This window comes from Podarcis bocagei (assembly GCF_964188305.1).
Source record: "Podarcis bocagei genome assembly, chromosome: 2".
Taxonomy (NCBI): Eukaryota; Metazoa; Chordata; class Lepidosauria; order Squamata; family Lacertidae; genus Podarcis; species Podarcis bocagei.
In genome coordinates, this window is record NC_138126.1 from 64394914 (window position 1) to 64520197 (window position 125284).

A 125284-nucleotide genomic window follows, 5' to 3' on the forward strand; every position below is an offset into this window, starting at 1 on the left:
CTATAGAAATGTGGAGAGTTGTATGTAAAAAGGAACTGAAATGGAGAGATTCTTCCATTCCTGTTTAGCTCACCACTGGAGAGGCTTCAGCTCTGTGGAATCTTTAATTGTTATTTATTACTGGGACTCTGAGATCCACTAACTGGAGCCAGGTGCAAAAGACATACAATTAAAGTTTGTTTTGAGCCCCAGAAATGAACTGCATTCACAGTCCTTTCTGGTTCCTCCCCACACTCTCAGCTTCCTTCACTTCAGCAGTATAGTCTAGGCTGTGGGGGAAGTCATTTTGTTGCAATTGTTAAAACAACTGGAAGTCAGAAATCATTCCTGTTGCACTTGGATATCAACTAGAACAAGCATCCCCAAACTCAACCCTCCAGATGTTTTGGGACAACAACTCCCATCATCCCTAGCTAACAGGATCAGTGGTCAGGGAGGATGGGAACTGTAGTCCCAAAATGTCTGGAGGGCCGAGTTTGGGGATACCTGAACTAGCATATTAGCAGATCCCCAACTCTCCACATTCCTAGTCTAGATTGGCTGTTGTTGGCATCCAACTGTCTCAAGAGAAAATGGAGTGTGCCTCTGGGGCTGAAGTCAAACCGCTGCGTTAGCAGCACCAACATGACCCATGCAGTCCTGTTATGGAAGTCTACATAGACGGCAAGACCCTCGGGCTCACTGATGTGGTCCAAAGGAAAGCAGATAAATATGTTTGGCACCAGCTTGGCTGCAGGAGTTGCTGGTTGAGGCGTACAAGGCACCATCCAACCATTTTAGGGACTCCACTCCAGATTTGTGTAGGGCATAGTCCTTAGCCCTTTCTTCTCCCAAAGATATCCTGCAAAGGAGCAGAGGTTTAAGATCAAAGTTTTCCTTCTCCTAGATGGACAACCTTCCCAGGTGGACAAGCACCATCTGCCCCTCATTTACCTTTAGAGTACATGCAGAGACCTCCTTCTTAACGGTTGGATCCACTATTAGTCTCATCTGCTCAATCCGCTGGAGCCTGTCTTCGCATGCAGGGGAAGCTCCTACCTCACCAAGTGTTTGAGACCCATTGGCTACCCATACCTGGTTTAGCCAGCCAGTCAAAGCTGTTTCCCAGGGTGTGGCCACTGTTGCATGTTGACAGTTTCTAGGAGCCACAGGTGAGAGCTAGTTCTCCAAATGTGTCCCCCCACAAGAGGTAGTACCCCTCCTCCAACACCCAATACACCCCAAGGTTAGGTAACAGACTCATAGATCAGGGATGGAAAGGTGCTAAATTGGGATATACTGGTTTATCTCCACAGTGGTGGTCATAACGACAACAACTGTGCAATTGCTGCTTCCTAGCTCTGGTCACCAGATCATTTGTTTAAGAAAGAGAAAGAACACGGGGAGGGGGGTCTGAAAGAAGGAAAACCCATCTGTATGCCTATGGTCTCCCAAGCACCTCATCTCCCAAATTTCAGTTATCCCCAGGTCTCTGGAGCCCACTAGATACTGTTTGACTCCAGCTCCCATCAACCTCAGTTAGCATGGGCTGTGGTTTGAGATAATGGGAGTTGTAATACAGCAACATGGGATGTTATTGGCAATGAAGATTACTTCTAAGTGGAGTGTGTTAGATCAGGGATGGGGAACCCGTGGACCTCTAAATGTTGTTGGATTCCTTTTCCCATCAATCTCAGCCATCATGGCCAATGATAGGAGCTTATGGGATTTGTATCTGGAGGACACCAGGTTGAGGAAGACTGATATAATATGTGTTTATCTGGTTCAGCAGTCTAATTTCCTTTTTCATGATCAAAGTAAAAGAGCTATGTGTTCCAGTGTTTTGCTCAGAATAACTCCAAATGACCTTTGAAACCAATTCAGAAGATTTATTATAATCTAACCTACAAGCAATCCATTTTCTTTCCTAGTTGAAAGTTCAGAATTTATGACAATAAGAAGTAATGTGGCAGATGCTCATGACATACCCTTGGCAAATACCTAAACCAAATAATTGTTTTACCTTCAAACCACACCATTTGATTTCAGTTCCTCCAGGAGAACCACTTGAAGGAGATCATTGTTATATCTCTTATACCACAACCATGTTGACCTGAGAACATCAAATAAAGCACTGCTTTTTTTTTTAGCTAAGACTGAACAAATCTGGAGGAAGATGATAACTGATGTCACCAAAGCTTAGAGACTGCCCAGACCAAATGAATCCTTTAGTTCTTTAACTGACAGATGACAGATGTCTGCTTCTGTGCTTGCTTGCTATGCCATGGCCATTCATGGTTTGAATTCATGGCCATAAGGAGGAGCGAGGGAAGATGACAGATCCTTTCTGGAGGACAGGATAGCTAATTGTTTAGTTTGGAGTGACCAGAGCTTCATCTGGATAGACAAACTTGTTTCCTTCAGAATGTGAACTCACCAATGAGCTTCTCTATGATCTGTTATATTTATTTATTTCGTAAAATGTTTTTCGTAAAATTGCTTGATTGTAGAAAAACCTCAAGGCAGTTTACAAAAAAGGGAAAACAATAAAATGATCACTATTATTATTATTTTTTTACAAATGTAGTATAAAACATTCAGAAGGTTAAAACTGGAGTAAAGTAAACTAAAAGAAATTAAGATTCCTACAAACTTTCTAAACATCTGAGTAGGCTTGTCTAACCAGCCACAGTTGGTAAAAGGCACTTCTAGCCACTGAGGCCACCTGAGCACCCCATGACAGAGCTGGATGCAGAAGCAACACCCAAACTCCAGGCCTGCTCCTTCACGGGGAGTGTTCCAATGGACATGACAACTACCATATTTTTCACTCCATAAGACACACTTTTATTCTTCCTAAAAAGTAAGGGGAAATGTCTATGCGTCTTATGGAGCGAATGCGTGGTTCCTGGAGCCGAATTGCCCAGGAACAAAAAGCAGATCATGCTTTTTTTTTTTTTTTTGAAAGAGGCAAGTGGGTGTTGAAACAAAGCTGCTGATCGTTTGCCGATCGGGAAGAGAGATAAGGGATGCTAGAGATAAAGGAGGCTGCCTGGGAGGGGGGAGGTAAAGACAGCAAACTTGCAAAGGGGGGAAACAGGAAGACTAAAGCAATAAGGAGAGAAATTAGAAGAAAAGGAGGAGCAAAAAGCTGCTCCAGCTAAGGAAAAGATACTAAGGCAAACAAGAGGGGAGTGAGTGTTGAAAGGAAACAGCTGATTGGTGGGATCAGAAGAGAGATAAGGGATGCTAGGCTGCCTGGGAGGTGGGAGGTAAAAGCCCATGGATCCTCAGGATTTTTGCATTGGGTCACTCCAAATTCGCCATCAGATCACATGTCTGTGGCCACAGCATGAACCACAAAAAACATACATCCACTGTTTTGTTCAGAATATTTTTTTTCTTGTTTTCCTCCTCTAAAAACTATGGAGCGAAAAATATGGTACTTACCCACAGTGTCTCTGTCTTGCCAAGATTCAAGCTCAGCTTGATTTTATCCATCCATTTCATGACAGTATCCAGAAAATTGCCCAGATTCAGATCTTATGGAAAATTGCACAGCTTCTCCAGATTCAGATCTTATGGAGAAGTAGAGCTGAGTGTCATTGGCATTCTGGTGACAGCTGGCCCTGAAAATCCTAAAAAATGCCCTCTCCCAGCGGATTGATATTAAATAGCACTGGAAATAAGATCCATTCCAGCACTCAATAAGATAGCCCCCAAGGGGCTCAAAAACACTATCAGTGCTACTCTCTGGGACTAAGTCATGAAGACAGAATTGGAGCCACTGTAATACAGTGTCCCCAATCCAGGAGGATATAATTGGTATCACATTGAAATAAATGATGCTGCTGCATTGGGCAATCCACACCTAATAACACAGTGCCCATTTCTGATTAGCACTGGAGCTCCATTGAAGTTATTTAATTTAACTCAGAAATAAATGCAGTAAGCAAGCAGGAGCAAACGTTTTGTACTGCAACATCCCCCTTAGTACGCAGCATGGTCAGTTTGCAGAGGCAGCACATATGTACCAATACATGAAGGGTGGGTGGTGTGCAAGGATGGTCACTTCATCCAGCAGGCAGCCAAGTCCAGTGACAGGGGGATTCGGCAGAGGGGCATCAGAGAAGGGCTTCTTTGCAGGCCTCCAAGAGCTGCCTGCAGACCGCAGTCTTCAAATTACTGAATTCTGAAAATGTTAAAAAAGCTTACAAGCAGCCTCTTTTTAATTAATGTTTCAGACGTAGAGATGAATAAATATGTGCGTTTTGGTTCCCCTCAGCTTCTTCTTTTCCCCACTCTTAAAATCAGTTGTCCACATTGCCACATACGTTTCAAAGAAAATGTCTACACAAAAAATCACCAGCATTTTAGTGCAAATCTGTCCTAAAATGCATACTTTCGTATGCAGTTGCCCCAGCTATAATGCATTTTCATGACTATGTGATTTTAGATGTGTACTTTATCCTAACATGGATTTTTATATGCATTACATGGCTGCAGAACTGCCCTGAAAAATCCTGAGAAGGGTGACTTTCCAAAGATGCCTGTTTTCCGGCTCAAATCTTGCTTTACAAAGTGTGGTTTAGGTGTGCTTGCCTTTACATGCAAACTGAATGGAACATCTCCCTCAACCCTAGCTGGAGGTTTCACTTGATGAATTGCTATTGCCCCCAAGACCTACAGATACCGGAAGCTTGCAGTTTGATTAACAAAACCACTGGAGCAGCTCGAATGTTTTTTCTGTTTTCATGCCTTTTCGTTCTTACTGACAGAGAATTTCAACCTGTGGGTTACTGCCGACCTCAACAAATATTCCCATTTGTTTGCAACAACAAAAGACTGGGAGGGTTGCTTTAGATTAGAATCTGCATTCTGGATCTGCACACATGCATATAAATACCCAGTTGCCTTACTGGAACTATCTCTTTTTACTGGGACTGGATGTACAGTTGAATAACTGCCTCCACCATGAAGACAGTAGGTGTATTTGTGGTGCTCTTGCTGGCTCTTTCTTTCCTCTCAGGTAAGCACCTTTTGGTAGATCAGAAGTTGCATTTCAGGCCCACACAATGGGTGCAAAAACATCTCTCGTTCATCGACTGAAAAGAGAGAGAGAAATCAATGGGATTGCACATTGTTATGCAAGCCAGAAATCACTGGATTGTGTCTACTGGCTCCCTAGAATCTTCTCAAAAGCCTATGGTTGAGCCTTGGCAATGTAAATCGTGTTAGGAGTGGGGATTATGAAATGGGATGAATACTCCATCTCCCATCAAGAGTTTATAAAATTTAGATGTGACAATTTCTTTTCACCCATAGAGAGAAAACTAGCTGTGAGGGACAATGATTTTGAGAGAATGGGATTCTTTCCACCTACCTTTCTCTGCCATTCCTTTTTTGGGGGGTAATAATTATATTAGTTTTCAATTACAATCCAATAATAGCCTCATTATAACAATATAATTCAGTATTTGAACTTTCTCTGCCATTACTAATGGTCATCTCCAGGGACGCCTTTTCGTTTTAAAAAAAAGGATGGGAAAATGTTGCAGAAAACTCTGTGCAATGTAAACTTTAGCCCACAAATGTGACTTTTCCTTCTTTCCTGCTTCATCCTATTTAGTGCTAACATCCCCATATCCTATTATGTGCCATGTGATGCCCCTTTTGTGTTAGCTAACGGCACCAGAAGCCAATAAAGAAATTCTAATTTGGAAGCACTATTTGTCTGTTACTTTGCATCCTTTCCTTTACAACATGAAAACACACTACTGGGCCAGAGAAGAGTGTGATCTGCCTAGGACAATGGTAATACAAAAAACAAACAAAACCAAAGTTTGCCATTCCTTTTTGCCTTAGGCTGTGATCTTGAATAGAATTAAAGTCCACAGAAAACAGTATAGCATACTGTGCTTAGGATCTTAATACAAAATACTCTGGCAGAAGTGCAGGCATATTCATTCATTCAAAAGCATTAATAACTCACTTAATATTAAAAAAAAACTCCAAGCAATTATACAAGCTGCTACAATTCTGCAAAAGTGTAAAACACATGTGGCAGCACACGGTGCAGAAACCATTTTTCGGGAAACTTCAGCTACCTTTACAGTGAAATCTTTTCCATATCTACTTAGAAGGAAGTTTGACTGAGCTCAGTGGGGCTTATTCTCCTTCATTTATAAGATTGCAGACTTTGTAATTAACAACTTGATCTCAGTTTCCTTCAATGACTGTGTATTTTTTTGTGTTCGTGTGTGATTTTTTTTATCTTAGGTGTTGACAGTGACAGTGGAAGTGAGGTGCGTTCCTTTTCCTTTTTCCTTTTATTGTGCTTTACATGTTTTGTGGCAGTTGTATGAATGCCTTGCTCTGCAAACAAATGCTTTCCAGACAAGGCTTCTCAGCAAGCCCACCCCACCCTGCTCCCAGTGCTCCTCCAGTCAGTAGTATAGCATGGGGTGGGGCACAGCAGCAGCAGTTGCCCCAGACACAAAATTTGTTAGGGGCACATTATTTCAACACTTGGTGCTGCCTCAATACAGCTATGGGCTTCTGTTGTAAACAGCTTCTCCATGTGAGCCAGGAAGTGACCTCTCCAGACAACGACTCTTCTTTTCTTATTATATATCTATAATTTTCTCCAAAAACCTAAACATGCTTGGATGAATTTATTATAGCTAAAATGTGGGAAGAGGTAGGAGGATGAGAGAATATGTCACAGATATTATCACAGAACAAAGAGGTGCACACACTTTGAAAAAATAATAGTTCATGTTTCTGACACTCATGCTTAGTACAGAGGTTCATTTCACTGTGGTATCGTGGTAGAAATTGTGAGTAGACCAAAAACTACCTAATTCACACTTCTCGCAGCAGTAAGTGAACCAAAAACACAGCTAGCATTAGAAATTCACACTCCCCCCAATTTTGCAATGCAGTTCTGCAACCCGAACTGTGTACAAGAATGCATTTTTGGGGAAATTTGTGCATTAAAATGTATATAGGAGTGGAAATAACACAAAGGTGCATTATATTAAGGAAAGCTGCTTGCAAAAACTGAAGGAAAAATTGTCTATTGTGAGAAATTTGCATGAAAATGGAAAAAAAATTGTGAGGATAAACCTGTAAATAGATGCAGAAATGTGGATTACTTAATTTATGTTTGGGGGAAAATGAGAGAGGACCTGAAATGAGCAAATTTGTATATGCCTAGTCCTCCTAATTCACAGATTTATAAAATGAGGCAGCTCTCTTTTGTGGTGGCCTCTGTCCTGGACCACCAAGTAGAACCACCTAAAACCAGCCTGCAACAAGGGCACATCAAACTGCTCCATTGAATCATATGCATCTTGCTGTGGAAGAGCTAGGCAATATTGCTGAACATCATAGTTATGTATAAATGGAAAGGATCAGATACGACCCTTGTTTTTCCCAGAGGCTCCAGATTTAATAGGGGTCAGCAAACTTTTTCAGCAGGGGGCCGGTCCACTGTCCCTCAGACCTTGGGGGGGGGCTGGACTATATTGGGGGGGGGGGAATGAACGAATTCCTATGCCTCACAAATAACCCAGAGATGCATTTTAAATAAAAGGATACATTCTACTCATGTAAAAACATGCTGATTCCCGGACTGTCTGCGGGCCAGATTGAGAAAGCGATTGGGCCGCATCCGGCCCCCGGCCTCCAGAAGATGAAAGAATGAAGCTGCTAGGATAAAAAAATGATCAGCTGATGAAATATTTCTTTTACAGGTCAATTGTGAAAGATATCTAAGGGTTCCGAGACCTGGTGGCGTAACACTAGCTTGCCCAAGCATCTTTCTCCAAATCTGTGGCACAGATGGCAGAACTTATACCAGTGAATGCAAGATTTGTCAACACAACCTGTAAGTGTAATAGATATATAGAATGCTCATCTTTGGGTAACAAAGAATATGGAGGAGGAGTAATAAAATGCAATAGAAATTGCCTCCACCTCCTCCACTTTTATCCCCTTCTGGACTGCATGGTGGCAGTATGTGTACTGGAAGACTTAAGAGGGTTCAGTAGGGTAAAAATGATAGGGTATAGCAGGAGACAACATTGTGAAATCCTAGAGGAAACATTGGAAGCAGATTGTGGGTAAACTGAGAAACAACATGATAATGTCTTAGGATCAGAAAATAAATATGGGAAAGGTTCTATTGTGGTCTTAGTTGCCCCAGGGTCGGCACAAGATTGATTAGGATCTACTGGTGGATCTCTGAGTGACTTGTAATACATCAATAAGGATTTGGAGTCCCAATTGTTTAGCAGTAGAACAACACAAATGCTCCCCCTGCTCTTAGACTTCTGGAAGACAAGGAAAGCTTGGGAGGGGAATACTAGGAGTGGATTTCTGTGAAACTGGACTGTTTCCCCCACATACACTGTTTTACACTTGGTTCTCATAGGTGTAGGATGTATTTAAAAAAGAAAGTACAACACTACCTCACCCCACCACAGCATTCATATGTAAAGTCTTTTTTTTTTACCAGCAGAATGTAAAAAATGTGTTTACTTGTTGAGTTCCACATTCCTTCTCTCTTGTTTTTTCAGAGAAGCTGACGACAATGTTGGCAGGATGCATTATGGAGCTTGCAAGAGGGTAAGAAAAAATGTTTAAAAGATTATGGGTAAAAAATAAAAATAAAAATAAAAAATTTCCAAATAGCTGCTTTATCATGATGATAGAATTACCATTTTGTGAATTCAAAGAGAAGACTTCTTTTATTTGTACAGAGGAAAGTTTCAGCAAGTGTAATTAATGCACCCCATACTTTCTTCCTTCCATCTTTTGTTATATAAAAAACCCAGTGCAATCCATCTAGATAGCTCTGGTAGAAAAAACCTCTCAGCTTTCTCTTCTACCAGTGAAATGAAGAAAGTGACTAATGATGAGCTTTTCTTTCTTTCTTTGTAGAAATAATGAGGAGACTCTTACCTTCCAGCATTTCAGAGAATGTTAAGTGCTGACTGATTATCCAGGAATCATATAATCATATAACAATGAATGGGACCTCCTAGTCTAATCTCTCTGCTACATCTCAGGACCATTCACCCACTAGACCCTCATAGATCAACTATGCAAGCACCAATAATGAAAGAAGACTAGAATCCAAGGGTTCACGTGTCATCTTACATCTGTATATGGGGGCTTTTCAGAGTCTCAACCAACAACAGTCTCCCCAGCTCCCCAAAAAGGTGATTCAAGGTCATTATAATCTCACTAGGGTATAAAAATCTACTTCCAGAAAAGACCATCAGGAATGTCATGTACACACAGAAAAATGCTTTGCGTACACATTCTGACCTCTTTGGATCCTAGTCAAAGATACTTGTTCAAAATATTGGTTTCCAAATGCTAACTTGTGTACTTTCTGATCATCCAACATTACAATTTGAGTCGTATTTAATGGTGTCTTTCCAATGACAGAAGGCTCTTTAACCCAGTAGAGGCTTCCATCAGCAAAACAGGAAATGAATGCCAATTTTTTTCAACCTCCCACCTCACCCTGCAATGCCCATCACACACACACTCACACACAAGTATCTGCTCCAGGAGGTTAGGAGAGGTAGAAAAAAATCTGCAAGGTGGAGTCTGAATCTTAAAATATCTCCTCCCCTCCCATTCCACAATGTTGGATCAAAGAGTCTTCCATCAGCAGAGGAACAACATTGGATACGCACCTTTAAATTTTGTTTTGTGTGAACAATGATCTCATATTCAGATTTTGTTCCAAAATTTTGCTACTGATCTCTATGATTCTATGATCTGCTGTCATTTACAGATAACCCACAATATTACCTTAATGATTTTTGACAGTTCTTTACTTTCCCCTATGTTTGCTTGTTCCATAATAAAATTTCTTGAAGCAAATTCAATGGCTGTTTTTCATGAATCTGGTTGTATTTCAGAAGTTATTACCCCAGATGGGTCATAACTTCATTTGATTTATTAGCAATTGATTATATTGACCTTCCTGAAGAAAGGTGATTTGTAACCCCATCAAATCCACAACATGAATTAAGGAAAGGACTTGGGGAAATTATTCAAATAGGACACCTGAAAGCCATTGAAAATGAGGGGAGGGAATCATTGGATAGACTACAGGCTCAGACCCCTTTCACCCCGAAACATATCATATAATCCAATTTTTCCCATGGTGATCACAGTCATTCCATCATTGGCTTCAGCTTTTCTGCTTGCATGCTGAACCTCCCAGTTCTAACCTTTTCAACACATGCAGGCAATATGAAACATTTTAGGCCTTAGTGTGTGTGGCACACATGGACCCAGCCCAAGCTGATGACTGCTTGTTAGCTGTGTGTGCTTGGGCTTCACAATCTGCTTGTTTCTGAAGTCCCAGGTAACCCAGGTAAACAAGGAATTTGAATGAGCCACAGGTGGGCTTGCATGCATGACTGACAGACTGTTTTGGCAAGGTGGGCATAAGTGAAGAAGAAGATACAGGTTAACTCCAAAGGTGTTTGAAATTCACTGCTCTCCATTTTTAGGAGAACCACCAGCATTATCAGATCCTTAGAGATGTTGTTTCCAGTGACCTCTTTTTCCCAGCCTGACTCCAGAAACCTCAGGCATAGCTTGCCCCTCTCCCCATTGGCCAAGAGGCTGGGGGTGGGGAGAAGATATATTCTTCCTGCATTGCTGGCTTACTCACAAAGGTAGCATAGATAAATTAAATTTCTTCCTACGTAATAAGCTGATAGGAATGATTTTTTTCAATATTATTTTAAAGATTTCTCCACACAAAAATAAATGTGATCTATACTCTTCTTTGTCCCTGTAAATTTAACTTCATTCCAAGGTGACTCTTGGAAGAACAAAGGTTTAACTGGTATTTGACAAAAACATAATCTCATTTTATTTATACAGTTCATTAATGAACCATTTTGTAGACTTTGGCACCAGAGAGCTGGCATACGGACCGGTTGGTTCAGGTGTGTTTGCTTTGCGTGTTCCCATCATTGTATATGCTGTGTAATTCCCTTGTATTTCAGGCTCGGCTGCCTCTGTATCCTTAGAGCTACTGTGCTTTTCAATTGGAGGAAAACATGACAGCTTCCAGAATCAATCACCATGCAGCAAATTCTTTCCCACACACGTTCACAAACACACCCCTATGGTCAGCCACGTTTTTCCCCCAGCCTCCACCCATTTCCATAAAGTCAACACTTTCTTACCCTTCCACCTGCTCCTTCACATAAGAGCTTCTGCCAATATTGTTATGAGTTTGGAGTGTTAAGCTGGTTGCCAGACTCCTCGAATCCCTGAATCTAGCAAGTGCTAAAAACTAATCAAGGAAGCTTTTAATGAGCCATTAAAAGGGATCAAGGGGTTTGGTGGGAAATGGCAGGTGGGTGGGGCCTCTCCCTCAACTCACAAATAGTGAGAAGGAGAAAAGCTGGGGTTGAGAGTTTTGGGGGACTGTGAAACCAAGAAACCAAGCAGTTTTGCAATTACAGTGGATATAGAACTCTCGCCAACAAATTCGTTTTGAAACAAAACGAAAACAAAAAACAACCCCCTGGACTTCTTGCAGTATAGAAAATGATGAAAAACACGTGGGAAAGTGTGAAATAACCAGTGCATTTTTTCTAGAAATGTAGTTAATTAAGAGTGCTGGGAACTGTATCTCTTTGAGGGATTAACTATGCTTTCCCAGGATTCCTTGGGGGAAGCTATGTGCTTTAACTGTATGGTACCATAGGAGCCAACTCCTAGGGCCCGATAAAATATTGGAGGGGCCAGGGCCCCACCAAAGTTAATGGGCATTGCCATTCAAATGGTTTCTGTGCACTGCATCATGTGACTGATTATGCGGGTCAGCGCTTACCCCCCCCAATATTTCATTCAAGTTGGCACACCTGTATGGTGCAGATGTGACTTGTGCAGGATGAACGCTCAGCAAAAAAAAAGTCATCTGGAAGTAACCTATCAATTGTTGTTTTTCTTGAGAAACTGTTACAAGCTGTCTAGCCGTTGTACGGGCCAGCCATTTGCTAACAAGCTGAGCACATCTGCTGTCTTAATAAGAATCTCCTGGGGCAGTGCATATGTGGACACTTTTTTAAAACACCTACCTCAAAATCTGAAGGTTTCCTAAGCCAATAGTAACATGAGGGAGAAGATTTGGTGTGCAAAACAAACGAATGCATATACGCGTGTGTGCATGCATGTGACTAAAGTGTTTGAAACACTTGTGGTCAGTGGAGTACTCACAAGGATTCATCTGGAACCCAAATTCTCAACCTGATCAAGGCAAAAACACTGGGCTTTAGGCAGGATTCATCCGAGGGCTTGTGCTTGCAGAATGAGGCCTCCCGCACCCTCTGCACCTGTGAAACTTGCCAGGGAGTAGGTTGGCCGGGGGGGGGGGTTGCAAAGTGTGCAGGGGGAAAGAGGAGGGATCATTTTGTCTGTTAGGTTCACTAACAGGGAAACTTAAGAATACACACACACACACACCTTGATCCAGCAACAGCACCCACCATCTTTAAGATTTGCCCTCCAGATGAAGCTTCTTTGTGCGAAAGAAAGAAAGAAAGAAAGAAAGAAAGAAAGAAAGAAGACAAGCAGGTGCAATCTTGCACATCTGGGATCCCACATGCAACACCACCTGATTGACCAAAGTTTCAGAAGCTATGCATACATTTGCCATGTGCATCTTTTGCAGCTCATGGTGCAATGATGACATTGCTGTTGCAAGTCACAAGAAAAGAGGTACAAACGAAACGGTTTCACAAATGATGAGACCCTTTTGACCACAGGGCAATACGAAAGAACAGCTTTCCCAACATCTTAGTACGGGGGGGGGGGGGGGAAGGAAGAGCCTTATTGGTTCAGTATGTAAGATATAAAATAGATATGGTAAAGGTTGTCCTAGGAAGCAATCCAAGCACATTATATACATCAAACACACTTATTCTATCCAATAGTTTTGAAACCACAGGTGTGAAAAGCATGCACCAAGAAAGCAAGATCTGATTGACAGGAGAAAACAAACAATGAATGTGTGGCAGGGGCATATTGGATTTACGTTGTTTGAGGCAATTTGCTTCTGAATACAAGTTACTGAGGAAAAAGCAATTGCTGTTGCCCTCAGGTCCTGCTTACAGGCTTCCATAGGCATCTGTAGGTACACTGTGAGAACAGGATGCTGGGACAGATAGGCCACAGGGACAATCCAACAGGCCTATTCTTATGTTCTTAATAAACCATATTTATTATGATGAAAGTATTGCCCCAGCATATTCTCCTCATTTTTCCTTGGAGATTCTATCTGAAGTTGCATATTCATTCTATTGAGAGCACAGTGGTATGCAAAGATCTTGCAAAACAACTGATACTTTTCAAAAGAAGGGAAATGCAACCAGCATGCTCCAGAAATACAGATCAGATGAGTCTTTTTTACAGTTGTAAGGCAGTCTGGAAACATGAATTCTGCCTCATCTCCTTCTCAACCATTCCAGCACCTCTCTCCATCCCACATGCCTTTGCTTATCAGCCACCCATGAATAGTCCACACCAACATGCCATCTCCATGCAGCATACTAGCAGTGGTGTTGCAACGGGGGGCAGTGTTAGTTTCTGTTTGCCACTGAGCAGCTGCTTAGAGTCACAGGACTCTGTTTGCATTCCAGAGACCTTCCAGACTGTTGGAAGTCTCATGGGAGAAGGGAGACGGATGTGACGTACTGGTTTCTCTGTTTCCTTTGTTCCTTTGTTTCAGTTGCTCTTTGCTTTCATAGAGAGAGGATGTATATTTCTTTGCTGCCTGCGTAGTAAGAAATAAAGCATAGCGATGTAGCCATAAATCTCATCACTTCCGCGTGCTGCTTTGATTCTCTGCGGAATTGGAATGTGCCTGGAAGCCTCATCAAAGGCTCAGGTCATTAATTATTCATCGGAGGTGATTTTGAAGGCTCGTCCGGAAGATGAGCTTTATCAGCTTGGCCGAGTGGAGATTCTGACAGGCGGCTCGCCCTGGGTTCCACGTCCGGGAGGGTGACAAGAAGGCCCCCTACAGGGTGCTTGCCCTGCCACCCCAGCCCAGGCAGGGTGGTGCAAGCAGCCATCACACCGCCTCAGCCGCATGTGTACGGGCCAGCCGCAAGCTGCTATGTACAGGGCATGTGCGGTGTCACTACGTACAGCACATGCGTCATACATAGTGACATCGCACATGAGCCCAATGTAGCGACACCCCGCCCTGGGTGTCACAACGCCTTCGTTCGCCCCTGCATACTAGCAGCTCTCTAGTCAATTTCCCTCTAGGTTTGTGTTTGTTTTAGATTATACCTCTTGACAGGGCTCTTCTTCTCAAAACCCTCTCCAGTTTTGAACAGTACAAATGGTATGTCCAGAGCCTGTAAATGTTGAGGTGTGTGCATATGAGCCCATGGGCAGAAGTGGAAACTAGTACAGTACATGGTAGCTGGAAGTGGGGCCTGTGGGTATGATCTCAATATGATCTCCATGCCTCCTTTTTTGATCCCATTTCAGCATCTACACACAGCTACTTCATTTGTGGCATTGAAAATGAACACTTCTCAAGGAACCAAGTACCAAGTATCCAGCTTACTTTTTAAAGTGGAACAGTTGTGTGTGTTTTTTAATTTTAAAAAGTTCGAATAAACAAAAAGCAGAGTTGTTGATTGGCATGAAGAATGGGTCTCTATTTACTTCTGAAGCAGTGAAATTATATCATTCATCTCTGGAAACCAAAGCAATGGATTGTTATTGTTATCTCCTGGTATGCCCCACAGAGAAACCTACGGTCTGCAAATAATAACATCCTCAAGGTCCCAGGCCTCAGAGAGGTTAGGCTGGCCTCAACTAGAGCCAGGGCCTTCTCGGCTGCGGCTCCAATCTGGTGGAATGCTCTGTCACAAGAGACTAGGGCCCTGCGGGAACTGACATCTTTCCGCAGGGCCTGCAAGACAGAGTTGTTCCGCCAGGCCTTTGGTCAGGGCGCAGCCTGACTCCCTCCTCTGGCAACCTGCACAGAGTTTTGCTTAATTGGTTGCCATCAATTTGATTTAATTAATTTTTATAATGAAATATTTTTAGATTGTGTGACTATTTGACCGATTATTTGATTGTTGTTAGCCGCCCTGAGCCCGGCTTCGGCTGGGGAGGGCGGGATATAAATAAAATTTATTATTATTTATTATTATTATTATTATTATTATTATTATTATTATTATTATTATAAAGTGAACTAAGCATGTTATTGTATTTTAGCTCATTTTTATTCAATTTCTTTCTGTGTTTAATATTTTATCTTTGCTATGTCTTATGGTCTAGAAAATAAACTACCAAGCTGGTTACCAAATGTCTCTTGCATAATCCTGGGTTGCGCACTGAAAGGAAAGTATGAAAGTTGGTACAGGACACCACAGTCCTTTGTAATAATACATTTCCAAATGTAAAAAATTCTTGAAACTGGGAGATTTCATCATCAAGGCCACTGAGACTTCTTTATATGCACGGGAGAGAGGTTAGATCTGACATGAGAAGCCTCTGCTGCTCAGAAGAGAACTAAGAGGTCAAGAGATCCAAACCCACCAGCACAACCATGAAGCCAGGCAGCTTTTTCCTCCTCACTTTGATGGTCTTCTTTTTGTACTCAGGTGAGTCATATTTCATATTGTAAAGATTCCCCTTCTAGAGAGATTTGCATTTTGAGACTCCCATTATATGTTCCATCTCAGAAAGGAACATAATGATGCATGGTTGTTTTCGAGGTTGCTTCCACATGCTGCTGCTGCTACTACTACTGCTACTACTAATAATTTATTGATACCCTGCCCATCTTGCTGGGCTTCCCCAGCCACTCTGGGTGGCTTCCAACAAAATATTAAAATACACTAATGCATCAAACATTAAAAGCTTCCCTAAACAGGGCTGCCTTCAGATGTCTTCTAAAAGTCTGGTAGTTGTTGTTCTCTTTGTCATCTGGTGGGAGGGTGTTCCACAGGGCAGGTGCCACTACCGAGAAGGCCTTCTGCCTGGTTCCCTGTTACTTGGCTTCTCGCAGGGAGGGAACCACCAGAAGGCCCTCGGCGCTGGACCTCAGTTTCCGGATAGAACGATGGGGGTGGATACGCTCCTTCAGATATACTGGACCAAGGCCGTTTAAGGCTTTAAAGGTCAGCACCAACACTTTGAATTGTGCTCAGAAACGTACTGGGAGCCAATGTAGGTCTTTCAAGACCGGTGTTATGTGGTCTCGGTGGTGGCTCCCAGTCACCAGTCTAGCTGCCGCATTCTGGATTAGTTGTAGTTTCCGGGTCACCTTCAAAGGTAGCCCCACATAGAGCACATTGCAGTAGTCCAAGCGAGAGATAACCAGAGCATGCACCACTTTGGCGAGACAGTCCGCGGGCAGGTAGGGTCTCAACCTGCGTACCAGATGGAGCTGGTAGACCGCTGCCCTGGACACAGAATTGATTTCAGGAAAGGTGCCTGAAATCCCTAAACATACAAATCCCTAAGTCATACAAACAAATAATAAATACCGTATTTTCCCCTCTATAACACACATATTTTTTCTCCTAAAAAGTAAGGGGAAATGTCTATGCGTGTTATTGAGAGAATGTGTAAATATGGATTGACTTTATAATGTTCATGTTCTTGGTGTTTTGATTCTAGGTGCTGCCACTGAAGCAATAAATGAACGAGTGAGTGCTAGTTATCTATTTTTATGCTATTTCTCTTTAGTTATTTAGAGTTAAGCTTTGTGATACTGCAGTCCTCATGGATTTTTTTTTATTTTGATAAAGAGTTAAAAAATACAGGTAATGCGCATACATAACACAAAGCAATCACTAAAAGAATAAAGACACATTGCATTGGTCACAGCTTTTAAAACAAAGGAAGTGTTTAAGCGACTTGTGTTCTACTCTGTTATAATTTTTGCAGGTGGAGCTCAAGGCAGTTAACAAATAATTGAATAATAATTGGAGTTAAAGTGTATTAGCTAAAACAGGCTTCCTCAGCCTCGGCCCTCCAGATGTTTAGAGACTACAATTCCCATCATCCCTGACCACTGGTCCTGCTAGCTAGGGATCATGTGAGTTGTAGGCCAAAAACATCTGGAGGGCCAAGGTTGAGGAAGTCTGAGCTAAAACATGAAATAAGATGCAAAGAAACTTACAAATGTCACATTGGTCACTATGGAATTCCCCTTGCAGTCTAAATGTCAAGGAGAGAATAATTCAACAGTGTCATTTACCGGTACTTTTTCTGCAGGAATATTGTCGTGGGTATCCCAAAGGAGCATGCACCAAGGAGTTTAATCCTCACTGTGGCTCTGATGGCATCACCTATGACAACAAGTGTCTTTTCTGCAATGCATATATGTGAGTATACATTTCACTTATAAAGTACAAATTGAAAAGAGTGAGCAGAGCTACTTTGTAGGCAGTTCAAAATTTGTAAAATATTTGAAGGAAATGCTACAATTAATAAATCCCTGGTGTGGCAATAATACAGTTATTGCAAAAGTAATAATGACCTAATACAGGTGTTGCCCTAATTGTGGATTTTGGAAGTGTCAACTCAATTGGGGGGGAAAATGACATAAAATGACATTTTTAAAAGGAGAATATTTCACAAAGTGGTTTTGCAGCAAATATATACAGCAATAATTAACTTGCCTTATTTAGCTATCATGGTGCCAGGTGGGGGTGGTATTTCAGGTTAGTTCACATTTTAATGCAAAATTACCTAATTTACATTTCACAAACCAATAATCAAATGGAAACAAAGCTATCCTTTAAAATTCACATCTGTAAATTTTGTGATGCAGGTTTCCAGCTTAAGAAAACTGCAAAAATGTGTAAATTGGGAAAACAATACAAAGTTTTGAGGGGGCAGGAGTTTGCACAAAAATGCTCTCAATTTTTATGAATGTCACAGATTCAGTAACATGAGGCACTAGATTTAAGACTTCAGAAATAAGAAAATGAGAGAAACCCAAACTGACATATTGGTCCATCTCTAGTCATCATTGTATTATTTCTGTTTACGGAGTAATGATGAAGCATGCATCTTTTGGATTATCTCACTGAGTTCCTGGTTTTGTCTTTCCTTCATCAGCGCAAATGGAAGAGTACTGAGACTGAAGCACCTTGGAAAATGCTAAAGACCAAGGAACATCTATTGAGGGAAATGTCCCTTTCTCTTCATGCCACACTCATACCATCACCACAAAGAAATATATTCTTCCTTCTGCTTATACTTTGCATTGCCAGCTAGTGAATATCTTGCAAGATCTTAATTTGATTAATCAGTAAATAAGCTAAGCAGCATTATAAGTCTTGTATTGTTCCCTTGGGACAAACATCTCTCAGTATATTTATTTATGTTCTGTTTGTTTAGCCTATTATCAATTTTTTTTAAAAAAAAAATTAGCCCCCCACTTTTCAGCACCATGCAGAAATGTAATATATTTATGGAATTTCTGGGACAATATAATATTTGGAAGTTTGTTAATAATTACACACACAAAGAGTAAAGCTAAATGCTCAGCTGAATTTACTCAACATGAACTATAACACTTCAGAGTGTTAGATTGCCTGTTGATATGATTTATACTCATGCAAGCATGCATGCATGCACATGCGTGCGTGCGCGCGCGCGCACACACACACACACACACAAACACTACCGCCCTGCTGGTAGAAAGCCAGCAGATGGTTCCACTTGTGATTGGCTCCAGATCCATCAATTGTTGGTTTCCCTGTTTTCTGCCCCATCAGTTCCAGTGGGAACCAGTTCCCACTGCTGGCATGCTGCTACACACCTATGAGCAAGAAGCATTCTTCATGGGAAGACACTGATGCTGATAGGCTTCCCCCTTTGAATGGGGGTTGGACTCAATCACATATAAAGTTGGGACAGTAGTGTGTGCTCTTCTACCCTGTTCTGATTGGTGGATAACTCTCCAGGTGGACCTCACCCTGAGTCAACTTGGAACTGGGAGGGGTGAGAGTAAATGTGTCCCCCTGAGCTACTTGCAGGAACAACATTTTTAGAACAGTCTTTCCATGTGCACCAGGGGGACTATCCATCTTTTATTGCTAATATTACTGCCTATCATTGTGTAGCCAAAATGGCAGCACACATATGGAACCAGCAGATTTGGGGGCATCCTGAGTTTTTTGGACATACAGAACATCTGAGGTGAAGGGGAACCCCCTAAGGTGAAGACAAATGGCCCAAGCATCCCAGTGAGCAATGGACGCGGGTCTATTTGGGAAAGCAGGGCACGGCCTCACCAACCTCAGTCTGCACTCACAGCCCCCATCTTCCCACCTTCTTACTTACAGTCAGCCCAGGGTTGTTGTTATTATTATTATTTATTCAACTTATACAGCGCCCTATACCTAGAGGTCTCAGGGTGGTTCACAACAAGACCACAACATATAAAATCAAACCAAAAGCAATAACCCAATTAACACCCCCCCCCAAAAAAACACCACAGTCTGAAAGGGTGTTGGATGTCAATAAGCTCAAACAAAGGCCTGTTTAAAAAGGAACATTTTTGCCTGGCGCATAAAGGTGTCTAAATGAAGGGGCCAGGCGAACTTCCCTGGAGAGAGTATTCCATGGACGGGGAGCCACCGCAGAGAAGACAGCTGCTCACGCCGCCATGAGCCTCCGCGGGGTGACTTCTTGTCACCCCTGCAGGCACGGAACCAGGGTGTACCGCCCTCACCCCCACCCTGTTGCGACGCCACTGGTCTGAAATGCACACACTTCAACTTAACCACAGCTTGCTTTTCAAATCAGGTGGAAGCCTATTTCAAGAGAAAGAGCCTTATGTCTCAAGATATTACAGGATACATATGGATTGGACTAATGTCATGCATACTCAGCTTCACACACCAGTTATGAAGAATACTAGAGCAGTGTTTCCCAACCGGTGTTCCGCGGCACACTAGTGTGCCGCGAGATGTTGCCTGGTGTGCCGTGGGAGTCTAACGGTTCTCAGCACCCTTAACAAAATACGGTTCCCAGGATTCCTTGGGGGGGGTAAGTCGCCGCTCTTTAAAGTGGTAGGAGATACCGCTTGAAATGTGAAGGGCTGTTGTAAGAGAGGGAGAGCCGCAGCTGGCGCGGAAGGTGTTAAGGGGAGTCGGAGGCTCCTCCTCCTCACGGGAGTTCGAGTGTCGCTCTTTCTCCGGCTGTACCATTCGTCCTGGAAGCGGGGGGGGGGGGAGGAGGAGGGGAGGAACCATTAAGCCTTCGCTGACGGAGAGCCATCGCGAGCTTCCAGCGAGTGGCAGCAGCAGCAGCAAGCGCCTGCCTCGTCTCTAGAGGAGGAGGAGCTGCAGTTGCCGCCGCCTTTTGCACGTAAGAACGGGTGCATAAGCGTGCGGGAAGGAGGCGCATGCAAAAGGTGGAGGGATGGGGCGCCTGGGTGAAGCGAAGGCCTGGTCGTGGAGGCGGCAGGGCGAAATCCTCCCTCGTAGCCGCCGGAAGGCCGCCCCTCCGACTCGCGTCTTGAGCAGCCTCCCTCCCTCCCTTGAGACTGAAAGCCGGGCAAATCCCAGCAATGGGAAGCGCGGCGGGGGAGGCCTGGCTGGGCGCGCATTCGCACGACTGAGGTGACCCGGGTTACGACATGCGTGTCAAGGTGGTCCAGGGGAGTGCGTGCCTCCGTCTCTCCGGGGCAGGCCTCCAGATGACCGACAACGTCAGCCCCGCCCCACGCCCCTTCTCCAGCCCTGCTCTAAGCATACAGTCAGACAGCAACCAGGTCTGCTCCTCTGCCCTTGCTTTCCATCTTTGGGTAGGCCAGGCATCCAGATACCCAAGGCTGAAACCCCCAATCTGTCCCCTGCTTTCACAACTGTGCCCGCTGACTCCAATTTCCTGAAAAGGCCAATGCACTAGGATAACACAGGACTACGCTGCTGGACTGTAACTCCTTCCTACTCAGCTAAACAGGTATTAGCAAAGCAGAGCTATTTTGCACTGCTGGCAATAAGCGGTGCACCCTCAGATGCATAGCCCAGTGTTTCCCATCCTTTTTAAAAGTTGCATGTGGGATTGTGGCATTGTGCAAAATGCATGAATAAATCTTTCATGGAAATGGGCAGTGACACAAATCCGTAGTCTTTATATATACTATATATATATATGCAGGTTTTGGTGTCTTCGGGTGTCTTCCCGTGTAAGAGTTGGGGTGTCTAGGCGACGTTTCGACGAGGTCTCACTCGTCATCTTCAGGCTGGTGCTTTCGGCTTCTTGTTACTAGAACAGAGCAGGGTCTCAGTGTTTGAGTTCCTATAAATACTGTTGAGGGGGTGTGGTGTATAGCTTCCAACGTTCTGGGCAGAGAGGAAGTTCCCAGGTTAATGTGCCTTTTCTTCTTTTGTTCATTAATTACTTGAGGGATATCTTGAGTGATTACTTGAGTGATATTCTGAGTACCACTTAGGAGGGTCATTAGGTGTGGATTAGTTGCTAAAGCTTTCGTGTCTTGACCTCTTGAGCTTGTGAAGAGTTTTTCTGAGAAGATGGCTGTACTGCACTTAGTTGTGCTCTGGCTTGGCTTCGTGTATAGGGGCGAGCTGTGGTTTTGTGCCCTGTGCCAGCCAGATCTGTGTAGGGATTGCAGGGGGGTACAGCATCCGGAGGTGCCACTATGGTTTGGCTACTGGATGGTGTCTGTAATTTATCTGTGGAGAGGGTCTGGGTTTGGGTCTGGTGTGGTTGATTGGAGATGGCGTTCTGTGTGCCTCTGGTTCTGGTGTCGGTTTTTGTGGGGAGGGCTAATTTCCAGATGTCTGGCAGGCGGGACGTGTCGTCACGCTTGTTCATGTTGTGAGGGTGTTTCTCTATCTCGATGGCTTCCATGATTATTCTCTTGTGGTGATGTTCCATGTTAAAGAGCAATTTGGAATCTGCAAAATTAATTTCGTGTCCTGTTTCTTTCATGTGTTGGTAAAGAGAGGAAGTTTTTTCTTCTTTTTTGACGGCATTCTTGTGTTCTGCGATACGTGCATTTATTCGTCTGTTTGTTTGTCCAATGTACGTGGCTGGGCAGACTTTGCAGGGTATTTCATAGACCCCTTGGTTTTCTAACTGGATTTTATCTTTTGGGTTTCTGAGGATATTGGCTATTTTTTGGTTGGTGCAAAAGGCTGTTTTGATATTGTGTTTATGGAGGATTTTGCTAATTTTATCTGTAGTGCCCTTGATATAAGGAAGGAGGGCCATGCCATTGTTTTCTTCTGTGTCTTGGTTTTTGGGGGGTGTTTCTTTTTGGATTAGCTTCGTAACCCTGTTTTGCTGGTATCCGTTGGCGATTAACACATTTGAGAGATTCTGTAACTCAGTTGTCAAGTGGTCTTTGTCAGCCAGGCGTTTGGTTCTGGAGATGAGAGTCTTGGCTACGGAGTTTATTTGTGCAGGGTGGTGGTGTGATTGTGCATGTAAGTAGCGGTTGGTGTGTGTTTTTTTCCGGTAGATAGTGTGTCCTAGGGAGCCATCAGGTTTTTTGTAGATTAGGACGTCAAGGAAGGGAAGTTGGTTGTTGGCTTCTATTTCCATAGTGAATTGTATTTTGGGGTGTAGGCTGTTGAGATGTGTGAGGAAGCTATCTAGTTTTTCCTTCCCGTGTGGCCAAATTACAAAGGTGTCGTCAACATATCTGAGCCAAAGTTTGGGTTTGTGTTCTGACTTGTCTAAAGCATTGGTTTCAAAGTGTTCCATGTACAGATTTGCGATGACCGGTGAGAGGGGTGATCCCATAGGTGCTCCTTCTATCTGTTTGTATCTTTGTCCATTGTGGATGAAGTACGTGTTGGTTAGGCAGTGGTTGGTCAGGTCCAGGATGTATTCGGGGGGATTGTATTTGTTTTGAATGGCTGTCAAGGCTTCATTAATGGGCACTTGTGTGAAGAGAGATACAACATCGAAGCTCACAAGTAGGTCATCGGGATGTAGGTTTTGCTTCTTTATTGTTTCTATGAACTGGAAGGAGTTTGTAACGTGTGAAGCGATAGATTCTGCATAGGGCTGAAGTTGCTTAGCGAGAAATTTAGCGAGATTTTGTAGAGGTGAGCCTATGGAGCTGACTATTGGTCTGAGTGGTGTTCCTTCTTTGTGTATCTTGGGGAGACCGTAGAGTTTGGGGCATCTGGATGATTTTTCTCTGGGGATGATTCTTAGCTGGATTTCTTCACTGATAGGAGAGGCTTTTATTTTGGATTTGGTGGTTTTTTCCAGATAGGTGGTGGGATCTGTTTTTATAGGTTGGTAGGTAGGGTCTTGGAGTAGATTTGATAGTTTTGCTTGGTAGTCCGATGTGTTCATCACAACAGTGGCATTACCTTTGTCTGCTGGGAGAATGATTATGTTGTTGTCTTTCCTCAGGTTGGTGAGTGCTTTCTGTTCTTCTTTGTGTAAATTGCTTCTGGGTGGTTTGCTGAAGCAGAGGATGTTGGTGACTTCAAGTCTGATTTTATTGGCTTCATCTGGGTTGATTTTGGTTAGGCTAGCTTCGACTCCGCATATGATGTTTTCCGTGGGGATGCGTCTCGGGGCGACTGCAAAGTTGAAACCTTTGGAGAGTACTTTGGTTTCAGTTGAGGTGAGGATCCTGTCTGATATGTTATGTACTGTTTGTTTCATGGGTTGTTGTGGAGGGTGGCTGGGCTTCTGGCGTTTCTCTAGTTTGTGGAGTTTGTTGGTGTGTATGTCTGTCTTATGTGAGTCCTCATAATGAAGGACTTGGCACAGGGCACAAAACCACAGCTCGCCCCTATACACGAAGCCAAGCCAGAGCACAACTAAGTGCAGTACAGCCATCTTCTCAGAAAAACTCTTCACAAGCTCAAGAGGTCAAGACACGAAAGCTTTAGCAACTAATCCACACCTAATGACCCTCCTAAGTGGTACTCAGAATATCACTCAAGTAATCACTCAAGATATCCCTCAAGTAATTAATGAACAAAAGAAGAAAAGGCACATTAACCTGGGAACTTCCTCTCTGCCCAGAACGTTGGAGGCTATACACCACACCCCCTCAACAGTATTTATAGGAACTCAAACACTGAGATCCTGCTCTGTTCTAGTAACAAGAAGCCGAAAGCACCAGCCTGAAGATGACGAGTGAGACCTCGTCGAAACGTCGCCTAGACACCCCAACTCTTACACGGGAAGACACCCGAAGACACCAAAACCTGCATTCCTGTACCCGTGAAAATCTACGAAAGCAAATATATATATATATATATATATATATATATATATATATATATATATATATATACTTTATATATACTTTATATATACTTTATATATAGTCAATATAGGCACAGAGTTAATTTTTTAAACATTTTCTAATGGTGGTGTGCCTCGAGATTTTTTCATGAAACAAGTGTGCCTTTGCCCAAAAAAGGTTGGGAAACACTGTACTAGAGCCATACTAAATAGTAATGTGTACATAGCCTCAATTTCCTGGACAGAGAGAGACTTTCTGAGGTCTCTCTAAGAGCTGTATGGAATTGGGAATATAGAACTTCCTGTTACATTGGTCTCAAGTTTTCCAGGCCAAATTGCCCACCCCAGTGCTATCTCTACCTCATGCTAGGCCTCATCCTACTTTCTCAAATACATCATTTTCTTGTTTCTCTGAAGAAACAGTCTCCCAAAAAGTATTTGTTCTATATCTGTTGTCCACATTTGTTGTTCACATTTGCCTGGCAGTAACTCCTGAATTATTGTTCTCAACATCCATGGCCGTGTGTTATCTCTTTCTCTAGCTCTCTGCTTTCCCCCACTTGCTCAAATCTCCTGACATGTGTGCTACTGTGAGTGACACTTTCTCGGAAAGAATAGAATATTACACTGGACAAAAATGCTTTTCTTCCTGAGGTTAAAGCCCTAAACCCTACACAGACCCTCAAATATACATGAGCCGGGTATTGAAAGAGAGAACAACCAAAAAAGCAATACATTCCATGGCGCAAAATGAGACATTATAGGAGAGATCAGAACAATACATCGTTGCAGGTTAGAAATCTTTAATGGCAAATCAGACCTTCTTTTGCAACATTTGCTATTAGAGTATAAGGCAAAGAAGTCTCTTGGAAATCTGTCAAGTTCTCAGCACGTTCCCAAATTTTGGAGCGACAGAGCCCCTTTGCTCTTCCTGGAAAGAAAAAGGTAACATATATTGAAATTATTACTGTGGGTTACTGGAATCGTAAAACAAAGTTATATAAGGTTTTGGGGTTTTTTTTTAAGAACAGCTCTTAGTTTGAGAAATGCAATGACTTGCATTCCATCTTATCCCCTAGAACTGCTTCCCACTATGCAAAAAATGAACATTTTGGTTCCTAATGTAAGCCACATTCACCACAGAAAATCAATCAGAATTCTGACTAGTAAAATCATCCCATTTAAATAAACACAACAGACATTGCAACTGGAACTGTCAATATGAGCAGCGTTGTTTCAGAATACCTTACTTCAGCAACATCTGCACTATGCAGAAGTGTATTTTGTTAAAGTTCCTGAGAAAACCCCTATTCCCTTCAGAGAGCTACAATTCCCAGTGAATTCCTTATTCCATGGAACTCTGGGAATTGTAGTTCTGTAAGGGGAATAGAGTTTCCTAACAACTCTCAGCTGCAAACAGCAGACTACACTTCCCAGGATTCCTTAGGAGAAACCATAGTTTAAAGTGGTATGGGTCGGACTTCCGGGTTGGCGCCATCGCCGAATGGCGGACTCCCTCCGAGCTCCGGAGGGAGCCTGCTCGGCAGGGGTTGGGTCCTGCTGCGCCGGCGACGCGGGGACCCTCAAAAACCATGGGCGTGGATGCCCATGGACCTGGTGACTCGGCGGGCACCGTTAGCGTCCCCCGACCCGCGAAGGAGCCTTTTTAAAGGCTGCGGAGTGGGTGGTGGGGGGTGGCGTGGTGCTATGAGTCCTCTGCTTTCCCTGCCGAGCGAAGCCGCATGCCATTCGACGGAGAGCGCTGACTTCTTCTATTGAAAATTTGGACTATAAACAACAACCCGTGAGTAATTTGGAAATCGGATTTAAAGGGGGGGGGAAATTTCAGATTCGGCACGAGCGGGGGAGATGCAAAAAGGAAGTCCGTCTCCCCCCTATTGTAGACAACTTAAAACAAGGATTTGGCAACTAAGGTTGAGAAAAGAGCTTGCTTCTGTTTATTGATAAAAATTATTAATTCCACGATGGGAAATTATAAGAACTGTGCTGGAGGAGAAGAGTGGATGGTGAGAGTTAAAGTGCAACCCCCCCGGGAACCAGGGCGATCCGCGAGAGAGCCTGGCGAAGAGAGATAGAGACTTTGACAGCTGTCAAAGTTGCTGTCAAAGTTGGAGAATATAAAGAGGACTTTGCTATGAGGACTTTGCTGGTCAGTTTTGTTACAATTTGGATATAAACTGTCGAAAATAAGGAATAACAATTTGACTTTTGGATTTGAGGAAACAAAGTTATTATAATCCCCCTAGAGGGGTTTTGGGACATTACAAGAATGGTCGTAAGTGGAAAAATACTCTTGGAATCGCACAGGACTTGTTATCTCCTGGGAAAGCTCCAAAAACGAAACATTATTTTGTCTACAGAGGTTTCTATACTAAAGGAGACAATAGAATTATCTATTGAAGAATGGAAGGGACTTGAACAAATAATAACCCCTGTAGAGGAACCAAGTTTTTGAATTAGAATGTTTTTGCAGCGGAACAGGAAAAGAAACCTGAGAAAAGTGAGAAAAGAGAACAAAGGACTGATGACGACTTGGAAAGAACAAGGGAGGAGCCATATTATTGTGAAAGACCAAGGAAAACCAAAGGCCTGTCAGGGGCCTCTTTAAGATTGGGCGTCTGAAGCTAAATATTACTAAAAAAAACCGGCAAAGTGGAACTGAGAAAGAAAAAAAAATCGGTCATGGACGTGAGATCTCCAGGCTGATAGCAGATAAACTGATGGACATGGGGAATCGAAACCGGGGAAGGGTGGGGGGAGATTTGGAATCCAAAGGGTGTAAAACTATTTTTTGAATCGTTTTATCTTTTTGATCTTGTTTGGATGTGTTTATCAAAAAAAGGGAATTCGTGGAAGGAAACTGGGGTGGGGGAAAAACTTTTTTTTTTAATGATGAGGGATGGTGGAATTCAAAGGGAAAGTGGTTATATAATGAACCAAATTGAATACTGGGTTAAACATAATAAGTTTTAAATTGGGGGTAAGAACTTGTGGAACCAAATTAATGAAAGGGGAATACAACAGGGAGAGGGATGGGGGAGTCCTGGAAAGATGTTAATGAAAGTAAGGCTTTAATTGTAAAGGTTTTCTTTTTTTCTTTTCTTTTTTCTTTTTTGAGTTTTGGAAATTTCAATAAATATGATTTTTTTAAAAAAATAAAGTGGCATGGGTGATGTCATAGTTGCTTGACAGGAAAAAACTTCAAAGTATAGTCTGGATGGAAGCATGATTATGAGACCATATTTGTAAACCTTTCAACTGACAAAAGTGAATCAAGTAATCTGGATATGTGACTATATCCCAGCTCTGGAGAATTCTTGGCATTGTTGTTACCATTGTTGTTACCTTGCACATCTGAGTTGGCTACCCCAGCCCCTCTGGGAAGCTTCCAACAAAATGCAAAAACACAGTAAGGATATATGTAGGATGGCTTACTTCCCATCCTACCAAAACTTTCCCAGTGTCATCATAAGTAGATACGGAACAGCTTAGAGGTTTTGAATACAGTCATACCTTTGGTTACAGCCACTTCAGGTTGCCTTTTTTGGGGTTACAGACCGCTGAAGCTCAGAAGTACCAGAACGGGTTACTTCCGGGTTTTGGCGGTCGCGCATGCACAGAAGCTCCAAATCACAACTCACGCGTGCGCAGACGCGGGTTGCGAATGCTGCGGGCTGCGAACGTGCATCCCACATGGATCACATTCACAACCTGAGCGGGACTGTATATCTTTCTCTTCTATCATGTTATCATCACTTTAGTTATTTTTCTATAAAAAATAATTATTTCTGTACGTACAGGGCATGAATGCAGAAATCACACTGGTTGCTATAGTTCTTTCCATCGGAACCGCAGTGAGGCATATAATTCAATGGGCACATGAGATCATTTGGGCTAAATTTCTTACAATAGTCCTGCAAAAAGAAAGGGATTCTTAATCTGTCACCTGTTAAATATAACTAAGTTCCACTTTACATAAGAAGTAGTGATGTACCCATCAAACTTTTACATTTGCTCACCAGTTCAACATAACTTCATTTTTAAAGTGCAATTTGTATTCAATTTTGTAAAGTCATACATATTTGCAACAAAGAAACAAAAACCAAAAAAATGAGGAAATAGGAAACACAACAGTCATAATTTTATATGCATTATATTAACTCAAATAAATATTTTGGTTCAAATGAAGCATGCTCTTTGTTATTTCAGTATTCAATAAACTTTGCCCAATTCTGTCTAAACATACTAAGTTTATGCCTTCTTTCACTCTTGATACCTTATAAAAAATTCCACAACTGCAAAAATGAAGGGTTTTTTTGCTTCCAATTCTGTTAAGAGAGGGATTGTTACCTGCCACTCCCAATATCTAGAATAACACAATAATGCTGCTTACCTGAATCTGAATACATTGACCTCCATACTTCACAGCCACATTCTTGTTGGATTCCCTGGGTAAGAAAGAGAGAAAAGTTGACAAATTCTTTCCTGTAGTTCACATTATTAAAACAAACTATGTTTAGCTCTTCAGAACTGCTACAGACAAAGCTTGACTGAGCTGGCTCTACAATTTGTATCCTTGAGCGCCTTCATCTGTTACAGATCCTTCGTCCTCCTGCTACACAAAGTTATTGGGACTCCTATGATTCTGCTAAGGAGCCAGTTTCACTTTATCCACAGCATGTAGGCCTGGTTTCACATCCCTGATTAGTGTTGGTGGTTATTGGATTGCATTGCGCCAATCATCATTTATCATTCTCTAGATAACCAATCATTGGACAGTGAGGTTGGTCTCATGTAAGCCACTATGGAAGCTTGGAAAGAAGGTAGGGTGGCAAAGGACCAAATACAATAAATATAATGAGATATCATTATAAAGAATGATAGTCATTGTCCGTTGCCTGGGGGGAAGTGTTCAGTATCCACATTACTTACAGGTTTTGACGACAAAGATCACATTTACTGACATAAGTGTTGTCATCTGTTCCGCAGACTGGTTTAGCCATTTTGTGGCAGGGCATGAGTCCTTTCGCTTGCATGAATTCACTGCAATCCATCTATAAAATAAACATGTAGCATTTTTTTGTACCCAGCAATCTTCCATATAATTACCTCTGACATTCATTTTTCCAGTTTTGTTTTGTTTTTTTAAATTCTAAACATGGAAAAAGAAGCTATTTAGCTGTATTTTCTTCTCTGTATAAAGGCGGCTTGTGGTTGTCCCTAGAATCATAGGGGCAGGGAGTTTTGGGGGTAGGGGAAATCCAGGGCTAGAGCATCCTCAACCTGTTTGGCTTCTTCTTGAAGGCCTCCAGCCTTCCAGCCTTCTCAGTAATTCATTCATTGTTGTGCTGCCATTACCATCAAGTAGTTTCTTCCAATTTCCCACTAAAACCTATCTTCCTGTAACTTGAGCACATTCAGTCTAGTGCTGCCCTAGTTCTCTGGGGCAGCAAATTGTAAATGAGGCTTGATCCCATTATTCCCAGAAGCTAATAACCATTTATTCTCAGGCCCATTTCAAGGTGCTGGTTTTAACCTATGAAGACTTATATAGCTCAGGGCCCTAATATGGTACACGTTATGGAACACCTTTCCCCATATTAGCCTGCCCATGCCCTGAGGTCAGCATCAAGACTCTTCTCTATGTGCCCCTCTGGCAGTTATCAGGAAGAGGGTGGCAACAGGGATAAAACTAGGCTTTATTTCTCCCAGGTCAAAGACCCAGTTTGGCAAAAAAAAAAAAAAAAAAACCAACAAAAAAAAACAACCCAACCCCCCCCCCCAAAAAAAAACCCATGCACATTTTGCACACCCACAGGCTGGGAGCCTCAGTGCTGCTCCTCTGGGGGCTTTACCCAGGGCAAAAAAAAATAAAAAAAAAATGGCTCCCCACACAAACACCGTAGCTCTGGCTCTGGGTGGCAACAAGGGAGGCTCATGTTGCACGCGTACATTTCCTTTCCTCAGCGTGTTTGGAGTGTTGTTTTTCTTTGGAGACGGGTGTGTGCGTGTGTGTCTGTTTCTGTCTTTGGTGGTTAAGGACTGGAGGGGTTGTCTTTATAGTCTGATTACCTTGTACAGTGGCACCTCAGTTTTTGAATGTCTCCAGTCACAAACGTTTTGGTTTTTGAATGCTGAAAACCTGGAAGTAAATGCTTCCGTTTCTGAACGTGCCTCAGAATTCGAACAGCTTGCACTGAGGTACCATGTATTTTTCTCAATTTTCTCTATTAAATTTGGAGACCACCCTCGGTTTTTGAACATTTTGAAACTCGAACTGTCTTCAGGAATGGATAACATTCGAAAAAGAGGTACCACTGTACCAGGAGTTACTTTTAATTATTTCGTTTTGATATGTATTATATTTTGCCGTTATCTATATATTATTTTGAGATGAAAAGTGATTCATAAGCTTAAGACATTTCAATTCCCTCCAAATCACACGACAATTTTGCCTGTTTGGTTCTGCAGCTTCAATTTCTCACCACAAAACTCTTTATACCTACCTTTGGACATTCTCCAACATGCTTCTTACCAACAAGTTTGGTTTTTTCCCTGAATAAGAGAAGAATTTAGGGAACTTTAGCAATCAATTTCCTGTATTCTGGGCTAATAATACTAATAATAAACATTGGTTGGCACTAATAGACCTTGCAAGTCACAGGCAAATGCCCCATTGAGCTAGTTCTGCTATGTACCCTGCTGACAGTCAAAGTGATGAAGTAAAATATATGTGGCATATGGATGGATAAATCCAGTGCTTTCTTCTTCAGTTCCTCATCTTTCCAGTCTTATGCTTAATTCACCCCATTTCCACATCTGTTTGAGTTTTTAAAAAACTAACTAAATAAAAAATCTTATGGAATTCCTTTTTGCATGCATTTTATCCTAATACATTTTTGTATGCCATGTTGCCCAATGTGCATTTGTATATGTTATTTTTAGCAATATTCATATTTTATGTACATTATTTTAATATACAGATTTTTGTACATATGTTTTGAACAATATCTGTGTTTTGGATCACATATTTTTGGGGGTGTACAAATTAGCTGGAAGTACATTAAAATATGAACTGAATGGCAGAGAGTAGAGAGTAAGTTTAATGTCATGTTGTAAGCACACTGGATTTACACAGAGATCACTGAGGACTGAAGCCTAGCTGGTTACCTTGGCCCAGAAATAATCTCTCAGTCTCTGGCTAACCACAGGGGAATAGTGGTAAAATGGGAATGGTCCCATGTAAGACATGTCCCCATCTTGGAAGTGGGGTGGGATGGGAAAGGGACAGATAAAACAAATTGGATGAGACATCATTATAACTAATGGTAGCCGCGGTCTGTTGCCCAGCAAAGAATCTTCTGCATCTGCGCTACTTACTGGTTATGGCGACACAGTTCACATTCATTGGGATAAGTGTTGCCATCTGTACCACAGACTGGAAAATAAATCCTTGTGCAGCTTATTAGTCCGTTACCAGTTGCCTGGAGGTGTTGGCTGCAATCCAACTATAAAAAGAAAACAACAACAAACATTATATGTCTACACAACGGTTTTCCTTTATATAACTTTTCAAGGCTTTCATCCTTTAAAGTTTATAACCAATACACAGGAGAAAAGAGGGTACCTTATGAATCTACCTTTCCTTTTTACATTCCCCGTTATTCACAAGGAGGAAGCATGCAGAAGACTGAACCAAGGAAAAATTGTTGAATAAATTTCTCAAGTGTGGACTTGCCTAGGGCATCATCGTACAAAAGGCACCATATAAAAACTGAAACTTGGAATATATAGAATAGCCAGACAATTCTGTGATGGAATCTAGACACATGTTTAAAAAAACGCAGTGAAAATGCTTTTTAAAAAAATGTTTTGAAAAATATATTGAATTTGCCATAACTCACCATCACCATCTAGTATCACATTTGCATAATGCACTTTACAACACACTTAAAACGTTTTGTTGGCAGCTGTATAGCCGAGTTCTGTGTGTAAATAAAATGTCTTCCCTGTTCCAAAAGCAGTGTGAATGGGGGAGAGCAATGGATTGGTCTTGCTAGTGAAGAAGAAGAAGAAGAAGAAGAAGAAGAAGAAGAAGAAGAAGAAGAAGAAGAAGAAGAAGAAGAAGGAGAAAAAGAAGAAGAAGAGTTTGGATTTGATATCCCGCCTTTCACTCCCCTTCAGGAATCTCAAAGTGGTTAACATTCTCCTTTTCCTTCCTCCCCCACAACAAACACTCTGTGAGGTGAGTGGGCTGAGAGACTTCAAAGAAGTGTGACTGGCCCAAGGTCACCCAGCAGCTGCATGTGGAGGAGCGGAGACGCAAACCCGGTTCCCCAGATTACGACACAACCGCTCTTAACCAGTACACCACACTGGCTTCCTCCTGCCCTTCCCTAACCCCAGCAATCACAAAAATGAAGCATTATTCAAAGAGAAGGTCTCACATCCCACTGAAATGAGTGGTCATATCGCTGCTAATAACTGTGCTCTTCCACAGCTCTCCTTCACTATAATTGCACTGGAGAACTGCTGAGTGTGTGTTTATGTGTCTGCTTTGTTGTTGACAAGGAGCAGTGAGAACACCAGCATTTCCCACTTACACTTGAGGAACACAATTCAAATTCTTCTCCATCTGCCAACTTGCAATTAGTTTTATCTGTATTACACAACCAACTGCAGAAGCTGTAAGGATAATACGGCATTACTCACCGTGTTTGCCTGAATGTCTTCGTCCCCGAAGACTCCTGAAAGGAGACCAAAAACACATGGATGCCATATCTGAGCTCTCAAAAATTCAGAAGCAAATCTCTAAAGAGATTAAGAGCTGCACAATGGCTTCAAAAGATTATAAACAGATGGGAGAATGATCAGCAGTTGGTATACTGAGCTCCAGCCATTTCATATGATTATAAATGTGTGCCTCTAATCAGGTCTATAATATTTTTCCTGTTCTGGGGATGGGTAGATTTGTCCATGTTGCTTCTATTAAGAAGTGTGAATTAAGTAGGCACACTTCAAAATGCAAACCAAATCAAACCTCTCTTCCATCCTTACTTATGGCCATACCTAGGGGATCACAGGACAGGGTCCCAGTACTTTTTATGGATTTGTAAGTAAGGGAATTTCAGTGGGACAGCTTAGCTTTCTTCTACCCTTTCATGGCAGGCTGCACCTGCCAAAATTCCCTCTTAAGCTAAATATTTTCTTCCATATCAGGCCAGTCATCTGAGCAATATAGAAGACTTTTTCAGAATGTCAGCCGTAATACTCTCTCTCTGTCTCTCTCTGTCTTTCTCTCACTCTTTCTGCATGACTCACCTGTGAAGCACCAAAGTGCCAGAGCAACAACCACAAACACACCCATTCTTCACTGAGCACTGAATGCACCAATGTTCAGATGAGAAGATTGTCTTGTAGAGCAACTTTACCAGCAGGATATCAGATGGACACGTGCAAGCACCTCTATATATATGCACAGGAGTTTACTTTAGATTTCTTCATTGTGAAAGACTTGGCACTCTAAGGACAGTTTCATAACATAAGGAGTTGACAGTCTGGGGGGATTCTTTCCACACCCAAAGGATCAGGACAAGATGAAGGCAGAAGGTAGAATGGTCTTCTCACCTAATTTACTGTTCATATTTGCTTTTCCTGCCACCAAGATAAGATGTACAGTTCCTTTATTTACTTTATCTTTTAAGAGAAAAGCAACTGGAGAGGGGCATTTGTTCTGAAGCCATTCATAAGTCTTTTCCCAATGAAATGAAATCTTCTGGGAGCAGGGAGAATTCACGGTTAGAAAAATGGTTTCTGAAGTAAACTTTTCTCTTTATCAGTGTAATGAGCACAACAGTGATAAGAACATATTGTCTAATCCTATTACAATCTTGGTTGCCAGGGCTGCTGATGTCTCCTCTCCTGCCCAAAGTTCAGCAAAGTATTACAGCTGACTAGAGGTTTTTATAAGGAGAAAGAAGAAAATTGTAATCGATGGTTAAAAGAACCAGGCTTTTGGTAAGAACTCATTGCTCAGTTGTTGAAGGAATCCAGCTATGAATGTGTATCCAAGGGTTGTATTCACACAAGGATTTCCATGTGATCTATGGAACTTTCTCTCACCTTCCTCTTCCTCTGTGCCCCTCCAAAATCATCACTGGAAGGTGGGTTGAAACACAGAAAAAAGATTTTTGGATTTGGAGGGAATGGGAAAGGAGAGGAAATCCCGCAAACAGAAGTACTTGAGCTAATGGGACCACTATGTTGGATACAACTCAGTCTCAATGATGGGCCATAGCTCCCTCATAGCAGAGGACTTGTTTTGAATGCCAGAGGTCCCCAGTTCAATTCATGACATCTTCAAGTAGGAAAAGACTCTAGATTTAAACACACAAGAGGCATTGCCACACAAAGAGCACAGTACTGAACTAGATGGACCAGCAGTCTGACTGGATAAGGGAGCTTCCTAGCAAATGCAAGTAAGTGCTGCTTTTGTGAGGGAAAGACATTTTTCAAGCACTCAAAATGCATAGTAACACAGGAAGCTGCCTTAAGCTCAGGGCCGGCCCACCGATGAGGCGAGCTGAGGTAGCTGCCTTGGGTGCAGGAAGCCTAAACAGTGGTGCTGCTAGTGGTGAAATGATGGCAATATGTCACAGATATCTCATGAGATCTCATGGAGCGCTTTGTGAGATGTCCACAGCAGTTTTGGGACCATAGTACGGGAGGCTTTGGTGAGGATGGCACTGTGGCACCTTCCCACTTTGCCTCAGGTAGCAAAACCAGTCCACAGAGGGTCCATAGCCTGGTCAACTTTCTCCTCCTTAGGCTCAGTGTCGCCCTTTTAGAACTCAGCAGGAAGGATCAGTGGACCAGACTTAGTTGGCTTTGGCTGTCATTGGCTCTTCCTCTGCCTACTGCTGGTCTTCCTGTCTTCTGCCAAACACATTTGCCCCTTCTCCTCTGCAAAGCTACACCACTGCAGCAAAACTAACCCTTGCTCTTTCACATGTGGCTATCCTGAAAAAGCAAAGAGGCATGTGGTTTCACTCATTGTTCTCTGGGTCTACCTACCATTTCATCAATAGGACTTCAGTGAGTAGAAGCACCTGCCAGAGGCCTGATATAAAAAATACACTGAACCCACCATAGTGACCAAAGCTAGTTTTCTCATGTGAAGGAGCAGGAGAAAGGATAAGGAAATGTTGGAACTACGGAAGTGAGTGGCAGCTGGAAAGAAGGTGTCTGACAATAGTGGTTTGTTTGAGAATGTGTGAGAGAAAGGATTTGATATTTATGCTGATTGATTCTGGAAACTGTTATGTTTTCTTTCAACAAAAAAAGTACAGTTGCTCTAAGGATGCAGAAGCAGCCCAACCTGAAATACAAGGGAATTACACAGCATATACAGTGATGGAAAAATGGAGAGGAAACATATCTGAACTAACGGGTCAGAGTGCCAATTCTCCAGTGCCAAACAAAATAATATGATGCAAAGAAGCTTACAAATGTCACATTGGTCACTATGGAATTCCCCTTGCAGTCTAAATGTCAAGGAGCGAATAATTCAACAGTGTCATTTACTTTTTCTGCAGGAATATTGTTGTGGGTATTCCGAAGGAGCATGCACTAAGGATCTTAATCCCCATTGTGGCTCTGACGGCATCACCTATGACAACAAGTGTATTTTCTGCAATGCATATATGTGAGTATGGTAAAGGTAAAGGGACCCCTGACCATTAGGTCCAGTCGTGACCGACTCTGGGGTTGCGACGCTCATCTCGCTCTATTGGCTGAGGGAGCCGGCGTACAGCTTCCAGGTCATGTGGCCAGCATGACTAAGCCGCTTCTGGCGAACCAGAGCAGCACACGGAAAAGCCATTTACCTTCCCGCCGGAGCGGTACCTATTTATCTACTTGCACTTTGACGTGCTTTCGAACTGCTATATTGGCAGGAGCAGGGACCGAGCAACAGGAGCTCACCCCGTCGTGGGGATTCGAATCACCGACCTTCTGATCGGCAAGTCCTAGGCTCTGTGGTTTAACCCTCAGCGCCACCCGCGTCCCATATGTGAGTATACATTTCACTTATAAAGTACAAATTTTGCATTAAAATGTGAACTAACCTGAAATCCCACCCGCATGTGGCACCGTGGTAGGTGAATAAGGCAAGTTAATTACTGCTGTATATCTTTGCTGCAGCACCACTTTGTAAAATATTCTCCTTTTAAAAATGTCATTTTATGTCAGTTTTTTTTTTTGTTTAAGTTGAGTTGAGACTTAGCAATTCCAAAATCCACATCAGGGCCACACCTGTATTAGGTCATTATTACCTTTGCAATAACTGTATTATTGCCCCACCAGGGATTTATTTATTTTTCTTATGGGCCAATATGTCTACCGTTAATATCTGTGAAAATGGAAGAAGGATTCATTGTAGCATTTCTTTCAAATATTTTACTAATTCTGGGCTGCCTACAAAGTAGCTGTGCTCACCTTTTCAATTTCTACTTTATAGTACTTTACTATTTCAATTTGTACTTTATAGTACAAATCCCTGCTTTTAATAGTATATATTAACGGTAGACATATTGGCCCATAAGAAAAATAAATAAATCCATAATGATAATGTGGATTTTGGAATTGCTAAGTCTCAACTCACCTTAAACAAAAAAAATCTGACATAAAATGACATTTTAAAAAGGAGAATATTTTACAATATGTGGTGCTGCAGCAAAGATATACAGCAATAATTAACTTGCCTCATTCACCTATCATGGTGCCAGGTGGGGGCAGGATTTCAGATTAGTTCACATTTTAATGCAAAATTACCTAATTCACACTTCACAAAACAATACACAAACTGAAACAAAGCTATCCTTCAAATTCCACGTCTTTAACTTTTGTGATACAGTTTTGCAGCTTTAAAAAACTGCAAAAAAAATTATATTAGAAAAACAATACGATCAAAGTTGGGGGGGAGTGTGCACAAAAATGTTGGCATTTTTTAATGAAAATGACAGATTGATTAAGTAATATGAGGCACTAGATTTAAGACTGCAGAAATAAGAAAATGACAGAAACCCAAACTGACATATTGATCCATCTCTACTCATCACTGTATTATTTCTGTTTATGGAGTAATGATGAAGCATGCATCTTTTAGATTATCTCACTGAGTTCCTGGTTTTGTTTTTCCTTCATCGGCGCAAGTGGAAGAGTACTGAAACTGAGGCACCTTGGAAAATGCTAAAGACTAAGGAACATCTATGGAGGGAAATGTCCCTTTCTCTTCCTGCCTCACTCATACCATCACCACAAAGAAATATATTCTTCCTTCTGCTCATACTCTACTCTGCCAGCTAGTGAATATCTTGCAAGATCTTAATTTGATTAGTCAATAAATAAGCTAAGCAGCATTATCAGCCTTGTATTATTCTCTTGAGAATAACATCTCTCAGTATATTTATTTATGTTCTGCTTGTTTAGCCTATTATCTATTTTTAAAAAAATTAACCCCCCACTTTTCAGCACCATGCAGAAAAGTAATATATTTATGTAATTTGGGGGACATTATAATATTTGGAAGCTTGTTAATAATTACACACCGAGAGAAAACTCTCAGCAGAATTTACTCAAGATAAATTTACTTCAGACGTAGATTGCCTGTCAATATGATTTGCACTCATGCATGCATGCATACACGCACGCACACACACACACACACACACACACACTCAACATCCCTGCTTGTAGAAAGCTAGCTCATTAGGGAGACATCTAAGGTAGACCCCTTCTAGTATGCACCACCCAGCAGATGTGATTGGCTCCAAATCCATCAATTGTTGGTGTCCCTGTTTTCTGCTCTACCAGTCCCAATGGGCACCAGTTCCTACTGCTGGCCTGCTACCTATGAGCAGGAAGCATTCTTCATGAGAAGACACTGTTTAGCACACAAAATCTTCCCCCTCATGTTACTATTGGATTAGGAAACCTTCAGATTTTGATGTAGGTGTTTAAAAACTATCCACATCAGCACAGCCCCAGGAGATTGCTATCAACATGGCAGATGTACCCAGCTTGTTAGCCAACAGACTTGGGGGAAAGGCTGGCTTATAAAGCGAAGCTCCCACTCTCTTCTGGTTGGTGGTTAACCCACCAGGTGGACCTCCCCCCTCCCCCTCCCCCTCCCCCTCCCTTCAGGAACTGCAAGCATTCCTGAGTCATCTTGGAACTGGGAGGGGTGAGATAAAATGTGTCCCCCTGAGCTACCTGCAGGAACAACATTTTTGGAACACTTTCCATGTGCACCAGGGGGACTATCCATCTTTTATTGCTAAAGTTGCTGCCTATCATTGTGTAGCCACACATACACAACCAGCAGATTTGGGGGCATCCTGAGGTTTTCAGAAGTACAGAGCATCTGAGGTGGAGGGGAACCCCCTAAGGTGAAGACAAATGGCCCAAGCATCCCAGTGAGCAATGGACGCTGGTCTATTTGGGTAACAGGGCACCGCATTGTTACGATATAGAAGCAATGCGGTCGCGAGCTGGTAGCTTGAAAGCAAAACATAATGGGAATGTTGGGACTGTTCCGTGGGAAACAGAGGGACAGTCTATTCACAGTGCGAAGCACCGGAATTAGCTCAGAGTGTAATATGAGCTGTACAGGAAGTACAGGAGGAGTTTGTCTCTCGGCTGTTGGAGTTTGAAGAGAGCAGTCATGATTTTTGTAATGCTGCAAAGACAGAAATAAAGGCATGTAAATACGTTTCTGTCTATCTCTTTCCCCTGCCCGGGGGGGGGGCAGGAAAGAGGGGTGTGTTCTTTCCTTTTTTTATTTTTATTTTTATAAAAAAATTTATTGGTTTTACAAAATTTTTAAAACAATACAAACATATAAAAAGACTTACAAACACGTATAGTTTCATAACCTTTTTTTCATAAACCTTGTTTCTCAGACTCCCCCATACCTCCCCTTTCTGCATCCCAATGTCCAAAGTTTTTTAGCAACTTCTAGATATTTCTGTCAAGCCTCTGTCCTCTTAATCTTTCCTTCAGTCTAATCTTATATCGCTGTAACCCTTTCTTTCTCAAAACCTCGACATTCTAACATTCATCAAGTTTATAATAGTCCTTAAGATAGATTTTAAATTTCTTCCATTCTTCTTCCGCCGTCTCCTTTCCCTGATCACGGATTCTGCCAGTCATCTCAGCCAATGTCATGTAGTCCATCACTTTCATCTGCCATTCTTCCAGGGTGGGTAGATCTTGTGTCTTCCAATACTTTGCGATAAGTATTCTTGCTGCTGTTGTAGCATACATAAAGAAAGTTCTGTCTCTCTTTGACACCAATTGGCCGACAATGCCCAAGAGAAAGGCCTCTGGTTTCTTAGGGAAAGTACATTTAAGTACCTTTTTCATCTCATTATATATCATTTCCCAGAAAGCCTTAATCTTCGGGCATGTCCACCAAAGGTGATAGAAAGTACCTTCAGTTTCTTTACATTTCCAACACTTATTATCAGGCAAATGGTAAATTTTCGCTAGCTTGACTGGGGTCATGTACCACCTGTAAATCATTTTCATAATATTTTCCTTTAAGGCATTACATGCCGTGAATTTAATACCGGTGTTCCACAACCATTCCCAGTCAGCAAACATAATGTTATGACCAATGTCCTGTGCCCACTTAATCATAGCCGATTTAACTGTTTCATCTTGTGTATTCCATTTCAGCAGCAAGTTATACATTCTTAACAGATTCTTAGTATTGGGTTCTAACAGTTCAGTCTCTAATTTTGATTTTTCCACCTGGAAGCCAATTTTCCTATCTTGTTTGTAAACCTCCATTATTTGGTAATAATGGAGCCAATCTTGTACTTTTGGTTTCAATTTCTCATGACTCTGTAATTTCAATTTATCTCCATCTTGTTCCAAAATTTCCCAATACTTTGGCCATCCGGCCTCCATATTGAGTTTCTTCACTGCCTTAGCCTCCAAAGGTGACAGCCATCTAGGGGTTTGTATCTTATCCATACATTAAACAACGCTTTTCTGACAATGTGATTCTTAAAGGCCCTATGCACTTTGATTTTATCATACCATAGATATGCATGCCAACCAAATGTATTATTAAAACCTTCTAAATCCAAGATATCTGTGTTCTCGAGGAGCATCCACTCTTTTAGCCAGCAAAACACTGCTGCTTCATAGTACAGTTTTAAGTCCGGCAGGGCAAATCCCCCTCTTTCTTTTGCGTCTGTAAGTACTTTAAATTTTATTCTGGGCTTTTTGCCCTGCCAGACAAATTTCGCAATATCTTTTTGCCACCTCTTGAAACAGTCCATCTTGTCAAGAATCTGCAAAGTTTGAAACAAAAACAACATTCTAGGCAATACATTCATCTTAATCACTGCAATTCGGCCTAACATTGACAATTTCAAATTTGACCATATTTCTAGGTCTTTTTTAATTTCTGACCAACATTTTTCATAGTTGTCCTTATACAAGTTCAAATTCTTAGATGTCAAATAAACCCCTAGGTATTTCACCTTCTTAACCACTGTCAAGCCTGTCTCTTCTTGAAATTTCTCCTTCTCCATATCTGTTAAGTTTTTTTCTAGTACTTTAGTTTTTTGTTTGTTCAGTTTAAATCCGGCTACCTGACCAAATTGTTGGATTATCTCCAACACCCTTTTCGTACTAGTGTCTGGCTCTTGTAAGGTCAATACTAGGTCATCTGCAAAGGCCTTTAACTTGTAATGTTTAACCCCGACCTGTACACCTTTAACCTGCTGGTCATTTCTAATCATATTCAGCAACACCTCCAGAACAGAAATGAAAAGCAATGGGGAAATTGGGCACCCCTGTCGTGTTCCTTTTTCTATCTTAAGTTCCTCCGTTATCACATTATTTACAATCAGCTTAGCTTTTTGTTCAGAGTATATCGCACCCATACCATTCTCAAAACCTTGGCCTACCCCCATCCCATGAAGATTCTTTTTCATAAAGCTCCAAGAGATATTATCGAAGGCTTTCTCCGCGTCCACAAAAATCAACACTGCTTTGGTGTTTATATTCACCTCTAGCCGTTCCAAGATGTCTATTACATTCCTTACATTGTCTGATAAATGCCTCTTTGGGAGAAAGCCTGCTTGGTCCCTATGAATCTTCTCCATCAACACTCTTTTAAATCTTTTCGCCAAAATGTCTGCAAAGATTTTGTAATCCACATTAAGTAATGATATTGGGCGGTAGTTCTTAAGTTGAGTCTTTTCAGTCTCTGTCTTTGGTATGAGTGAAATATACGCTTCTTTCCACGATTCTGGTGCCTTTTTCCCCTCTAAAATCTCGTTGCAGACTTCCTTTAACGGTTGAACCAACCACTCCTTCAAAGATTTGTAATATCTGGAAGTCAGTCCATCTGGTCCTGGAGATTTGCCCAATTGCATGTCCTGAATGGCCCCTTCTACCTCTTGTTCTGTTATTCTCTGGTTTAAGTCCACCTTGCTTTGATGAGAGATTTTTTGTAATCCATATTTATTAAGGAATTTATCTATGTCCTCTTCATTTTGTGGTCCTTGAGAATAAAGTTTTTTAAAATAGCTCAGAAAACAGTTTCTAATCTCATTGGGTTTAGATATGTTCTTTCCATCCACTTCTAGGCTTGTAACTATATTTAGTTTCTGCCTTTTCTTCAATTGCCATGCCAGAAGTTTGCCACATTTGTCTGCCGATTCGAATGTCTTTTGTTTCATTTGCTTTAGCTTCCACTCAATCTCTTGATTCATCAATTCCATGTATTGTGTCTGGTATAGCTTAATCTCTCTCAAGATCTCCTGGGACTTTGGTTTTGATCTTAGTTTTTTCTCTCCTTCTTTTATCTTTTCCAAGATCTTTTCCTTCTTCTCATTCTGCTTTCTCTTCTTTATCGAGTTTTGTTGAATCAAAAAACCTCGCATCACAGCTTTACTTGCATCCCAGATCACTCTTTTTTCCACATCGGCCTTTAGATTTATTTCAAAATAGTCCTTTAAAGTTTTTTGGGCCTTCATGTGGACCTCCTTGTCTCTAAACAGGGTGTCATTCATCCTCCATCTAAATTGACCAGTTGTTGTAAGTTTCATTTCCATCTTTACGGCGTTATGGTCGGAGCAAGTTTTTGGGCAGATTTCTATCTTCTTGCTCTTTGGAGCCATCCCACTAGTGATCCAGATTTGATCAATTCTGGTCCAAGTCATCATTGCTTGAGAAAAGAATGTTCCTTCTCTCTCAAGAGGGTTCCTTGTTCTCCATATGTCTATTAAGTCCATGTTTTCAGTCATTTCAAAAAAAGTCTTTGGAAGTCTCCCTTCCTTTGAAATTGTCAGTCTTTGTGCTTTGTCCATATTTGTAGAAACCACACCATTCATGTCTCCCATAATTATCATATTATAATCCAAATAGTCCATCAGAGTTTCATGAAGTTTCTTGAAGAATTCTGCCTTGCCTTCATTTGGTGCATAAACTCCGACTATTAAAATTTTTTCTCCTTGTACTTGTATTTCAACTGCCAAATATCTTCCTTGTTCATCTTTAAACATCATTTTTGGAACCCATTTCTCTTTTACATAAATCACAACTCCTCTTTTCTTAACTTTGTCCGATGAGATGAATTCTTGTCCTAATCTTTTATTCATGAGTAGTTTCCTGTGTGCTCTGGTTACATGGGTTTCTTGTAGACATATCAAATCCAGTTGTTCTCTTTTCAAAATATGAAAAACTTGTCGTCTCTTCAAAGGCATATTAAGCCCATTACAATTCCAACTAAGGAATTGCAGGGCCATCTTGTTACTTTTCCGTTGTTCCTCCAACTGCTCCCAGTTGTTGCTCTTCCTCTGATGGTGGTATGTTAAGTCCAAACGATAAGTTCAAGATATCCAGTGCTCTCCTTTGTTCTGCAATTGGGTCCACAGTTCCCTTCTGTAGGTCCTCTTGGTTTCTTTCCAGGAACCTCTCTTTGTCTTGTATTGTCTTTATTTTCACCTTCTTTCCCTTGTAGTCAAAAGACAGGCCTTGTGGGAACTCCCACCTGAAAGGAATGATGTTTTTCTTCAGCAGGTAGACCAGATCCTTATAAAAGGTTCTCAACTCCAAGATATGTTTAGGGATGTCTTTAAAAATCTGTATGGATGAATTTTCAATTTGCAAGGCCTTTTGGTAGTGTAATTTTAATATTTTATCTCTTTCTTCCTTAGATCTAAGGATAATCAGGCAGTCCCTCGGGGTCTTTCTGTTCAGTCTTCTGCCCAGTCTAAATGCTGTTGTTATCTTAAATTCTTCCTCCTCCAAATCTTCCCAGAAACCAGCAAACTCTTGTGTTAAAAACTCCGCAAGGTTGTCTCCTTCGTTCTCGGGAATCAATCTCAATTTCAGATTTCTTTCCTTTCTCTGTAGTTCCCACAAAGCCAGAGTTACATCATGTTCATGAACCTTTTTAGCAATCGGTTCTAAGTTCTCTTGAGTCTCTCCAGCAATAGTTCTAGCTTCCTCTGCAATCTTACGTGTTGCAGAATTTTCTTGAACCAGCCTGTTTATAGATTCTGTGTTCAGGTCCAGTCTTGCTGTTAGTTCTGTTAATTTCTGTGTGTTTTCTGTACTCTGCTTTGTCAAGGTTTCCAAAGATTGATTTATCTTGAGTAACACTTGTGTCACTGACTGCATGGAGGCAGCTGTCACTTTTTCTTGTCCTGTTGTTCCTGTAGGAGTTACGCCTGTAATTGAGCCTCTTTTCTTTTGTTGCTGTTGCTGGTGTCGTTGTTGCTTGGCTTTGGCTCTGGTGGTTATCTCTTCTGCTGGGCCACTCATGTCCCAAGGTCGTTCCCACGAAAACAGTCCCCTGGTGGAAAATTCCACTGTCCTAGACTGTTGCGACCGTTACTTTAGCCCTCTAGGGGGAGCAAAACAAAATGTCCAAGTACGGAGACAAAAAAGTTGAAGACAAGTATATCAGGAGGCTTGTAAATATATGTTACAGTACTTTCCAATAGATACTATTTCAACGTGCTCCAATATACTGTAGCAACAAGGTCTAAAAACTTTGTAGCAAAGGAAACTTCAACCATGTAACTTTCCCAAGAGTTTAAAGACAGTCCAGTGCTCTATTGTCTTGTTTGGCAGTCCGTTTCAGGGTATTAAGGCAGCAGAAGATTTTTCCCTTTTAAATAAGTCATACAGTTCTTATTGTCCCTTTTTTTCCTCCCCTCTATCCTGCTTGCTAGAGGGGAGATCTAAGTCCAATGTCAGGTTAAATAGTCAAGGAATGTTTCATGCGGATGCAGCTTTAAAATTCCGTTGCTTTAGCTGTCATGCAGTCAGGGGGAGGCAGACTTCCTTAATTTTTACCTTCCCCGTTTTCAGCCAAATTTTCTTTTAAAGAGTTCCAAATTAGCGTTCAGTCTTACTCACAGGTTTTTCAGTTCCAGATTTACAGGAAGGAATCGGCGCTCTCCGTCAATGGCGACGCGGCTTCACTCTGCGGGCTGGGTAGCGACTCTCAGCACCGCGCTCTCCCGATGCCGTTCCAGAGCCTTTAAAAAGGCTCTTTCTGCAGTAAGGGGGGGCGCTTCTGGTGCCCACCGAGTCTCCTTGTTCACAGGCTTCAGCGCCTGTGATTTTAAGGGTCCCCCGCTTGCCGTAGCAGGTCAGACCCGAACTCGCAGAGCAGTCCTCCTCCGGAGCTCGGAAAGAGGACCGCCATTAACGCTGGCGCCGACCGGAAGTCCGAGGGGTGTGTTCTTCTCACGCTGAGAAGGATCGCCTATCGCGACCTCTGCCTGGATCTTGCCGGGAAAGCAGACAAGGAGGTCAACAGGAGATCAAGCCGGGTGCCTGGAGAATGGCCAGTTTCTCCTGATAAAGGCTTGATCCCCAACATCTGGTAGCAAGGAGCCAATGGTTTCGATCCATGAAAGCAAGAAGAGAGGTTGATGGATCGTACTTCATCCTCTGCAAGGAGATAAGGAAGATATGGTAGCGTGCGGATGGAAGCTACAAGGACGGCTGAGCACCGGAGGAGGTGTTTTTGCCGAGCAACGGAACCCCTAAGGTATGCTGATTTTATGGCTGTGAGAGTGAACGCGAATTGAAGCATTCTTCAGTTCACTGAGTGTCTGCTTTTGGATGAAACCAGCACTGAAAGAGAGCCACATATTTCGCATACCTAAGACTTGATAAGCCTGGAATGTCCAGTTCCTAAGCAACGAAACGTCAGTAAAGTGGAAAGTTACTGGCCAACAACGGAAGAGGGGCTGGGACTGTGAGAGGCTGGTAAACAGCGTTTGTTTTGTCTAATATCTCTCTGCTCTTGGAAGGACTTTCAAAACAGCCTGTGTTTCACTGCCAAGTGAGGCAGTAAACAGCCAATAGACTCTTGGAATTTTACAGGCTCGAGAGTGAGAGCTGAGGCTTGGATTCAAAATGGATGCCAAGAAGGGGGGAGGCTTGCCTTACCCACCTCCACTGACTAATGACGATTATTCCTCATGGTCTGTAAAGATGAAAGCCCTGCTTCAGAATCAGAGGATTTTTGGGGTGATTGAAAACCCCATTCCTGCTGCACCAACGCCAGGTTGGAATTCACAGAATGTGAGAGCCAGGACGGCCATAATTCTGTGTATCTCAGATGATCAACTCGTGCATATTCAGAATTTGGAATATGCGCGTGAGATTTGGCAAACGCTGCATAGAATACATTAAAGAGATGCTGGTTCTTCAGCGTTGCTGCATTTTGAAAAGCTGACCAATCTAAGGCTAGCGCCTGATGGGGATGTACAAGTGCATCTGACAGAGATGAAATTCTTACGCCAGCAGATGGCGGAACGCAATTTCCCTCTACAGGAAGAGATATTCTGCTTCATGATTATTAACAGCCTTAATCGGACTTATAAAACGGTTGCAAGTCAGCTTGGTTCTCTACCTGCCGCAGATCTCACGACGGAGAGAATCTGCGCCGTGGTTCTCAATGAGAGAGATCGCCTTGCTGCAATAGATGTCAAAGACAGGGGGGGAGAAGCTTGGAGTTCTGACACCCCCACTGCTATTGCTAGTGAAGAACAGGCTGTTGCTTTGAACGTTGTCCGTTGCTTCAACTGTGGACAGACTGGGCATCTTCAGCGGAATTGTAAGAAGCCACGTCAACAGAAAGGAGCTAAGGGGAGCTCTGCAAAGCCTGAAGCGTCAGGCAAAAGTCGTACCAAGTCCCAGGTGAAACCTGCAAAGGCATTGCTGTCAACAAAAGCTGCATTTTCAACGGAGAACGCTTTTGTTCTTGACACGGGATGCACACAGCACATGACATCGCACAGAGATCTGTTTTCAACGTTTAAGAAGCAAAGCTTCACTGTGAAACAAGCCAACGGTCAGGAGCTGGAAGCGACCGGGTTTGGAACTGTGTATCTTGAAAGTCTAAACTTGACTATTAACAATGTGTATTTGGTTCCTGATTTAAAGTTCAATCTGCTGAGTGTTTCGCAGATCACAAAGAAAGGACTGACTTTGTCCTATGATAGAGAAAGCTGCAAAATCTTCAAAGATGGAGAGCTGTATCTTTCTGCCAGAGAGAAAGATGGACTGTATTTGTTGACTTTTAATCAAAATGATTGCATAAATTGTAATGCATCTGAATCTAACATGATTTCTCTCGCAGGTGTGTCGAAAAAAAGTCCAGAAGACGACGCAAGTAACCAAAGCTTTTCAGCGAGTGTATGCTGATGTGATTGGTCCTCTAGCACCATCTAGAGGCAATGCAAGATATTATCTTGTGTGTGTGGATTATTTCTCTCATTATGTGTGGGTATATATATTGCAGAAACCACAAGAAGCCTTAGAAAGGTTTAAAGAGTTTTGTGACAAGGTTAAAAATGTTCATGATGCTAACATTGATTGTCTTTTCACAGATGAAAAGCCAGTTTTTCTTTTACAGGATTTTCAGAATTTCCTGGATAAGAAAGGGATAAGGCACAAGACTGCTGTTTCTGCAGGAGCATGGAACAGAAGTGTCTGTGTGCAAGTGAACAAACAATTGCAAAATGAGATGAAGGCGCAATTGCTGAGTTCACATTTGCCACATGAATATTGGGCGGAGTCGTTAATGTGTTATTGTTACACTTGGTTGAGAAAGGTTTCAAAAGATTTGGGAAGTTCTCCTTTTGAGAAGCTGTTCCACAGAAAACCTGTTGCCCATTTTAAGGTTTTGGGGTCTCATGTGAAATCTGATGCTCCAGGTGAAGTAAAGAATGCTAGAGGCATTTTTGTGGGTTATGAAAAGGTCTCTACAGAGTAATTTTGTCTGAATCTGGTCAGGTGGTTCTCACAAAATTTCTAGAGAGTGCTCCTGAACAGGAGAGAGTAATTGTTCACACATTTCCCACTGAGGATGATTCAGATGATGATGATGATTTTACTGATTACAGTGGTACTCAGAGTCACAGTGATAGCTCAGAGAGCTCAGTTGACACAGTCATTGAGAGGAAATCTCACACAATCTCACGCTGAGAAGGATCGCCTATCGCGACCTCTGCCTGGATCTTGCCGGGAAAGCAGACAGGGAGGTCAACAGGAAATCAAGCCGGGTGCCTGGAGAGTGGCCAGTTTCTCCTGATAAAGGCTTGATTTGCAACAGGCCTCACCAACCTCAGTCTGCACTCACAGCCCTCATCTTCCCACCTTCTTACTTACAGTCGGCCCAGGTGAGAGGAGGTTGTGCAGGTGCCAGGCCCTGTGACTGGTAGGGTCTCACAGGACTGGGGCCTTCTTGAGTTTGGCCTGGAAGGGCAAGGCACGGCTGAACAGGTGAGGCTTGACAGAAGACTCGTAGCACCTGGTGGCAAGGGCCAGGAGGGGTATATAAGACCAGCAATTCCCTCTGGTTCTTTGCCACAGCAACACGCTTCCTGACTCCTGGCTTCCTGACCCCTGGACTGCTGACCTTGGACTGCTGATTCCTGCTTCCCGACCTCTACTCCGATCCCAACGTACCAAGACAGGACTCTGACTGCCTGTAACCCGGACCGTGACACCAGGATTGTTATTATTATTATTTATTCAACTTATACACCACCCTATATCTGGAGGTCACAGGGCAGTTTACAACAAGACCACAACACATAAAATCAAACTAAAAGCAATAACCCAATAATCCCCCCCCCACAAGTACCACAATTGAAGGGTGTTGGATGTCAATAAGATCAACCAAAGGCTTGGTTAAAAAGGATCGTTTTTGCCCAGTGCCTAAAGGTGAGATGTGGACACCAATGGAAGCACCTCATGCATTGCTTTTATATGAGACTGGAATGCCCAGAGAGAACTTATGGGAATCATAAAATCATAGAGTTGGAAGAGACCACAAGGGCCATCGAGTTCAACCCCCTGCCAAGCAGGAAACACCATCAGAGCACTCCTGACATATGGTTGTCAAGCCTCTGCTTAAAGACCTCCAAACAAGGAGACTCCACCACACTCCTTGGCAGCAAATTCCACTGTCAAACAGCTCTTACTGTCAGGAAGTTCTTCCTAATGTTTAGGTGGAATCTTCTTTCTTGTAGTTTGGATCCATTGCTCCGTGTCCGCTTCTCTGGAGCAGCAGAAAACAACCTTTCTCCCTCCTCTATGTGACATCCTTTTATATATTTGAACATGGCTATCATATCACCCCTTAACCTCCTCTTCTCCAGGCTAAACATTCCCAGCTCCCTTAGCCGTTCCTCATAAGGCATCGTTTCCTGGCCTTTGACCATTTTGGTTGCCCTCCTCTGGACACGTTCCAGTTTGTCAGTGTCCCTCTTGAACTGTGGTGCCCAGAACTGGACACAGTACTCCAGGTGAGGTCTGACCAGAGCAGAATACAGTGCCACTATTACTTCCCTTGATCTAGATGCTATACTCCTATTGATGAGGCCCAGAATTGCATTGGCTTTTTTAGCTGCCGCGTCACACTGTTGGCTCATGTCAAGTTTGTGGTCAACCAAGGCTCCTAGATCCTTTTCACATGTACTGCTCTCAAGCCAGGTGTCACCCATCTTGTATTTGTGCCTCTCATTTTTTTTGCCCAAGTGCAATACTTTACATTTCTCCCTGTTAAAATTCATCTTGTTTGTTTTGGCCCTTTTCTCTAATCTGTCAAGGTCGTTTTGAAGTGTGATCCTTTAGTTCTTTAGATAGCCACCCTGGCTTCTTTAGGCACCTTCCATGTTTCCGTCTCATTGGTATTGCCTGAAGTTGTGCTTTTACTATCTCCCTCTTAACAAACTCCCAGCCATCATGAACTCCCTTTCCTTTTAGTATTACTGTCCATGGGATCTCACCCAGCACTTCCCTAAGTTTAGTTTTATGAAGTAGGCTTTCTTAAAGTCAAGAAATTGAGTCCTAGTATGCTTGGCTGTTCCTTTCCGCTGTATAGTAAACTTCAGAAGAGCGTGATCACTCACGCCTAATGATCCTTCCACTTCTACCCCACTAACCAGGCCATCAACATTGGTTAGGACCAGATCTAAAATGGCTGTTCCTCTTGTTGCTTCTCCCACTTTCTGGACAATGAAGTTGTCTGCAAGGCCAGTGAGGAATCTATTTGACCTTATGCTCTTGGCTGAGTTTGACATCCAACAAATATCCGGGTAATTGAAGTCCCCCATTACTACTATCTCCCTTCCTTTAGCATGCTTGGCCATCTGTTCCAGGAAGGCATCATCTATGTCCTCCGTTTGGCTTGGGGATCTATAGTAAACTCCCACAATGAGGTCACTGTTATTCTTCTCTCCCTTAATTTTGACCCAAATGCTCTCACTTTGGCTTTGAGGTTCTAAATCTTGGATCTCTTCACAGGTATACACATCCCTGACATATAACGCCACTCCTCCTCCTTTCTTGTCTGGTCTGTTTCTCTGAAATAGATTGTATCCCTCCATTATTACATTCCAATCGTGGGACTTATCCCACCAGGTTTCATTGATGCCTATTATGTCATATTTAGTTTGCTGTACCAAGAGCTCAAGCTCATCTTGTTTATTTCCCATGCTTTGCGCATTAGTGTACAGACATTGAAGTCCATTAATCATTCCCCCGTGTCTCTTACTTAAGGATTTTTTCCTCCCACCACTAGGTCTGCGTGCTGTTTGCTCCATTTGGTCTATGACATTTGGATGATCATCTTCATCAATTGATAGACTCCTACCTTCAGGAGCACTGTCTCCCTCCCCCACATTAGTCAGTTTAAAGCCCTCCTGATGAGGTTTCTGAGATTTTTGGCAAAAACATTCCTCCCAACCGTTGTGAGGTGCAGCCCATCGCTTGCCAGAAGTCCATCTTCAAAAAACTGCAGTCCGTGATCTAAGAATCTAAACTGTTCCTGTTTACACCATTTGCGAAGCCAGCTGTTCACTTCCACTATTTTTCCCTCTCTCCCTGGGCCCTGTCGTTCAACTGGGAGGACAGATGAGATGACAATTTGTGCATTTAATTGCTTCAATTTCCTGCCCAGAGCCTCGTAGTCTCTTTTGATCTTCTGGAGGCTATTGCTTGCAGTGTCATTGGTTCCCACATGAACCAAGAGGAAGGGGTATTCGTCAGTGGGTTTTATGATTCCTTGCAGTCGTTCAGTTACATCTTGGATCTTAGCACACTTCCCGAGACATCTTGTCAGGCCCACAGATCACTGCTTCTGTACCCCTCCGTAGGGAATCCCCTATCACCACTACACACCTCCTCTTAGGTTTGCTCGGGGTTCTTCCATGAGCTGTCCGTTCCAAGGTCGCCTGCACATTCCCTGAGGACTGACTTTGCTGCTCGTCTTCATATACCTGATCGACTGTAATGAGGGAGAGATCCTCAAATGGAGTCTGCTCTTCGTCTTCCATGCTAGGGGAGAGGACTTCAAAGCGATTGTGTATTTCTAAACAATCAGAGTGAACGCTGGGCCTCCTACTTCTTTGAGTCACGTTTCTCCATATATCTAGCTCCTGTGTTGGTGAACTACCCTCCTTCTCAGGGGAGTCCCTTGTCTCCTCCTTGGTCGAGACAGTGTGCTCTGTTGCTTCCAAGAAGAGCTCCAGCTCTCTAATTCTTTGGAGCGTACCCCAACAAACGTTTGAGAACCCCAACTAACGTTTGAGAAAGAGTAGAAGAAAGAGCTAAGGCTGTTGATCTTCACACACACACACACACACACACACACATATATTTATATGGGGGAAGGGAGCAGAGACGGGGAACGGAAAATATGCATTTTATAACATTTAGGCTAGGTATTAGTTAGTGGCTTCCAATGCAGTGAGGTCGTTTCCTCCTGCTGCATTTCAAGTCACAATTTTTGTTGCTGTACACACCAGAGAGGGGGAGGGGATACACATTAGTTGTTTGGTTTCCTCACAACAGAAACTCTCCCCTAAACTCCTATTCAGTGAAGCTGTCACCTGGACATGCAATGTATGTCTGAAATGCACACACTTCAGCTTAACCACAGGTGGAAGCCTATTTCAAGAGAAAGAGCCTTATGTCTCAAGATATTACAGGATACATATGGATTGGACTAATGTCATGCATACTCAGCTTCATACACCAGTTATGAAGAATACTAGAGCCATACTAAATAGTACTGTGTACACAGCCTCAATTTCCTGGACAGAGAGAGACTTTCTGAGGTCTCTCTAAGAGCTGTATGGAATTGGGAATATAGAACTTCCTGTTACGTTGGTCTCAAGTTTTCCAGGCCAAATTGCCCACCCCAGTGCTATGTCTACCTCAAGCTAGGCCTCATCCTACTATCCCAAATACATCACCTTCTTGTTTCTCTGAAGAAACAGTCTCCCAAAAAGTATTTGTTCTATGCCTGTTGTCCAACATGCCTTCACATTTGCCTGGCAGTAACTCCTGAATTATTTTTCTAAATGTCCATGGCCATGTCTTATCTCTCTTTCTCTCCCTCTCTGCTTTCCCCCACTTGCTCAAATCTCCTGACATGTATGCTACTGTGAGTGACACATTCTAGGAAAGGATAGAATATTACACTGGACAAAAATGCTTTTCTTCCTGAGGTTAAAGCCCTAAACCCTACACAGACCTTCAAATATACATGAGCCTGGTATTGAATGAGAGAACAACCAAAATAACAATACATTCCATGGCGCAAAACGAGACATTATAGGAGAGATCAAAACAATACATGGTTGCAGGTAAGACATCTTTAATGGCAAATCAGACCTTCTTTTGCAACATTTGCTACTAGAGTATAAGGCAAACAGGTCTCTTGGAAATCTGTCAAGTTCTCAGCACATTCCCAAATGTTGGAGCGACAGAGCCCCTTTGCTCTTCCTGGAAAGAAAAAGGTAACATATATTGAAATTATTATTGTGGGTAACTGGAATCGTAAAACAAAGTTATATAAATTTTCTTTTCTATTTTAAGAGCAGCTCTTAGCTTGAGAAACACAATAGCTTGCATTCCATCTTGTCCCCTAGAACTGCAAGGGAACATTTTGGTTCCTAATGTAAGCCATTTTCGCCACAGAAAATCAGTCAGAATTCTGACTAGTAAAATCTTCCCATTTAAATAAACACAACAGACATTGCAACTGGAACTGTCAATATGAGCAGCGTTGTTTCGGAATACCTTACTTCAGCAACATCTGCACTATGCAGCAGCGTACTTTGTTAAAGGTCCCTTCAGAGAGCTACAATTCCCAGAGAATTCCTTATTCCATGGAACTCTGGGAATTGTAGTTCTGTAAGGGGAATAGAGTTTCCTAACAACTCTCAGCTGCAAACAACAGACTACACTTCCCAGGATTCCTTAGGAGAAACCATAGTTCAAAGTGGTATGTATAGTCTGGGTGATGCCATAGTTGCTTGGCAAATCATGGGTCGATCAGTAACACAGACACCATATTTTTGTGAGAGTTTACAAATTAGGAAAAAACTTCAAAGTATAGTCTGGATCAGGGGTCAGCAAACTTTTTCAGCAGGGGGCCCTCAGACCTTGTGGGGTGCTGGACTATATTTTGGAGAGAGAAATGAACGAATTCCTATGCCCCACAAATAACCCAGAGATGCATATTAAATAAAAGGGCACATTCTACTCATGTTTTTTTCTTTTTTTTCTTTTTCTTTTTAAATGATATTTATTGAAAATTTTAGAATTACAAAAGAAAACAAAAAAGAAAAGAGAAAGAGAAAAAACAAAGAAAAAACAAACCACAATCAAACAATAAAAATTAATAGAAATCAAAATCAAAAAAATAACACAACACGCTCAAAAGACAAAAATATACCACAAACATTTAAAAACAAATCCAATATTCTCAAATCCTTAACTCACTGTCAGGGAACTGACATTGGAGCCAGAGGCAGAGGGAAGGCTCCCAAGTGATGCTGGAGAAGGGCCCAGCAGGGAGAGAGGGAGCTCATCAGCTGGGGAAGGAAATCAGCGTAACACCAGGGATGAAGGGGGGCAGATGGGGGAATTGGCGAGAGGGCTCCGGGACTCTTCGCCGGAGACCAGCGAGGAGAGCACTGGTCGTCCGCTACCCACACCCTCCCTGTGCGGAAGACTTCCGCGCAGGGAGAGTAGGAGGAGACTTGGCGTTAAACAGCTTTTATGCTGGAAAAGGTTTAAGAAACGCCCACTGAAGGATTCTGCTAGCAACTGAACAGCCACAAAGTGTAGGACTGTCCAGACAGAAAAGGTTTAACAAGGCAAACTAGCCAGGAGTGGCACCAACTTGCGCACGAGCAACCCCCACGTTTATGACACTGCCATTACCTTCTTTCTTAGACTTCCTCCTCCTCCCTTTTTTTGTATCCTAGTTGTTAATTGTCGCAGCAAATCCTTTCCATATTTCATAATATTCTGTCATTACATTACCTTAATCTATTTTAATCTTATCTTACTATAAAAAATCCTTAAAGCTTAAAACTTAAATCTTATTTTTACCAATTTCTCATAACCATAATATTCTTACATAATTCTTTAAACATTTTTACTAAAGCCAAATAATTTCGTTCCAACATTTTTCTTACATTCATCAATTTTATAAAACAATCCTAATAAAAAAATATATAAAAACAATCCAATCTTCTTCCAGCGTCTCTTCCTCTTGGTCCCGGGTTTTGTCAGTCCTTTTTATCCCATCAATCTAGCACATTAACCTGGTAATCTTATGTCCGAGGCCCTTAAGTCCCTTCCATGTCCCTTCCACGGCTCTTCTTCATATTTATAGCTGTATTTTCCTTTATCTCCTGCTCCTTTCACTCTTGGGAACTCCAGCTTGACAATGCTTTTGACCCTTCTCGACAGATCAGCCCCTTTTCCATAGTCCACACTAAACTCCATGTGGTATTTAAGAACATGTTTCAAAGTCCCTCCAAAATTAAGAGCCCCCACAACCCCAAACATCTCATGGCCCATTGCCAGACTTGAAAAGTCCAAGCATCCCTGCATAGGGGGGTCTATCCAACCCCCCATTTCCAAACCAAACCAAACTTTATCTTTACAAATCTGGCTTTTTCCAATTTCATTTGTCAAATCCAAAAACTCATGTTCCTGCTGGGCCACAGCTCCCTCCATCTCTGGCGCCCAAGATTCAGCAACATCCTCTTCCCTCATCTGTTCTGTCAGGGCACAATCCTGATTTGATTACTGGGTGGGCTCTATATAATTTCCCACTGCCTGTCCAAAATTTCTGATTGCATCAGTCATCAAGTCCATCTTCTCATGTAGCTGTTCCAGTAGGGCACTTGTTTTACAGAAAGCACACAGCAGAGCTTCTGAATGCATTGTCCTGCAAGGTCAGAAGTCTATTCCCACGATCGTAATCTGTAACAGCTGCAAGCTCCCCGATTCAGAATTGGTTACAGTTTCACAGGCTCCCTCTAGGGGAAGAACTTCTATTTGTTCTTTTCTTTTAAAGAGAGATCTAACAACAAAGTTTCCTTTTTCAGATATTTTGTCAATATTTGTTCCTTTAAAATGTGAAAGGGAACAATGGAATCACTATGTTTCTCTTCTTTTTGCTATCAAAAAATGTATGTCTCTGGTCAATGAGCTTCAAAGAACGTCAGTCCTGACACCCCGCTCCAGGATCAAGACGGTGGAAAGTTACTTTGCTTTACACTCACTTCTGCAGGTTTAAACAGTCCGGGAAAAATCCCCCCTCTTCTCCTGCTTTCGAAGGGGGTTCAACAATATTAAATGATGAAAATTAATCCTTTACAAGCGATTTTCTGAACTCTAGTTTGCCATGTCTTTGCTTTAATCTATCTACAAAGAAACGGAAGGCTGACTTCCTGTTTAGACCTTCCCGTTTCAGTGCCAAATTAAAATAAACTTTTAAGTCCAATTTTCCTTTCTACTTGCAAATCCTTATTTGGAGTCCAATTGTCCGAAATTTAAGTACTCACGGGTGATTGTTTTAAAAGCCAAATTGTCCCAGGAAAAAGGCAGCGCTCTCTGGCAACGGCTGTGCGGCTTCGCTCCACGGAAGAAGCAGTTGACTCTCAGCACCTCGCCACTTCCCCCTCTTTGCTCAGGAGCCCGTTAGTGGGTTCCTTTGTGGGTTGGGGGGGCGCTAAAGGTGCCCGCCGAGTCCCATGGTCACAGGCTTCATCCGCCTGTGATTTTTGAAAGGGTCCCCGCTTCGCCGTAGCGGAAAAGACCCGTTTCCCGTGGAGCTGGTCCCTCCAAATCAGAGGGAGTCCGCCATTACCGATGGCGCCACCCCGGAGGTCTCCACATTCTACTCATGTAAACCACACTGATTCCCGGACCATCCGTGGGCTGGATTTAGAAGGTGATTGGGCCGGATCCGGCCCCTGGGCCTGAGTTTGCCTACCCATGGTCTGGATGGAAGCATGATTATGAGACCATATTTTTATGCCTTTCAACTGACAAAAGTGAATCAAGGAATTTGAATATGTGACTGTATCCCAGCTCTGGAGAATCACAGTTGTTGTTGTTGTTACCTCACACATCTGAGTGGGTTGCCCCAGCCACTCTGGGCAGCTTCCAACAAAATATAAAAACACAGTAGGGATATATGTATGGTGACTACTTCTCATCCTACCAAAACTTTCCCAGTGTCATCATAAGTAGATACGGAACAGTTTGGAGGTTTTGAATATATCTTTCTCTTCTATCATGTTATCATCACTTTAATTTGTTTTATAAAAAGAAATAATTATTTCTATACGTACCGGACATTAAAGCAGAAATTACACTGGTTGCCATAGACCTTTCCATCAGAACCACAGTGAGGCATAAATTCCAGGGTGCAGAAGGTTTTATCTGGGCCAAAGTCCTTGCAATAGTCCTGCAAAAAGAGTGGCATTCTAAATCTGTCACCCTGTTAAATAAAACTAAGTTCCACTTTACAAAAGAAATAGTGATGTACCCACCAAACTTACATTTGCTCACCAGCTCAACATAACTTCTTTTTTAAAGTGCAATTTGTATTCAATTTTGTAGTCATACATATTTGCAACAAAGAAACAAAAACCAAAAAAATGAAGAAATAGGAAATACAACAGTCATAATTTCATATGCATTATATTATCTCAAGTAAGTATTTTGGTTCATGTGAAGCATGTGCTTTGTTATGTCAGTATTCAATAGACTTTACCCAATTCTGTCTAAACATACTAAGTTTATGCCTTCTTTCACTCTTGATACCTTATTAAAAAATTCCATAATTGCAAAAATGTAGGGGTTTTTTTTTGCTTCTGATTCTGTTATGAGAGAGATTGATACCTCTCATAACAATCTATTTCAGAGAAACAGACCAGACAAGAAAGGAGGAGGAGTGGCGTTATATGTCAGGGATATGTATACCTGTGAAGAGATCCAAGATTTAGAACCTCAAAGCCAAAGTGAGAGCATTTGGGTCAAAATTAAGGGAGAGAAGAATAACAGTGACCTCATTGTGGGAGTTTACTATAGATCCCCAAGCCAAACGGAGGACATAGATGATGCCTTCCTGGAACAGATGGCCAAGCATGCAAAAGGAAGGGAGATAGTAGTAATGGGGGACTTCAATTACCCGGATATTTGTTGGATGTCAAACTCAGCCACGAGCATAAGGTCAAACAGATTCTTCACTGGCCTTGCAGACAACGTCATTGTCCAGAAAGTGGGAGAAGCAACAAGAGGAACTGCCATTTTAGATCTGGTCCTAACCAATGTTGATGACCTGGTTAGTGGGGTAGAAGTGGAAGGATCATTAGGCGCGAGTGATCATGCTCTTCTGAAGTTTACTATACAGCGGAAAGGAGCAGCCAAGCATACTAGGACTCAATTTCTTGACTTTAAGAAAGCCGACTTCATAAAACTTAGGGAAGTGCTGGGTGAGAGCCCATGGACAGTAACACTAAAAGGAAAGGGAGTTCATGATGGCTGGGAGTTTGTTAAGAGGGAGATAGTAAAAGCACAACGTCAGGCAATACCAATGAGACGGAAACATGGAAGGTGCCTAAAGAAGCCAGGGCGGCTATGTAAAGAACTTTTAACTGAGTTAAGATTAAAAAAGGATGTGTACAAAAAATGGGAAAGGGGGGAAACCACCAAAGAGGAATTCAAATAAATAGCCAGCACGTGTAGACACAAAGTCAGAAAAGCTAAAGCACAGAATGAACTCAGGCTTGCTAGAGAGGTTAAAAGCAACAAAAAAGGCTTTTATGGGTATGTTCGTAGCAAAAGGAAGAACAAAGAAACAGTGGGGTCACTCAGAGGAGAGGATGGTGAAATGCAAACAGGGGACAGAGAAAGGGCTGAACTCCTCAATGCCTTCTTTGCCTCAGTCTTCTCCGATAAAGAAAACAATGCCCGACCTGAAGAATTTGGAGCAAATGATTCAGCATAGGAAACACAGCCCAGAAAAACTAAGGAGATAGTACAAGAATACTTGGCTAGTTTACATGTATTCAAGTCTCCAGGGCCAGATGAACTGCATCCAAGAGTATTAAAAGAACTGGCAGATGTGATCACAGAACCACTGGCAGTCATCTTTGAGAATTCCTGGAGAACAGGCGAAGTCCCAGCAGACTGGAGGAGGGCAAATGTTGTCCCTATTTTCAAAAAGGGGGAAAGAGAGGACCCAAATAATTACCGCCCAGTCAGTCTGACAACAATACCAGGGAAGATTCTGGAGCAGATCATTAAGCAAACAGTCTGTGAGCACCTAGAAAGGAATGCTGTGATCACCAATAGTCAGCATGGATTTCTGAAAAATAAGTCATGTCAGACTAACCTGATCTCGCTTTTTGACAGAATTACAAGCCTGGTAGATGAAGGGAACGCAGTGGATGTAGCCTACCTTGATTTCAGCAAGGCATTTGACAAGGTGCGCCATGATATTCTTGTAAAGAAGCTGGTAAAATGTGGTCTTGACTATGCTACCACTCAGTGGATTTGTAACTGGCTGACTGACCGAACCCAAAGGGTGCTCATCAATGGTTCCTCTTCATCCTGGAGAAGAGTGACTCGTGGGGTGCCGCAGGGTTCTGTCTTGGGCCCGGTCTTATTCAACATCTTTATCAATGACTTGGATGATGGACTCAAGGGCATCCTGATCAAATTTGCAGATGACACCAAACTGGGAGGGGTGGCTAACACCCCAGAGGACAGGATCACACTTCAAAACGACCTTGACAGATTAGAGAACTGGGCCAAAACAAACAAGATGAATTTTAACAGGGAGAAATGTAAAGTATTGCACTTGGGCAAAAAAAATGAGAGGCACGGATACAAGATAGGGGACACCTGGCTTGAGAGCAGTACATGTGAAAAGTATCTAGGAGTATTGGTTGACCACAAACTTGACATGAGCCAACAGTGTGACGCGGCAGCTAAAAAAGCCAATGCAATTCTGGGCTGCATCAATAGGAGTATAGCATCTAGATCAAGGGAAGTAATAGTGCTACTGTATTCTGCTTTGGTCAGACCTCACCTGGAGTACTGTGTCCAGTTCTGGGCACCACAGTTCAAGAAGGACACTGACAAACTGGAACGTGTCCAGAGGAGGGCAACCAAAATGGTCAAAGGCCTGGAAACGATGCCTTATGAGGTACAGCTAAGGGAGCTGGGCATGTTTAGCCTGGAGAAGAGGAGGTTAAGGGGTGATATGATAGTCATGTTCAAATATATAAAAGGATGTCACATAGAGGAGGGAGAAAGGTTGTTTTCTGCTGCTCCAGAGAAGCGGACACGGAGCAATGGATCCAAACTACAAGAAAGAAGATTCCACCTAAACATTAGGAAGAACTTCCTGACAGTAAGAGCTGTTTGACAGTGGAATTTGCTGCCAAGGAGTGTGGTGGAGTCTCCTTGTTTGGAGGTCTTTAAGCAGAGGCTTGACAACCATATGTCAGGAGTGCTCTGATGGTGTTTCCTGCTTGGCAGGGGGTTGGACTCGATGGCCCTTGTGGTCTCTTCCAACTCTATGATTCTATGATTCTATGATTCTACCTGCCACTCCCAATATCTATAATAACACAATCATGCTGTTTACCTGAATCTGTTGTTTTTTTAAATTATATTTATTGAAAATTTTTTAAATTACAAAGAAAAAACAAAACAAAGAGAAAAAAAGAAAAAAAAACAAAGAAAAAACAAACCACATTCAAAAAAGAACAAAAATACACCGCAAACAAACAAAAATAAATCCATCATTCTCAAATCCTCAACTCTCATTACCTTATTTCTTTGACCTCCTCCTCCTCCCTTTTTTTGTATCCTGGTTGATAATTATACAGCAAATACTTTCCATATTTCATAGTATTCTGTCATTACATTACCCTGATCTAATTTCATCTTATCTTATAGAAAACCTTAAAACCTTAAAACTTAAATCTTATTTTTACCGACTTGTCACAACCATAATATTCTTACCTAATTCTTTAAACATTTTTGCTAGAGCCAAGTAATTTCGCTCCAACATTACTCTAACATTCCTCAATTTTATAAAACAATCCTGGTAATAAAAAATGAAATAAAAGACAATCCAGTCTTCATCCAGCGTCCCTTCCTCCTGGTCCCGGGTTTTGTCAGTCCTTTTTATCCCATCGACCTAGCGCATTAACCTGGTAACCTTATATCCGAGGCCCTTAAGTCTATTCCATGTCCCCTCCGCAGCTCTTCTTCATATTTTCCTTTCACTCGTGGGAACTCCAGCTTGGTGATGTTTTTGACCCTTTTCAACAAATCAGCCCCTTTCCCATAGTCCAGACTCAACTCCATGTGGTATTTAAGAAGTTGTTTCAGAATCCCTCCAAAATTGAGAGCCCCCACAGCTCCAAGTATCTCACGGCCCATTGCCAGACTTGGAAAGTCCAAACATCCCTGCATAGGGGGGTCTATCCAACCCCCCATTTCCAAACCAATCCAAACTTTATCTTTCCAAAATAAAAAATTCCTTCCAGTAGCACCTTAAAGACCAACTAAGTTAGTTCTTGGTATGAGCTTTCGTGTGCATGCGCACTTCTTCAGATACACAGTGTGCATGCACACGAAAGCTCATACCAAGAACTAACTTAGTTGGTCTTTAAGGTGCTACTGGAAGGAATTTTTTATTTTGACTATGGCAGACCAACACGGCTACCTATCTGTAACTTTATCTTTCCAAATCTGGCTTTTTCCAAGTTCATTTGTCAAGTCCAAAAGCTCTTGTTCCTGCAAGGCCGCAGCTCCCTCCATCTCTGGCGCCCAAGATTCAGCAACGTCCTCTTCTCTCATCTGCTCTATCAGGAAACGCTCCTGATCTAATTCCTGGGTGGGCTCCACATAGTTTCCCACTGCCTGTTCAAAATTTCTGGACGCATTCGTCATCAAATCCATCTTCTCACTTAACTGTTCCAGTAGGGCACTTGTTTTCCAGAGAGCACACAACAGAGCCTCTGAATACATTGTCCTGCAAGGTCACAAGTCCATTCCCACGATTGTAATCTGAGACAGCTGCAAGCTCCCTGGAATTAGTTACAGTTTCACAGTCTCCCTCTAGGGGGAGAACTTCTATTTGTTCTTGCAACAAAGTATCCTTTTTAAGATATTTTGTCAATATTTGTTCCTTTAAAGTGCGAAAGGAAACAGTGGAATCACTATGTTTCTCTTCCTTTAACTGTCAAAAACGTTTATCTCTGGTCAATGAGCTTCAAACGTCAGTCCTGACACCCCGCTCCAGGATCAGGATGGTGGAAAGTTACTTTACTTTAAACTCACTTCTGCAGGTTTAAACAGTCCAGAAAAAGATCCCCCTTCTTCTCCTGCTGCCAAAGGGGGGTTCAACAATTTTAAATGATGAAAGTCAATCCTTTAGAAGTGATTTTCTGACCTCTAGTTTACATTGTCTTTGCTTTATTCTGTCTACAAAGAAACGGAAGGCTGACTTCCTGTTTAGACCTTCCCGTTTCAGTGCCAAATTAAAATAAATTTTTAAGTCCAATTCCTTTCTGCTCGCAAGTCCTTATTTAAAGTCCGATTGTTCAAAGTTTAAGTACTCACGGGTGCTTGTTTACCTGAATCTGAATACATTGACCTCCATACTTCACAGCCACATTCTTGTTGGATTCCCTGGGTAAGAAAGAGAGAAAAATTGACAAATTCTTTCCTGTAGTTCACATTATTAAAACAAACTATGTTTAGCAAAGCTTGACTGAGCTGGTTCTATAATTTGTATCCTTGAGCTCCTTCATCTGTTACAGATCCTTTGTCCTCCTGCTACACAAAGTTATTGGGACTCCTATGATTCTGCTAAGGAGCCAGTTTCACTTTATCCACAGCATGTAGGCCTGCCTGGTTTCACATCCCTGATTAGCGTTGGTGGTTATTGGATTGCGTTGCGCCAATCATCATTTATCATTCTCTTGATAACCAATTATTGGATTGTAAGAATACAATGGAATTGGTCTCATGGAAGCCACTGTGTAAGCTTGGAAAGAAGGTGGGAGTGGAAAGGGGCCAAATATAAAAAAATATAATGAGATTTCATTATAAAGAATCATAGTCATTATCCGCTGCCTGGGGGGAGATGTTCAGTATCCACTTACAGGTTTTGACGACAAAGATCACATTTACTGACATAAGTGTTGTCATCTGTTCCGCAGACTGGTTTAGCGATTTTGGGGCAGAGCATGAGTCCTTTCGCTTGCCTGAATTCACTGCAATCCATCTATAAAAGAAACATGTAGCATTTTATTGTACCCAGCAGTCCTCTATAAAATGTCCTTTGCACATTCATGTTTCCAGTTTGTTTGTTTTTTAATTCTAAACATGGAAAAAGAAGAGTGAACTTTCAATCTACCATTTCCTTTTACATGCCTTTTTATTTCACAGGAGGAGGAAGGAACATATGAATCACTAGACCAAATAACATTGATAGGACAAAATTATCCAGTGTGGCTTTTTTTACTGAAAAGCACAGGCATCCTGATTTCTTGACATTACTATATTTTCTGACAATCTAATTCAAGCCTGTTTTTATTTATTACTTGCGTATATTATAAAAAAGTAAAGTGTACCAGGAATAAAACTTACACCTTGGGCCTTTGCTGTTGTTTACATATTGTTTCCCAATTCTGCACATGGGGAAATGTCTATCACATTCTTCATATGTGCAAAGCAAACATTTTGCACCCCACACAGATTGGGTTGGTGTGGGATGCAGTTCTGTGCGCTTACACAGAGAGCTCTTAATGCCCACCCCCAAATTCTCTCTTTATGTAGTAATGGCAGCCTCTAGCACATTCGTACCCCTAATGTCCATGTTTGATGTATTGACAAGTTGAGCTTTCAAACTTCTACAATGTGGAAGGCATAAATGTTTGGTCATAATGAATCGCACTATTATCCACCATCAGTAATGCATTTGATTTGGATAGCTATTTAGCTGTATTTTCTTCAGTGTATTAAGGGGGCTTGTGGCTGTCCTTAGAATCATTGGGGGGGGGGTAATCCAGGACTAAGGCATCCTCAACAAATGATGGTCTAGCTTCTGCTTTAAGGCCTCAAGCCTACCACCCTTCTCAGTAATTCATTCATTGTTCAACTGCTATGACCACCAAGTAGTTTCTTCCAATTTCCCACTAAAACCTATCCTCCGATAACTTGAGCACATTCAATCTAGTTTTGCCCTAGTTCTCTGGGGCAGCAAAGAACAATATTTACTTCTATGCCACAGTCCTTCAAGGATCTGGAGTGCTATCACATCCCTCATCATCTCCAAGCTAAACCTATCAAGTATTCTTTCCATTTGTCCTTCTAGGACCTGTTTTCCATAGTGCTGATGTTCTTAATTGCCACCCTCTGAACCTGTACCAATTGAGCTACATCATTCTTAAAATGCAGACACAGTATTCCATATGAGGTCTATGTGGAACTGCCAAAGCTAACAGCGAAAATAACAGATCAAAATGATGGACAATTTATGGTAAGGTTACCAGATTTTTTCAATGAAGCTGGGGACACTTTCAACTTCAGTAGGAATGATAGGATTTTGTCAGGCGACTGATTTGTAAATCTGGGTACTGTCCCCAGGAAACGGTGATGTCTGGTTACCTTAATTTATGGAAGAGTGGAAGCCTTTTGGGGATTATTTGAAAAAAATATCATAACCAAATGAAATCGAGGCCAGGATTTGAAATTTGAGCAACAGGAAGAAAATGATAATACATGAAATAGAGGAATATGTATTAGATGCAATGTGAGATATAATAAGGGAATATGTATTAGATGGAGCATGTGATATTATGCAGTATGTGGGAGGAAGGCTTTAAAAACAGCTTGAAAGCAAAGGTGAGAAGTCAAATTATAAGAGAAATGTATAACAAATTTGAAATTAATTGGTTAAAGTTATGAAAATTTAATAAAAATCTTAAGGAAAATAATAGTATTTCAGATGAAGTCTGATTAGTGCTGAATAATGTGAAACTAATACTTCCAGCTGCTCAGAAATTATGAGAAATTATGATTCTATTAAGGTAGCCTAAAACACAGTAGTTTTGGGGGGCACTACATCACACTATGTGCTACAGTTCTAGCATGGGTTTGCTCAGAATCAAACATTAGGGGTACAAATGTGCTGGAGGTTGCAATTACTACATAAAGAGAGAATTTGCATCCCTACTGAGGAATCAAGGCAGATGGACTTGCATGCAGTTTATGGGAAGCCAAATACCTTTTAGGAATTTGTAAATGAGGTTTGTTCCCGTTATTCACAGAAGCTAATAGCCATTATTCTCAGGCCCATTTCAAGGGCTAATTTTCACCTGTGAAGACTTATATAGCTCAGGGCCCTAATATGGTACACATTATGGAACACCTTTCCCCATATTAGCCTGCCCATGCCCTGAGGTCAGCATCAAGACTCTTCTCTATGTGCCCCTCTGGCAGCTATCAGGAAGAGGGTGGTAACAGGCGTAAAACTAGGCTTTATTTCTCCCAGGTCAAAGACCCAGTTTGGCAAAAACAAAAACAAAAAAACCCCATGCACATTTTGCACACACACAGACTGGGAGCTTCAGTGGTGCTCCTCTGGAGGCTTCACCCGGGGAAAATAAAAAAGGCTCCCCCACACACATACCGTAGCCATGGCTCTGGGTGGCAACAAGGGAGGCTCATTTTGCATAAGCACATTTCCTTCACCCCAGGTGTTTGGAGTGTTATTTTTCTTCTTCTTTGCAGACATGTTTATGTGTGTGTCTGTTTCTGTCTTTAGTGGTTAAGGAATAGAGGGGTTGTCTTTATGGTCTGATTACCTTGTACAGTAGTACCTCAGTTTTTGAATGTCTCCGATGACGAACGTTTTGGTTTTCGAATGCTGAAAACCTGGAAGTAAATGCTTCCATTTCTGAATGTGCCTCAGAAGTCGAACGGCTTGCACTGAGGTACCGCTGTATTTTTCTCAATTTTCTCAATTAAATTTGCAGACCGCCCTCGGTCTTTGAACATTTCGAAACTCGAACTGTCTTCAGGAATGGATAACATTCGAAAAAGAGGTACCACTGTACCAGGAGTTGTTTTAATTATTTCGTTTTGATATGTATTATATTTTGCAGTTATCTATAGATTATTTTGAGATGAAAAGTGATTCATAAACCTAAGACATTTCAATTCCCTCCAAACCACACGACAATTTGGCCCGTTTGGTTCAGCAGGTTCAATTTCTCACCACAAAACTCTTTATACCTACCTTTGGACATTCTCCAACATGCTTCTTACCAACAAGTTTGTTTTTTTCCCTGAATAAGAGAAGAATTTAGGGAACGTTAGCAATCAATTTCCTGTATTCTGGGCTAATAATACTAATAATAAACATTGGTTGGCACTAATAGACCTTGCAAGTCACAGGCAAATGCCCCATTGAGCTAGTTCTGCTATGTACCCTGCTGACAGTCAAAGTGATGAAGTAAAATATATGTGGCATATGGATTGATAAATCCAGTGCTTTCTTCTTCAGTTCCTCATCTTTCCAGTCTTATGCTTAATTCACCCCATTTCCACATCTGTTTGAGTTTTTAAAAAACTAACTAAATAAAAAATCTTATGGAATTCCTTTTTGCGTGCATTTTATCCTAATACATTTTTGTATGCCATGTTGCCCAATGTCCATTTGTATATGTTATTTTAGCAATATTCATATTTTATGTACATTATTTTTAATATACAGATTTTTGTACATATGTTTTGAACAATATCTGTGTTTTGGATCACATATTTCTTGGGGGTGTACAAATTAGCTGGAAGTACATTAAAATATGAACTGAATTGCAGAGAGTAGAGAGTAAGTTTAATGTCATGTTGTAAGCACACTGGATTTACACAGAGATCACTGAGGACTGAAGCCTAGCTGGTTACCTTGGCCCAGAAATAACCTCTCAGTCTTTGGCTAACCACAGGGGAATGGTGGTAAAATGGGAATGGTCCCATGTAAGACATGTCCCCATCTTGGAAGTGGGGTGGGATGGGAAAGCGACAGATAAAACAAATTGGATGAGACATCATTATAACTAGTTGTAGCCACGATCTGTTGCCCAGCAAAGAATCTTCTGCATCTGCGCTACGTACTGGTTATGGCGACACAGTTCACATTCATTGGCATAAGTGTTGCCATCTGTACCACAGACTGGAAAATAAATCCTTGTGCAGCTTATTGGTCCGTTACCAGTTGCCTGGAGGTGTTGGCTGCAATCCAACTATAAAAAGAAAACAACAACAAACATTATATGTCTACACAACGGTTTTCCTTTATATAACTTTTCAAGGCTTTCATCCTTTAAAGTTTATAACCAATACACAGGAGAAAAGAGGGTACCTTATGAATCTACCTTTCCTTTTTACATTCCCCATTATTCACAAGGAAGAAGCATGCAGAAGACTGAACCAAGGAAAAATTGTTGAATAAATTTCTCAAGTGTGGACTTGCCTAGGGCATCATTAGACAAAAGGCACAATATAAAAACTGAAACTTGGTCACCCAGCAGCTGCATGTGGAGGAGCGGAGACGCGAACCCGGTTTCCCAGATTACGAGACAACCGCTCTTAACCACTACACCACACTGGCTTCCTCCTGCCCTTCCCTAACCCCAGCAATCACAAAAATGAAGCATTATTCAGAGAGAAGGTCTCACATCCCACTGAAGTGAGTGGTCATATCGCTGCTAATAACTGTGCTCTTCCACAGCTCTCCTTCACTATAATTGCACTGGAGAACTGCTGTGTGTGTGTGTTTATGTGTCTGCTTTGTTGTTGACAAGGAGCAGTGAGAACACCAGCATTTCCCACTTACACTTGAGGAACACAATTCAAATTCTTCTCCATCTGCCAACTTGCAATTACAGTTTTATCTGTATTACACAACCAACTGCAGAAGCTGTAAGGATAATACGGCATTACTCACCATGTTTGCCTGAATGTCTTCGTCCCCGAAGACTCCTGAAAGGAGAACAAAAACACATGAGATTAAGAGCTGCACAATGGCTTCAAAAGATTATAAACAGATGGGAGAATGATCAGCAGTTGGTATACTGAGCGCCAGCCATTTCATATGATTATAAATGTGTGCCTCTAATCAGGTCTATAATATTTTTCTTGTTCTGGGGATGGGTAGATTTGTCCATGTTGCTTCTATTAAGAAGTGTGAATTAAGTAGGCGCACTTCAAAATGCAAACCAAACCAAACCTCTCTTCCATCCTTACTTATGGCCATACCTAGGGGATCACAGGACAGGATCCCAGTACTTTTTATGGATTTGTAAGTAAGGGAATTTCAGTGGGACAGCTTAGCTTTCTTCTACCCTTTCATGGCAGGCTGCACCTGCCAAAATTTCCTCTTAAACTAAATATTTTCTTTCATATCAGGCCAGTCATCTGAGCAATATAGAAGACTTTTTCAGAATGTCAGCAGTAATACTCTCTCTCTGTCTCTCTCTGTCTCTCTCTCACTCTTTCTGCATGACTCACCTGTGAAGCACCAAAGTGCCAGAGCAACAACCACAAACACACCCATTCTTCACTGAGCACTGAATGCACCAATGTTCAGATGAGAAGATTGTCTTGTAGAGCAACTTTACCAGCAGGATATCAGATGGACACGTGCAAGCACCTCTATATATATGCACAGGAGTTTACTTTAGATTTCTTCATTGTGAAAGACTTGGCACTCTAAGGACAGTTTCATAACATAAGGAGTTGACAGTCTGGGGGGATTCTTTCCACACCCAAAGGATCAGGACAAGATGAAGGCAGAAGGTAGAATGGTCTTCTCACCTAATTTACTGTTCATATTTGCTTTTCCTGCCACCAAGATAAGATGTACAGTTCCTTTATTTACTTTATCTTTTAAGAGAAAAGCAACTGGAAAGGGGCATTTGTTCTGAAGCCATTTATAAGTCTTTTCCCAATGAAATGAAATCTTCTGGGAGCAGGGAGAATTCACGGTTAGAAAAATGGTTTCTGAGGTAAACTTTTCTCTTTATCAGTGCAATGAGCACAACAGTGATAAGAACATATTGTCTAATCCTATTACAATCTTGGTTGCCAGGGCTGCTGATGTCTCCTCTCCTGCCCAAAGTTCAGCAAAGTATTACAGCTGACTAGAGGTTTTTATAAGGAGAAAGAAGAAAATTGTAATTGATGGTTAAAAGAACCAGGCTTCCAGTAAGAACTCATTGCTCAGTTGTTGAAGGAATCCAGATATGAATGTGTATCCAAGGGTTGTATTCACACAAGGATTTCCATGGGATCTGTGGAACTTTCTCTCACCTTCCTCTTCCTCTGTGCCCCTCCAAAATCATCACTGGAAGGTGGGTTGAAACACAGAAAAAAGATTTTTGGATTTGGAGGGAATGGGAAAGGAGAGGAAATCCCGCAAACAGAAGTACTTGAGCTAATGGGACCACTTTGTTGGATACAACTCAGTCTCAATGATGGGCCATAGCTCCCTCATAGCAGAGGACTTGTTTTGAATGCCAGAGGTCCCCAGTTCAATTCATGGCATCTCCAGGCAGGAAAAGACTCTAGCTTTAAACACACAAGAGGCATTGCCACACAAAGAGCACAGTACAAAGAACACAGTACTAGATGGACCAGCAGTCTGACTGGATAAGGGAGCTTCCTAGCAAATGCAAGTAAGTGCTGCTTTTGTGAGGGAAAGACATTTTTCAAGCACTCAAAATGCATAGTAACACAGGAAGCTGCCTTATGCTCAGGGCCGGCCCACCCATGAGGCGAGCTGAGGTAGCTGCCTTGGGTGCAGGAAGCCTAAACAGTGGTGCTGCTAGTAGTGAAATGATGGCAATATGTCACAGATATCTCATGAGATCTCATGGAGTGCATTGTGAGATGTCCACAGCAATTGCTAAGTCTCAACTCAACTTAAACAAAAAAAACTGACATAAAATGACATTTTAAAAAGGAGAATATTTTACAAAGTGGTGCTACAGCAAAGATATACAGCAATAATTAACTTGCCTCATTCACCTATCATGGTGCCAGGTGGGGGAAGGATTTCAGATTAGTTCACATTTTAATGCAAAATTACCTAATTCACACTTCACAAACCAATACACAAACTGAAACAAAGCTATCCTTCAAATTCCACGTCTTTAAATTTGTGGTGCAGTTTTGCAGCTTTAAAAAACTGTGCAAAAATTTTTATATTAGAAAAACAATGCAAAGGTTTTTTTTATAAAATTTTTATTGTGTTTTCATACTTTATATAGACATAACACAAACACATAAACACAAAGACAAACATGCATAATTTCAAAACCTTATTTTCTTAACCACTTTCCATGACTTCCCCACACCTCCCCTTCTTGCATCCTGATTCCAATAGATAACTCAGCAAGTTCTTATCTCCAACTTTTACCTTATTAATATTTTACTTAATTCTTCTTAATTAACCAGATTTAAGTTATAAACCTCAATTAAACCACGATGCTCATCATTTAAATCATTTTCTAAGGTCGACCCACATTCCCTTCCACAAATTTCCCAATTTTTAAACTAATTAAAAGAAAAAAGAACATAATAACATAAAACAAGATATAATTATACACCCTTTGGATTCCAGAACTCTCGCCCCCCCCCCTTTCCCGGTTTCGATCCCCAAAGAATGTCCATCAGTCTATCAGTTCTCAGCCTGGATTCCTCACGTCCGAGGCCCTCAAATCTCTCTTAGTCCCTCTCTGCCGGTTTTGTTGGTAGTCCTTTATGTTGGACATCGAACCTCGGAGAAGCTCTGTCCCAGTGGGATCTATGTTTCTTCCAACCAGACCTCCATATTCAAAATCGGAGCCCAAATCTTGTTTCTTGTTCCTTTTAAGTCCAAATGTCCCAAGTTTTAAAAAAACTGTGCAAAAATTTTTATATTAGAAAAGCAATACAATCAAAGTTGGGGGGGAGTGTGCGCAAAAATGTTGGCATTTTTTAAGGAAAATGACAGATTGATTAAGTAATATGAGGCACTAGATTTAAGACTGCAGAAATAAGAAAATGACAGAAACCCAAACTGACATATTGATCCATCTCTACTCATCATTGTATTATTTCTGTTTATGGAGTAATGAGGAAGCATGCATTTTTTGGATTATCTCACTGAGTTCCTGGTTTTGTTTTTCCTTCATCAGCGCAAGTGGAAGAGTACTGAGACTGAGGCACCTTGGAAAATGCTAAAGACTAAGGAACATCTATGGAGGGAAATGTCCCTTGCTCTTCATGCCTCACTCATACCATCACCACAAAGAAATATATTCTTCCTTCTGCTTATACTGTGCTCTGCCAGCTAGTGAATATCTTGCAAAATCTTAATTTGATTAGTCAATAAATAAGCTAAACAGCATTATCAGCCTTGTATTATTCTCTTGAGAATAACATCTCTCAGTATATTTATTTATGTTCTGCTTGTTTAGCCTATTATCTATTGTTTAAAAAATTAACCCCCAGCAGAATTTACTCAAGATAAATTTACTTCAGACTTAGATTGCCTGTCAATATGATTTGCACTCATGCATGCATGCATACATGCATGCACACACACACACACACTCAACATCCCTGCTTCTAGAAAGCCAGCTTATTAGGGAGACATCTAAGGTAGACCCCTTCTAGTATGCACTGACCACTGATTAATTAGGGCAAATGGAGCCAACTTCAGCCTCCTTCCCCCTGACTGGCTTCTTATTTACAACCACCCAGCAGATTTGATTGGCTCCAAATCCATCAATTGTTGGTGTCCCTGTTTTCTGCTCTACCAGTCCCAATGGGCACCAGTTCCTACTGCTGGCCTGCTACCTATGAGCAGGAAGCATTCTTCATGAGAAGACACCAATGATGGTAGGCTTTCCCCTTTGAATGGGGGTTGGACCCAATCAAATATAAAGTTGGGACAGTATAGTGTGTTTGTGTCTAATTTTAAGAGACCACAGAGATAGAACCCATTCACACACACACATATTTGTTTAGCACACAAAATCCTCCCCCTCATGTTACTATTGGATTAGGAAACCTTCAGATTTTGATGTAGGTGTTTAAAAACTATCCACATCAGCACAGCCCCAGGAGATTGCTATCAACATGGCAGATGTACCCAGCTTGTTAGCCAACAGACTTGGGGGAAAGGCTGGCTTATAAAGCGAAGCTCCCACTCTCTTCTGGTTGGTGGTTAACCCACCAGGTGGACCTCCCCCCTCCCCTCCCCCTCCCCCTCCCTTCAGGAACTGCAAGCACTCCTGAGTCACCTTGGAACTGGGAGGGGTGAGATAAAATGTGTCCCCCTGAGCTACCTGCAGGAACAACATTTTTGGAACACTTTCCATGTGCACCAGGGGGACTATCCAACTTTTATTGCTAAAGTTACTGCCTATCATTGTGTAGCCAAAATGGCAACACACATACACAACCAGCAGATTTGGGGGCATCCTGAGGTTTTCAGAAGTACAGAGCATCTGAGGTGGAGGGGAACCCCCTAAGGTGAAGACAAATGGCCCAAGCATCCCAGTGAGCAATGGACGCTGGTCTATTTGGGAAAGCAGGGCACGGCCTCACCAACCTCAGTCTGCACTCACAGCCCTCATCTTCCCACCTTCTTACTTACAGTCGGCCCAGGTGTCAGGAGGTTGTGCAGGTGCCAGGCCCTGTGACTGGTAGGGTCTCACAGGACTGGGGCATTCTTGAGTTTGGCCTGGAAGGGCAAGGCACAGCTGCACAGGTGAGGCTTGACAGAAGACTCGTAGCACCTGGTGACAAGGGCCAGGAGGGGTATATAAGACCAGCAATTCCCTCTGGCTCTTTGCCACAGCAACAAGCTTCCTACCTAGCTATGCTTCGGCTTCCTGACTCCTGGTATCCTCAATCTTGGAGCCTTGGCTTCCTGACTCCTGGCTTCCTGACCCCTGGACTGCTGACCTTGGACTGCTGCTTCCTGCTTTCCGACCTCTACCCCGATCCCGACGTACCAAGACAGGACTCTGACTGCCTGTAACCTGGACCGTGACACCAGGATTGTTATTATTATTATTTATTCAACTTATACACCACCCTATATCTGGAGGTCACAGGGCGGTTTACAACAAGACCACAACATATAAAATCAAATTAAAAGCAATAACCCAATAATCCCCCCCCACACACACACAAGTATCACATTCGAAAAGGGTGTTGGATGTCAATAAGATCAACCAAAGGCTTGGTTAAAAAGGAACGTTTTTGCCCATTGCCTAAAGGTGAGATGTGGACACCAATGGAAGCACCTCATGCATTGCTTTTATATGGGACTGGAATGCCCAGAGAGAACTTATGGGAATCATAGAATCATAGAGTTGGAAGAGACCACAAGGGCCATCGAGTCCAACCCCCTGCCAAGCAGGAAACACCATCAGAGCACTCCTGACATATGGTTGTCAAGCCTCTGCTTAAAGACCTCCAAAGAAGGAGACTCCACCACACTCCTTGTCACCCATCTTGTATTTGTGCCTCTCATTTTTTTTGCCCAAGTGCAATACTTTACATTTCTCCCTGTTAAAATTCATCTTGTTTGTTTTGGCCCAGTTCTCTAATCTGTCAAGGTCGTTTTGAAGTGTGATCCTTTAGTTCTTTAGATAGCCACCCTGGCTTCTTTAGGCACCTTCCATGTTTCCGTCTCATTGGTATTGCCTGAAGTTGTGCTTTTACTATCTCCCTCTTAACAAACTCCCAGCCATCATGAACTCCCTTTCCTTTTAGTATTACTGTCCATGGGATCTCACCCAGCACTTCCCTAAGTTTAGTTTTATGAAGTCGGCTTTCCTAAAGTCAAGAAATTGAGTCCTAGTATGCTTGGCTGCTCCTTTCCGCTGTATAGTAAACTTCAGAAGAGCATGATCACTCACGCCTAATGATCCTTCCACTTCTACCCCACTAACCAGGTCATCAACATTGGTTAGGACCAGATCTAAAATGGCTGTTCCTCTTGTTGCTTCTCCCACTTTCTGGACAATGAAGTTGCCTGCAAGGCCAGTGAGGAATCTGTTTGACCTTATGCTCTTGGCTGAGTTTGACATCCAACAAATATCCGGGTAATTGAAGTCCCCCATTACTACTATCTCCCTTCCTTTAGCATGCTTGGCCATCTGTTCCAGGAAGGCATCATCTATGTCCTCCGTTTGGCTTGGGGATCTATAGTAAACTCCCACAATGAGGTCACTGTTATTCTTCTCTCCCTTAATTTTGACCCAAATGCTCTCACTTTGGCTTTGAGGTTCTAAATCTTGGATCTCTTCACAGGTATACACATCCCTGACATATAACGCCACTCCTCCTCCTTTCTTGTCTGGTCTGTTTCTCTGAAATAGATTGTATCCCTCCATTATTACATTCCAATCGTGGGACTTATCCCACCAGGTTTCAATGATGCCTATTATGTCATATATAGTTTGCTGTACCAAGAGCTCAAGCTCATCTTGTTTATTTCCCATGCTTTGCGCATTAGTGTACAGACATTGAAGTCCATTAATCATTCCCCCGTGTCTCTTATTTAAGGATTTTTTCCTCCCACCACTAGGTCTGCGTGCTGTTTGCTCCATTTGGTCTATGACATTTGGATGATCTTCATCAATTGATAGACTCCTACCTTCAGGAGCATTGTCTCCCTCCCCCACATTACTCTATTTAAAGCCCTCCTGATGAGGTTTCTGAGTTTTTTGGCAAAAACATTCCTCCCAACCGTTGTGAGGTGCAGCCCATCGCTTGCCAGAAGTCCACCTTCAAGAAACTGCAGTCCGTGATCTAAGAATCCAAACCGTTCCTGTTTACACCATTTGCGAAGCCAGCTGTTCACTTCCACTATTTTTCCCTCTCTCCCTGGGCCCTGTCGTTCAACTGGGAGGACAGATGAGATGACAATTTGTGCATTTAATTGCTTCAATTTCCTGCCCAGAGCCTCGTAGTCTCTTTTGATCTTCTGGATGCTATTGCTTGCAGTGTCATTGGTTCCCACATGAACCAAGAGGAAGGGGTATTTGTCAGTGGGTTTTATGATTCCTTGCAGTCGTTCAGTTACATCTTGGATCTTAGCCCCGGGGAGACAGCACACTTCCCGAGACATCTTGTCAGGCCCACAGATCACTGCTTCTGTACCCCTCAGTAGGGAATCCCCTATCACCACTACACGCCTCCTCTTAGGTTTGGTCGGGGTTCTTCCGTGAGCTGTCCGTTCCAAGGTCACCTGCACATTCCCTGAGGACTGACTTTGCTGCTCGTCTTCATATACCTGATCGATTGTAATGAGGGAGAGATCCTCAAATGGAGTCTGCTCTTCGTCTTCCATGCTAGGGGAGAGGACCTCAAAGCGATTGTGTATTTCTAAACAATCAGAGCGAACCCTGGGGCTCCTACTTCTTTGAGTCACGTTTCTCCATATATCTAGCTCCTGTGTTGGTGAACTACCCTCCTTCTCAGGGGAGTCCCTTGTCTCCTCCTTGGTGGAGACAGTGTGCTCTGTTGCTTCCAAGAAGAGCTCCAGCTCTCTAATTCTTTGGAGCGTACCCCAACAAACGTTTGAGAACCCCAACAAACGTTTGAGAAAGAGTAGAAGAAAGAGATAAGGCTGTTGATCTTCACACACACACACACATATATGGGAGAAGGGAGCGGAGATGGGGAACGGAAAATATGCATTTTATAACATTTAGGCTAGGTATTAGTTAGTGGCTTGCAATGCAGTGAGGTCGTTTCTTCCTGCTGCATTTCAAGTCACAATTTTTGTTGCTGTACACACCAGAGAGGGGGAGGGGATACACATTAGTTGTTTGGTTTCCTCACAACAGAAACTCTCCCCTAAACTCCTATTCAGTGAAGCTGTCACCTGGACATGCAAAGTATGTCTGAAATGCACACATTTCAGCTTAACCACAGCTTGCTTTTCAAATCAGGTGGAAGCCTATTTCAAGAGAAAGAGCCTTATGTCTCAAGATATTACAGGATAGATATGGATTGGACTAATGTCATGCATACTCATCTTCACACACCAGTTATGAAGAATACTAGAGCCATACTAAATAGTAATGTGTACACAGCCTCAATTTCCTGGACAGAGAGAGACTTTCTGAGGTCTCTCTAAGAGCTGTATGGAATTGGGAATATAGAACTTCCTGTTACGTTGGTCTCAAGTTTTCCAGGCCAAATTGCCCACCCCAGTGCTATGTCTACCTCAAGCTACGCCTCATCCTACTATCCCAAATACATCACCTTCTTGTTTCTCTGAAGAAACAGTCTCCCCAAAAGTATTTGTTCTATGTCTGTTGTCCAACATGCCTTCACATTTGCCTGGCAGTAACTCCTGAATTATTTTTCTAAACTTCCATGGCCATCTTCTCCCTTCTGCCCCTTGCTTCAAATGAGGGCGCCTTCCCCTCTGTCCCCGGACCCCTTTTGAACCAAGGGGCGGCAACGGGGAGAAGCGATTTGCCCCGCTGCCCCTTCCCTTGCTTTAAAACAGGTCCCCTCTGTCCCTGGACGGTCTCCATAGGAACGCATTGATTGATTTTCAATGCATTCCTATGGGAAAACCTGCTTCACAAGATGAAAAACTCGCAAGAAGAAAAAACTTGCGGAACGAATTAATTTCGTCTTGCGAGGCACCACTGTAGCTAAATAAAAGATCTTTGGAATTCCTTTTTGCGTGCATTTTATCCTAATACATTTTTGTATGCCATGTTGCCCAATGTGCATTTGTATGTTATTTTTAGCAATATTCATATTCTTATGTACATTATTTTTAATATACAGATTTTTGTACATATGTTTTGAACAATATCTGTGTTTTGGATCACATATTTTTGAGGGATGTACAAATTAGCTGGAAGTACATTAAAATATGAACTGAATTGCAGAGAGTAGAGAGTAAGTTTAATGTCATGTTGTAAGCACACTGGATTTACACAGAGATCACTGAGGACTGAAGCCTAGCTGGTTACCTTGGCCCAGAAATAATCTCTCAGTCTCCGGCTAACCACAGGGGAATAGTGGTAAAATGGGAATGGTCCCATGTAAGACATGTCCCCATCTTGGAAGTGGGGTGGGATGGGAAAGGGACAGATAAAACAAATTGGATGAGACATCATTATAACTAATGGTAGCCACGGTCTGTTGCCCAGCAAAGAATTTTCTGCATCTGCGCTACTTACTGGTTATGGCGACACAGTTCACATTCATTGGGATAAGTGTTGCCATCTGTACCACAGACTGGAAAATAAATCCTTGGGCAGATTATTAGTCCGTTACCAGTAGCCCGGAGGGGTTGGCTGCAATCCAAGTGTAAAAAGAAAACAAACAACATTATATGTCTACACAACAGTTATCCTTTATATAACATCTCAAGGCTTTCATCCTTTAAAGTTTATAACCAATACACAGGAGAAAAGAGGGTACCTTATGAATTTACCTTTCCTTTTTACATTCCCCATTATTCACAAGGAGGAAGCATGCAGAAGACTGAACCAAGGAAAAATTGTTGAATAAATTTCTCAAGTGTGGACTTGCCTAGGGCATCGTTGTACAAAAGGCACAATATAAAAACTGAAACTTGGAATATATAGAATAGCCAGACAATTCTGTGGTGGAATCGAGACACATGTTTAAAAAAACCACGGTGAAAATGCTTTTTTAAAAAACATATTGAATTTGCCATAGCTCACCATCACCATCTAGTGTCACATTTCCATAATGTACTTTAAAAGACACTTAAAACGTTTTGTTGGCAGCCGTATAGCTGAGTCCTGTGTGTAAATAAAAGCACAGGCTTCCCGATTACCTGACACTATGCTTTGTATATTTAATGCTATTTGCTAGGTGTGGGGTTGTCTGTAGTGGTCAGCCACAAGGCAGGGTCAGCTGTACAAAACTTTCATCAGCTTTTCTGCAATTGGGCGTGGCCACCTGGATGACCAGTTCCACTCTTGAATGTCTTTCCTGTTCCAAAAGCAGTGTGAATGATGAGCCAGAGCTGCAGAATTGTCCTCCTGACACCACTATCCCTGTAGTCCCTGAATGTGCAGGGGGAGGGGAATGGGCCTGGGGCAAGGTGGAGGTCCTTGCCCTGGGGAGAGCAATGGACCTGGATTTTCCTCCTGCCCTTCCACAACCTCAGCAATCACAAAAACATGCCATTCAGAATATGCAACTGGGCAAATCTCCAGGGCCAGATGGGCTTACCTCCAAGTATTACAAGATATTGAAAGACTATCTGACACAACCATTATTGGAGGTTTGTAATGAGATTATGGAGAGAGGGGCGTTTGCCCTGCCAGATTTGAGGTTGTATTATGAATCTGCAGCTTTCTGCTGGATGAAAGATTGGCTTCTTCTTGAGAACACTGATGTCCTAGATCTGGAAGGGTTTAACAATGCTTTCGCATGGCATGCATATTTGTGGTACGACAAGGTAAAAATCCATAAGGCTTTTAAGAACCATATTGTCAGGAAGGCCGTGTTTAATGTCTGGACAAAATACAAGGACTTATTAGAAAATAAGACCCCAAGGTGGTTGTCATCAATGGAAGCCAAGGCTCAGAAAAGACTCAATATGGAGGCCAACTGGCCGAAGTATTGGGAAATATTAGAAAAAGAAGGAGATACTTGGAGATTGCAGAGTTTTGAGAAATTAAAGGACAAAGTGCGAGATTGGTTACATTATGCTCAGATTAGGGAAGTCTTTAAGACAGATAAAAAAACAGGTTTCCAGGAGGAAAAATCGAAATTAGAAACAGAACTGTTAGAACCTGTCAGGGGCTGCCTCAGGTCTCAGCTCACAAAAGACCAACGCCAAGCTCTTCTTATATACAAGGATGTTTATTGCAGTTCATTATTGGTTCCACAACCGAGGCGTGCAGCCCCGCGTCTTTTAGCCTAGACGTTTGAAGTCCCCTCTGAGTCGGTCCCGCCTCTACACCAGCTTAAGAGGCTTGTGCTAGACCACCTCTTCCTGTCCTTTCTTTTCCGCAGGGTCTTCCTGCCCCCCTGGGTTCCTTCCCTCCTGCTTTCCTCTGACGCGGATCCCTCAGATGCCTGCTCCCCCCTCCTTCGTGCTTTGGGGCCAGGCTCCTCCTCCGGGCTCTCTGCATTTCCGCGCGCCTCCACATTTGAACTTGGCGCGCGTTCGCTACCCCTGACCTTCCTTTTGACAGCTACACTACTCCCTGTACTACTCTCCGCCCCTTCCGGCAGGACGTCCTGCCCCGATCTCCTTCCCCTGTCTCCTTCCTGCTCTGCTCCGTCTGTCACACTGGGAACTCCACCCTTCTCACTCCGTTCCTCCTGGGAAGCCGACCCCGATCTCCCACTCCCACTCGGGGTCTCCCTGCTGCTTCCCTGCTCCTGGCAGGTCCCCCCTGTGACCCCCCTTGGCTTGACCAGGGGCGCCCCCTTCTGGGAATCCTCCGATTCACTTGAGAGACTCATGGCAGACCTCAAGTCATTGTCATCCTCTTCCTCACTGTCTTGGGTTTCTTCCCCATCGCTCTCCGTCTCCCCCCTCACCTGTGCCTCTGTCCCTAAACCCCTGACAGAACCTAAGACCAAGGTACTCTCAAAAATGTATAACTTGCTGTTGAAATGGAACACGCAGGATGAAACTGTCAAATCAGCTATGATAAAATGGGCACAGGATATTGGGTACAATATTTTGTTTGCTGACTGGGAAAAGTTATGGACCACCGGAGTAAGGTTTACGGCATGCAGTGCCTTGAAAGAAAATATTATGAAAATGATTTATAGGTGGTACATGACCCCAGTCAAGCTTGCAAAAATATACCACTTGCCTGACAACAAATGTTGGAAATGTAAGGAGGCTGAAGGGACATTCTTTCACCTCTGGTGGACCTGTCCAAGAGTGAAGGCCTTCTGGGAAATGATCTATAATGAGTTAAAAAAGGTATTAAAGTATACCTTCCTTAAGAAACCAGAGGCCTTCCTTTTGGGCATTGTCGGCCAAGGGGTGTTGAAGAAAGATAGAACCTTTTTTAAGTATGCAACAACAGCAGCAAGAATTCTCATTGCAAAGCACTGGAAGACCCAAGATTTACCCACACTGGAAGAATGGCAGACGCAACTGATAGACTACATGGAACTGGCTGAAATGACTGGCAGAATTCAGGACCTGGGAGAAGAGACGGTGGAAGAGGACTGGAAAAAATTTAAAGACTATCTACAAAAACACTATAAACTGTACGAATGTTAGGTGAATGCACGATTGAAAGTAACACGGCAGCAGTAAACTTTGCTCTAAGATATATGAGAATAAGTGAGGTTTCAAGGAAGCGATAAAATTTGAAGTAATACTATGTATAAATTAAGCAGATAAATTTATGATAAAGTTATCTTAAATTTGGGACATAATATTTGAGATTTCCAGAATAAGAATTGAAACAGGGTAATAAATTGCTGTCTATAATTATGACCGAGAACACAGGGAAGGGTGATGTGAGGAAGTCCAAAGATTAAGAAACTATAATTTATGAACAACTGTATTCTATATGTATTTTTCTTTTATCCTTTGTTTATTTTTTAATTTTGCTTCTTTCTATGTCTATGGTGATGGTATGTCATATTTCTGGTGGTTTGTATATTGTTTAAAAAAATTGCAATAAATATATTACTGTATATAAAAAAAGCAATCACAAAAACGAAGCAAAATTCAAAGAGAAGGTCTCACATCCCACTGAAATGAGTAGTCATATCACTGCTAATAACTGTGCTCTTCCACAGCTCTCCTTCACTATTTCCCACTTACACTTGAGGAACACAATTCAAATTCTTCTCCACCTGCCAACTTGCATTTACAACTTTATCTATATTACACAACCAACTGCAGAAAGCTGTAATACGGCATTACTCACCGTGTTTGCCTGAATGTCTTCATCCCCGAAGACTCCTGAAAGGAGACCAAAAACACATGGATGCCATATCTGATCTCTCAAAAATTCAGAAAAAAATCTCTAAAGAGATTAAGAGCTGCACAACGGCTTCTCCTTTTTTAAAACTAAGAATGTGTTGTAGAAGAACAAATTAATCATAAGACTTACTAGAACTATTTCAGATTACTCAGTTACTCAGTTGTATTAAACCTTTGCTGTATGAGACATTTTTACCGCTACTACGAATATCCAATTAATGCTTTAATGGGCCTAATAACAATTTCAAAAGATTATAAACCAATCAGCAGTTGGTTTGCTGAGCACTAACCATTTCATATAATTATAGATATGTGCCTCTAATCAGGTCTATAATATTTTTCCTGTTCTAGGGATGGGTGGATTTGTCCATGTTGCTTTCTCAGTGTGCCATTTTCCCAATCTTATGTTCGGTTTGTGTTTCAGTTTGCATTTTAAAAGTCCACCACATTTGAGTGTTAATCTGTCCTAAAATACACACATTTACAAGCAATTTCCCCCAGCACGTTGCATTTTTGTAAGTTATTTTCAATAATATTTGTATTATCATGCACAATCCCTCCCAGTAGAAACACTCTTGTGCACATTTTTCATACACAATTTGAAGGATAGTCGTGTTTCAGTTCAAATGTCAAGAAGTGTGAATTAAGTAGGCGCACATCAAAATGCAAACCAAACCAAACTCTCTTCCATCCTTACTTGTGGCCATACCTAGGGGATCACAGAACAGGGTCCCAGTACTTTTTATGGATTTGTAGAAAATCCATAGCCATAGCTCCCTCATAGCAGAGGACTTGTTTTGAATGCCAGAGGTCCCCAGTTCAATTCATGGCATCTCCAGGCAGGAAAAGACTCTAGATTTAAACACACAAGAGGCATTGCCACACAAAGAGCACAGTACTGAACTAGATGGACCAGCAGTCTGACTGGATAAGGGAGCTTCCTAGCAAACGCAAGTAAGTGCTGCTTTTGTGAGGGAAAGACATTTTTCAAGGACTCAAAATGCATAGTAACACAGGAAGCTGCCTTACGCTCAGGGCCGGCCCACCCATGAGGCGAGCTGAGGTAGCTGCCTTGGGTGCAGGAAGCCTAAGCGGTGGTGCTGCTAGTGGTGAAATGGCGGCAATATCTCACAGATATCTCATGAGATCTCATGGAGAGCATTGTGAGATTTCAGCAGCAGTTTTGGGACCACAGTAGGGGAGGCTTTGGTGGGGATGGCACTGCGGCAGCAGGGCAGGGTGACACCTTCCCACTTTGCCTCAGGTAGCAAAACCAGTCCACAGAGGGTCCATAGCCTGTCAACATTCTCCTCCTTAGGCTCAGTGTTGCCCTTTGAAAACTCAGCAGGAAGGATCAGTGGACCAGACTTAGTTGGCTTTGGCTGTCATTGGCTCTTCCTCTGCCTACTGTTGATCTTCCACCACACACCTTTGCCCCTTCTCCTCTGCAAGGCTACACCACTGCAGCAAAACTAACCCTTGCTCTTTCACACATGGCTATCCTGAAAAAGCAAACATGCACTTCAGGCATGTGGTTTCACTCATTGTTCTCTGGGTCTACCTGCCATTTTATCAATAGGACTACTTCAGTGAGTAGAAGCACCTGCCAGAGGCCTGATAAAAAAAATACACTGAATTTGATATTTATGCTGATTGATTCTGGAAGCTGTTATGTTTTCTTTCACCAAAAAAAGTACAGTAACTCTAAGGATACAGAAGCAGCCCAACCTGAAATACAAGGGAATTACACAGCATATACAATGATGGAAAAATGGAGAGGAAACATATCTGGTGCTTCTACTGTCAGAGTGCCAATTCTCCAGTGCCAAACAAAACGGTTCATTTCTGAACTCAATAAATAAAATAAGATTATTTATTTGTCATATCATAGTTAAACCTTTGTTCTTCCAAGAATCACATTGGAATGAAGGTACATTGCACAAAGCTTTATTTACAAGTATAAGGAAGAGTATAGATCATTTTTTTTTCTTTTTTGGTGAGGAGAAATGAATGAAAAAATCATTCCTACCTACTTATTACATAGGAAGAAATTTAATTTCTCATTGCCTGAATCAGAAGGTACAGGGATCAGAAGATATGGAACTGGCTGTGAATTACTGAATATACAATAAGTAAATAATGATGGACTATTGTTGTAACACATGACTGCAGTGGAGAGGCTCTCGTGTGAACAAAGGCGAAAGGATTTATTCAACCCTTTTCTTTTACAAAGTCTTAAAAATTGATTTTTATTCCTTAAATCGTGTCATTCTTTGGAACTGAATTTTTAGAAGATGCTGTTTTTCAGCATACAACTGTCATTTGCCAATGCATTGTAAAAGGCTGAAAAGTCACATGGATGGGTTGATAGGAAATGATATTTTCAAAATATCAAGCTACTGTGCATTCTGAGGAACTTGAAGTGAATATTAATCTGTATCTGGATTACACATATACTGCATAGGTATTTGGGGGGTGGGTGATGTTGGGAATCTGCCAGGGAGATAGTGCCCATCATGAGCCCCCAAGCCGGAGTGTCGGACGTCCATCGGCCTCCCGTAGTCACGCAGATCCAACAGTTAGCGACACGAAGCCTCTGGAAATTCCTAGCCACATTCCTAGGCTGGTGTACACTGTTTATCAGCAGATAAAAGCACAGCCAAAAGCTTGCACCGCAGAAGAGCAAAAGAGCATATTTACAGACTTTATTAGAACATGAACAGAACAAAAGAAAACACGTCCATTCTGACAGCGTCTCTGAGCCGACTGAAAACGAAAGGAATATCAGAACAAAAACATCCTGTAAATAGGACATACGCAGACTCTGTAACTTACAAAAGCCTGCTCCCTCTTAAGGTGGAACGGAAATATCCTAACATCCTCCCCCTTTTCGTGTAACCTGTTGTACCTGTGGTTCACCCAATTGCAACCTTTGTACATAAACCTTAAGTTGTTCTTTGTTAACAACCTTAGACAACAGATCAGCAGGAATTTCATTTCCTGGCATGTAGGACACCTGAATCAGTCCTTTCTGAATACACTCTCTTGCACGATGTAGCTTAATCTGCAAGTACTTGGTTCTCTGCTTGCAACTCTCGGAGTTCAGCAAAGCCAAACAAGATCTATTGTCTTGATACACTAGTATAGGACATTTCACAGAAACTCTGATGTCCTTAAACAGTTGCATCAACCATTCACAATCCATGAGTGAAAATGACAGAGCATTGAGTTCTGCTTCACAGGAACTTAGGCTCACTGTTGTCTGCTTCTTGCACAACCAGTCAAACAGGCAGTGGTTGTACATGTAGCATACTCCAGAAGTGCTTGTACCATCCGTGGTGTCACTTCCAAAACTTGCATCTGCAAAGATTTCAAGACCCCCAGTCTTCTGACTGGTGAACCTCAGCCTGTAGTGCATAGTCCCTTTCAAATAGCGGGCTATGCGCTTCAGAGCTTTCCAATCCTGAACCGTAGGATTGTTGGCATGTCTGCTAAGCAGATTACAGCTTACAGCTATGTCAGGTCTTGAACATCTGGCAATGAAACTCAGTTTGCCTAGAATGCATCTGTATAGCGTTGTGTCAGAAAACGCTTCAGCAGTACTGTCTACCTGGTAACCTGTCACCATCGGTGTGTCTGCTGGGTTTGCATCAACCAAATTCAACCTGGTTAATACATCAGCAATTTTCTGTGTTTGGTGTACCAGAAAATTACCTGCTTGGTCCTTCTCCACCTGCAGAGAAAGATAGTTGGATACCTCACCAAGATCCTTCATGTCAAAGTGCTCCTTCAGCTGAGCTAGGGTGCTTTGGTAAAAAGCCTGATTCTTCCAAAACATCAGAAGATCATCAACAAAACATAAACAATACAGTTTGTTTTGCCCCTCCTCCTTGACAAACACACATGGATCAGCTTTGCCCTGGTGAAAACCTAGAGAAAGCAATGTCTCAGTGAGTTTTGTGTTCCAACATCTGGCACTCTGCTTGAGACCATATAAGGATTTCCGCAGTTTACAGACCATTCCCTTCTGTATCTGCATCCCATCAGGTGGAAGCATGAACAGCTCCTCCCCCAAAATCCCGTACAAAAAAGCTGTATTAATGTCATGATGGGTAACATGCAGTTTCTCCTCCGCAGCGACCTTGAGCATCAGCCGAATGCTCTCATATTTGACTGTGGGTGAGTAGGTCTCGTGGTAATCCTGTCCTGGTACCTGTGAAAAACCTCTGGCAACCAATCTGGCTTTGTGTCTGACTACCTTGCCATTCTGGTCTGTCTTGGCCTTGAAGACCCATTTGCTGCCAACCAGTCTCATTCCTGGGACTACCGGTACCAGTTCCCAAGTTTGGTTCCTGTTCAAGGAATCAACTTCAGCCTTCATGGCATTAAGCCAAGGCTCAGCATCTTTAGAGGTTAACTCCTGAACCTCTTTGAAGCTTGAAGGTTCCCATACCTTCTCTGAGCTACTAAGAACAGCAGTTGCTGTCTTAGCAAACTCATCAGCATACCTCTTTGGAGGTCTGCCCTTGGTCGCCCTTTCAGATCTGCGTACTAGACGCAAGTCTTCTGGACTCATCTCCTCTTTCTTAGGAGAAAAATGACCAATGGTGAACAGTGGTTCTTCCAGTTCATTGTCAGACGCATCAGATGGTCTGACTGAGGCCTTTGCGCTCTGGTAGTCTGCTGTGTCATCACTGTCACTGACACCAGCAGCAGCGCCGCCCACTGAACTGGAATCCGAACTCTGATCATCATCATCATCCTCATCCTCATCATCATCATCATCATCATCAGCAGCAGCTTCCTCAGCTTTAGCTGTTTGCTTGACATCACCTTCATCCTCCTCTGGGTAACTCTGGAAAATTCCCACATTTTCCCCCCACTTAGGATTGTACTCAACACTCCTTGTGAACTTAATGGACTTAGAGTCAGTCATCCATACCCTGTATGCACCTTTTTCGTACCCCATGAACAAACCATGTGCCCCACGCTTCCCAAGCTTGTTGGTTTGTTGTGTGCGTACCCACATGTCCGAACCAAAAATTCTCATGTGTTTGGTGTTGGGTTTCTTGCCAAACATCTTCTCATAGGGGGTACAACCAATGGGTGATGACAATCTGCGATTAAAGGTATAAACCAAATTCCCCAGAGCCTCCCCCCAAAACTTATCAGGGAGATTGGCATCATGCAACAAGGTCTTGATTCCTTGCAGCAATGTTTGATTTGCTCTCTCCGCAAGACCATTCATCCATGGCGATCTGGGCGTTGACATGTCATGCTGGATTCCCTTCTCAGTCAGGAAAGCTTCAAACTGCTGAGAAGTAAACTCCCCGCCCCGATCAGTAAAAAAACAAGAAATGCGTTTACCGTGCACATTCTCCAACCAAGCACAGAATTCCCTAAACTTCGGAAACGCTTGCGATTTCTGTTCGAGCAAATACACATGAATGTACCTGGAAAAAGAATCAATCAGAATCATGAAGTACCTTGCTCCTCCTATAGAGGGCGCAAGTGGACCAACCAGGTCCGCATGCACTAGCTGGTAGGGCTTGGAAGCCTGCCTGCTAGACTCCTTGCCTTTTGGAGCAACCTTCACCTTGTTCTCTGCACAAGATACACACTTCATGTGAAATTTACAGGGTTTGATGTTCAAACCCTCAACCACCTCTGGCATCTTGGCCAGTGCCTTCCAAGAGAGGTGACCAAATCGTCGATGCGCATCATGAATGCAACCTGCATGAAGAACTTTGTTAGTTTGTGCAACACAACAAGAATCAGCATTATTCACAACAACAGTGTCATCATAAGTTATATGGAATAAACCATCCATAAACTTTGCATGCAAATAGTCCTCTTTGCCTTTACTGATGACACAGACGCTCCTCTTGAAGGAAATCTGAAAACCACGTCCAGTAAGCTGTGGGACGCTCAACAAGTTGCTCGCCGCTCCTGGAACAAAAAGTACATTACTGATGGTAGTGTGCACACTTGCAAGTTTCACAGTCCCTTCTCCTGCAATTTGCAACGTCCTTCCATCAGCCAGGTGGATCTCACCGTCCTGAGGCTTGAAGGAGATAAACAGATGGCGGTCCTTCGAGACGTGGCGCGTACAGCCTGAATCAACAACAAAGCTGCCTTTGGCTGTTGGAGCAGTCTTTACAGCAAGCAAACCCTTGTTTTGCAGCGGCGTGGGCTTTTGCAGCTTGCCCCCCTGCTGCTCCTGGCCAGCTGACGTGTCTTTAGCCTTTGGTGAAGCTGTGCCAGCAAGCAAAACCTTGCTTTCCACTGGCGTGGGCTTTTGCAGCTTGCCCCCCTGCTTCTGGCCAGCAGACGTGCCTTTAGCCTTTGGTGAAGCTGTGCCAGCAAACAACGTTTTGTTTTTCCCTGGCGCGGGCTCTTCACCCTCCCTCTGCTCCTGGCCATCTGCAGGTGTCTGCCTGTGGCTCTGTTTACCTTTGCCTTTCCGGCCTCTACAAAGGCGATGGCCTTGGTTCCCATGAGAAACAGAGCTCTCAGCTGCCGACTCCTTGGCTCCCCCTGGAGGCTGGAATGCTGCCTGGGATGATGTGACGCTCAGCTCCCCCTGCAGCTTGCAACCGGTGCCCTCAGCATCCCTGCAATCACCCGCATTCTGGGAAACAGCTAGGACCTCCGATGCAGTCAAATTCTGGGCTGGGATTACTGGCTTGCGAGCTTTTTTCAAAGCAGTCCACATTGCACGTGCAGTGGTGTTGCCAGCCAGCATCTTAATTTCCTCAAGAGATACGGATAAGACTATTACATCAATCGCTTTCGAATTCTGCGATTTCCATCTCTCTGTCAGAGGAACTGGGGGGGCTTCAGAAACAACATGCCACACCCCAAACTGACGCAGGAAAGATTCACACCATTTTGCCCAGGTTTCATAATTCTGCCCATCCAACTTAGGACACGGAGCATCTCCAGAAGCTTGGAAAAATTCCATTCCAGCTTTTACTTTAGCCGTGAGTCTTATTTTAACTCGAGAGACTCCTTATCTTGGCAGCCATTAATCACGAAGCCTCTTTGGCTCAGCTCCCAGGCCAATTTAGCCTTGCCGGAGATCAAAGGCTCTTTGCGAGGTAGAACAGAAAAAGCGTCCGTCCCTTTCGCTTTTCCCCCCTTCATACCTCTCAAACGCAGTCTGTTGCAGCTTTACTCTCCTGTAGGTGCCGTGAATCTGGGCCCGAAACCTTGTTGTTGGGAATCTGCCAGGGAGATAGTGCCCATCATGAGCCCCCAAGCCGGAGTGTCGGACGTCCATCGGCCTCCCGTAGTCACGCAGATCCAACAGTTAGCGACACGAAGCCTCTGGAAATTCCTAGCCACATTCCTAGGCTGGTGTACACTGTTTATCAGCAGATAAAAGCACAGCCAAAAGCTTGCACCGCAGAAGAGCAAAAGAGCATATTTACAGACTTTATTAGAACATGAACAGAACAAAAGAAAACACGTCCATTCTGACAGCGTCTCTGAGCCGACTGAAAACGAAAGGAATATCAGAACAAAAACATCCTGTAAATAGGACATGCGCAGACTCTGTAACTTACAAAAGCCTGCTCCCTCTTAAGGTGGAACGGAAATATCCTAACAGGTGAGTGGGTGCTGCTGTGTATCTTCCTTAGGCTTGTCTCCTTTAATACTATAATGAAGCAGGAGAAGAGTTAGTCTGAATGTTCTTTCAAAGATTCCCACTTCTCAACCCTGTGAATGCATAGTTTGGTCAGATGTTCACCCAAACATGACCCAGTATGAAATTCTGGTTCTCAGCTCAGCTGCTACCCTTGTGAATGGGTCTGCAAGACAGAAAGATTGTATCCCTTTGTCCTCCCCTTGGCCTGGTGGGAGCAGGGCAAGCTACGCCTGAGCTTTTTTTGGAGTCAAGCTGACAGGAAGAGGAGGCTGAGGGCATCTTCTGGTGCTGGGGGTTCTCCTAAAAAATTCCCTACAAGTGGAGAGCAGTGAATTTAGGAAACCTTTAGAGTTAACCTGTATCTTCTTTACCTATGCTCACTTTGCCAACACAATCTGCCAGCCCTGCATGGAAGCCCACCAGTGGCTCATTAAAATCCCTAATTTAGCTGCTTGGCTGGGACTTCAGAAACAAGCAGCTTGTGAAGCCCAAGCCCACACAGTTAACAGGTAGTGTTCAGCTTGGTCGGGATCCCATGTATAAGCCTGTGCCCGTTGCTCTGTCCCAGCTTCTGTCAACCTAGCAGTTTGAAAGCACGCCAGGTCAAATAGATAAATAGGTACTGTTGTGGCGGGAAAGTAAACAGCATTTCTGTGTGCTCTGGCTTCCATCATGGTATTCCGTTGTGCCAGAAGCAGTTTAGTCATGCTGGCCACATGACCTGGAAAGCTGTCTGTGGACAAACGCCAGCTCCCTCAACCTGAAGCAAAATGAGCTCCACACACCATAGTCACCTTTGACTGGACTTAACTGTCTAGGAGGCCTCCTCTACCTTTTTACCTTTACCTTTTTATAAGTCTGTGCCACACTCACTAAGGCCTAAAATGTTTCACATTGCCTGCATGTGTTGAAAAGGCTAGAATTGGGAGGTCCAGTATGTAACAGAAAAGATGAATCCTATGATGGGATCACTGTGATCACCATGGGGAAAATTGGATTATATGGTACGTTTGGGGGTGAGAAGAGTCTGAGCCTGTAGCCTATCCAATGATTTCCTCCCCTCATTTTCAGGGGCTTGTAGGTGTCCTATTTGATTAAATTCCATGAGTCCTTTCCTTAATTCATGTTGTTGACTTGATGGGGTTGCAAATCACCTTTCTTCATGAAGTTCAGTATGATCAATTGTTATTAATCATAAGAATGGGATCATCTTGGGTCATCACTTCTGAACTCAGTGGTGAACTTTGGTCTTTAAAATTTCAGGCCAAAATTTGGCACCCCCACCTCTCCCCTTCCATTCTGCTCAATTCAGTACAATATAGTTGTGAACCTCTGCAGCGCCCTCTAGTGTCAGCATCCAGTGCAGTGGAACCACCTACACTGTCCCAAATCTGCCTCTAAATTAGGATGAAAAATCACAGACAACGGGAAATGGGTTCAGAAGATGTGGAACTGGATGTGGATTAATGAATATGCAATACGTAAATAACTATGGAATATTGTTTTAACATATGACCACAGCGGAGAGGCTCTTGTGTGAACAAAGACGAAAGGATTTATTGTTTCTCAACATGGCGGAATCGTCGTTGACATTTATTGAAATTAATAATTGGAGAACCCCTTTTGAACTTTTTATGTGGAAGAGAAAATGAATGAATTTGAGATGTCTGGATCTGAAGACTGGGAAAATATAACTTGGCAGAAGGAGGAGCAGCTGGATGTCACACTGGAGTAAATACTTTGAATGTTCTTTTTAAATGTAACTAACAGAGAATCGGATGTCGTTTTTTTACTTCTCTTTCTTTTTTCCATTCTTTTTTCCTTCCTTCTTTCACTCTTTTATTTTTAGCTTTCTTTCTTCTCTTTCTTCTCTCTCTCTCCCCCTCATTTCCCCTTTATTCTTTTTATTTGATGTTCTCTACTCTAAGTCACTATTGGAATTATACACACATGAAGGTGATGGATGGTTGGTGAAGGCAGGGAAGGGTAGAGTTTTACTGATCAGTCTACCAATGCTTGCAATCCCATTGAAATAAATGATATTTCAAATATTGTATTAACAGTGTGAAATCCCACTGATTTCTCTCTCTTTTTTTCAGTTGATTAATGAGAGGGGTTTTTTTGCACCATTGAGCGGATTAGAAATAAAACTTCTGATATACTGAAAGATGCTTATCTGAGAAGGAACAAAGAACCAGAGAGAACACCACAAATACACCTACATATTATCTACATGGCAGAGGTAGTCATTCAACTGTAAATACAGCTCCAGACAGGCAAGCAGTTCCAGTAGGGCTGTTGGGTATTTACAGTGGTACCTCAGGTTAAGTATTTAATTCGTTCTGGAGGTCCGTTCTTAACCTGAAACTGTTCTTAACCTGAGGTACCACTTTAGCTAATGGGGCCTCCCGCTGCTGCCGCACGATTTCTGTTCGCATCCTGAAGCAAAGTTCTTAACCCGAGGTACTATTTCTGGGTTAGCGGAGTCTGTAACCTGAAGCGTCTGTAACCTGAAGCGTCTGTAACCCGAGGTACCGCTGTATATGTGGATGTGCAGATCCGTATCACAGGTCCTAATCTAAACATTCCTGTTGTTGCAAAGTAACCCACAGGTTGAAATTCTCTGTCAGCAAGAATGAAAAGGCATGAAAAAAAGGAGAAAAACACTTGAGCTGCTCCAATGGTTTTGCTGACTAGCTTCTGGTGTCAGTCTTTCTTATAGAAGGTCTTGGAAGCGACAACTCTGCAAGCAAAACCCCCAAGTGGGGATGAGAGAGACATTCCATTCAGTTGGCATGTAATGGCAAGCGGACCTGTTTGACGCTTTCCACAGCAAGATGTGAACCAAAAAAGCAGCCATCTTTTGAAATTCACACTTCTCTGAATTTTTCAGCTCGGTTCTCCTGCCAAGTAATGTGTATTTTAAAAAATCCATATTTTAGAGTAAAGTACACATATAAATTCACATATTCATGAAAGTAACAGTAAAAATGCATTATAGCTGGAGCAGCGGCATGCAAAAAAATGGGCCTTTGGGGAGAAATTCACACTAAAAAGCTGGTGAAATTTTGTGCAGATTTATTTATTTCTTTATTTGCAAACGTATGGGAAATGTGGGAAACTGATCTTAAGAGTGGGAAAACGAAGGTGAGGGCGCTGATGCCCCCTGCCAAATCCCTCTGCCTGCTGGATGAAGTGCCCATCCCTGCACACCAGTCATCCTTCATGTATTGGTACATATATGCACCCTCTGCAAAATAACCATGCCTAGTACTAAGGAGATATTGGGGAAAAAACTGTTCCTGCTTTTTAAATGCATTTATTTTTCTAATTAAAATAAGTAACTTCAATGGAGCTCCAATGCGAATCAGAAATGGGCAGGGTGGTATTAGGTGCAGATTGCCCACTGTAGAAGCAACAGCAGCATTGACATAATTTTGATGCCATTTATTCTGACACCATCAACCATGGTATCCTCCTGGACCAGCTCCAGGCAGTGGAGGGCCTTGGAGTCCCAAATTTTGAGGGCCCCGCCTACCTTTCACCTTCCATTCTATATCCTAGTTGCAGCGACCCCTGAGGCACCCCAGAGACTCCCTCCCCAGTGCGACCAAACTGGTCACGCTCCTCTAAGTCTGCCTCTGCTCCAGGCAATGGGAATTGGGGGCACTGTATTACAGTGGTCCTGATCCTATCTTCAGGACCAAGTCCTGAGAATAGCTTTGGGACACTGTTTTTTTTTTGGGGGGGCATCTTGTGGCCACATTATGGAGTGCTGATTTCCAATGCTATTTAATATCTACATGATTCCATTGGGAGAGGTCAATAGGAGTTTCAGAGTGAGGTCCCATCAGTATGCTGACGACATTCAGTTCTACTTTGCCATAACATCTGAATCCTAGAGGCTGTACAGTACCTGGGCCATTGCCTGGAAGCAGTGGTGAAATGGATGAATAAAATCAAACTGAGCTTGAAACCTAGCAAGATGGATGCATTGTGGGTAAGTAGCCCCCGTGTCCAAGAAATTGGTCAATTGCCTATCCTGGATGAGGAACCAGGCAGAGTTCAAGGTGTTCCTATTAGCATATAAAGACCTTAACAACTTGGGACCTAACCCACAGAGTCAGCCCACCCAGATTGGAGAAATGAAACAGACAGCACCCCCTACTGGCACCTCGCCTGCCCCACCACTGCCAGAGAAGCAAACCCAGGCAACTTCATGATTGTAATGGTGGATTTGTCAGCCTCTTAGTGCTCTTCCGAGCAGTTAGATCTAACCTTTTTCCCATGCATATAAGGAAGTCTTTGTGGCCTTGATGACGAACTCTCCCAGTTTCAAGAAATATTTGCATATGGAAATGGAATATTACAGAGGACTGCAGTGTCCTGTACCAATTGCAACAGTTTCCTTTTAGTGCATAATTCAAGAAACATTTGGCAACTAGCCAGTTAGCAAATAGTACGTGGAACAGCTTATTGTCTCAAACATAAGTCATTGCAAAGATAACAGATATTTTCAAAGTGAATCAATAAAAATGAATTAAAAGACAGTAACATTCTCAGTTAACTTTATTGCAATGTATCACGTGGGTTTCTAGAGAAGGGTGATATCATTTCATTGCTGCTGAAGTAAATACAGCTCCATATATGCTGGACCCACTGCCAGCATCTAGAAGTGGCACACTGCATGGGCCAGAGCTGTGGGGCTGGCCTCCTGCCACTGCAGCCACTGGAACTTACCTGAAATAAGCATTATTATGTTCTGATGCAAAGATCGTACAAAATACCTGACACTTTTAAAAAGAAGGGCAATGCAACCAGCACTCTCCAAAATCACCGAACTGTTGAGTCCCATTTACAATTGTGAGACAGCCGAGAAATGTGACATCTGTCCTTAAAAGTATCAAGGATTTGCCTTGCCACTGCAATCTCAATAGAATGAATATGCCAATTCAAGGAGAATCTCCAAGGAAAAATGGGGGAGATATTGTTGGGGCAATATTCTGAGCATCGGAAGTGTGGTTTAATCAGAACATAAGAATAGCTCTGGTGGATCGTGCCCATGTCACATCTGTCCCAGCATCCTGCTCTCACAGCTGACAACCAGATGCCTATGGGATGCCTGCAAGCAGGACCTGAGGGCAAAAGCACTGGACCCACATGCTGTTTTCCCAGTAACTTGTATTCAGAAGAAAATGGCTTCAAACAATGGAAATCCAAGATGCTCACGCCATACATTCATGGCTTGTTTTCTCCTATCAAGCAAATCTTCTTTTCTCTGTGCTTGTTTTCCACTTCTGTGGTTTTAATCAATTAAAGATAATAAGTGTTTGACGTATATAATGTGTTTGTATTACTTTCTGGGACAACAATACCTCTTTTATTTTATGGCTTACATGCTGAAGGAGTAAGGCTCCTTTGTTTTTCTTTATACTAAAACAATTGCCTATGATCAAAAGAATCCAAACATTTCTAAAACTGATTTGTTTGTACCTCATTTCTTGTGACCTGCAATGTCATCATCCCACTAGAAGGCCGTATTTCTTAAGGAACTGGTTGCCAAATGTTTATTGCATACACGTGGAATGTGCATTGAAAGGGAAACCATTAAAATTGGTACAAGACATTGCAGTCCTCTGTAATCACATTTGCATGTGTAAATATTTCTCAAAAATTGGGAGATTTCATCATCAAGGCTGCAGAAACTTCCATAAATACATGGAAGAGATACCAGACCTCATCCGTAACCAGTGGAATCTGAAAAGCACCTACTGCTTGGAAAAGCACTAAGAGGCCAACAGATCCAAACCCACCAGCAAAACCATGAAGCCAAGCAGCTTTCTCCTCCTCACTCTGATGGTCTTCTTTTTGTACTCAGGTGAGTAATGTTTCATATTGCAAAATTTCTCTTTCTTGGAGAGGTGTAGGGACCAAATGGTCCATAGACTATTCGTGTCTTCAGATGAGTGTAAAAAGGCTTCACCTGTGTTGACTAAATCCAGTTAAAATCTCCCTGCAAACCATTGTGTTCACTGTCTGAAAGTTTATGGAAGGAGGGCACATTGTTGTTAAGCATAGGGACACTGGAGGCAGGGACACACATCCCCCCAAAACACACACACACTTGAACCTTCCTACATTCTTTTGAACACTGAAACATGTCTGTTCTCAAGCTTCCTCCTATATGAAATCATACATGCTAGAAAGAACCAGAATGAATGTCTTGCTATGTGAGATTTACTCTATCAAATAAAGATACTCTCCATCAGGGCTCTACACTACAAAAGGCGCCCACCACTATTCACACAATAGGAGCCTTTTTGAAAGCTGAGGCTCGAAACACTAATGCCCCCTGAAGCTACCATGTACCCTCCGTTCTTCATGGTCTCCACGTAGCTCTTCTGACATAAAAAGTGAACCTAGCCATGATTCTAAATACGCAAAGCACCACAGCCGGGCTTTCAAGGGAAATCAGCAGAACTGGGTCCCAGTTAGTTTATGGATTAAACCAGTATATACAGTTATTTGTATTTAGTGTAGTTAACGGACTGAACCATTTCCCATTGATTTGATTGTCTTCCTATCCATGCTCAGTGACATTTCAAGGAAATTGTATATTGCCAAGGCAAATTATAGATGCATTTTTAGGATAACATAGGATGTAAAAGATACAATGCACCTCACTTTTCAGTTCCTAGAAATTGTTGTTGTTTAGTCATTTAGTCGTGTCCGACTCTTCGTGACCCCATGGACCAGAGCACGCCAGGCACTTCTCTCTTCCACTGCCTCCCGCAGTTTGGTCAGACTCATGTTTGTAGCTTCGAGAACACTATCCAACCATCTTGTCCTCTGTTGTCCCCTTCTCCTTGTGCCCTCCATCTTTCCCAGCATCAGGGTCTTTTCCAGGGAGTCTTCTCTTCTCATGAGGTGGCCAAAGTATTGGAGCCTCAGCTTCGCAATCTGTCCTTCCAGTGAGCATTCAGGACTAATTTCCTTAAGAATGGATGCGTTTGATCTTCTTGCAGTCCATGGGACTCTCAAGAGTCTCCTCCAGCACCATAATCCAAAAGCATCAATTCTTCGGCAATCAGCCTTCTTTATAGTCCAGCTCTCACTTCCATACATCACTACTGGGAAAACCATGGCTTTAACTATACGGACCTTTGTCGGCAAGGTGATGTCTCTGCTTTTTAAGATGCTGTCTAGGTTTACCATTGCCTTTCTTCCAAAGAGCAGGCGTCTTTTAATTTCGTGACTGCTGTCACCATCTGCAGTGATCATGGAGCCCAAGAAAGTAAAATCTCTCACTGCCTCCATTTCTTCCCCTTCTATTTGTCAGGAGCTGATGGGCCCAGTGGCCATGATCTTCGTTTTTTTGATGTTGAGCTTCAGACCATATTTTGTGCTCTCCTCTTTCACCCTCATTAAAAGGTTATTTAATTCCTCCTCACTTTCTGCCATCAAGGTTGTGTCATCTGCATATCTGAGGTTGTTGATATTTCTTCCGGCAATCTTAATTCCGGCTTCGGATTCATCCAGCCCAGCCTTTCGCATGATGAATTCTACATATAAGTTAAATAAGCAGGGGGACAATATACAGCCTTGCCGTACTCCTTTCCCAATTTTGAACCAATCAGTTGTTCCGTATCCAGTTCTAACTGTAGCTTCTTGTCCCACATAGAGATTTCTCAGGAGACAGATGAGGTGATCAGGCACTCCCATTTCTTTAAGAACATGCCATAGTTTGCTGTGGTCGACACAGTCAAAGGCTTTTGCATAGTCAATGAAGCAGAAGTAGATGTCTTTCTGGAACTCTCTAGCTTTCTCCATAATCCAGCGCATGTTTGCGATTTGGTCTCTGGTTCCTCTGCCTCTTCTAAATCCAGCTTGCACTTCTGGGAGTTCTCGGTCCACATACTGCTTGAGTCTTTCTTGTAGAATTTTAAGCATAACCTTGCCAGTGTGTGAAATGAGTGCAATTGTGCGGTAGTTGGAGCATTCTTTGGCACTGCCCTTCTTTGGGATTGGGATGTAGACTGATCTTCTCCAGTCCTCTGGCCACTGCTGAGTTTTCCAAACTTGCTGGCATATTGAGTGTAGCACCTTAATAGCATCATCTTTTAAAATTTTAAATAGTTCAGCTGGAATACCATCACTTCCACTGGCCTTGTTATTTGCAGCGCTTTCTAAGTCCCATTTGACTTCACTCTCCAGGATGTCTGGCTCAAGGTCAGCAACCACACTACCTGGGGTGTACGAGCCATCCTTATCTTTCTGGTATAATTCCTCTGTGTATTCTTGCCACCTCTTCTTGATGTCTTCTGCTTCTGTTAGGTCCTTTCCACTTTTGTCTTTTATTATGGTAATCTTTGTACGAAATGTTCCTTTCATCTCTCCAATTTTCTTGAACAGATCTCTGGTTCTTCCCATTATGTTGTTTTCCTCTATTTCTTTGCATTGCTCTTTTAAGAAGGCCTTCTTGTCTCTCCTTGCTATTTTTTTGAACTCTGCATTCAATTTCCTGTATCTTTCACTATCTCCCTCGCATTTTGCTTGCCTTCTCTCCACCACTATTTGTAAGGCCTCGTTGGACAGCCACTTTGCTTTCTTGCATTTCCATTTCATTGGGATGGTTTTCGTTGCTGCCTCCTGTATAATGTTGCGAGTCGCTATCCATAGTTCTTCCAGCACTCTGTCCACCAAATCTAAATCCTTAAACCTGTTCCTCACTTCCACTGTGTATTCATAAGGGATTTGACTTAGATTGTATCTTACTGGCCCAGTGGTTTTTCCTACTTTCTTCAGTTTAAGCTTGAATTTTGCTATAAGAAGCTGATGATCTGAGCCACAGTCAGCTCCAGGTCTTGTTTTCGCTGACTGTATAGAGCTTCTCCATCTTTGGCTGCAGAGAATATAATCAATCTGATTTCGATGCTGCCCATCTGGTGATGTCCATGTGTAGAGTCGTCTCTTGTGTTGTTGGAAAAGAGTGTTTGTGATGACCAGCTTGTTCTCTGGGCAGAACTCTATTAGCCTTTGCCCTGCTTCATTTTGAACTCCAAGGCCAAACTTGCCACTTGTTCCTTTTATCTCTTGACTCCCTACTTTAGCATTCCAATCCCCTATAATGAGAAGAACATCCTTCTTTGGTGTAAATTCTATAAGGTGTTGTAAGTCTTCATAGAATTGGTCATTTTCAGTTTCTTCAGCACCAGTGGTTGGTGCATAAACTTGGATTATTGTGATGTTAAAAGGTCTGCCTTGGATTCGTATCGAGATCATTCTATCATTTTTGAGATTGCATCCCAATACTGCTTTTGCCACTCTTTTGTTGACTATGAGGGCCACTTTTTTTCTTTTACGGGATTCTTGCCCACAGTAGTAGATATGATGGTCATCCGAACTGAATTCTCCCATTCCCATCCATTTTAGTTCACTGATGCGAAGGATGTCAATATTTATTCTTGCCATCTCATTTTTGACCACATCCAACTTACCAAGGTTCATGGTTCATACATTCCAGGTTCCTATGCAATATTTTTCTTTACAGCATTGGACTTTCCTTTCGCTTCCAGGCATATCCGCAACTGAGCGTCCTTTCAGCTTTGGCCCAGCCGCTTCATCAGCTCTGAATCTACTTGTACTTGTCCTCCGCTCTTCCTCAGTAGCATGTTGGACGCCTTCCAACCTGAGGGGCTCATCTTCCAGCGTCATAACTTTTATATGCCTTTTGTCTTTGTCCATGGAGTTTTCTTGGCAGGGATACTGGAGTGGCTTGCCGGTTCCTGCTCCAGGTGGATCACATTTGGTCAAAACTCTCCACTATGACCTGTCCATCTTGGGTGGCCCTGCACGGCATAGCTCATAGCTTCTCTGAGTTATTCAAGCCCCTTCGCCACAGCAAGGCAGTGATCCATGAAGGGGTAAATGTTATCAAATAGACTATTATTCAACATATGGAATTTCTAAATAATTTTCACATTTTCTGTGTTTTGCATCTAGATGTTGTTGTGAAAGCATCATTTGAAGAGGTAAGTGGGAAATCATTTATTCTTATGATAGAACATGGAAGTAGCGTGGAGTTAAGATAAGTGAATTTATGTTTCTTGTGGATTTTAAAATATTCTCTCTCTCTCTCTCTCTCTGAACGTTTCTGTGTGTGTCAATTTTGAAAACAGAATTTAAAATACAGGCAACAAAAACACATTGGCACAAATATAACATACAAGAGTTGGGTTTTTCCCATGATTACACATATCTAGTCCCATCCCTTTTTTAAAAAAGTTGGTGGTATTATTATTAGTTCCAGTTGCTACCCACAATTTGTAAGAAAGTCTCAGCTTGTGTTCTGTAGTAGCCTACTGGGGTTATTCTGTTATTACTAAACAGACCGCCCAACCTAGCAGGCATATTATTTAGCCACTGTCTTATGAATTCAGGCACTCACTGTGTGTTTTTTAAAAGTATTTATTCGCAAAAACAGCCATTAAATGTGTCTAGCATGAAACCCCTGGAGCTGCCCACTCACAATTTGGCAGGATTAATCTTCTCTGAAGGGACTACCATGTCTGCAAATTTTGTTTCGCAGTTTGAAAAACTTTGTGCCTGTTCTAACCCTGCAATATTTTAAACTTTAAAGGTGTTTTGCATGAAATCAGAGGCACTGATGATCTATAATTTGACAGGTTTAAGCCCCCACAATGGGGCCTTACCATGTCACCAAATCATATGCCCCAAGTGGGAACTTGGGATGAATAGAGAACAACTTTATCACACAATTCACTCCTTGCCAAGACGATAAATCAGCATTTCCTGTGCTTTTAATGCACACCTTAATATAACACTTGTTGAATTGTCATTTGCATTCCTCATCTTTGCCTCTTTCTTAGGCATGTGATAATCAGAAAGGCCTTAAAGTCCAAAGGTTAAATGGGGAGGACCTTTAAAACTGTTGTGTCCTTTGTCTTCAGGAATATTGCAAAGGGTATCTAAAACCAGGATGCACCTTGGAATACCGTCCCCACTGTGGTTCTGATGGCAAGACCTATGGCAACCAGTGTGAATTCTGCAATGCATATATGTGAGTATATCAAGGAATCATGCAGTCTAAAGGGACCCCAAGAGTCATGTATTCCAACCTCCTGGAGTGCAGGAATCTTTTTTTCCCTCTCAGACATCTTTGTTGGAAGTTAAAAAGTACATGATTATATTTGCACTAAGCATGGTGAGATGTAAATAAAAGAACGGAAAAGAAATTGAGAATCAGCACCCATGTAGAAGGGAAAGTCAAGTGGGGGAACACCCCTCTCCTGAGTTTTGTGTTAATTATGAGGCCCAAAGGAACATGGTGAGCGGAGCTAATCTGTAGGTAGCCCTGATTTGAAGATGGAGTGGCTTGGGAGGGCTATTCACATGCACCACCCTCCTGACACTCTTGTTGCTGCTGCTAAGAGCGATCCAGGGGGATGGGGAGGGGAAATATCCCCAAACGGGCTCTATCTGTTAGAATATTCCATTGCACCTTAAGAGGAACAGGCATGACTGTTGTGTGTCACATGCCTGTTTACACTCCAGCACAACTTGCTGGGAACTTCCGTTTGTGTGTAGCTATTGCTTAAGCAGCTTGCTTTTCGACATGAAGGGGAGAAGACATGTTTTTCCTCTTGTCCTGATGTATGTTGAATAAACTGCTTGTAAATATGCTTTACACAGCCTCTCCCTGCCACTTCTGTTGTGCGTTTACTTTGCTGAGTTGTGTGTCCAGCTTCTGAACTTCTGAAGCTCTGGGTCGCAGATTCATGCTGCACAAAGGACTGGAGTTCGACCGGCATGTTGGCCCGTGGGTTGGGGACAGCTGGGGGCTTACCAATTGCCCTCAATTCCTTAGGAGCATCCCAACACTATCCCATCCCACAACACCAGACACAACACAAAAGGTAGTAGGGTTGGCCCAGAAGAAAAATAACAAAAATCCTCACCAGGGAATCAGGGGGTAATAAGAACATTATTCTGAAGGTAACAAAGGCCTACACTAGGTGTTTCCTTAATGTGGATCTTGAAATTGCACTAGGTAAAAGTCTGAGCATTTGCTGCTAGAGACGTTTGACACAGATGTACAGTGAAGGCTGGAGAAGGGGAATCTTCCCCAAAGTGGCAGACCTGAAAAGTGCTTTGGTCCCTCTTGCTCTATATTGGCTAGGCTGACAGGAAGCTGTTTTCCAGGGTCTCAGACAGGATTCTTCCTCAGCCCTTTCCCGTCCCCAAGACACAGAGCAATGATGGCATAAGCTTTCCCATCTATATAGTATTTCTCTTTAAGGAGTTATAATGAAAGCTGCAACTTATGAATTCTCATATTTATTTACTTCTTTTTTTTCTCATCAGCAAAATTGGAGGAAACCTGAAACTGAAATACTATGGAAAATGCAAAAAAGCTTAAGATGCACAAGATTATGAAATATCTACAAAAGAAGTCCCATTTCTCTTTAAGCTTCACTCATCGCATCACCACAAAAAAGAAATCCATTCTTCTCTTTGCTAATCCTCTGTGAGCCAGTGAATACCTTGCAACACCTTGATTCGGTTTATCAATAAATAAGCTCAGCAACATTATCAAACTCTCCATTAGTTTATTTGTGTATTATCTATTCTTAAAATTATTATATGATTTGGGCAAGAAATCGGTCTTGGAGTTTGTTACTAATAATGCACAATCAGGGAACTGAGTCAAACAATCAGCAGAATCTTCTCCCTTTCAACTATGACATTTCTGACTTCTGGCAATTGATTTCTGCAGATTAAAAAAACCCATACCCCTGCCATGATACATTTCTTTTTTTCCCCCCTATTGATTTTTAATAGTAGAAAATTTAAAAAAACAGACAGAGAAATAAGAGAAAAGTACACATTGAAAATTCAGTTGCCATCATATGAATTGATGTATGCCATTCAAGTGGGTACCCAGCTACATCACTGTGCCACCAGAAGAATTAATGTTAATGCAATGGGATTTCTCTTCTCCTTGCTTTCCCCACCTGGGTGTCCCACTCTGTCGCCTATGTTGCTCTGCTGGATTTGGAAAATCTCTAGGGCAGGTTAGGCTATGCAAAGGAGAAGAGAGAAGGGGAGAGCGTTCTGCTGCACAAGGGGAATGTAAGAAGCAGCTACTGGATCAGGCCAATGGGCCACCAGGTCCATCATCCTGTTCTGCATATGCCCAGTTGCCAAGTTCATTAGGACTTCTCTTAGAGGCAGCAGCCATCTTGTTTTTGTGAGAGAGAAAGGCAGAAGAGCTCCTCAATTTCACAGGTATTGTTCCACAAGGAAATCTCAACAGAGCAGAGAAAATAGTGTCCATCCCTCAGCCTTTTCCACTGGAAGGCAACTCAACTGCTCATCCGAATATCCGCTTATGGCAGGGAATGGCAGGAAGTAGCCCCATGTTGTGCAAACATCTGATAAATTGTCAGGCTTCAATCCAATTCACTCTTCCTTGAAAGCAAATCCTTACTGCATAAGGCTTAATGCTTAGAATCAGGAGAAGAGCCTCTGAGGGAAAATGTGAGACATAGCTCTGCCAAGATTTAGAAACCTCCAAACTCTCTGAACCCAGGGTCCAGACTTTCTTCTGTCAGCTTCTTGTTTCCACAGTTGGCCAAGATGTATCATGTAAAACACATACAAACATATAAGGGAAATTGGGCAGAGAACTGCTAGTCTGATGAATGGAGAGGGGATGTTGGTGTGGACTATACATGGGTGGCTAATAAGCGAAGGGATAAGTTGGAGAGAGATGCTGCAGTGATTAGGAGGGAGATGAGACAGAATTCACGCCTCACAATTGTAGGTGCGACTCCTTAGTTCTAAAGTTTTGCTGAATGATGGTTGCATCATCCTTCTTTTTAGAAGTATCAAGATCTTTCCAAACCACTGTGATCTCAATAGAATGAATATTGCTACAAAAGTCAAATGCCTGCCCCTTTCTCTGCCAAGTGGTGGCAACAGTCCATGGGGTCCAGGCGCCCACACAGGGCCTCTGTTTCTTTGGAGAATTGAGGATGTGGAGGATACTGTCTTGGCTTTAAGAAATATGTTTTCTTAAGCTATGTACACCTTCGATCTGCATGGAGGGAGTCCAGATATTACAATTATGGGCATTTCAAGAGGGACTTGTACCCCACAGCAGCGAAGGCAGCCTTCAGCCAGTCTTCCCAAGATGGATCCCTGTTCCATTTTCCTGCTTCTTATTCTCCCCAGCATCCTTTACTTCCAGACTTCCTTTTCCTGTCACCTCAAACATACACTCCATCACCTTGTTAACATCCCCATCATGGATTCCTCCTTGTTGGCCCTTTGTAATGTTAACAGGTTTGCTCTTCACTAAGCCAACCAGGCTGGTTTGGATATGAAAGTCCAGGAATTCTCTGTCTGGCAGAGCAACTTGTATTTTAATCCATATCCCAATTAATCAAAATCCTAGCATATAGTCATTTCTAGGGTTTAAGGGTGTGTCCCCCTTAAATCTATGACAATATACTGCTTCAAAGAGAATTGGAAAATGATGAAGATGACCTTGAGATAATAATCTGAGCATCGGAAGAACACAAGAATACCCCTGCTGGATCATGCCCATGTCTCTTCTGTCCCAGCCTCCTGTTCTCACAGCTGACAACCAGATACCTATGGGATGCCTGTAAGCAGGACCTGAGGGCAAAAACCCTGGACCCACCTTCTGTTTTCCAGTAATTTGTATTCAGAAGAAAATTGCCTCAAACAATGAAAATCCAAGATGCTCACGCCAAACATTGATAGCTTGTTTTCTCTTATCAGCAAATCTTGTTTTCTCTGTGCTTGTTTTCCACTTCTGGGGTTTTCAAATAATTAAAGATAATAGGTGTGTTTGACGTATATAACGTGTTTGTACTGCTTCCTTGGACAACCTTTACAATACCTGTTTTATTTTATAGCTTACAAGTTGAACGAGTTAGACTTGTTCCATAGGATTTCATGATAGCCACATCTAAACTCCCCACCCCTGCAATATATATATCTAAAATCAGTGTTGGCTAGGAGTCCGTGTAATAAATTATTTTTTGACAAATACTATATGACATGCAATTTATCACTGGAGTCTTTTTTTCAGCCTTGCTTTGGCTTATGGTCAAGACAAGCTACTTTGCATGCAACTTCCTAAGCTACTGGTTACCACATACTCTTGCATGTCCCTTGTTTCTGCAGAGGAAGGGAACTGTTATGCATTGTACATCACATTGCTGCCCTCTGTAATGTCCTATTTCCACATGTAAATATTTCTTGAGACTGGGAGATTTCATCATTGGTGCCACAATGACGTCTATATATTTATAGCAGGAGTCCAGACCTCACTGCAGCCAGTGAAATCTGAGAAGCATCTACTGCTTGGAAAAACACTAAGAGGCAGACAGAACTAAACCCACCAGCAGCATCATGAGGCCAGGCAGCTTTCTCCTCCTGACTCTGATGGTCTTCTTTTTGTACTCAGGTAAGTCATATTTCATATTGCAAAATTTCTCTTTCTTGGAGAGGTGTAGGGACCAAACAGTCCATAGACTATTCATGCCATCAAATGAGTGTAGGAAGGCTCCACCTGTGGTGGCCAAATCCAGTTAAAATCTCCTTGCAAACCATGGTGTTCGCTGTCTGAAAGCTAAAGGAAGGAGGGGACATTGTGGTCAATCATAGGGACACTAAGGACGAGGACACACATCTCCCCAACACACACACACCTTTCTCTCATTCTTTTGAACACTGAAACATGTCTGTTCTCAAAGTTCCTCCTATGTGAAATTATACATGGGGGGAAGAGCAAGAATGAATGTCTTGCTATGTGAGATTTACTCTCTCAAATAAAGATACTCTCCATCAGGGCTCTACACTATACAAGGCGCCCACCACTATTCACACAATAGGAGCCTTTTTGAAAGCTGAGGCTCGAAACACTAATGCTCCCTGAAGCTACCATGTACCCTCCGTTCTTCATGGTCTCCACGTGGCTCTTGTGACATATAAAGTGGACCTAGCCATAATTCTAAACACGCAAAGCACCACAGCCAGGCATTCAAGGGAAATCAACAGAACTGGGTCCCAGTTAGTTATGGACTAAACCAGTATACACAGTTATTTGTATTTAGTGTAGTTAACGGACTGAACCATTTCCCATTGATTTGATTGTCTTCCTATCCATGCTCAGTGGCATTTAAAGGAAATTGCATGTTGCCAAGGCACTTTTAGGATAACATAGGATGTACAAGATACAATGCACCTCACTATTCAGTTCCTAGAAATAAATGTTATCAAATGGACTATTATTCAACATACGGATTTGCTAAATCATTTTCACATTTTCTGTGTTTTGCATCTAGATGTTGTTGTGAAAGCATCATTTGAAGAGGTAAGTGGTAAATCATTTATTCTTATGATAGAACATGGAAGTAGCATGGAGTTAAGATAAGTGAATTTATATTTCTTGTAGAATTTTAAAATATTCTCTGTGTGTTTATGTGTGTGTGCACGCATGTGTGTGTGTGTCAATTTTTAAAACAGAATTTATAATACAGACAACAAAAACACATTGACACAAATATAACATACAAGAGCTGGGTTTTTCCTCAGGATTTCACATCTCTAGTCCCATTCCTTTTTTTAAAAAAGGCGGTGGAATTATTATTAGTTCCAGTTGCTACCCACAATTTGTAAGAAAGTCTCAGCTTGTGTTCTGTTGTAGCCTACTGGGGTTATTCTGTTATTACTAGACAGACCACCCAACCTAGCAGGCATATTATTTAGCCACTGTCATGAATTCAGGCACTCACTGTGTGTTTTTTATAAGTATTTATTTGCAAAAACAACCGTTAAATTTGTCTAGCAGGAAACCCCTGGAGCTGCCCACTCGCAATCTGGCAGGATTAATCTTCTCTGAAGGGACTACCATGTCTGCAAATTTTGTTTGGCAGTGTGAAAAACTTTGTACCTGTTCTAACCCTGCAATATTTTAAACTTTAAGGTGTCTTGCATGAAATCCCTAGCACCGACGATCTACAATTTGACAGGTTTCAACCCCCGTGAGTCGGAACTTAGGATGAATAGAGAACAACATTAGCACACAATTCCCTGCTTGCCAGGACAATAAACCAGCATTTCCTGTGCTTGAATGCACACCTTAATACAACACTTGTTGAATTGTCATTTGCATTCCTCATCTTTGCCTCATTATTAATCATGTCATAATCAGAAAGTCCTTGTAGTCCAAAGGTTAAGTGGGGAGTACCTCTAAAAGTGTTGTGTCCTTCATTTTCAGGAATATTGCAAAGGGCATCCAAACCCAGCATGCATCTTTGAGAAACGTCCCCACTGTGGTTCTGATGGCGAGACCTATGGCAACCAGTGTGACTTCTGCAATGCATATTTGTGAGTATATCATAGAATAATGCAGTTGGAAGGGACCCCGAGAGTCATGTAGTCCAACCTCCTGGAGTGCAGGAATCTTTTTTTTTCCTCTCAGAAATCTTTGTTGGAAGTTAAAAAGTAAATGATTATATTTGCACTCAGCATGGTGAGATGTAAATAAACGAAATAAAAAGAAATTGAGAATCAGCACCCATGTAGAAGGGAAAGTCAAGCAGGGGGGACACCCCCCCGGGCAGTGCTGGAATCATTTTCCACAATGTGGGGTTCTAGCCCATAGCCCTGAGTTTTGTCTTGTTTACGAGGCCCAAAGGAACATGGTGAGCGGAGCTAATCTGTAGGTAGCCCTGATTTGAAGATGGAGTGGCTTGGGAGGGCTATTCACATGCACCACCCTCCTGACACTCTTGTTGCTGCTGCTAAGAGCGATCCAGGGGGATGGGGAGGGGAAATATCCCCAAACGGGCTCTATCTGTTAGAATATTCCATTCCACCTTAAGAGGAACAGGCATGACTGTTGTGTGTCGCATGCCTGTTTACACTCCAGCACAACTTGCTGGGAACTTCCGTTTGTGTGTAGCTATTGCTTAAGCTGCTTGCTTTTGGACATGAAGGGGAGAAAACATGTTTTTCCTTTTGTCCTGATGTATGCTGAATAAACTGCTTGTAAATATTCTTTACACAGCCTCTCCCTGCCACTTCTGTTGTGTGTTTACTCTGCTGAGTTGTGTGTCCAGCTTCTGAACTTCTGAAGCTCTGGGTCGCAGATTCATGCTGCACAAAGGACTGGAGTTCGACCGGCATGTTGGCCCGTGGGTTGGGGACAGCTGGGGGCTTACCAATTGCCCTCAATTCCTTAGGAGCATCCCAACACTATCCCATCCCACAACACCAGACACAACACAAAAGGTAGTAGGGTTGGCCCAGAAGAAAAATAACAAAAATCCTCACCAGGGAATCAGGGGGTAATAAGAACATTATTCTGAAGGTAACAAAGGCCTACACTAGGTGTTTCCTTAATGTGGATCTTGAAATTGCACTAGGTAAAAGTCTGAGCATTTGCTGCTAGAGACGTTTGACACAGATGTACAGTGAAGGCTGGAGAAGGGGAATCTTCCCCAAAGTGGCAGACCTGAAAAGTGCTTTGGTCCCTCTTGCTCAATATCGGCTAGGCTGACGGGAAGTAATTTTCCAGGGTCTCTGACCGGATTCTTCCTCAGCCCTTTCCCGTTCCCAAGACACATAGCAATTATGGCATAAGCTTTCCCACATATATAGTATTTCTCTTTAAGGAGTTATAATGAAAGTTGCATCTTACAAATTCTCATATTTATTTACTTCTTTTTTTCTCATCAGCAAAAGTCGAGGAAACCTAAAACTGAAATACTTCGGAAAATGCATAGCAGCTTAAGATGCACAAGACTATGAAACATCTGCAAACGAAGTCCCATTTCTATTCAAGCTTCACTCATTGCATCACTACAAAAAAAAATTGATTCTTCGCTTTGCTTATGCTCTGTGAGCCATTGAATATCTCGCAACATCTTAATTCAGTTTATCAATAAATAAGCTCCACAACATTATCAAGCTCTCCATACATTTATTTGTGTATTATCTATTCTATAAAATATTATATGATATGGACGAGAGATTGGTGTTGAAGTTTCTTACTAATAACGCACAATCAAGGAAGTGAGTCAAACAATCAGCAGAATCTTCTCCCGTTCGACTATGACATTTCTGAGTTCAGGCAATTGAGTTCTGCAGATTAAAAACTCCCCCAAAAACACCTGTACACAGCCAGGTGATTAGAGACTGAGACTAGGACCCACCCCCCTGACATGATACATTTCTTTTCTATTGATTTTTAATAGAAGAAAATAAAAAAAAACAGAGAGAGAAATAAGAGAAAAGTACACATTGAAAATTCAGTTGCCATCATATGAATTAATGTTAATGAAATGGGATTTCTCTCCTCCTTGCTTTCCCCACCTGGGTGCATATGCCCAGTTGCCCAGTTCATTCAGGACATCTTTGAGAGGCAGCAGCCATCTTGTTTTTGTGAGAGAGAAAAGCAGAAGAGCTCCTCAATTTCACAGGTATTGTTCCACAAGGAAATCTCAACAGAGCAGAGAAAATAGTGTCCATCCTTCAGCCTTTTCCACTGGAAGGCAACTCAACTGCTCATCAGAATATCTGCTTATGGCAGGGAATGGCAGGAAGTAGCCCCATGTTGTGCAAACATCTGATAAAGTGTCAGGCTTCAATCCTATTCACTCTTCCTTGAAAGAGAATCCTTACTTCATAAGGCTTAATGCTGAGTAAAAATGCATAGGATCAGGGGAAGCTCCTTTGAGCGACAAAGTGGGGAATGGCTCTGCCAAGATTTGGAACCCTCCAAACTCTCCAGACCCAAGGTCTAGACTTTCTCCTGCCAGCTTCTTGTTTCCAAAATTGGCCAAGATGTGGGATCATGCCCATGTCTCTTCTGTCCCAGGATCCTGTTTTCACAGCTGACAACCAGATGCCTATGAGATGCCTGCAAGTAGGACCTGAGGGCAAAAACACTGGACCCACCTGCTGTTTTCCCAGTAACTTGTATTCAGAAGAAAATGGCTTCAAACAATGGAAATCCAAGACGCTCACGCCATACATTCATGGCTTGTTTTCTCCTATCACCAAATCTTGTTTTCTCCGTGCTTGTTTTCCACTTCTGTGGTTTTAAACAATTGAAGATAATAAGAGTGTTTGACGTATATAACGTGTTTGTATTGCTTTCTGGGACAACAATACCTCATTTTATGACTTACATGCTGAACGAGTAAGGCTCCTTTGTTTTTCTTTGTGCTAAAATGATTGCCTTTGGTCAAAAGAATCCCAGAATTTCTAAAACTGTTTTGTTTGTACCTCATTTTTTGTGACCTGTAACAGCAATGTCATCATTGCATCAGAAGCCGTATTTCCTAAGGATCTGGTTGCCAAATATTTCTTGCTCACGGGGAATGTGCACTTAAGGGGAACCATTAAAACTGGCAGAAAACATTGCAGTCCTGTATAATCACATTTGCACGTGTAAATATTTCTCAGAAATTGGAAAATTTCATCATCAAGGCTGCAGAAACCTCCATAAATACATGGAAGAGATGCCATACCTCATTGTAACCAGTGGAATCTGAAAAGCATCTACTGCTTGGAAAAGCACTAAGAGGCCAACAGATCCAAACCCACCAGCAAAATCATGAAGCCAAGCAGCTTTCTCCTCCTCACTCTGATGGTCTTCTTTTTGTACTCAGGTGAGTCGTATTTCATATTGCAAAAGTTCTCTTTCTCGGAGAGGTGTAGGGACCAAACAGTCTATAGACTATTCATGTCTTCAGATGAATGTAGGAAGGCTCCACCTGTGTTAATTAAATCCAGTTAAAATCTCCCTGCATACCTTGGTATTCGATGTCTGAAAGCTAAATGAAGGAGAGGACATTGGTCAAACATAGGGACACACATCCCCCAAAAACACACACACACTTGAGCCTTTCCCACATTCATTTGAATACTGAAACATGTCTATTCTCAAGGTTCCTCCTACATGAAATGATACATGTCAGGAGGAACCAGAATGAATGTCTTGCCATGTGAGATTCACAATCCATCAGGGCTCTTCATTCCAGATAGTACCCAGCACTTTCCTCCCAATAGGAACCTCTTTGTGAGGTGAGACTTCAAACATTAATTCCCCCTGAACTACTACCAGTGAAGGAAGGGAGGGTTTAGCCCTGTCACAATATAGATTGCAATATAGATTGCCTGAGCAGCTTTGGCTTTAGATTCCAATATAGATTGCTTAAACAGGTTTGGCTTGTGACACTGGTCAAGTAGATAATAGGAGAAGCCACGTAGGCACAAGGAAAAGGCTTACCAAATAAGACAAGGAAATAGGTGAGGAACTTGCTTAACGTGATTATTCTCTTAAGGTAAAATGCTTGGTTGGCTATTGGTGATTGGTGAAGGGAAAGGTGTACCTTCAGTATAAGAATGCCTGCCAAATGCCATGTATTGCGGCCAGTCTTTGGAAGTGATTCCACTGGCAGCCTCTGCGCAGATCTCAATAAACTCTTTTCTCTGAAGAGGAAGTTGCTTCTTTGGTGCTTTTGTGCTCTCCTCGGTCCTGGGCAAGCGGGCAAATGAATCCCCCCTAAACTAAGGCTTCACCAGCACACACCATGCTTCCTTCACAATCTCCACATGGCTCTTGTAAGATAAATAGTGGACTTGGGAACAATTCTAAACACACATGGCACCACAGCTGGGTAGTCCACTGAAATAATAAAAAAAACTGGTACCCAGTTAGCTAGTAAATGAATCAGTATATTCAGTTATTCCTATTTAACTGATTACACCATTTTCCATTGATTTGATTATCTTCCAATCCATGCCCTGTGACATTTAAAGTAAATTGCATATTTCCAAGCCACATCATGGGTGTACTTTCAGGATAACAAAGGATGTAGAAGATACAATGCTCATTTTCTGTTCCTAGAAATAACTGTTCTAATATGAACTGTTATTCAATATATGGATTTTCTTTATAACTTTACATTTTCTGTGTTTTGCTTCTAGATGTTGCTGTTAAAGCATCATGGGAAGCGGTAAGTGCAAAATATTATGATTGTGTTAGGAAAATATTCTTTAAGAAACAGATAAAAGTTCCTTGAAGCTTTAAAGAGGGTTCCAGAATTTTGTTTAGTGTGTGCGAGTGGCACTCTAGGCTTGATTGTTGTCAGCTGGAGGTACAAATAAAGGGAGGAAGCTGAAGGCTGCAATTTCCACATGAGGAAAGCACACACACTGTCTGGTCCTGGGGGCTAACCAAGAGGCGAGGTCCGAGTCCAGTCCGAGGTCAATGGTGCAAAATGACGGCAGTCCGTAGAAGTCGAAGCTGGGTGCAGGGCAGGGCATTGGGTGAGGTCAGGAGCTCCAGCAGGGAAGTTAGGCTGGTACTGACAACCAATGATGTTGCTCCCACAACTTGGGCCTGCGCTGGCTGGCTTTTATCTGCCCCGAGGCACAGGGCAGCCCCGATCCACAGGAGACTCGCCTCTCCTGGCCTGGAGGTGAGCATTCTTCCTGCGGGAACTTAGTTCCCTCCGCCTCTCTGCCCTGAGCCTCTGCAGCTCAGGAGAGGCTGGAGGGTTACCAGACCCAGAGGCAACCTCAGCTTCCTCTGACAGGGCTGAGGGTGGAGCACCTGCAGGCCATGGGTCCTCCATCCCCTCAGGAGCCAGAGCAGACTCAGCTGGTGCCTGCACCTGAGGATCCAGCACAGGTGAGGACCCTTCAGGCTCATGCCCCAGCCCCAGCTCAGCTGGTTCTGGAGGCGGGGAATCCTGTGCAGGCTGGGATCCCTCAGGTTCAGCATCCAAATCTGAATCTCAGGCCATCACACTGTCAGTACACATGCTGACAACAAGGTTGGAAGTAAGACCATGTGTGCTGCTGATACTGTGAGTTTTGCTGTGTCAGGATTGTTAATTACTGGACTGAGATTATACCGTGCTGGAGAGATAAAGAAGGACTGTAAATAGCTTGTATATAATAGTATCAGAAATGCTTGTGCAACCAGCCAAGCAATAAAGAAGCTCTTGACTGTGGATTTGAGTATGACTCCTGTTCTTGTCCTCTGTCTCTGGGGAAAACTTAGCTACAAACAGTAAGAAGTGGTTTACCGAGATGCCACCACACAAGCAGAAAAGTGCAGCAGAAGTGGGTGGGTGGTAACCCCTACTAGATGAAAGTAGTATGGAGTTAAGAAAAGTGAATTTATATTTCTTGTGGAATTTTATTATATTTTGAAATTGAATTAAAATACAGGCAACAGAAACATATATGCATATATATATATATATATATATATATATATATATATATATATATATATTTGCTTTCGTAGATTTTCACGGGTACAGGAATGCAGGTTTTGGTGTCTTCGGGTATCTTCCCGTGTAAGAGTTGGGGTGTCTAGGCGACGTTTCGACGAGGTCTCACTCGTCATCTTCAGGCTGGTGCTTTCGGCTTCTTGTTACTAGAACAGAGCAGGATCTCAGTGTTTGAGTTCCTATAAATACTGTTGAGGGGGTGTGGTGTATAGCCTCCAACGTTCTGGGCAGAGAGAACTTCCTCTCTGCCCAGAACGTTGGAGGCTATACACCACACCCCCTCAACAGTATTTATAGGAACTCAAACACTGAGATCCTGCTCTGTTCTAGTAACAAGAAGCCGAAAGCACCAGCCTGAAGATGACGAGTGAGACCTCGTCGAAACGTCGCCTAGACACCCCAACTCTTACACGGGAAGATACCCGAAGACACCAAAACCTGCATATATATATATATATATATATATATATATATATATATATATATATGCAGGTTTTGGTGTCTTCGGGTGTCTTCCCGTGTAAGAGTTGGGGTGTCTAGGCGACGTTTCGACGAGGTCTCACTCGTCATCTTCAGGCTGGTGCTTTCGGCTTCTTGTTACTAGAACAGAGCAGGATCTCAGTGTTTGAGTTGAGCCAGAGCACAACTAAGTGCAGTACAGCCATCTTCTCAGAAAAACTCTTCACAAGCTCAAGAGGTCAAGACACGAAAGCTTTAGCAACTAATCCACACCTAATGACCCTCCTAAGTGGTACTCAGAATATCACTCAAGAAATCACTCAAGATATCCCTCAAGTAATTAATGAACAAAAGAAGAAAAGGCACACTAACCTGGAAACTTCCTCTCTGCCCAGAACGTTGGAGGCTATACACCACACCCCCTCAACAGTATTTATAGGAACTCAAACACTGAGATCCTGCTCTGTTCCAGTAACAAGAAGCCGAAAGCACCAGCCTGAAGATGACGAGTGAGACCTCGTCGAAACGTCGCCTAGACACCCCAACTCTTACACGGGAAGACACCCGAAGACACCAAAACCTGCATTCCTGTACCCGTGAAAATCTACGAAAGCATATATATATATATATATATATATATATATATATATATATATATATATAATAGAAAAGAGCTCTCCCCACCCCCCCCACTTTCATATTAGTTCCAGTTGCTATTACTCCCAGCTTGTGTTCTGTAGTTGCCTAGTGGGGTTATTTTATTATTATTAGATGCTGGGAAGTTATTCCAACCCAACAATTAGACAGACCACCCAACCTTGCAGGCATATTATTTAGCCACAGTCTTATGAAATCAGGAATAATAATATTCTTGAGAACTGGCAGGATTGGACTCTCACAGTGGATTTTTAAAGATGTATTTTAAAGCAACTGTTAAATGTGTTGAGTATGAAACCCCTGGATCTACCCACCTCTAATCTTCAAATTCCGTGTCACAACGTAAAATAACTTTGTACCTGTTTTAACCCTGCAGCATTTTAAACTTTTAAAATGTCTTGCATGAAACCCCGGTATTGACCGTCTGTAATTCAACAGGTTTGATCCCCCATTTGGGGTTACAATGTAACCAAATCTCATGCCTTGACGATGAAAGTTTTGGCATTTTTATTTGGCAAGGCAAGTCTGTGATATTCTGGAGATTCATAAAAATCAGCTCTGGATCAGGTGGTTTGGGGTCCAAATCAGTCTGGAACAAAGCAGGCCTGATTTAGATAAATCAGAGCCACAAATTGGATGGGGTGGGGTCCATGCACTACCCCAGTAGAAAGCTGTGGGTGGCCACAGGGTGCCAGAGTTTCTGGTTCTTCTGGATACAAGGTCCTGTAAATCCCCAAGGCTCCTAAACACTGGACCTCTCTGCTGTGTGGAGCTGGCACAGTCCAAATGGCAAAAAGTAATCCGCGTTCCCAACTTTCCTCCTGACTGCCAAGAGCTGGGAGAGCCTCAGACGGGAGAAGCATTCTGCCCCTTTCCAGCCTGTTAATAGCTGGGAAGAGCAATGCTAACTAAACCAAAACAGCTGAAATTCTCTTCCTACGAACTGAATACAGGAATCACACACACACACACACACATGTCATGTCTGGGAGCATCAACCCGTCTTTGGAAGAAGTGGTAACTCGGGTTGAATATGGAACAACATTATCACGCAGTTCACTGCTTGGCAGGATGATAAAGCAGCTTTTCCTGTGCTTGAATGCATATCTTAAATTAACACTTGGTGCATTTGTTATCTGTGCCTCATTATTAGGCAAGTCACAAAGGCCTTGCAGTCCAGAGGTTAAGGGGGGAGGAGCCTTTAATATGTGCTGTGTCCTTTTTCTTCAGAAATATTGCCTAGGGTACCCAAAAGTCATATGCACTGAGGAGTACCGTGCCCACTGCGGTTCTGATGGCAAGACCTATAGCAACCGGTGTCACTTCTGCAATGAATATATGTGAGTATATCATTTTGTTGTCGTTTAGTCGTGTCCGACTCTTTGTGACCCCATAGACCAAGCATGCCAGGCACTCCATCTTTCCCAACATCAGGGTCTTTTCCAGGGAGTATTCTCTTCTCATGAAGTGGCCAAAGTATTGGAGCTTCAGCTTCAGGATCTGTCCTTCCAGTGAGCACTCAGGGCTGATTTCCTTCAGAATGGAAGGAACCATAGAATTGTAGAGTCGGAAGTGACCACAAAGATCATCTAGTTCAAACCCCTGCAATGCAGGAATTTTTAATATATTTTTTTGCACAATGTGTGTTATGTGTTGCATATGAGGCCCAAATGAACATGTGAGCAGAACTAATCTGTAGACCGCCTTGAATTTTAAACTCAAATGGGTTTACATGCACCACCCTCCTGACAGTACTGTTGTTGCTGCTGCTAAGTGGGATACTCTGGGAGTAGAGGGCAGGGGAAAGATGGCCAAATCGGTTCTATGTTCTGTGACACAGATCAACAATGAAGGGTGGAGAAGACAGATCTTCCACCAAGTGGTGGAGCTGAAAAGATCACTGGTCCATCTTGTTCGATATTGTCTAGGCAAATGGCAGAAGCTCTCCAGGGACTCAGACATTATTCTTCCATAGCCCTTTCCCTCCCCAGGACTTATGGTAATGATGAACTTAGTTTTCCCACCTATATGGTATTTATCTTTAATGAGTTATAAGGAAACTTACAGGTTATGAATTCTCATATTTATTTACTTCTTTTTTCTCATCAGAATAAAGAAAAGAAAGCTGATACTAATGCACTTTGGGGAATGCAGAAGAGTTTAAGATGCACAAGACTATGGAACATCTGCAGAAGAAGTCCCATTTCTCTTCAAGCTTCACTCATTGATTCACACCCCCCCCCAAAAAAAAAAATCCATTATTCTCTTTGGTTATGATCTGTGAGCCAGTGAATACTTCGCAACATCTTAATTCAGTTCATCAATAAATAAGCTCAGCAACATGATCAAACTCCCCATACATTTACTTGTGTGTTATCTATTCTTAAACATATTAAGAATAGAATTTATATATGTCATCCAAGTTAGTATTCAGCTACATCCTTACACTAGTGCAAGAATTAGTACATAACACACAATCAAGGAACTGAGTTTTAAACAATCAGCCTAATCTATTCCCTCTGGACTGTAACACTTCTGACTGCAGACAATGGATTTCTGCAGATTAAGAAAACCCCAAACCACCTGTTGACAGCCAGGTGGTTAGTTAGACATTGAGGCTAGAACCCATTACCCTGCCATTATACTTTTCTTTTCTATTGATTTTTAATGGAAGAAAATGAGAAAGAGAAGCAGAGAAATAAAAGTACACATAGAAAATCCAATTACCACCATATGAATTGATATATGCCACCCAAGTTGCTATTCAGCTACATCCTTGCACTAGCTCAAGAATTAATGTCATTGCAATGGGATTTCTCTCCTCCTTGTTTTCCCCACTTGGAGGTCCCACTGTGATTTCTCTGGTGGATTTGGGAAATCCCCGAGGGAGGCAGGTTAGGCTGTGCAGAAGAGGACTGGACAATTTTTTTCCAAGAAGAGTCCGTTTTTATTCATCCTATTGCTCCCATAAATGTAATATTAATAGCCTCAGTAGCCCCTCCCTAATCTGATTCAAAACCAGAGACTTGCATTGTATCACAAATTGGCCTGTATATAAATTGGCCTGGGATGCTCGCCCCGCCCCCTGGGTAATGGCCCCGCCCCTGGGTGCACAGCATGTGCGCCGCTACGGATGCCAGAGCAGCTAGCTTCGCCTCTGCCTAGGACAACCAACCTAGGTGTCTCCAGGAAGACATCTGCCACGACCTGAAGCAGCTCGGTGCAGCGGGGAGGTCGGTACACCAAAAGGAATCCTGTACTGCCCCTATTGCCCAACTTCCAGAACATGCACTCAGAAAACTGGGTCTTCCCAATAGGACGCCCCTCCCTAATCCGATTCAAGATCAGTGACTTGCATTGTATCAAAAATTGGCCTGTATATGATTCTCGTTTTCAGAATGTGGGAGTTGGGAGTCTGAAATCAGGAGACACTGTGGCCCCTTCAGAAGAAATTGCATTACCAAATTGCAGACATCTGCTTCCATAGGTTTTCATGCTAGCCACATCTAAACTCCCCACCCCCGATATATATATATATATATATATATATATATATATATATATATATATATCTCTGTTGGCTAAAAGTCCATATAATAAATATTTACATGTGGAAATAGGACATTACAGAGGGCAGCAATGTGATGTACCATGCATAATAGTTCCCTTCCTGTGCAGAAACTAGGGACATTCAAGAGATATGGGGTAACCAGTAGCTTAGGAAGTTGAAAACTTCTTGAAAACGCTGACATTTTGGATTTAGAAGGTTTTAACAATGTATTTGGATGGCATGCATATTTGTGGTATGATAAGGTCAAAGCGCATAAAGCATTTAAAAACCATATTGTCAGGAAAGCACTGTTTAATGTTTGGATAAGATACAAGGACTTATTGGAAAATAAAACCCCAAGGTGGCTGTCACCGATCGAAGCGAAAGCTCTGAAAAAGCACAATATGGAGGTCAAATGGCCAAAATATTGGGAAATTTTGGAACAAGATGGAGATAGATTGAAATTGCAGAGTTTTGAAAAACTAAAAAACAAAGTGCGTTACTGGCTTCATTATTATCAGATAATGGAGACATACAATTTGGACAAGAAAATCAGCTTCCAGGTGGAAAAATCAAAATTGGAAACAGAATTGTTAGAACCCAAAACTAAGACTTTGTCAAAGATGTATAACTTGCTGTTGAAATGGAATACTCAGGATGAAACGGTGAAATCTGCGATGATTAAATGGGCACAAGACATTGGACATAACATAATGATGGCTGACTGGGAACAGTTATGGACCACAGGTATGAAGTTTACGGCATGCAATGCCTTAAGAGAGAATATTATGAAAATGATATACAGGTGGTACATAACCCCAGTCAAGCTTGCAAAAATCTACCATTTGCCCAATAATAAATGTTGGAAATGTAAAGAAACTGAAGGTACATTCTTTCACCTTTGGTGGACGTGCCCAAGGATAAAGCTCCGGATAATCTGAGCAAGGGGGCGCATAAAGATGTTAAAAAGCATTGGGGAGAGAATTGCGCCCTGCGGCACTCCACACACCAAGGAGTGGCGTGACGACATTTCCCTCCCTAGTGCCACCCTCTGTCCCCGACCAGAGATAAAAGAGCACAACCAGTTACGGGCTATGCCCTGTATCCCCACGTCTGCAAGGCGATGGTCCAGAAGATCATGATCGACCATGTCAAAAGCTGCTGACAAATCTAAAAGGATCAGCAGTCCTGACCCGCCTCGATCCAGTTGTCTACGGATATCATCTGTTAGGGCAACCAGAGCCGTCTCCGTCCCAAAACCAGGACGGAAACCGGACTGAAATGGATCTAATGCCGATGTTTCCTCCAGAAACCTACCAAGCTGTTCAGCAACCGCTCTCTCAATTACCTTACCCAGGTATGGAAGATTTGAAACTGGGCGGTAATTGGATAGGTCTAAGGGATCTAATGAAGTTTTCTTTAGGAGTGGACGCACCACTGCTTCCTTCAGTTCCCCTGGGAATGTCCCCGTGTCAAGGGACAAATTGATAATTTCAACCAGGGGGGTCCGCGCAACATCTGGACACTCCCTAATCAGCCAAGACGGGCACGGATCAAGGAGGCAGGTGGTGGGCCTACCAACTTGGAGGAATCTATCCACATCAGTAGGGAGTATCCGATCGAAATGGTCCAACACTGGACCTGAAGTCAGTCGAGGGGCCTCCAGTTCAGTCACTGTATCTAAATTGGCAGGGAGGTCACGGCGGAGCAACAGGACTTTCTCCGCAAAAAAGCTCGCGAATGCCTCACAGCTGTGGGTCGAATTTGTGCTTAAATTTGGTTGTCCTCCTAAGGACGTTATTGACCTAATTATTCTAAAAAGTTGTGCCGGGCGAGAGCTAGCGGATGCAATGGAAGCTGCAAAGTAAGATTTCTTAGCAGCTTTCATAGCCATCTCATAGGCTTTCATAAGCGTCCTATAAGATGTTCTTGAGGCTCCGTCACGAGTCCGTCGCCATACTCGCTCTAGCCGTCTGAGATCCCGCTTCATTTTCCGGAGCTCCTCAGTAAACCAAGGGGCCCGGTTTCGACGGGGTCGCAGAGGGCGCTTAGGCGCGATCTCATCAATGGCTGCCAAGAGCCGGCTATTCCAGTCCTCAACAAGGTCATCTAATGAGTCGCCAGGAGGAGCAGGGTCCCGCAAGGCTTGTCGGAATCTATCAGGATCCATCAGTTTTCGCGGACGAGCCCAAATAGGTTCGCCACCCGAGCCGGGGAGGAGCGGGAAGTCAATCTTGGCTTTTAAAGCGTAGTGATCAGACCATGGCACTTTCACAGCGGGGAGCATGATCACATCTATGCCAGCCCCAAAGATCAGATCCAGCGTGTGGCCTGCTTGATGAGTGGGGCCCAAAACAAACTGGGAGAGCCCTAGTGTTGCCATGGAAGTCACTAGGTCTAGAGCCTGTGAGGAGGGAGCGGCATCGGCATGGACGTTGAAGTCTCCCAAAACCAGTAGGTTTGGGAACTCCAAGGCCCAGCCCGCCACCACCTCCAGCAGATCTGACAGGGTGGCTGCAGATGTGCTGGGTGGTCGGTACACCAGCCAGACAGCCAAGCTCTCCTTGGTGCCCCACACGAGACCAACACATTCAATGCCGGAGATCGCCGGTGATGGCAGAGCTCTGAAAGAGCAATCCTCCCGGAATAACAACGCTACTCCTCCCCCCCGACCTACAGTCCGCGATTGATGGAGGACAGAGAAACCTGGGGGTGTTATCTCATGTAGGGAGACTACTTCGCCTTCCCGTACCCAGGTCTCCGTCACGCAAGCCAGGTCAATCCCCTGCGAGACAAAAAAGTCACGCATGGTGGCAGTTTTGTTGCCTATGGACCTGGCATTGCACAGCACCAATGACGGAGGTGTGTAATCCTTGTTCTCCCTAGAGAAGGGACATAGAGAAGATAGCCAGGTCCAGGAGCTCAGACCCTCCAAGTGTCCCTATTTTCCAGGGATGTCCCTGATTTAGAGAAGCCGTTCCGGTTTCTGATTTGATCCTAGAATGTCCCACTTTCCCTTAGGATGTCCCTATTTTCATCGGAGAAATGTTGGAGGGTATGAGAGCTACCAGCTGCCCTTGGAGAGAATTGAGGGTAGGTGGAGGGGAGCTAATTTTGACGGTATGTATAGAATTGGCAAGCCATCCCATTCAATTTTTTCTAACCAAATTGAATTTATGAACCTAAGTTAATTAGCTTCAGTGGATTTACTCTGAGTGCAACAAACATTGAACCCCACCCAGTTGAGCCGGAATACATTGTGTTGATAATGATAAGGGGTGTGGGGTGCAGAGCTAATTAGAATCACAGAATTGTAGAATTGTAGAATTGGAATGGACCCCAAGGGTCATCTAGTCCAACCCCCTGAAATGCAGAGATCTCAGCTACATCATCCACAACAGATAGCCATCTAACTTCTGCTTAAAAACCTCCAAGGATGGAGAGTCCGTCACCTTCCATTGGAGTTATTTCTACTGTCGAACAGCTCTTACTATCAGAAAGTTCTTCCAGATGTTTAGTCAGAATCTCCTTTCTTGTAACTTGAATCCATTGGTTGAGTCCTACCCTCCAGAGCAGGAGAAAACAAGCTTGCTCCATCCTCCATGTGACAGCCCTTGAGACATTTGAAGATGACGATCATATCTCTTCTCAGTCTCCTCTTTTCCAGGCTAAACAAGCCCAGCTCCTTCATCCGTTCCTCATAAGGCTTAGTTCTCAGACTCTTGGTCATCATGGTTGCCCTCCTCTGCACACATTCCAGTTCGTCAATATCCTTTCTAAATTGTGGGTGCCCAGAATCGGACACAGTATACCAGGTGTGGTCTGTCCAAGGCAGAAAAGAGTAGTACTATTACTTCCCTTGATCTGTACTGGCTTAAGATCCATGTTTTCAAACTGGGCACAGGACTACTCCAACCTCTAGCTCAGAACCATTATGTCAGTTGCTGGTCCAAGCACAACACCCAAAAAGCTTCCTCAACAGGCTGTCCCCATCTCATCTTCAACATAGCGTTTAAATCACTAAAATCACTACGGTGATCTGCGGGCCCACTCCTACCCATACTGCTCACCAAGGGATGTGAGTTTACAGTATGTTGGGACATTTCACACAGCTGAACTTGGCAGTGGTCAGCTACCACAGACTTTTTATTTAGGCCAGACTGAACGTGTTTCCTTCTGTAATGCTCCAAGACACAAGCAACGTTGGTGCAGCTCCAGTACAAATCAGAAATGTGCACTGTTATCAGGTGCAGATTGCCCAAAGCAGCAACATCATTGATATAATTTTGATACCATTTATCTTGATACCATCAACCATGATACCATCCTCCAGATACCATTGGCCAGAGAACTGCTAGTGGAGAGGCAATGTTGGTGTGGACTATACATGGGTGGCTAATAAGCAATGGCATAAGGGCTGGAGAGAGTTGCTGGGGTGGTTAGGAAGGAGATGAGGCAGAATTCACGCTTCACGATTGTAGGTATGATCCCTGAGTTCTGATGTTTTGCACTATGATGGTTGCATTGTCCTTCTTTTTAAAAAGATCAAGATCTTTCCAAACCATTGTGATCTCAATAGAATGAATATTGTTACCAAAGTCGAGTGCCTGTCCCTCTCTCTGCCAAGTGGTGGCAAAAGCCCATGGGGTCCCAGGGTCTGTGTTTCTTTGGAGAATTGAGGATGCGGCGGAGACTGTCATGGCTTTAATAAACTTTATTAAACTATATGCACCTTCAATCTGTATGGAGGGAGTCCAGATCTTATAGTTATGGTCCTTCCAAAAGGGGCTTGTACCCCACAGCAGCGAGGGCAGCCTTCAGCCAGTCTTCCCAAGATGGATCCTAGTTCTTCTTCCTGCTACTTCTTCCTAGCACACTTTGCTTGCAGACTTCCTTTTCCTGTCACTTCAAACATACACTCCATCACCTTGTTAACACATTGTGGATTCCTCCGTGATGGCCCATCAACGCCTTTTGTCATGTTAACAGGTTTGGTCTCTCTCTCTTTTTTTTTTTTAGAGTGGGACACCAAGGATGAAGAAATAAAAGGGGTAATGACAAGATGGGCAATGGACCTGGGTTATAATATAGAGTACGATAAATGGTGGAAATTATGGACTAGTGGAATGAAGTTCACCGCATGTGTAACACTCAGGGAAAACTTGGAAAAAATGATGTATAGGTGGTACATCACTCCAGCAAAGTTGGGGAAAATGTACAAAACAGGAAATAAGAACTGCTGGAAGTGTAAGATCAAAGAGGGCAATTTTTTCCACATGTGGTGGACATGTGACGAAATGAAGAAATATTGGGAACTTATCTACAACGAGTTAAAAAAAATATTTAAATATACATTCCCTAAAAGACCGGAAGCATTCCTACTAGGAATAGTCGGGGATGAAATCAAAAAAGAAGATAAAGTATTATTTCAGTATGCCATGGCCGCTGCCAGATTGTTAATTGCCCAAAACTGGAAGAATCAAAATATCCCATCGATTAGAGAATGGCAAACAAAATTATTTGAATTTGTTAATCTAGCAAAAATGACACAAAAAATTAGAAACCAAAAGAATGCAAAGTTTATGAATGACTGGAACAAATTTATGACCTACATTGAAGGGAACCATAGAAACTTAAAGACTATAGCAGATTTGGTATAAATCTTACGATGTGTAAATTAGTAACAAGTAAAAGCTGCAGGAGAAATTAAGTATGGATATTAAGAAGCCTGAAAGAGGAAGGGATGGAGGTCGGGAGGGGGAAGAAGAGGGATCTAAGTTTTTAAAGCTATAAGGAAACAAATGTGAAGACTAATAATTGGATTAGAAATGGATAAGAATATTATGTTACATCTGAACATTTGTAATCTATCTATTCACTTATCTATTTTGTGCATTTATGATTTTCCTATTTTTTGTAATGGTTGACTTGGTGGTTTTTTTCTGTTTTTTCTGTTTTTTGTTTTTCTTTGGGTATGTATATGAAACTTAATAAAAAGAATTTTTTAAAAAAAACAAACAGGTTTGGTCTCTACTAAGCCAATCAGGCTGGTTTGGATAAGACAGTCCAGGAATTCTCTGTCTGGCACAGCCCTGCAGCTTGCATTTTAATCCATATCCCAATTAATCAAAATCCTAGCATATATTCATTTCTAGGGTTTAGGGGGGTCCCCCCTTAAATCTATGGCAATATACTGCTTCAAAGAGAATCGGAAAATGATGAAGATGACCTTGAGGTAATACTCTGAGCATCGGAAGAATACAAGAATACCCCTGCTGGATCGTGCCCATGTCTCATCTGTCCCAGGATGCCTGCAAGCAGGACCTGAGGGCAAAAACACTGGACCCATCTGCTATTTTCCCAGTAACTTGTATTCAGAAGAAAATGGCCTCAAACAATGGAAATCCAAGATGCTCACGCCATACATTCATGGCTTGTTTTCTCCTATCACCAAATTTTGTTTTCTCCGTGCTTGTTTTCCACTTTGTGGTTTCCAAACAATTAAAGATAATAAGTGTATTTGACGTATATAACGTGTTTGTATTGCTTCCTTGGACAACCTTTACAACACATCTTTTATTTTATAGCTTACATGTTGAATGAGAAAGGCTCGTTCCGTGGGTTTTCATGATAGCCACATCTAAACTCCCCATACCCGGAAAATATATATATATATCTGAAATCAGTGTTGGCTAGGAGTACATGTAATAAATTGTTATTTTTTGGTGAATACTATATGACATGCAATTTATCACTGGAGTCTTTTTTCAGCCTCGTTTTGGCTTATGGGCAAGACAAGCTACTTTGCATGCAACTTCCTAAGCTACTGGTTACCCCATATCTCTTGCATGTCCCTAGTTTCTGCACAGGAAGGGAACTATTATGCATGGTACATCACAATACATTGCTGCCCTCTGTAATATCCTATTTCCACATGTAAATATTTATTATATGGACTTCTAGCCAACAGATAGATTATATATATATCTATATATATGTAGGTTTTGGTGTCTTCGGGTGTCTTCCCGTGTAAGAGTTGGGGTGTCTAGGCGACGTTTCGACGAGGTCTCACTCGTCATCTTCAGGCTGGTGCTTTCGGCTTCTTGTTACTAGAACAGAGCAGGATCTCAGTGTTTGAGTTCCTATAAATACTGTTGAGGGGGTGTGGTGTATAGCCTCCAACGTTCTGGGCAGAGAGGAAGTTCCTAGGTTGATGTGCCTTTTCTTCTTTTGTTCATTAATTACTTGAGGGATATCTTGAGTGATTACTTGAGTGATATTCTGAGTACCACTTAGGAGGGTCATTAGGTGTGGATTAGTTGCTAAAGCTTTCGTGTCTTGACCTCTTGACCTTGTAAAGAGTTTTTCTGAGAAGATGGCTGTACTGCACTTAGTTGTGCTCTGGCTTGGCTTCGTGTATAGGGGCGAGCTGTGGTTTTGTGCCCTGTGCCAGCCAGATCTGTGTAGGGATTGCAGGGGGGTGCAGCATCCGGAGGTGCCACTATGGTTTGGCTACTGGATGGTGTCTGTAATTTATCTGTGGAGAGGGTCTGGGTTTGGGTCTGGTGTGGTTGATTGGAGATGGCGTTCTGTGTGCCTCTGGTTCTGGTGTCGGTTTTTGTGGGGAGGGCTAATTTCCAGATGTCTGGCAGGCGGGACGTGTCGTCACGCTTGTTCATGTTGTGAGGGTGTTTCTCTATCTCGATGGCTTCCATGATTATTCTCTTGTGGTGATGTTCCATGTTAAAGAGCAGTTTGGAATCTGCAAAATTAATTTCGTGTCCTGTTTCTTTCATGTGTTGGTAAAGAGAGGAAGTTTTTTCTTCTTTTTTGACGGCATTCTTGTGTTCTGCGATACGTGCATTTATTCGTCTGTTTGTTTGTCCAATGTACGTGGCTGGGCAGACTTTGCAGGGTATTTCATAGACCCCTTGGTTTTCTAACTGGATTTTATCTTTTGGGTTTCTGAGGATATTGGCTATTTTTTGGTTGGTGCAAAAGGCTGTTTTGATATTGTGTTTATGGAGGATTTTGCTAATTTTATCTGTAGTGCCCTTGATATAAGGAAGGAGGGCCATGCCATTGTTTTCTTCTGTGTCTTGGTTTTTGGGGGGTGTTTCTTTTTGGATTAGCTTCGTAACCCTGTTTTGCTGGTATCCGTTGGCGATTAACACATTTGAGAGATTCTGTAACTCAGTTGTCAAGTGGTCTTTGTCAGCCAGGCGTTTGGTTCTGGAGATGAGAGTCTTGGCTACGGAGTTTATTTGTGCAGGGTGGTGGTGTGATTGTGCATGTAAGTAGCGGTTGGTGTGTGTTTTTTTCCGGTAGATAGTGTGTCCTAGGGAGCCATCAGGTTTTTTGTAGATTAGGACGTCAAGGAAGGGAAGTTGGTTGTTGGCTTCTATTTCCATAGTGAATTGTATTTTGGGGTGTAGGCTGTTGAGATGTGTGAGGAAGCTATCTAGTTTTTCCTTCCCGTGTGGCCAAATTACAAAGGTGTTGTCAACATATCTGAGCCAAAGTTTGGGTTTGTGTTCTGACTTGTCTAAAGCATTGGTTTCAAAGTGTTCCATGTACAGATTTGCGATGACCGGTGAGAGGGGTGATCCCATAGGTGCTCCTTCTATCTGTTTGTATCTTTGTCCATTGTGGATGAAGTACGTGTTGGTTAGGCAGTGGTTGGTCAGGTCCAGGATGTATTCGGGGGGATTGTATTTGTTTTGAATGGCTGTCAAGGCTTCATTAATGGGCACTTGTGTGAAGAGAGATACAACATCGAAGCTCACAAGTAGGTCATCGGGATGTAGGTTTTGCTTCTTTATTGTTTCTACGAGAAACTAGAAATCCGAAGAGCCACCATTTATTGTTTCTACGAGAAACTAGAAATCCGAAGAGCCACCATCTTATGTGATCTCTTGTTCCTACGCAACTGCCGAGACAACAACTTAATTCCCACATGCTTCCAACTTAAATTCCACTCTAAAACCCCAGCTACCGAAAGGATCCTGAAACGAACTGAACTATCCCTAATCAGAAACGAACTACATAAGAAAAGATACCTACTAAACCAAACCAACAAAGATCTGCTCACTCTTCACCTCAAACTCTGTAACAAAATCCACCCTGCACTCTGGGACAAATGCAAACAACTAGCCGTTTGGAGAGCTGAAACAGAGTCCTCACATAAGACAGACATACACACCAACAAACTCCACAAACTAGAGAAACGCCAGAAGCCCAGCCACCCTCCACAACAACCCATGAAACAAACAGTACATAACATATCAGACAGGATCCTCACCTCAACTGAAACCAAAGTACTCTCCAAAGGTTTCAACTTTGCAGTCGCCCCGAGACGCATCCCCACGGAA

At 42.6% G+C, this 125284-nt stretch overlaps 6 protein-coding genes across 8 annotated transcripts; 4 read left to right on the forward strand and 2 right to left on the reverse strand.

Annotated features, from left to right (window-relative positions):
- Nucleotides 1–4894: 4894 nt before the first annotated feature.
- On the forward strand, nt 4895–9868 carry LOC308582128 (trypsin inhibitor ClTI-1-like). The gene is made up of 5 exons (XM_081185006.1): nt 4895–5008; nt 6259–6284; nt 7737–7870; nt 8562–8610; nt 8926–9868. The coding sequence occupies exons 1-5, from the start codon at nt 4954–4956 to the stop codon at nt 8929–8931; spliced, it is 270 nt and encodes an 89-aa protein (XP_081041132.1). The 5' UTR covers nt 4895–4953; the 3' UTR covers nt 8932–9868.
- Nucleotides 9869–15416: 5548 nt separating this feature from the next.
- Nucleotides 15417–18341, forward strand: LOC308582138 (ovomucoid-like). The gene is made up of 4 exons (XM_081185016.1): nt 15417–15659; nt 16681–16709; nt 17281–17390; nt 18130–18341. Exons 1-4 carry the CDS (start codon nt 15605–15607, stop codon nt 18173–18175), a joined length of 240 nt encoding a protein of 79 aa, XP_081041142.1. The 5' UTR covers nt 15417–15604; the 3' UTR covers nt 18176–18341.
- A 6712-nt stretch (nt 18342–25053) lies between these two features.
- LOC308582119 (ovomucoid-like) lies at nt 25054–33737 on the reverse strand. Its single transcript, XM_081184995.1, has 8 exons — nt 33610–33737; nt 33001–33035; nt 31669–31796; nt 30795–30843; nt 29221–29342; nt 28682–28736; nt 28087–28202; nt 25054–25198 (listed from the first exon to the last, which is right to left on the reverse strand). Exons 1-8 carry the CDS (start codon nt 33653–33655, stop codon nt 25153–25155), a joined length of 597 nt encoding a protein of 198 aa, XP_081041121.1. The 5' UTR covers nt 33656–33737; the 3' UTR covers nt 25054–25152.
- Nucleotides 33738–52482: 18745 nt separating this feature from the next.
- On the reverse strand, nt 52483–67886 carry LOC308582121 (ovomucoid-like). The gene is made up of 8 exons (XM_081184996.1): nt 67759–67886; nt 67196–67230; nt 66364–66491; nt 65489–65537; nt 62349–62470; nt 61818–61872; nt 56508–56623; nt 52483–52632 (listed from the first exon to the last, which is right to left on the reverse strand). The coding sequence occupies exons 1-8, from the start codon at nt 67802–67804 to the stop codon at nt 52587–52589; spliced, it is 597 nt and encodes a 198-aa protein (XP_081041122.1). The 5' UTR covers nt 67805–67886; the 3' UTR covers nt 52483–52586.
- Nucleotides 67887–93627: 25741 nt separating this feature from the next.
- On the forward strand, nt 93628–106866 carry LOC308582134 (ovomucoid-like). Of its 3 annotated transcripts, none has more exons than XM_081185012.1 (4): nt 93628–93753; nt 97878–97906; nt 98846–98955; nt 106674–106866. In XM_081185012.1, exons 1-4 carry the CDS (start codon nt 93699–93701, stop codon nt 106726–106728), a joined length of 249 nt encoding a protein of 82 aa, XP_081041138.1. In that variant the 5' UTR covers nt 93628–93698; the 3' UTR covers nt 106729–106866. The 3 variants fall into 3 exon arrangements, with proteins under 3 accessions (XP_081041138.1, XP_081041137.1, XP_081041139.1); XM_081185011.1 differs by lacking the exon at nt 106674–106866 and adding an exon at nt 100260–100486; XM_081185013.1 differs by lacking the exons at nt 93628–93753; nt 97878–97906; nt 98846–98955 and adding exons at nt 103276–103395; nt 104276–104304; nt 105211–105320.
- A 1622-nt stretch (nt 106867–108488) lies between these two features.
- On the forward strand, nt 108489–114600 carry LOC308582135 (ovomucoid-like). The gene is made up of 4 exons (XM_081185014.1): nt 108489–108610; nt 109932–109960; nt 113594–113703; nt 114473–114600. Exons 1-4 carry the CDS (start codon nt 108556–108558, stop codon nt 114525–114527), a joined length of 249 nt encoding a protein of 82 aa, XP_081041140.1. The 5' UTR covers nt 108489–108555; the 3' UTR covers nt 114528–114600.
- The last annotated feature ends 10684 nt before the right edge of the window (nt 114601–125284 follow it).

Bases quoted from the DNA above. Each gene is read 5' to 3' on its own strand.
- LOC308582128 (XM_081185006.1), top strand. From the start codon at position 4,954: ATGAAGACAGTAGGTGTATTTGTGGTGCTCTTGCTGGCTCTTTCTTTC. The intron at 6,285-7,736 runs GTGCGTTCCTTT...TTTCTTTTACAG, and splicing joins ACAGTGACAGTGGAAGTGAG to GTCAATTGTGAAAGATATCT. The intron at 7,871-8,561 runs GTAAGTGTAATA...TTGTTTTTTCAG, and splicing joins AAGATTTGTCAACACAACCT to AGAAGCTGACGACAATGTTG.
- LOC308582138 (XM_081185016.1), top strand. From the start codon at position 15,605: ATGAAGCCAGGCAGCTTTTTCCTCCTCACTTTGATGGTCTTCTTTTTG. The intron at 15,660-16,680 runs GTGAGTCATATT...TTTTGATTCTAG, and splicing joins GGTCTTCTTTTTGTACTCAG to GTGCTGCCACTGAAGCAATA. The intron at 17,391-18,129 runs GTGAGTATACAT...TTCCTTCATCAG, and splicing joins CTTTTCTGCAATGCATATAT to CGCAAATGGAAGAGTACTGA.
- LOC308582119 (XM_081184995.1), bottom strand. From the start codon at position 33,655: ATGGGTGTGTTTGTGGTTGTTGCTCTGGCACTTTGGTGCTTCACAG. The intron at 29,343-30,794 runs GTAGGTATAAAG...TTTATTTTATAG, and splicing joins ATGTTGGAGAATGTCCAAAG to ATGGATTGCAGTGAATTCAT. The intron at 28,737-29,220 runs GTAAGTAATGTG...TTTCTTACCCAG, and splicing joins GATCTTTGTCGTCAAAACCT to GGAATCCAACAAGAATGTGG.
- LOC308582121 (XM_081184996.1), bottom strand. From the start codon at position 67,804: ATGGGTGTGTTTGTGGTTGTTGCTCTGGCACTTTGGTGCTTCACAG. The intron at 67,231-67,758 runs GTGAGTCATGCA...TTCTCCTTTCAG, and splicing joins GGCACTTTGGTGCTTCACAG to GAGTCTTCGGGGACGAAGAC. The intron at 66,492-67,195 runs GTGAGTAATGCC...TTCTTTTTATAG, and splicing joins AAGACATTCAGGCAAACATG to TTGGATTGCAGCCAACACCT.
- LOC308582134 (XM_081185012.1), top strand. From the start codon at position 93,699: ATGAAGCCAAGCAGCTTTCTCCTCCTCACTCTGATGGTCTTCTTTTTG. The intron at 93,754-97,877 runs GTGAGTAATGTT...TTTTGCATCTAG, and splicing joins GGTCTTCTTTTTGTACTCAG to ATGTTGTTGTGAAAGCATCA. The intron at 98,956-106,673 runs GTGAGTATATCA...TTTTCTCATCAG, and splicing joins GAATTCTGCAATGCATATAT to CAAAAGTCGAGGAAACCTAA.
- LOC308582135 (XM_081185014.1), top strand. From the start codon at position 108,556: ATGAAGCCAAGCAGCTTTCTCCTCCTCACTCTGATGGTCTTCTTTTTG. The intron at 108,611-109,931 runs GTGAGTCGTATT...TTTTGCTTCTAG, and splicing joins GGTCTTCTTTTTGTACTCAG to ATGTTGCTGTTAAAGCATCA. The intron at 109,961-113,593 runs GTAAGTGCAAAA...CTTTTTCTTCAG, and splicing joins TTAAAGCATCATGGGAAGCG to AAATATTGCCTAGGGTACCC.